Source organism: Perca fluviatilis, chromosome 1 (assembly GCF_010015445.1).
Source record: "Perca fluviatilis chromosome 1, GENO_Pfluv_1.0, whole genome shotgun sequence".
In the NCBI taxonomy this organism is placed as follows: Eukaryota; Metazoa; Chordata; class Actinopteri; order Perciformes; family Percidae; genus Perca; species Perca fluviatilis.
Genome location: NC_053112.1, coordinates 27,295,012 through 27,422,494, shown reverse-complemented (window position 1 = coordinate 27,422,494; position 127,483 = coordinate 27,295,012). Strand labels below are relative to the sequence as shown.

The following is a 127,483-nucleotide window of genomic DNA, read 5'->3' as shown; positions in this document are numbered from 1 at the left end:
TTGTAAACTATTTACCAGTTGAATCAGAGCTTTAGAGCTTCTGTCAAGAAGCAAATTATTATTTCATACATTGCCTGGGCCGAGAACACTATAGGATGATATATAGTACCTGTCATGCAAAATAAATAAATAAAATGCACATTTACTTCAGAATGTTGAGACAGAGGTTTTAAAATATCAAGAAGGGCTTAAAAAATACATATGTGGGATTCATTTCAAATGTATTCTGAGAAACTGCAATGAATGTGCATGCATATACTTTACAGTATGCAGCAGATAATAATATATACTGTATAATATAAAATATGTGTAATGATATATTTTAATTTTCTCACAGTATCCAAAATACAGTATGATTTACAGAAATCTGATTTTATTTCAAAGATTAAGAAGACTATTTTAAGGATGTAGCTCATAGCTCAGTAAACACCAGCCATTAACTCACACACATGTCCAAGTCTGCCTGCTTTGTTCACTATAATAACCAATATAATCACAATCTGAATTATTCAAGTGAAAATAAAAAACATTCCAATTCAGGCTGTCGGATCTTGCTGCTTCCTGCTGAGACAGCCTCCAGCAGAATGTGTTTTCCCATCTTTCTGTCCAATGACAAAGGGCTTCCAGGAATGGTTAGTGTTCTGTAAGTAATAGAGAAATCACTTGTGTGAGTCACTACCAGCCACTGAGCTGTTTTTCTCTGGATTCCTGCATTTTATGGAGGCGGACAGCAGTGCGCAGAGAGAGCTTTCCCATCAATTACCTCTAACTGCTTAGTTGCTTGATTCTAGCCTGGTCAATGCTGTATTGGAAAGAAACTAGAGGGCATGAGGCAGTAATCTATACATGAGTAGATTGTGGCTACAATCATGGGTAATCAGATTCATGGCAGGTCACCTTACCTCCATGGTGATCAAAAAAACATGGTATCGTAACTTCAATAACTTACTTGTAAGGAAAAAAATACACTTTGTATTTACTTTAGAATAGTTTTAATTTTTTTTTTACAAATCTACAACAAAAATGTCTAATTGTGTTTGTACATGGAGATAAGGAGATAAAATATGTGGTGAAAATGTTTTAGAGATACCTGCAAAAATACAGCTATTGTCAAAACAAAAGAGTATATTTGGAAGATATTGGTTCAGTTGTGTTGTAACTATCCAAATACATTTCATCTATATATATATATATATATATATATATATATATGTCCAAGTAAAAGTCAGTTTTACATATGTTCACCCAGTGTCCCACAAGTTACCAACTACTTAATTTAGGTTTCATGTTTTCTAAATTAGATTTGAATTACATCATGAAATGTGGAATGAAGTAGAAAAAGTAATGAGAAATCCAAATTAGTAATAACATTTATTTGCCTAAAGTGAATTCAGAAAAGTCTAAACTTGTTAGTCCCGGTATGAGGTTAAAAAGTCATTTTGTTCTCATTATTTTTGAAGGGCACAACACGTAAAGGGGATTTACAATGGAAACGTCATTTATTTTACAGGATTTGCTGCCCTCAGGTGGTTAAAGTTAAACCCCACAGCTTCATTGTCTCAATGATTTGCTTGTCTGTGTTGCATTTGAGGAGGCAGATGAAAGTTTACATTTTGTGTTAATGTTTAGGTTTAACTGGGCCTCTAACCGAAGAAAATTAAACATGATTCATTTTGTTAACACAACCTGAAATCTCTCCAGGAATTTGGGCTGCAGTTTGGGACTGTTTTCCACTTAAGTTTGAAATCCTTACCATGAATTTTCAAGGAACATTCTGATGTAAGTGCAGCTTTCCATATGTTTCTATAAGCTTTGTCTCCTGCACATCACCTTTTATACTTTATGTCAGTGGACCCTGAGATTTAGGAACAGTAACCTAACAGAGATATCCTCATCAGACTAATCTATTAACTAGCATACATTGTATTTACACTTCCTGTTATAGTTATATGTTGTATTATATATTATATATAAGATAAGATAGATTTTATTTTCCCGAAGGTAATTTTTCTTGGGACAAACAAACAATATCTGCTGTTTAAAGAATTCAACACAACATAGTGCATACATATATACACATACACAAACAAAGTACACAGACACAGACATGCTCATGTTGCATGCAGAGACTGCCCCACATCATGATAGTCGTCATAATATGTGCAGTAAGGGTAAGCCGTCTTATCAACATAAAATGCTGGTGAAAGAAAAGTAAAAATGTACATGTGTGCGTTTAAGAGAAAAACATAGCAGACGGTGTCCGTGTTGCCGCAGGGCAGCGCCACAAGTCACAGTATAAATAACAGTAACAGTATATAACAGTAACAGTCTATGTAACATCTGAGATATATATATATATATATATAGATATATATAGATATATATATATATATATATATATATAATAGCATATTATATACACTGTTATAGTTTGTCAGAAAAATTATGTTAAATACTTTTTCTCTGATTAGTATTAAAACTGTTTGCATTATAACAAGACAAAATACTGTTGCTGCTGTCGCCATGTGGTATCTGGGAGCCACGGTCTGTCCTTGTCTACAGCACGGCGTGATGCTGGAGAAAGAACAGGTGCTCCTTGACTGAGATAACCGATGACATCGACTCTTTATTATGACTATAGAGTTTTATCACATTATATGTTGTATTACAAAAGCTGTTGTAGAAGGCTTATTCGGGAGTTACTTTCTTTACTTATGCTGTGAGTGCTGTAAACTGACCCTACTTGCAAGTAAACATTATTTGATATAACTTCATTGGTCTCTGTCTATTCTTGATAATGTAATAATCATAACAGTTATATATTGTATTATTTAAATCTAAAACTGAATATTTGTATGTTTCCATTCATTAGCTGCCCCCTGCTGACTAGAAGTGGTTGATGTACAGTATAATTGCCAGGATTTAATATCATAATGACCATATTGTACAAGCTCAGATATCTCAGATGAAATTCATAGAAGTGGCCTGTAATAGACCTGTGGCTGAAAGGAGACACTCTGTATGACATATGCAGGTTTTTTTAGATGTGGACAAAAGATCAAACAATACAACTTTGTGTTTTAATTTCTTTAAGTATAAAATTTTAGAAGTAATAAAACGTGAACAGCCTTTGACAAAACACAGTTAGCTATCCATTCAAAAATGTACACCGAACCAAACTACAGCTAACAATAATTATACAAGTAAAACCACACATGTTAAACCATGTTAAATCGCTCATGTTATTTAAAATGGAATAAAAAAGAAAACTCAGTTATACAGTAAGAAAAAAAATTATTAACAAAACACTCCCAAATAATCTTTTGACATACTATAGCTATTAGTGTCAAACTTTAAATACGCACTCCCTACCTACTCAAAAATTAAAAATTAAAACCCATTGCATCTTTTGCTGAAATGCTGTGTAGCTTCTGTATACAGAGTTAGTCATCTTACTGATGTCCCTGGAGTGAAACGCTAGTAAACTACGAGTTAGGCTTTGGTGTATTTTTAGTGGTTTTGGTTGTCTTTCTGGCGCTTGGTCAAGCAGAAGTCCCTCCACGTGACTGCAAGAAACCACATAACGCACAGTGTTAGAATCACACATACCCTAGAGGTTAGCTTATCTACTTGCTCTGAATGAGACATAAACTTTCTAGTGGCACATATATGAAAACAGCTTTCATATGGGTTTGAAGACTACAAATATTTTCAACTCACCATGGACTTCATCTCCCGTCCATCTCCATCACCAGGCTTGTACAAACCTTTCTTAGTGTTCTCAACATATTCCTGGGAAGGGAAAGACAATTATAGAACAGTTATTTTACTCTCGTTGTATATAAAACAATATGATTCTCATACAATGCTAAAAATGATGGTCTTATGGTAAAAAAAATAATAAATCAGAAAGCATTGGGGCTTGAGGGAAAAATGGTCCTTTAAGTTTATAAATATCGAAGAAATCAAAAATGTCAACTAGGAATACCCTTCTTGGATTTGAGTTGCCAAATATCCATATATGAATTCAACACAAAATGTCCTCCAGGGTCACGGTGCATGATTCACTGAAAGCCAATGACCAAGTGTGTCTTTCTACTGAGCTCTGGATTAGAAACATGGACAGTTTTTGATAGTTTAAAAAAAAAAAAAGGGTTGTGTAGCCTGAAGCATTTGAAAATGTAGGCACTGCACAACAGTGTAAAATAAAAGGCCAACGTCACACAAACCACCGGCTCAAAACAAATCAATGAAAAAGAAAAAAAAAAAACGTTCTACACTCAAAAAACAATGGGCCTCAAGCAAGAAATGTAATTATGTGAGGTTTGTTCATACAAGTGTTCCAAGTTAGATTCACCAAACTCTCTTAACTGGACAAACTTGTCGTAAATTGCTTATTTTAGCCCGATGCATCGTGAGATTTAATCATTAGCATAATGAAAGCTCCTAAAATTGCCATTTATGGCATCCTGTTCTGCTTTGTTTGAGGTTGAGTTTCAGTCATGAAAATGTTACCAAAAGACGAATTTCAGACCGCGAGAGTTTCAAATCTACTGTCGGAGTCAGCAGTGGTATTAGGGGACCAGGGGTCGTCGGGTGCAGAAGAGGAAGATACTGTACAGCGACCTGCAGAAAGACCCAGGGGCAGCTGTAGGTGTGCGAGAATTCTTTGATCAAATAATTACTGAAATGTAAAAGTTACTGTGAAGTTACTGTGCCAAAATATGCCAAATTTAGAAATATAGTGAGGGCCACAAATGATCTTAAACAATGATTCCTCTATGTTGATTTTGTAGTGGCGGCCCACCACGGCAAAATTTCTGCCACCACGGTATCAGAAATAGGGCTGTACAAAAAAAATTTAGTCGCAGTTGCCTTTTAATTATTATTATTATTAATAATAACTAATTATTATTAGTTATTGGACGTGTCCAGTTGTTGTTCGGACAGACCTGCCCCCACTGCTAAAAAAAAATCCTAAAGGAAACACTGTTAAATCACCCGGATGTATCACTTAAAATGAATCTGTTTGTACGGTTGGTTCTTGCATGATGCCCATTGAGCCCCCGAAAGCACAAAATGCTTCTAAAACTCACAGGGGCAGAAAAATGCCCTCTGAAGGAATTGTTTTTTGTTAGTACATTAGTTGTTAGCCTGTATATTCTCTTTAAAACACACTATCCTCTCACCATTAAGGCCTTGTCCATGTAGTACTCGCGCCCAGAGCTGCCATCATTGTACTTTGTGTCCACAGCAAAGCAGAGGAAGAGAACGTCCACCACATTCTCAAAGACAGAAAGGAAGCAGTGAGCCACCAGGAAGGCAAACAGACAGACGATGAGAAGAGGCAGGACCCACACGGTGTATTCCCTCTGGTAGTTCAGAGCCAGGACGCCGGCGAAAGCTGTACAGGAGACAACAAGCACCTGAGAGTACAGATATAAGACAAGTTAGAAAACATTAAAGCCAGTTTGGTTTGTGGGGAGTTTGTTTCAGTGGGCAATACAGCAGAATATGTCTCTGTGAGGTACCTTTCCCAAGAAGAGGACAAAGTCGCCCACAGTGTTGATGGCGGCCACTCGGAGAGCATTCTCCACCAAGATAAGGAACGCGTCCCGGGCAGAGGTGCAGAAACTGGTGCTGTTGATGGCTGTCGCAGTGTAAGCATTCTGAAATAATGCAATATGGACAGTGTAAATACTTAGGATCTGGTTTCCACTGTACAGTATACTAGATTTTCTTCCTTCACCAACCTGAAACTACTTACTTGATTTAAGTATGAAAGGCACTTCTCAAGACACCACAGACAGCAGACGCAAGCTTTCAGCATGCAGCGAGCACAGGCGTTTTCCTGTGGAAAATTAAGAAATTCACAGGTTAACAAACTTAATAAAAATGTATGACTCAAAAGTACTGGTGATTCTAACCTACAGGCTCAACATGAGGCCATAATAGAGTTTTTGAGTTTGTAGTATTTAAAAAAAAAAAAATTGCATCATTTCACAGCTCACCTTTCCTTTGAGCTGGCTGTGGATGTACATTAGGATGAGACGAGGGATCTTAACAAGCGTGATGATGAAGGAGCCTTTGGCCAGAGTACCCAGATGGTAGCGGATGGTACGTACCATGGAGGAGAGGATGGGAGTTGCTGGCAACTGGGACTTATTCCTTAAGTTAATCAGATAGAGAGGGAAGACATAATTGAAATTATACTGCCTAAAAACATAGTTTTCAAATAAGCATGAGAAACAGCAAAGACAACGTTAAGCCTTCCATGTGAACTTCTTTCGTACCTTGTGAAGTAGTAAGTGACCACAGCTCCGGCGATGGTCATTTGCTGGAAGGCAAGTATGAACTCACTGATCCAGATGAGACCCACAGCGTGATACCACACCAAGTACTGCAGAGGCCCTTGCATTTGATATTCAACCACGCCTGTAGAGTTGTTCTTTACTGGTGTGCCTGTGAAGGAATACAAGTGTGAGTTTGGGTCGGATGTTGTACTGTTCAGTCAGAGTCATTTTACACAAGACCTAAAACATTTGCATCTACTGTAAGTCCCTCTATATTGCCTTGATAATTTTTAAGCATCCTACCAGGAAACAAGAGCAATACATTGTACCTTGTCTGACTTTTACTTTTAACTGATGTATGATTGACTACTTTGTCACAACTTCATGAACTCAAAACTTTGAACACGATTCCCAAATTAGCTGGGGACCAACTGTCTGAGATGTATAATATTTCCACACTTCTGAGGGGAAGTCAAACAACTCAAAGTTTTCATTTAACTGAAATTAATGCCCTAGGAAAGTTTCACTGTATAATATATATTTCAATACAAATGCATTACAATGAGACTTCACTGGGAGCACCTTAGTTTTAATTTCACTGCAATTTAAGTGTATTAATATGATTTTCACATTTCGATACTAACCACAATACACAGAAAATAGTAATCATGAAGCAAGTAAATGTGATGTTTTGACATAATTTGTGCTGGCCCTTTGTTTTTCATACTTTGCTGGAATTAAAAATCAACTGTGGAAAAGAGAAGTGGGAGATGAAGAGAGAAGTTCTTTGACTCCATCACGAGACTGGCACAAGATTCCAAAAGTGGGAGTTTAGTCATGCCATGAAACCAAGACAAAATGTCACAAGTTCCAAACTTAATATTCTACTTTGGAATGGTACCACTGACACATGTGATGCTAGGAACTATAGTCTGTGCGCTGCATTGACAACAAAACCCCTTCTGAAGCATGTACACACCAATATGGCATTTTGAACTGCGAATGCAGTTTTGACCAATATCCACATAAATGAACTACCAGTACTGGAGCTCCCCACTAGCCTCGGTCCTCACCTGAAGTCCCGAGAGAGAGAAGCACAGCGATCCAGTAGACCCAGAAGAGCATGAGGCAAAGGAAGGTCCAGAAAGGCTGCAGAGCCAGCAGGGGAAGGTGGATAAACACTTTACCAGCCACGTGGAACAGGGAGATGGTGAGAGCCACACGCTTCCTCATGAAGAACATCACCAGCAGGAGAACTACCTGGAGGGTTACACAAAGAACGGTGATCTAATGAATTCATTGAAATGAGCTGTAGCATTAAGGAATTCAGTTTAAGCACACACACCTTTTCCCATCAGTTGAACAGAAAGACATGAATTTATTGATACTGATTCTTATTAAGGGATTCATTGCCCATTCTCTCCAAGGATCTGATGAAGATGTAACCTTACATCGAAACATTAGTCATGGTTATGCACCTTAAAAAATAAAACTATAAAGTAAGAAGACATTTGTGTTGCACCGGCAATTTTTGGTTACTTTACATGAATTTACCCTTCCTAGCTTACCGTGTCTAAATCCCACAGACTGTGTTTAGTACTAAAAACGTGTATTTTACTTATGTAGTGAAGCTGTGAAAAACTAATATTACTCTCTAGTACAGTGGTGTTCACTAGGTTTTTCATGAGATGCACACTGATAGGACAAAGTCAAACGTTACATCCAGTCCTAAATAGCATGTCTGCTTATCAATATGTCATCCCTGAACATAAAATTAGCAATTTTTGAACATTAGCCTAATATGTATCTAACCATCCAAGAGCACATTCGGTGTTAAGAGCTACAAAGACCGCCCACACTGACAACGCTGCAGTGAGTCAGTGTTATGGATGGAAGGGCAGAGCAAGTTTAAATATCTTTTCTAGTCTATATTTCCATCTTGTAATGCCACTGTTTTGGGTTTTTTTTTTAAATATAAATTATTTGTAATAGAGCAGACCTAGGGTTATGTTATAGCCCTGCTTGTTTTTAATGTTTTTATGAAATATCTGTATTGACTGCATGATCATATCACCATATTATTTACTGCCAAGCGAGCCACAAATTAAAGCTTGGCGAGCCGCAGGAGGCTCGTTAGCCGCGGAATGAGTAACACTGCTCTAGTGATATAGGGTGGTGATGGCACAGTGGATGTGACACATGCCTTTGGTGTGGGAGATCTGGGTTCAATTCCCACTGAGATACATCAACCAATGTGTCCCTGAGCAAGACACTTAACCCATAGTTGCTCCAGAGGCGTGCATCCTCTGACATATGTAGCAACTGTGCAATGTGCAATGTAATATAGGACACTGTATCACCAAATGCATGCACACATACTGTACAGTACCTGTGCAGTCAGACATACCGTGAAAATTGTTGCACCAATTGCATACACAAGCAGGGCCTTTACATTGTCTGAGGCAACTTCTTTTCCAAATACTGATAAGGTGTTATTATCAAGGGCTCTCCTGTGGTCCGCATAGAGCCACCAGAGGACGCCTGTCCCACCTGCAAAAGATCAGAGCAGAAAAGAGTCCAAACCTGAATACAATAACATCCTGTGCTGTTGTCTTGTATCAAAATAATGTCATTGAGCGAGCGAAAATAAAACATGAACATATTGAAACATGTCAAAATAAATTGGATGCGTAGGTGCGAGAACATGTATGTATGCGTTTGAAAGTTACCTATAGAGCCAATGATTACCAGAATCGTTAGAATCCACACCAGCACTTTGGAGATGTAACGAATGACAACCATCATGATCAGGGACAGGACTGAGAAGAAAAAAAAATAACACCGTGCATCATATTAGAATATAAACACTACTAACATGGAGCATGTTACATCACGAAAAGTGCTGCGTCTCATTCACTACGTAAGTGAATGAGAAAAGCCCAGACATCCTACACGTGGAAACTGTCCTGCTATAAATGATGTGGCCTTGACAATCAATACAAACCAGACAGATCAAATAATTGAGACAAAAGAGATAAAATTGACATGGGATCAGTTCTGTCTTTTTGCTGTAGCAATGGGAGGAGTTAGAGCCAACCTTAAATGAATGCCTGTGGGCTAAACTTCAGCGGATACAAGTCTGTAACCACTCAGACATTTCCTGTTATTTTTCATGACAAAAATAGCTTTGCTTCAAAAAGGTTGCCTTCCTTCTGACCAGTGGTGGAATGTAACTAAGTACATTTACTCAAGTACTATACTTAAGTACAAATTTGAGGTACTTGTACTTTACTTGTGTCTTTTCTTTTCATGCCCCTTTCTACTTTCTACTCCGCTACATTTCAGAGAGAAATACTGCACTTTTTACTCCACTACATTCATCTGACAGCGTTGGTTACTAGTTACTTTAAAATGAAGATTTTTGCACAAAAAACACATGCAGTTTATAAAATCTGATGTTTTATTGTAAATTAAACTACCCAACAATATAACAGCCTTGTAACAAGACTATTTTTACAGTGTGGTATTACTACTTTTACTTAAGGAAAGGATCTGAATACTTCTTCCACCACTGCTACGGAGTCCTCATGTGCAATTATGGCTCTGCAGTGGGAGCAGCAGCAAAAAAATAAAAATAAAACATACCAGTAATTCTTTCATTGGATAAAAACAATTCATAAAATGCCAAAAATAATGCCCGATGTGTGTGTTATACCTAAAGCCAGCAAACAAAGGCCCATGATGATCTCCTTGCTGGCCATCACCCCAGCAATGACCCGGCGCAGCACAGTGTTGTCACTGACAAATGTGATGAATGCCTGGGCGAATTCTGCATAGCATCCGATATCCACAGGAATACAGCGGTGTAACAGTGGGACAGGTTTACTACAAGCATGACAAAGATAAAGAACATGGGTTTATTTATTTTTAATGGAAAGTGCTTGAAGTAGAGGACTACGGACTATGGTAGATTAGCTAGATCTTTCTACATTATTTATTTTGGTTTTAGGTTAGGCTACAGTGCATATTTGTGTGAAATTTTGTTTTGGAATTAACCACTGAAATAAAAAAAGAAATAGTGACTGAATGAATGGTGGACTTCCTTTACTCATGATGTGGGTCTGAACTCACTGGATCTGTGATGTTATCCCTATCCCAATCTCCCTAACCCTTTAATTTAAAATATGTTCACTATATAAACATTAAAGACATTACACATCTTTGTCATTTGCTGTCATAGTTTAAACATATTGTACCCACATCAGCTTCTCTAAACCCCTTGACCAGCCCCAACTGAATGTGCCCTTTTCCAAAAAAATAACTAACGGCACTAAAAACAGGGGAAAACTGATGCCGGTAAGAATGTAGTCTCGGCCAGTGATAGGTAACCTTCTTGTTTATGAGTTGATAATTAATCAAAAGGAATATGCTTGAGTACCTTGGTGGAACAGGGAGTTTGGGACATTTAGTGAATCTGTCTGAAGAGCTTGTGTATCTTGTAGGAGAAATATCATAGGAGCAGAGTTGAGATCCTATCAACAGGAAAACCAAAAATTAGATAACATGTTCAACATATTTAATACGCGTCTGCAAGTAATTATAGCGGTATTCAATGTATGTCCTATTTGAGTACAACATTTCTCATAAATACATGTAAATATCAGTAAACTGAAACTCTCCTGTAATACAGTGGACCACATATTCTCTAAAACATTTTCACTTGTGTACTTTTCTCACCATTATTCAGAGCAAACTGCTTTAAATCGCTGTAATCTTTCAGTTCAGCAGCAGGACATTTGGAGACACACAGAGCAATCGACTTGATCTTCCTGTTGATTAAATCAAGGTTGCAAGGGTCTAGAAAGAAAACATACCTGATAAGAAGAAAACATTCAGATTAATTAACTGGTCAATATAAAAGTACTACTCTTCCCTTTAAAATAAGCAACTACTTTCTTTTGAACATTTATCAGTATATTTGGTTATAACTACGCCAGTCGGGACTCTTCTGTCTAGGCAGATTTAAGATGGAGACATTGCTACTCTGTCGCACAGATCCGTCTTTGTAGCCGAAACGCCTTTTAGTCAAAGCCTCCATGGACAATCAGCCCATCAATAAAGCATGACCCATTGTTCCAGTAAAACTGGGCCTACAGGCGGCATGCTGATGGAAAGCTACTGCCCAAAGGAGGAATAAAATCAAAGACTTCTCACATAAATTATGACAAGAGGAGAATTTGTGACAATTCTGTCCGGGTGATAAAAATACCCGTTAACCCAGTCTTTTCTTAGTGAAAAAAACTATAAAAAGTGAGATATGCCCTTAAACTATGATATTCAGTCAGATATGCGAGAAACAGAGTGCAGCAGAGCACAGCGCGACATGAGTCAGTGTAGCACTTTGTTGGTGATATTAATCTACATTAACCTTCTGACTGATGATATCTTATTCTCTTCAATTTATGCAAATGGCGTTGCTCGAACAGACCTAACATCACTGTCCTGGACAGAGAAAACACATTTTGTGCATTTGTCTTAACGTCTTCTGTTGGAAGCTTCTACAGCTTCTGTGTAAGAGTACATTATTATACTGCCATTTGCAATGTGTAATTTCCAGATGAATGTAAGAAGGTCACGGTCTGGACAGCTGAACCCTATCAACTATGTAAGCCAGAATAGGAGGTAAACTGATGTGTGTGTGGCAAATTAGATTAGGATTACATGATGCAATCTTTGCGTGCACACAAGTAATGTTGAACGCCTTCTTCTGTGCCACCAACACTCAACTACAGAGGGGGAGGGGGGTAGGAGGGGGGCGGGGGACCTCAACATGTCTCCTTTAATATACTGAATCTATAACTAAATGTTTGGTCACTGTAGGCGATCTAATCAGGAAAACAGAGCAAGTTCAAATATGTTTGAACTACATTTGCTGCATATTCAATACAAGAAAAAGATGAATTTAATATAAATAAACCCCTGTCACAAAGAAAGTAACAAATCCGACTAACTTTTTTTCTGTCATGTCCTGGCCACTGAGGGGTACTCCCTCGATCTTGGGGTTATTCTTGCCACAGGTGTTGCCATAACTGTCATATCCTGAGATAAGCCTGGAGGCAGCTCCTGTGGCGATGGGAAAGGCACATATACACACCTGCAGACGACACACATAGATAGCACCATGAACTCATCTTTAATAGGTTATTTTGACAAAATCTAGAACCAAAACTTGATTTTTAAATTTGCCAACCACTTTGGTTCCAGTTTTATGGTAAACTCACAATGCAGTCTAATACAACAGTCCAGCAATACATACCTCCATTAAGGTTATAATGTTCAGTTTTTGTTTAAACTGTTTTAGAGAGGTGTTGGTTCAGTTTTAAGGTCATTTAGGAGGATGTAGTTTGTGGTGCTGTTGAAGTGATTTTGTGTTACACTAACAGGTATTTCTAATTATTTGTCTACCCCATTTATATCAGCAAGGGAGGATTTAATATCAAACACCTCACAGTATAACACAATGTAATTCAAACTACATTAAACATAAAACAAACTACAGCCTACAAAATGACTATAAAGTTGCACAGCTATGCAAAAGTTTAGCAACTGTTTGCATTAAAGGGCCACTTCACTGATCTCCAACTTTATTTCTAAGCATTCGTCAGTATACCATGCAAGCATGTAGACAGACATGCATGAATACACAACAATGGGTGGTGATGTTGAACTGTATTACTATACAATACCACCCTAACTGATATAAATGGGGTGGACAATGTATTAGAGTCGTAAACAATGCAATACAACACACAAATTAGTCCCCAAAATGACCACGCAGTTAAATCAACACGCATCTAAAAAAGTTTCAAAAACATGTAATATGTTTACCCTCATAAATGTAAGACTTATTGCAGATCTGTTGTTGTGACTGCATTAGCTATAGCTTGGTGGACATAATAAAATGGTAACTCGGTGTAAACACACATTCAACTGAAAACTTACCATCCCAATACAAAACAATGTGAATATGATGAGCCATGGGATGTCCGTGCAGCTGCGCTGCTCCAGTGGTTTCCAATCACGTTTGCCCTGCCAAGGCATAAATAATAAGACAATTAAAGATAACACAGATATCCTTAATTCTGTTTTGTTGTGGCTGCTGCGGCGCAGTATAGCGTCCCCGCTGGTCCAAAATCAGCAGACAAATATCACTGTGTTGTTGCTGCTGCTGCTGTAAAACAAGCTGCCACTGCTGAAGAAGTGACGCTATCGTTAAACAGATTGTCTCAAACTCCTCTGCGCATTAGCGTTACAGTTTTCAAGTTTTGAAGCCATAACTTAGCTACATCATATTGTAGCCAACTTACCTCGGTGCTGTTACAACATCCCATTGTGAACCACTTCAGCTAACTTTAACGAAAACAAAACTTTTAAAACTGCCTTTTTTGCGGTTAAACTTTCTCAGTGCATTTCCCTCTCGCTTTCGCTTCTCTTTCTACCTATAATTCAGACAAGGACACAAATATAAAACGTTGTTATTTTGTGACCTGTTCAATTCAGAAACAAACGCCCATGAGGGTGAAACTCCCGACGTGCAGGTAAACAAACGCGGAAGAAGCCAAATTTCTTATGCTGCCTTCACGGGCTATCAGAAATATCCGAATTAGAATTAAAGGAATACCGCAGTAGCCAAGATTCAACAATACTGTTCAGAGTGCAGAGTTCAATAGATATTTATTGTCCCTCAAGGGGAAACTTGATCTGCAGTTGGCGGTACAAAATACAACAAAACACTTTAAAAACACAATAAACATGGCACAAAACATTGAAGCAGGCCACAACCAACGGATTGATTAAGGATATTTTTTTTTAAATTTAGAATTCAATTTACAAATATTCAGTCATCACAGCTCGTAAACATAAAACTGTACATACATAAGTAGTCTACACATGACATAATATAAAAGTAAGTATGAAAGTAATATTTTAAAAGAGCAATTTCATCACTTCAAATGTGAACAGCGCTGCTGTTGTTATCAAAACTTTAATCAACATTTTCTTTTTTTTTCTTTTTTTGCCACCTGTGTAGCTCGGTGAAATTACAATTACACCACTGAAGAAACATAGGCTTTGTTGAAAGAACATCTCAATAATGGAGAATTGGTCGACAGGAACCCATAGACCTCATTGGTTGTCTAAATTGCTCATATAAACTTATTGTGCGTGTATGGAACATGAAAATCAATTGAAACACTGCCTACTCCAAATATAATAATAATATTATTATTATTATTCTAAATATTATTATTATTATGTTGTTGTTGTTCTTTTTCTACAAAAGTGAAGTCCGTGCAGGATTTAGAAAATTACAAGGTGCAGCGAAAGCGGCATAGCTATCTGACGGCTGGAGCGGCTGGAGCGGCTGGAGACATAGGACACACGTGTTGAATTTGGCGCCGTTTACTGGAGTAATGAAGTAATAAAGGCTAATTCTGTATGAACATAATTCATAGTTTGGCCAGGACTGTCTCTGGTAATGGCAGAAAAAAAAAAAAAGACAACTAAAGTTTAATTGGCTAAAATTGACCGTGTTCAGGGGCCTATAACGTCACGAGCTTGGTCACCTAGACTGCCATTACACCTACAAAGGTGAGTAATGGATGAGCTTAAAGTTCATAGACTGTCTGTCTTGTTCCAAGTTATGAGATTTGTCGTAACAGTTGGTTTCAGTTCTTATTTCTCTATGTGCGAACAGTCTTTCCTATTGGAAAATCGACACTTTGAGACGTTGAAGGTTTTACTTGCCTCTCCTGCTCCTACTACATGGCATTTATGCTAGCCGTGTAAGTTTTACATTGAAAAAGCAGAGGACAGGCTGGCCAATAAGCTTGAGGGGCACTAACGTGGACCACAGTTATGCTAGTTTACCGTTTAAAGTTCGTTTTAAAGTCTGTTAACGCTGAAAGTGTGTCCAAAATATACAAATCTACATATTCAAATCTAAATGTATAATACCAGATGGTTGCTTATCTACATACAATACTGTATATAACAGCTCCCCACATTGATAAATGAGGTTTTGTCGACCCCAGCAGTCTGTGTCATGTTATTACAGCCAGTTTCTTCCATCAAATGCTAATTGTTTGATTATTTACAGACACTCCCCAGGTAGCCATGCTGCCGGGGGACTACAGGGCTTGATCTTTGCTCAGAGACGAGTGGGGATGCCTGCTGACAAGGAGACTGCTGCAGGCACTCCAGCTGAAGGATGGTCTCCTCACTCACTGCAGTCTCACAGCATGTGTTAGGAGCTTTCGAGAGGCACACGTATGTCCAAGCAAAGGCAAAGGTTAGTGAATCCTAGTTGAATCCAGTCCATGTAAAAAATGTAGCCACTCGTGGCTCCTGACAAGAGTCTTTTTTTAAATTAGCCACTTTTTCTCCCCCTGCCTGCTGTTTTTCAAGAGGTTTCTTGTCCTCATAGTGAAGGTTTCCTGACATGTACACTTCCTGAGTGGGCTGGAATGTTAAACAGTATCCTGAAGAAGAAGTGCCTTGCGTAGTATTGTCCTTTTGCTCTCATTGCACTAAACGTTTCTACTGCATTGCATAGAAAACCGGAAGGGAAGGTAAATATTTAACTGTGGCAGTCTTATCCACTTTTCACAAAGTACAGTTGACAAGTCCTGCAGCCTTGGATCTTATAAATAATCTCTTTTTTAAACTGAATTCCAGACAGATACACATGCACATTTTCCTCATACCTGATAATAGCTGTTATTGTGTCAGTATGGATTAAAAGCAAAAATAAGAATAAGGAAATAGAGATCTGGCAGGACCAGAACATATGATGAATACTACACTATCGTATGTGAGTTAACAAGGGCAGATGTTGGGCGGTTACATTTGGAACCAAAATGCAAACTAACATGGAGTAGAAACATAAGTGTTCAGAGGGCTCTCTCATCATATGAAACGGCTCCTGGCCCCTCATCTGCTGACTCTTCGTCTCAAGTATTTCCAGCTGATGCTGCTGTGGCAACAGTGTCCAAGAACAACACGTTTTTCTGGATCTCTACTGGGAGAGTCAATGCCAGCACAGCATATGTTCAGCAGGATCCTTGGGGGTGGGGGGTTGTAGTATGTCACTATCCTGGCCCTCACAAAGTCTGATCCAAGCTCAAGAATCATTCCTCATAAACAACAAGACAATAGGATAAATATTATGTGTCTCTGTCCTCAGATACTTTCAAGATTCAAGCTGTTAGAAATTGTCAAGCTTTGGAGGATGTGATGAATTCCAAAAGGCAAATAATTTGGAGCGTCTACATTGTAACTACTTTTATTTTTTGCAGAAGTGGATGGAAAGGGTGGTGATAAATGACTCACTTTTCAGTTTCACACAATAGATTCTTTGTAAACGACTTGACCTTTGTTAATACAAACAGTGCATTTTCCTAAATGAGCCATTGAAATCAAATACTGACAGTTCCTTCCTCATTCATGTGGAACATCATACGCAACACATTATAGTTTGAAGTTTGAGTGTTTAAACATGCCCAAATCTGAGTTTGAGTTTCAATATTACAGTAAAGAAAAGGTCAAAAACAAAAGCAAACTTAAACATCTGCTTGGTAAACAAATGTAAGGATACGAGATGGTGGCATGTTTTTAATATCAGCCAGTGAAACACTTGCCACATTTAATGCTAATGTACACATGAGTATTATGTGTATGGCTGTGTGCATTCAGGTGCAGGTGGTTATAGGTTTATGGGGCATTTGTTTGAGTCAGAGTATGCATATTAAGCTAATCTAGCTGTTGTCACCAAATAGCCCTGTCTTGATCCATATGGAACTGTCTGTTTGCAGGTAGATTGTCTGAGCAGAACATAGACTGCATTTACTTGCCACAATGTATCACCGACTCACATATCCTCTTTTAAGAAATAATATATTTTTTTTAATCGGATGTAATTCCTGCTGAAACAGGTCGTTACAATCTGATCTGCAAACCAATCGTTTGAGGAGATAAAGGCTGTTTGATTTGGAAGGAGAGTCAAGTCAACTTTTCTTTATACAGCCAAAATTACAAGTCACAAATTTGCTTCAAAGGCCTTTGCAATCTGTACAGCATATGGCACCCTCTATCCTTAGACCTTTGGTTCACATAAAGTACCCCCAAACAAAAAAAACCTTTTAATGTGGAAACAAAATGGAAGAAAGAACACAGGAGAGAGAAGAGCAACACAGGAGGGGTCCCTCATGCAATAGATGTTGGGTGTACAAAACAAAAGCAAGAGTACAGTAGAACTACAGTGTGGAGAAACAGGACTATGAAATTAGGTGTATAGATTGTTAACATATATGATGAATATGGATCCAGGACCTGGGCCACACAACCTCCTCTCTACCATGAAGACCTGTAAAGAGGACAGACTACACATCTAAATCATATACAAGACAAGAAACTCAAGTATACCGTTCACATAGAAGACGAGAGACGAAACAACCGAGTCTCCTGGAGAATGAAGATCCAGGATGTCTGGAATAAGGCACAGACAGCCCAAGGGAGCAAGAGGGAGAGGCAAGAGTTCTTAAAACGTGATAGCGTTCTTGGTTGGAGTTTTTGTTTATGCCTGCTTGTCCAGGATGAGGTCACGGTCTCTGTTTTTTCAGAAGGGGGATTTTCTGGGACATGCAAGTCTCTATTTTGTGGCGTGGTCATGGTCTTGTTTGAAGACTCATTACATGTATGTTAGTATCTTATTTTCTAATAAGCCTTTGTATATAAATGGGTATATTGTTTTCAGGCGCCTTAAATGCAGGATATCCAAATGTGTATAATGTTTACACGCAGCAACACAAGAATTAGCTATTCCAACCTCCTCAGTATTAACAGGAAATTGGTGTGTGGGGTATTGTGTGTTTTGAATGTACAAGATACTGTATGGGCAAAATTATTTGAGCCTTAACAGACAATGATGTTTCTCCCCAGTGAATGTTGCTGGTGGTTTGGTATTTACACTGTTATGTTTGCTGATGTGATATATACAGTCATGGGACACTAATGGGACTTTCTCAGTGTGCAAGACAGTGTTTTCCACTGTCGTCATAAATAGGGATGCGCCGTTACAAAAAGTTTGGCTGATACCGATATTAACATTACTGTTATGGCTGATAACCGATATTTACCGATATGAACTGAAACAAGTTTTTATGATAATCATATTTTGTACTGAAAAACACGTTTAAATACTGTGAATTTAAAAAAAGTAATGTCTTTCTTTATTTGCAAAACATTTAGAAAAGCCCATAAATCATAAATGTACCACATTGTTTCCTCTCAACAAGTTACAGGGCCACCATGGAAAACACAAGTAACTAACAGTGTTAGTTTTAGGCTACTTGCTACTACAAGTTGTAGCAAGTGTATAACTGAATGAAAGTGCAGTGTTCAGTGTTTCACATCTGTGAAAAAGTTTGGATCATAAATCAATAACTAAGGATCATTTAACAAACTGACAAGGTCTTCTTTGGGTTGACGAGGGAGAGATCATTAAAGCAAAACTTCGAGGAGCTGCTTGTCACTAAAATGAGAATAGCTGGTCCACCTTAAAGGTGCTCGATGGTGTTTTTTGCCCCCAACTGCTCCTTCCAGGCAGCGCTGCGACTGCTGCCTTCAAGGCACCTAACCCTAATCTTAACCTTAACCCTAACCCTAACCATAACCAGTGGCTCCCAACGGTGCCTTCCAGGGGGCAAAAAACACAGATAAACCTTAAAGGTCTTCCCAATTTAAGTTAGTGAGTCTAAGCTGAAGTCGCTAGCTCTGTACCAGCTAACCCCCTTCACGTTAACCAGCAGGTAGCAAGCAAGACACAGGAACTTGGCTTGGGTCTTGAAGAGTAGTAGCATTTATTCACCGACAGATAAACTGCACACAGACTGCACTGACATGTTCACAGCTATAACCTTACTGCTAAGTTCATACTCACTGACACGCACACCTCCCTCTCTCTCTTTTTCTCTCTCTCTCCATCGCACACTCCATATCCAAAACACACACACACACACACACACACACCAGCAGCACACAACGGCAGTTAGACAGAAATAATCACGGTTGGACATAGGTCATCGGACCAGTTTAGCTCATCTGACCGATTCTGATGTATTCAAAAAATTAACAACATTGGTCGGTACCAATATGATTGCTGATATATTGTGCTCTGTCATATATTTTATTATGTTTTAACAACTGTATACTACTATCCCTGTATGGATGTGATATGATTTCTATCTTTGTTGTCGGTCTGGCTCAGGTTAAACTCTTTGTGAAACATAAACAAACACAAACAATGAATGCCCCAGAAGTTTCTTTTATTATCCAGTTTGACAGTCAGTTATAACGGAAAAAGAACAAAAATAAACTACTTTAACGTAGATTTTCTTTAGGGCTTTATTACGTGGTATCGGAGCGGTGCATAAACTCCAGTACTTCCCGATACCGATACCAGCGTTTTAGGCAGTATTGGAGCCGATTCTGATACCAGTATTGGTATCGGAACATCTCTAGTAACTAACGTTCTTTCTTGTCTCTTACACACACACACACACACACACACACACACACACACACACACACACACACACACACACACACACACACACACACACACACAGATCCTCTCACAAGAAGATTAGATAGATTATTTTAGTCTGGAGATTGTTATGGTCTGTATCCTCAATAACTTGTACTTCCTGTTCCCACGGTAACAGTCACACTATAACCCACCATCAGCGGCCAAGGCCCCCTCGGTTTCTCCCACGACGACGACTTGCATTTAAATCCAGATGATTGAAGGCCATTTTTTAATTAAGACAGCAATGTAGCCCTCAGCTGTCTTTCTTAATGGTTTTAAGTTGTGTCATCTGCATTGGGATGTTTCATTCAAGATTATTGCAATTGCTCAAGTTCCCACCCAGGCCTCAAACGCTGTTATTTAAACTGGCGTGACTCTAGGCTTTTGAAATGGAGTTGTTAACCACAGGGCATAGCAAGTGACAGGAAGGGATTGCACAGATCTTGGTGTGGTTTGTTGATGTTGTTTTTAGATGTTCAGATGAGATTCTGGCATTTTGTTTAGTTTTCTTTTTAGTGTAAATGAACCCAAGATCCGTTTTCACAACTTCGCATAACTATGGGGCAAGTACAGTATAAAAAGGTTATTTAAAGAAGCCTTAAAATGGGTGCAACAAAATCTTCTCAAAGCAGTCTCTGTATATGCAAGGTCTCAAAATTATTCAGTTATGGGAGGGACAGGTTTTTTTTTCTCTACAAGCGTCACCTACATTTTCCTACATGGGCAAACACTGTGTTCTTCAATGCCCATGATTTAGACTGGCTTATTTTTCCAATAATAAACTATATCAGTGAGGAATGTGAGGCTATTTCCTTTGGACCCTCACCGCTCCACTTAAGAAGCAGAGGGGTCGAACAGTGGGGGATTATATGGTGAATCATGAATAGGTCTTTCTTAACCATGTATGTGACCGCTCTAAACATGTGAGCAATAATGCTGCATGCCTGTGTAAATGTTCATGCTTGTCCTTCTGTGACGTGGGACTAGGCCTGCACGATTCAGGGAAAAATATGAATCACAATTTTTTAGCTTAGAATTGATATCACGATTCTCTGCCACGATTTCTTTCCTCACAAAGTGTAAGTGGCAGTACCAAACATCGATTTATTTTGGCACATATAGCACATTGCGCATCACCACAAGCCTGTAAGCACAGAGGCTTCAATGAATAAAGAAAATAAAGTACATACTGGCTATTTAAGTACAGTAAGCTACCAAAAATAGTGACATATAACACATTGAACTAAATATGGCCCTGATACAGGCTCTATCTGAACTCCTTGAACATGTCTTTACATAATTAAAACATGTTAAAGTGATGGTTCGGAGTAATTTCACTCTAGGGTCCTTTGCACCATGACCTTGAGCCAAACACCTCCCCAGAAGCTTTTTTCACCTGGGTCTAACATTGGGAGAGTTAGCGTAGAGTAGCGTTAGCCGCTGAATAGCTTAGCGCAGAGGTTAACGGATCGGAAGTTTCTTAATATTCCACCACTAATGCGAAATGATTCCAAAGGTCTACACTAGTATAAATAGGTTATGTACGCACCATAAACCCATGGATTGTAAAGTTTGTAAGTACACCAGAAGGTTATGTAAATCACACTTGCCTGCTCTCTTCAGCTTCGGCTGTTGTTGCTGCTGTAAGACGAGGCGGCTTAGGGACATCTACAAATTACAACACCGAAAAGAGATGCAACAAAAATATTTTTTAATTTAACTTATTTTTTAAAGTAAGTGCTGTAGTATAACTAGCAGGAGACAAGTAATAATTGAGGTAAGTTTGGAGACATTACCTTATTTAATCATTAAATTAATAAATATTTTTGTTGCATCTCTTTTCGGTGTTGTAATTTGTAGACGGCCCTAAGCACTCTTACTGCCCGGTAGTAACAGCAGCAGCAGCAGCAGCAGAGAGCAGAAGCCAGCAGGCAAGTGTTATTTACATAAACTTCTGGTGTACTTACAAATTTTACAATCCATCGTTTTATGAGTGCATAACCTATTTGTACTACTGTAGACGTTTGGTATCATTTCGGGCATTATTAGTGGGGTAATGTTAAGAGACACTTCGGATCCATTAGCCTCTGCGCTAAGCTATTCAGCTGATAACGCTACGCTAACGCTCCCAATGTTCGACCCAGGTGAAAAAAGCTTCTGGGGGGGTGTTTGGCTCGAGATCATGGTGCAAAGGACCCTAGGGTGAAATTACTCCGAACCATCACTTTAATGTCAATGTCAAATGCTTTCAATAAATTAATTGAAGGAGAAAAATTGAGGCAATTTAAAAATTAAATTGTGAACAGGGGTGAATCGAGATCACGATTTTATAACGATTTATCGTGCAGGCCTACGTGGGACTTAGAAAGTCTGGCCTGTAGCGGTGACTCTTAAAGGGCAAACAAATATTCTGAAATAACTCTCCTATATAATACATAGTACATATTCATGTAAATAGATAAAAAAATATACTGCACACAAAATATCACAAAAAAACTGAATATTTCAGTTCATATTATCTCAAACTGTTTTGCGAAGCCATAGTCAAATGTTGACGTGCTTAACTTATATAGTGAACATGGTTAACATTTTATCTTACAAACATCAGCATGTTAACATTGTTATTGTCTGCATGTTACAGGGCTGCAGCTATTAATTCATTTAGTAGTCGAGTATTCTACCGATTATTCCATGCAAATGGCTCCGCTTCACGAAGCTTTGTGGCACATCCGCGGTGCATCCGCGGCCAGTGTGTCCCAGGGCTTAGATTTGTTCAAGCTACATTTTGTTTTAATGTTCCAATTTTAATTCTTCAGTACTCTTGCAGCTCACAAACAAACATACATACAGAGACATTGCTGTTAGGCATCTAGTCTCACACATGTTGTTGATTGAACATGTGTTTGTACAGTGTCACTGATGGATCAGATTGTGACATAGACCAGTTGCCCTGTGGCTGTGCAAGATGGTAGGATTGTCACAGGGGAGGCCTAGCCTTTTAAATTATAGGCCTGTGTTGGATGTCCACATGAGGTAATGAGTATATAGCCTGAGTCATGCTCTGTGTCGGCCTCTACACTTCAATCACCAGCCATATCCACATGGAAGCTACTGTGACCAAAAAGATCTGCATTTCGTTACACTGTGCTCTGCGTAACCACAAAGCGCATCATGTGACATGCTATAGAGGAGTCTTGTTGAACTTGGATCCTTCCCCTTGAGTGCGACCATCTGTGTCCCTAAAGAGCCAACATTGACGGCAGTGTACAGTTTCCCAGCGAGGCCCCTAAGAAAAGACTCATCCAGAGCCTCACCTCACATCTGGATGACCCAGAGGTTAGAGGCCGGGGTTGCAGGGATGTTTAGAGGGGGCTTCATTCCAGTTCTCTTGTGCTCGCATAGTCCCTTTTGCTTTGATGCATTGCTCTTTTTGTGCAACTGACCCTGCAAAATTGCCTTGATACATTCGGTCATAGCTTGAGTTTGTAAAATTAGGTGACAACTTTATTCAGCAATTGGATGGAGCTGCTGTTGTTATAATGTTATGAATTCATATAGCGCACATTTTATGTAAATCAGGAGGTTTTGGGGCCCTTGAGGTTTTTAACTGGAGATGGGCTCTGCAAATGGAAGTCCTGGAAATATTTAAATTGTTTTACAAACCCTGTTTCAATCAAACTTCAAAGACAAAATTAGCTGGTTGTTGTTGGTCTTAAATTGTCTCAGTGACATCAAGTGTAAATATCCTTGGCTTTGCCTTTTCTTTCTGCTGAGTGCCTCTGACAAATGACTATATTAGGAAATGAATTACTGGCATTTGGGTCCTTTTAATGTTGTTTCTTCACTTAGGTCTACTTTAAAACAATGATAACAGGCTGACAGCACCTTTAGCATTGTCCCCACTGTCATACAACTTTTTAAAAGTGAATTATATTATATATTCTTACAGAATATTTGGAAACATGCATTCTCACAGCATATCTGTAAAGATATCTTGCTTTGCTTTTTTTCATTAGTGCCAGTGTGTTTGGTTAAGAATGCTTGTAGAGTTACAAGATGACAAATTAAAAAAAGCATGCCTCAAAAATAACTGCCAAAACATTAGAGCAATCTCTCTTGGCATGCAGCCAGAGGTCTTACGAGGCAGCCTGTCTGTTACTAATCTAAACCAACTGGTGGGAGCCTTGCCCAGCTTAGTGAAATAGCAAGCTGAGGCAGAACAAGAAAAAATCCTCTAAGAAGAGGAAAGAGACAGGTTGTGAGAGAAGAAGCGGACAGGAAGTTTCTAAAATAGTGAAGAGAGAATGTACATTAGAGGAGGGTGGAGTGAATAAATGCGTATAGTGTGCTGCTTGAGTTGTGAGATGGGGGATGGGGCTCCTAGGATGTGACTCAGACTCCCTGTCAAAACCAGCAGGGAGGGGACCTGATGAGAAAAGGGATAGAACGGAGGAGAGCAGGGGTGGAGTGGGGGAAAGAAAACCCGGCCCCTCTTACACCACCCCGACTCTTTGGCATTCAGCGTCAGCAAAAACCCTAATGTGATCAAGATGGAAGTTGTCTTTGGACTTTTCACTGCTCCCCGGCTTTCTGCCTGCCTTTGGGGGCTTCACTGCCTTTCCGACAGTTTTACAGCGAAGATACTGACTGGAGTCCAGAAAATGGCTTGCAGAAACTTAGCCTAAGGACTGCTTGCAAAATAAAACGGATAAAAGGTCACTTGAAAAGAGATGGATTTATATTTCCCAAACAAGTTTGCACTGCTTTCGGTGGATGAGTGAAAAGGCAGCTTGCGAAACATCTCTGGATAACTGTAGTGGAAGCAATTACTGGATCTATCACCTATGTCTTGGATTATCACCTGGTGTTTAATTACTGAATATACAGCTACTGGATTATATTGTAAATACCTGTGTCATCACTGGAGAATTTACAAGAAGTAGGCTAAACGTTGTTACTCCAGCATAAAATATCTGAAATCTATGAGGTGTCAGTTTTGCTATCGATTCGAGGGCAAGTAGAAGGAGCAACTGCTTTGGGACATTTCTTGTAACCTCCCTCCCTAAACTAATATCCAGGAGCAGGTTCATGCCAGAGGGTGCTGATGGCATTTAGTATCATCTAGCTCTTCTCCTGAGGAAACAAAAGGTAAAAAGTGAAGAAAATGTACTGCTTAAGAAACTGTTAGATGTGTTGAAAAATTGACTCTTACAATTGAACAAATTGTATTGAAATTAGAATAGAAGTCTAAAGTTTTCAGTCACTTTTCAGTCACTGTACAGTTGTCTTTATTATTCTTCTATTGTGATGTTTTTTTATTGTTTAATATAGCAGATGTCCAGCTTGAATTGAGTACATCCTGCTTGTTGAATCTCCGTCTTCCTTTACTTCTGTACATTCTGACCTAGAACAACGGGGGGGCTGAGCACAGTATAGAGTTTGGTTTGGTTAATGTAATATGACCCACAGTATGCATTATGATAATGTTGGCTTGTGGAGAACGAGCCGTTCAGGGACACTGACTGTCATTTGCAGTTTTAGCTCCCTTTAGTTATGTACATCATTCTCATTGTTGTAGGTGTATGGGTAAGTACAGAATGACAGTTAACCAACACCCTGCATTTTTTAGACCACCCTTTACACAGTTAAAGTTAATGTGTATTGAAGGTTTGCGTTGTAAATTTGACAAACTGGTTCGGTTACAGTTCACCAAAGATTTTAAAAAGTAAACAAGGTACGTCTACATTTATCTTAATGTTTTAGAATCTGTCAGCTTTGTTGGCTTTATTCCTGGAAGCTTCTAAACACTTCAGGCAAAAAAAGCAACTGTTGCAGTTTGCATGTTGTAATGTCAAATTTGAAATAGCTCTGGTTGCAGAGATAATCCTGTTAGATTAGCATAACTAGGAAGCCTGTTTTTTTCTGCAGATCTAGCAGAGTTTATACTTTCCAAGGAATTGTGAATGCTTTATAATTACACCCCTCTTGAACGTCCACTCAATACTCCATAGCTGTTTACTTTAAAAGTGAAACATTATTTACCATATTGTCATCTGCATATTCAGTTACTGTCCATTCATAACTTGCGAACACTGTCTTTTTCTTATCCCTATTTCTCTTCTGGATTGCAGTAGATCTGGCTCTCCATTTTTGCCTGCCGTCATAAGCATCTCTATGGGATAGCGCTGGCTGTCCACCATGCCAGTAGCCATACGGAAAAGAAGTTGGGAGGAGCATGTGACTCATGCTTCAGGATTACAGTACAGCTATGATGATCTGGACCTGGTCTGCTGTCATGGGGTTGACAGCGAGGGGCCTTGGATGGGAGCAGGGGCTTCCAAACAAGGTCGACGGACTAGGTGTGCCTCCATGCCAGAGGGCTGCCACCAACTGCCCACAGAAGACCTTGCTCAGACACTTGAGGTGACAGCTTCTGTTGTGAATGATGATGCTGGATCAGAACAGTTGAAGACAATGGACAATGATGGAAAACAGGAGGAGTCAGGTGATTGCCCTCATGAGTTGGTGGACATTAATATTCCCCAAAGGGCCTCTGAATCAGAGCATCTCCAAATTGCAAACATTGGGAAGTCTGGAGAATTTCACTGTAACTCAGACAGTGAGATGTCCAGGGGAAATATTTCTTTTGCAACTGATAGCAGCAGTCACAGTGAGAAAACTATCAATGGTGAATGTGAAGTTGGCACAGAGAGTAGCCAGAGTCACAAACTCTGCAATGACGATAATGTCTTTAAAAGTCCACATATCTCACGTGAAGAGCAACAATGCATCTCTATCTCTTCAAACAATGGGCCTCCAATGTCTGGATCTGCTGGTGAACAGCCTGGCAAACTTCCAAATCATCAGGAAACAAAGGAGAGCCATACAGAGGGTTACAGCCAACCTCCTGAAATCTCTGAGGCTGCACTGAAACAGTCCTCTGCTGCTGAACTGGAACCTCAAACTGACCTTCCAGATGTAGAGGAAAATGAGATTTCCACCTCTGGCCATGCTGATGCAAGTGTAACCTTACCTGTTGGTGTGCTGCACAGCTCAGTTAATATGATGGAGAGTGGTGATGTGATGTCACAGGCTAACAAAACTGTGGAACCAGTTGTGACTTTAGTTGTAGACGAAGTATGGGACAAAGGAGAAACTGAAAAACGGAGCGCAGATTCTGCTGACAAGTTGGATGGATTAAATTACCCAGAAACTCTAAATAAAAATACAGGACTTAAACATCACTCAAGAGACATTCAAGGAGGAGAGCAAGATCAACATGACTGCTATGGAGTATTGGATCAGGCTCATGGTTGTGAAATATCCCACCAGACATTGTTGGAACAGCATAATGTTGAAATGAAGGCGATGAACTGGCCTCAGGGAGAGGAAAGTGCACAAGCAGAAGGCCGCAAGAAAGCAGCAGAAGTCAGGTATGGGCCAATCACATCATCTGATATCTGTTTCATAGGTCAGTGTTGCTCTATGACAGTTAACAGCAATGAGTCATCTGAAACACTGGATATTGGATATTCAGAAGGAAACCCCATACAGACAAATATTACTCAGTGTGCAGACCAATATGTGGAAATGACGACCTCCGTAAATCAACCAATGGAAAACGCTGATGAAAGCTCAGTGTCTAAAGAGTTAGCTTGTTGGGAGGATCAAACCATAGCCCAGCAGTTGGAAAATAGCAGTTCAATACTGGATTCTATCCCAGAATTTAGCCACGTTGAGCCAGATGACACCCCTGTACTGGACCCTCAAAAGGACATTGTCTCAGATTTCACCCAAAATCCACATGTTCAGCACTCCAATATGGTGGATAAACATGCATCTACTGAGCAACACACCGAAAACCTGCCACCATGCCTGGCAGAGGTCAACGATGAGCTCTCACCAGAAAGACTCCATGGCAACCAAACCTCTGGTTATTACCTCAGTGAGTCACCTGCCCCTGAGGTGGCAGATGGTCAGAGGGAACATCACAGGCCAGGAGCCACAGTCTCTAGAATGGAGGAACCAGATGAGGCCGCACACACAGTTATTGACTGTGACACACAACTTGCCAGTCCAGTTTTAGATGGAACAAATGAACCTGGAGATCAAAAAGAAGACAATGTGGTCAAAGTGCGCATGAGAAAGGTAAGGCTATATTTATATATAGATGTAGAAGGAATGCAGTGGATCATTAATTTTGTTTCTGTGTAGTAATCGCGATTCTTGCGCTTCAACACCTCAGAATTAAGTTCCTTTTTTAAAATGAACTGACACGCATACAGTACGGCCCACAAATGATTTTTGTCCCACACTTTGGCAAGCGTCTCGGAAAACAATGACTTCACTCTCACATGCTTACAGATCTGTGAGTGGGGGGATCTGTGAAATGTTTTACTCTTTCTCAACCGCTCAATGCAAAACAAGTTCCTATAAGGGCATGGAGACTATCACACAGAGGGGGCTGGAAGCTCAAGTAATCTCTGGGGTGAAAAGCTTAAACTGTTCTCTCCAGAAAATACTGTATGTTGTATACTATTTATACACTCCTAGCTAGACTGTGCTTGTTGGGTACAGTAAAGTGCCAAAAACTTAATAAGCATTTCATGGATTTGGGCTCATTTGAAAAAAGCAATGGCCCGAGAATAGACACAGTATTTATTCACTGTTAGTAGTTGCAGTGTTGGCCTTTTTGGAATGACAACAAGAAATCCATTATTTACAACGCAGGGCGCATTAAGCAGGCATGTTGTTTAGACAAGTACCATATTGTGGAAAGTTAGATTCTTGTGATAGCTGAAGACGATCACTTGTGAACAGCGACTTACAGAGTTTAATATGAAAATTCTTGTATATATTAGTATAAAATGAACAAGTTAATCAGTTATTTTCTGAGGTATATGCATTCCTATGATAGAATATCGTGAACAGTGTGCTACACTGAAGCATGCGACTTGGCGGTTAGTAATGTCTTGTTGGTCAGTGAGTGGGACGTGGGTTTATATAACTTGACAATATGCTGCACTGGTTATGGCGTGTGGTACCATTTGGTCAAATTCAGTTGTAGACTGTGTTTTGAACTTGCTCTAATGTATTTTCAATGTATTAGCTCTGTATGTATTCACACACACAGATAATGTGTCTGTCATGTCTAGGGTTGGGTACCGACACCTGGTGCTTATACGGCACCGGTGCCTTAACAACCGGTATCTACCGGACCGAATAGTAGATTTTGGTGCCTCATTACGGTGCTCCTAAAATGCCAGCGCTGCCCTCCGATGCTCCGAAACAGACGTTAGAGGCAACAGAAGCATCGCTGCACATGACACTAGTTAACATAATACACTTGGCAGCAGGTAACATTAGCCTACTGTTAGCTAGCAGCTGGATTTAACAGAGTTAAATGCTGACAGCTAACGTTAAATGGTGTGACTATATTTCACTGTAGAGGATTCCAACACTGAGACGTAACAGTCTGCTGTTGTCTGAAAAACAACACAGACGGTGCGTCACTTGAAACTCACCTCGGCAGCCTCGTGGTGCATTCAAAGATATTGTAAAATACCCTTTTTCCATCTAGTGGTTGATTTTACCGTTTACCAGCAATTTACTGGTGAAATAAGTTATTGTTATAAGTTATTGTTATTACATTTTTAATAAATCATTTAATTTTGACCATATGGCCTTAGCAGTAAACAAGCCGTTCAACGACTGTCGTTTTGTGCTCCTTTTTTTTCTTTTTTAAATATATACATATCTTTTTTTAAATCTTTTTAAAAGTATCGGTTCAGGCACTGTTTAGGCACCGGCACCGCTTTAAAAATATCGTTTTATATAATAATCGGTATTGGAAAAAACCCAAACGATACCCAACCCTAGTCATGTCATGTGTCACGTTATTTCTTATACACACTACCACAGCCCCCTTTCCAAAGTCGAATAAGATAAATGTCTTTTAATAGAAAGCGTGGCATGAGCGATGATGCTGAGTGAGTAACATATGCGACAAGTTGCAGTGTTGGCATGACACTCTGGTTGTATCTGTGTTTCTAAGCCTGTGAGTTGGGTAAACCCAGATATTTTCATGTATTATCACTTCATTATTTTGACATAAATTCCATGTGTGCATAGAAACTTTGGAGTCCCTCTCAGTCATGACCAATGTTGACGTCACTCAATCAGCTGCCAAAAACATGAGATCACAGTCCAGTGCAGGGACATGGAAAACCAGTGCCGCATTTATTACCACTGGCACTAGTTTCAAACTTAGGATGACTTTCAACTTTTGGATTAAATAGCCAAAAAAGCTAGCTCCTGGAACTCGAATTAAGGAGTTCAGCCATTAAACTTGAAGGCGCCAAAGCAATTCATCCACCATATGGTGATAGCTTGCCTCCTCTTTAACAGCACCACAGGGTTTTCACCATGGGGTTTATTTACAAACTGTATGATGCCAGTATACTAAGAAATGTGCTTTAGGGAAGGTCATGAGGACAGTAAAGAAATTAGACAGTAAAAATGAACATTATAATCCACAAGGGAGGTAACATACTGTATTTAGCATAAAGAAAAACGAGAAGAAGCTCTTGAATATCATGAAGGAAATAACAGAACTGATGTTATTATCTGTGAGTGGAAAATGGCAACAGCATCCTGGAAATATCTCTAACGAGATATTGTACAAACAAATGATTATGTCCCCAGTGAATCATGTTGTTGTTGCAGATTCAATTTGTAAAATGAACCCATCAGGTTTGCATAATGGCTTCAGATTAACCTGATATTGGGCTTTGTTTCTGCATTTATTTGTTATAACAACAAGGCTTTATCCTGACCTCAGGGCCAAACCGTTTATCTGACAGCAGACCACTTGGCAACATAATCATCTTAAGTGCTCTTTCTGCCTTTCTGTCCTTATTTATTAATCAAATGCCCATGCGTTTGGTCACTGTTTACGAATGAGCTACCTACATGAAGCAGAGCGTGTGCGGCGTATTTTGATGCATAATCGTCTGCGCACTATGTTTAGCTCAGCAGAGAAAGAGAACCTCAGTTTAATCGACAGGTCTGATAAATGGGATGCAGGCCACTGGGTGTAAGAGGGGGTTTGGAAAAGAGAGCTAGGAAAGGGGAAGGAGGGGTCTAAGAGTTCAAACAGTGTGGGAACTGTCTCTCATCTCAAAAAACAGGAAGTCGAGAGGAATGTAACAGAAACCTCAAAAGATGGGAAAGAGAGAAAAGAAACCTTCTGAGAACACCCAAACCACCAGAATGCCCCCTAAAAATGTTGCCTTTCTGAGGCGCCTGATATTGCACTGCACTTGTTTTTTACTCTGCTGTTTTGTGGTTGTTATTGCCATCTCGAGCCAGATGCTTTTGTTCATTCAGTGAGGCCTCGTAAAGATGTCATTGTTTTACAATGATACAATGCCTTATTGTGATACTTTGCAAATGAGGCAGAACGTAGCGATGTGCGCTGCCACTAGCTAAGAATGCCAATGAATGCATCAATGTGAGACACATTTCCATGACACACATGGCCCTCGATGTCTGTTTGCTCTCTTGGCAAACACAACAGGAACTGCTTTTGACAAGCTAATTGGGCACTAACTGGAAAATAAATGCAAGCACAAGTCATAAGACGTTAATAGGGATGGAGCAGGGAGCCATGCGTTTATCAAGATGCAGATTCTATCTAGGATCCATAAACCTGTCAACCTCACACACATTAGCATTAGTCACTGCTCATATGAATGTTGTCATCTGAACACACCCATTGTAAACTTAACAAAAACAAGATCAAGCCACATTAGCCCGCTCAGAGAATATGTTCCTGCCTTACTTCATCCTAAATGAAACAATAAGATTTCTCTCCAATGTATCACATAAGAACAGACACAGCACATGAAAACCAGTCTATACCTTAGCACTAGGGGTGCAAGATATATTGACTCAATAAAGTTATCGCAATATCACGTTGCGCAATATTATATCTGGGGGGGCAAGATATATCGACTCAGTATCGTTATCGCAATATATCGAAAGTCTCGCAATAAGTATGCAATATTTTGTTTATTTTGTGGAGCGCTGCGTCCCGTCAGTTGGCTGCGTGGCTTAGTTGTGTTTGATTTAGAGCTTGAAACGCTATAATGATCATGTTTCATTGGCCAGTTACCGTGCCACTTGCACATGTTAATGCACGTCAGCGCACGGCTCCACTACGTGAAAAACCCTATGGAGTGTACTACATGTGTGCATATTTCGACAGAGTGACAGTGTAAGTGAAGAAATAGATAGAGACAACAAAACGGAAAGAATCAGAGCAGCGAAAGAAAAGTTCTCTCTGTCCTGTTCTCTTTATTTATATAATTTTTACTGTCCAACCAGTAAAACATGTCCTGTTCTGTAGACATGATCCTTATTTATTTATTCATGTTTTACCAGTCCAAAATGACTGTCAGTTGAAATAAACCTTGTGTTGTAAGAAAACTTGTTAAATTTGTTATGAATCTATTTTGATGCGTTTTCCCATAACTTTTGTAATTTTACATATGTTTAAAAATATCAAAATTAATATCGATATCGCAATATTCATAATCGATATCGCAATATCACATTTTGTCAATATCGTGCAACCCTACTTTGCACCAACATACAATCACAGTGGCTGTATGACCAATGAGCTCACCCTCATAAAGTATTTTACAGGTCTGTTAGGGGAGATTGTAACAAGGTTTGTTTGGGAATAATGAGCCAGCCGTGTGATGTAACTTCTTGGGGTTCTTCTCTCTAAAGGGAGAAGCTCAGACAGAAAGCCACACCCGGAGCCAGGATAAAAGACAGGCAGAAGGAAATTGAAGCATATACTCTGTTAAGAACTCCAGAAAGGGATTTTACAAGTTTTTGAACTTCAGACAAGGGTTTATATTGCATCAAACAAAACAAGATTGAGGGATAGCAAATAAGGACAGAGTGGTAGGTGGAGTGTGGAGGTGTGCTGGATTGCATGTAATTTAGCTTGTCTTACTGGAGACACACCACCTGAGGTCAGTGTCAGACTTGTTATCACAGCGTTAGAATGGATAAATGAACACTGCAGATTAGAGGAGTAAGGGAAACGTGTTAAGAAGTCATATGATTAAAAATGGACCAGAGATGATACCAAAGAGATAAAAGCAGAGGAAACAACCAGGACTATTTTAAGTGCAGAACAGAGAAGGATACAGAAGAGCAGAGGGTTAAAGTGTCAGCATAAGAGTTCCGCAGCAGTTGAAAAGGAAGGGGATAGGAGCAGGGAAAGAAAGAGCATAGAGCTCCTCAATTCTTTTGGCATGAAGGGCGAAGAGTCGATTTGACATTACTTTCGAGGTTATAAAAAGATATTTTGTTATTTTAAGATGATGATATATTACGGATCTAGATCACTTGGGAGGCCTTAAAGGAAAGTAAAGCCAACAACTATAGTGTGGGTTGAGATTAGCCAATTCTGATGCCTTCCAAGCCAACTTCTCTGCATCCTCTATATTGATCTATATTGAATCAAACTACTGTATATTGATAATACACCAGCCACTTGGTTCAGTTTGCAATACTGTCGTGCCATACTGATCAGCAGGCAGGCAACAAGCTGATGAAGCTATAAAATGTATGTCTTGCCAGCTAGTGTTTTCCTCTGTATTACTGACTAAATGATAGAGATTATAGAACGAAACGGTAGTCACCCTCCAGAAAGCTGCTATCCCTAATGTTTCTCAACAAAATGTACCCCGTACTGGAATGACTGGAAATAGATATGATCTTAATTACTGATTTATCTGGTTTATTAGTGGTTAGATAACTGCACCATTCAACAGAAAACACAAAGACATCAATGAATGAACTTTATATGTCTTTTGTTTAGATCAAGTAAGACGCTAGAAAGCTGGTTTCTAAGTATTTTCAGCTAATTTCCCTTTTGACAGTTTAGAGTAAGCCATCCCCACACTGAACAGTTCAGTAGCCAGGTTGTCTATATCGACGATGTTGCACTTCCGGGATTGTTCAGGTGCCTCTTTTTAGGCCGGATGTCAGTTACCTTCCGCTTTCTTTGTATTGGCATTCCAAACTCCGGTCGATTTATGAGGACTACGGTTAACTGCTCTTCAGATCTCTGCAGGGTAAATCCAGACAGCTAGCTAGACTATCTGTCCAGTCTGAGTTTTCTGTTGCACGTCCCAAACAACTTTGGAACACACACAAGTTCCACCAAAACAAGTTCCTTCCCGAGGCTATTTTGCAGAGGCACCGTCTTTGTGTTCGGGCCTTAGCACTGCCCAAGACGATTGTGATTGGTTTAAAGAAATGCCAATAAACCAGAGCACATTTTTCTCCCATCCCGGAATGCTGTGTGGACTAGCCAGACCTTCCTCCGCAGCGCTGTGGAGGAAGGTCTGGCAATGCGAGACTAGTAGCCAGGGAAACAAATTTATGTAGTGCTTTTCTACCTTAACAGACAAAGCACTTTACAATGTTCCTCTTATTTACCCACTCACTGATGGGGGCAGAGCTGCTATGCAAGGCACGGGTCTATATATTGGGAGCAATTTGGGGTTCAGTGTCTCTACTACACTTATGAGCTCAGTGCAAAGGTAATTTTTTATTTATCTGATTTGTCTTTTTATTCAGCGTGAGCATGCTCGTCTGGACTCAATGGTGTTGCTGCTGATGAAGCTGGACCAGTTGGACCAGGAAATTGAGAATGCCCTCAGTGCCACCTCCTCTATGGACAGCACGCCAACCCTCCATCGAAGACAACTCATGGTACACACCTGCATGTTACCTTGCTGGATTTAGCTGCAGTTTCTACTGCAGTTCAAACAACACTTTATAAAATGTTTTTATTGCTTTTATTTATTCTTTCACGTCTTCCCTCGCCTACAGTATTCTTATCTGTCCCCTTGTGGTCATTATGAGGTATAGCAGTGTCTATATCAGCTGGTATTCTGTCTGTAATGGAGTGGAATGGAAATTTCTAAGTGACCCCAAACTTTTGATTGGTAGTGTACATTTGCGAATGTAGCGTTATCAGCGCCATGGCCAACCCGCCGAAAGCGCACCCTGTGATACTTCCGCTTACGTCGTATTTACCAAACCTGCAGTTCATCGGGTAATCAGCGCCTTTTTCCGCCCATTATACCGGTTGGTTTACACCTGCTTTTAAGAGGCGGAGAATTTTCACCGCAATATAGAGGCGCGCTTTCACGGGCCGTTTTTGTACATACCGCGGAATACATAATTAGGCGCGCTTTACGCTTTACGCTTCCCCTCCCATCTCTTTATGGGGAAACTCACACTTTCCCCTTGACCCTCCCGTGGATACATATGCGTGACACGGAAATGCGCAATTTGCCATTTTCAGTTCCCGCGACAGGCAGTCTGCTCTTTTACCTCAGTGCGGCCTGTTTGTACATACCTCGCCATGCTTTTATGCGCACGTTGCGCAACAAATACGCCTGAAGTGGGCGCAAAAGCTTTAGTACATCTGGCCCTGGGTATCTTTCATCGGATGATGAACTGTGTAGTGGGCTTTGCATTTATAAAACCTATGCCGTTGATCATCTTTGAAGAAATACTGAAATATTAGAGGAACACTCTGCTCTTTGAACAACAATTTAATGCCTACATCTTTTTCTTTAACCTGTGCAGGAGTTTGATTTAGGATCTGTGCCAGAAGCATCACAAAACCCTCTACATCTACATGTTCCTACTGCCTCTACCTCAGGACCTACACCAGCCCTTGGAGCAAAACCTAAGAGTGGGGTAAGATAGAAGCTTTTGCATTTTATCTAAACTGATATGGCCAGGTTTGTGTGTCTCCATTTTTAAAGGATGAATGTTATTCGTGCAATATTTACAGTTTTTTTAAACTATCCCAGAGAGATCCAGAGGAATTGGGAATTATATACTTTAATAAAACTTGACCTCCAAATCAATTTGGATGATTTTAAGACCTCTTAACATCAATTGCGAATACTTGAGTTTTGATTTCTGGTTTCTTTCATTTGCATATTTTTTTTAGTTGAGCATAGAGCTACTGTTAAACAACTTTTCTGTCTCCAATAAAACAAACGTTTTTTTTTCTCTTAGTGGTACAAAAGTTAAAAAAAAAATACAACAACACACACACACACACACACACACACACACACACACACACACACACACACACACACACACACACACACACACACACACACAATTGAATCCCCCAATTGTAGGAATGTCCCCCAGCACTTAGGGCTCAGCCAAGCAGACGTTAAAACTCTATAATTAGCTGGTTCCAAAGATCTAGAACCCTTCACCCCAACAAAGGGGTCAAAAGGGAGGTCTGGGGGTAAAAAGCCAGGCCAGGGGGGAGTGAGAGGGGGACACGCTTCAAGTGAGACGTGTGTCTTCAAACCTCTTGCTTGCTCACTTAATTACTTTGTCAGCTATTGCCTTCAACGAGGGCAAAGTGAACAAGGCCGGTAGACAGCAGACTGAGCACTCAAGAAAGCTTTTACAATAGTTTGAATTGAAATGTAAAAAAAAAAAAAAATGCTTTGAGACACTTTATCTCATGATGTAGTGATGCATAATAGGATAACCCTAAATGCCGAACAGGATGTTTCTATTGCAAAACAGTTCTCTTATCTCGTTAGAACAAAACATTGCAACCTTTGGAAATGTCAGAATTCCTTGATGAAAAGGATGTCTCACATTCTTAAATTATCTCTCGCAATTCCTTGTTGACATTGCTTTGTCTTGCTGCACTTTTTTTTGAGACTCTTGTCTTAATAAAAAAGCAAAATTCCCTCGTGTGAATTACTTACTCGTGTGTGTTACTTTAAGGGACACAGAGCAACATGCTCAATGATGTGTGATGTATAAAGTCTGTGGCCAACTGTTTCCACAAGCTCCATTCCTGCAGTAACCCAAGGTAACTTACTAAGCTTGGGTAAACAGTGCTTTCACTGCGCCTAATAGGAGGCTTTTTACAGTGGAGGCCTGCGGGGTGATTGATTGAGGCCAAAGAGATGATGACTTCATGAAGGGGATTCTCAGTGGTTAATAGTTAAAGTGACTGTTGAGTCCTTTCAAACTTAAAGTGTTGGGATGCCCACTTAATCTTTTTGGCTAGATAATACAAATCCTTATTCCGCATACCGTATTCATGCGGGGGCCGCATTTTTTCAAATATGCCGCACTTTCGCCGCATAAATTGCCGATTTCCACGCAAAATATGCGGTGCTTGCATGATTTCATAATCCCCGCATTTTTGTTGCAAAAAAGTCACATATATCTTAGCAGAAAGTTGAAAAAAATGTTGCGTTTACTTCACACAAGAGCAGCCATTTTCCCCTGTTGCTATGGGAACGTTATGAAGTGACGTAATTACGCGACGTGAACATCATCGAAAAGCAGGTGTTGGAGGTTGAATTTGACATGTACTTTGAGTCTCTTAAGTTGGTATCCAATAAGAAAGCTATCTTAATATCTGATGTCTACTCAAATTTCTTTGTTTAAGTGCTCCTGCTGTCTATATTATTAACGATTTTTAAATCGTCTCTTTCAAAAGTCTCTTTTGTATCTTTTATTTCCCTCTGTTTAGACTTTTATTTTTACTTTATATTATATTATTTGTATATATTTTTTTATCTTATTTGTTTACTTATTGCAATGACTGAATGTCTGTAAACTGTTTTTGGAAATTAAGTTTTAAAAAAGCAGGGTGTTGGGGGAATCACTTTTTCTTCTCTTTTTCATCAAACCGCAATTTTTGCAAGTTCCCGCAATTTTTGCAAGTTCCTGCAATTTTTGCAAGTTCCCGCAATTTCATCGCATAAAATTGCATAAATATCCCGCATATTCCATCGCATTTTTTAAGAAAACGTGCCGCATAATCAAGGATTTTTGCAATCACAAAAAAACTCAGCGTTTTTCTGGAAGGACTGGAGGAAGAACCAGGGTTGAGATTTTGATTTAACATTACTACAGTTGTGTTTTACAAGATGACAACATACATAATATAATAGATTATTCAAGAACAGAATAATTACTATACATTGTTATTATATAAAAAGACTACTCAGTTCGATAGACAGGAAAGGTAGTATGTACAGTCCTAATTTCACTGTGAAATGTTCCCAGAGCAAATGTCTAACCTTTGTTTTCCTTTTATGTGAGTGTAATCTAATGTTATAATGGGAAGTCCCATCCTTTCTTTAATGTTAACCATTACACTGTACCACTGACAGCTTTTATAGATTATAAATGGGGTGACTGAATTACCAGAACTGCTCACAATACAAGAAATACAATACCACAAACTACAGTCTCAAAACATCTGATCAAGTTTAATCAATACCTCTCTGACACATCGTTGTTGTAAATCCGTCCACTCCACAGAGTTGACTAATGAAGATGTAAATGGAGATTAACTAGTTAACAATTCTGTCTGATATCAGTCAAACAGTGTTGACATAGGCTAAAAATGACAAGCATTAGAATAATAGGATTTATTGTAGGGCTTTTGGATTTTATGAAACTGTCTGTATACAGTAAATACACATAACACAATACACAACTTTCAAATCATACACTGAAAACAAACAAACCTAGTGTTCAAAAAAGCCTAAATCCAGGCAAATGTATATAAACAAAAACCATGAAAATAAGCATTTCCACGTGTTGCCTTGAACGTGTCTTGACATCATTCCTAACAAGAAGGTATTTACAAGTTTACTCAGGACGGCAAACAACATATATCTTTTTGGCAAGCCAATGGTCAGCGCAACCCGTTTTAAAGGTAACAACAACACAGAAATTGCTACTGCACACACTCTTGTAATATATGAGCAGAGATAAAAAAGGGAGTAGTATGTGGACCTATTACAACACAACCTTGATACTGTATATAAGTACCAAGATAAATATGTCAATGCAGAAGGTCAGTGAGAGATTCAAATCTGAAATTAGGGCAGGAAGTAAGACCAACTGACAGTTGTTCGTTCGTATTTTACTTAAAGAGTAACTTAAGACTAAATTCACTTTTTTGAGAAGGTAAATTATGTTTAGAGTCACTTTATTACACTATCAATTGATCCTGGGCCAATTCTGTGGTGTTTAATACATTTTTTCACTTTTCCAGTGAGAACCCAGTAATTCTTTCCTCCAGACCAAAGCAAAGACATTTATTTAAGACAACTATTACTGGTATTAGCCTTGGGGGGACTGAAGTCACTGCTTTCAATTTTGGTCGGGGAGTCACGCTTCTGGGACGTGCCAGTGAACCATGAGGAAACACAACATTTACCGGTAAATAACTATTTTAAAAACAGAGGTACATATGTAGCAACAGTTGTATGAACTTTGGATGACTGCCAGATGTGTATCTAGGCATTAAAACCTCAGAAAGCCTCATTGTAGAAAGTCAGGGGGAAAGAAATGTGACTGTCTTATCACGTGTCTTGCTGATGATTGCAGAGGAATGGCTGGTGTGTGTGTATTTTGATATGGGTTAAGTGTTTATCATTGTGCATTTGCATTCCTTCCATCTTATGATGGATTATGCAAGAGGTAACTGGTGTTTATGTTCTTACTATCCCTCTGACACCTCCTGGCACTCAGTGTAACACTCTGGTGTGATTGTACTGAGCACATACTTGTGCTGTTCTGTTTTTTTATGTAACAATGATAAATGTGTAGTATGTGACTGTGTACGTTGGTGATGAGTGGACATTTGGCATGGCATGTATCATTCCCTCACTGTTGTGTATAAGGCATTGGGTTCAAGTGAATAGTTTCTTGGCTCTTGCTGGCTTAGCTGGTGGCTATTGTTAGCCTTCAGCAGGTGGCTGTTATTCTTGCATGGAATTAGGGGCTAACATCTCGCGGATGTTGTGCCACAGCAGGTGTTTTTTCTCATGGTGGAACTGCTATTCTTTGCCCCTGAGTGTTTTTGTTGGCAGGTTTCTATTACTTGCTTAGTGTTGCAGGTGTCTTGCCATGTTATTTAACTTGCATTGTTGTGTTGCAACAGGTGGCTGTTATTTGGTTTATAGACTGATTGTGTATCTATTGATTTGGCTGTATATTATATTTAGGGCTGCAATGATTACTTTCATTATAGCTCAATCTGCTTATTATTTTCTCGATCGATTAATCATTTGGTCTATGAAATGTCAAAAAATAGTGAAAATTGCTGAAGCTTAAGGTGATATCGTCAAATGTCCCGTTTTGTCCGACTAACAGTCTTAAACCCAAACAGTCAGTTTACAGTCACATAAAACAAAGAAAAGTAGAACATATTCACACTTGAGAATCTGAAACCAATGATGTTTGGCATTTTGGTGAGAAACAAATTACTATTATTATGATGATTATTGTTTTTCTTCCGATCAACTAATCGGTTAATCGAATAATAGTTTCAACTCTAATTATATTCTCTCACCGAAAGATTTCATTCTTTGGCGCATTTATTTCCAATGTTGAGTAGTACTAGCTGTTATCTTTTTAAAGAATTCGTAAAATTGTGTGTCATGGTATTAGCTGTCACTGATTTGGCTTTATAAGTATAAAGTTGTGCCTGGTGTGAGAGCCATTTGTTATGTGACTCTATTTTTAGAGTGGCTGCAGAGGATGTGCCAAGCCACAGAGGAGGGTGGAGGCTGCTGACCCCTGACCACCTTCCTCTGAATGTTACAGAAGGAAACAACATATCAGTCACCCTCAGCGCGGAGCGTTCTCACCAGCAAGACATATTCAGAATCCCTTACAGACCTCAGTTACTGAACAAGGCACAGACCATGGCTGTCTGTTAAATTTAGCACAGGGGTGTTTTACATGTCATGCATGCACTGTATGGTGACAGAGAAGGCGCTTCCCTATCGTCTTTAGTAAACATTTCATAACAGGGCAACCTTTGACCCTTTGTTTGGATCTGTATTTGGTCTCCACGGCAGCACCGCTTCAAACACAACTTCTGTCATCTCCTTAGGTGGCGTTGCCGCTATTTGACAGGGAGTTCTGAAAGTACCAGATTTCATATCTCTGGAGTTTTCATGTCTGGATTCATGGGATTTTTGTCGAGATGATTGATTGAGATATATTTTTATTTCAGAATGACGGACAGACTTTATTCCCTATCAGTTGGTTATGTATGTACATAGCTATTTATCTTACTGTAGTTTGGTGGACAATAGAAGTGATGTGGTTTGCGTGCTAAGGTCACTAGCAGATCTCTGCTCTGTCCTTCCTCCGTGTTCCGGTTTGGCAGACTCAAAGTCCCCCAAACATCCTTTATCCAAACCACACCTTCTCAGTGTCTCACAAAGATAAAAGACTCAATATTTAGCTGCTTTCACTGCCTTTTATTTATCTCTACATTTGCTCCCACTCTCTCTTTTTTTTTTTTTCTCTCTCTCTCTCACTCATTCCCATCCTAAGGTCAACAACATATGCACAACATATGCAGCAGGCATAATTATATTTGCCTACATTCCAGCCACATATTTGGCTTAAAGACTGTAGTAGGCCATAATGAGTCAGTGAGCTATGAAACCAACCGCCATTCAGTCTGACAAGCAGCTGCCAGCAGTGGCTCTGGTCATGGCCACGCTAGCCGTGTTGCTGTCATTGTCCCCGAGCTCTCTCCTCTGTTGAGCACAGCTGTAACAAGGAGACAAACACAGACCTGCTGTGGTTTTAAAAAAGTAGGAAAGAAAAAAGAAAAGGCTTGTGGTGTTAGGAGCAGGATGTAGAAAATGAACTTCTCCTCAACCCTCACAAGGAAATCTTGTTTTTCCTGTGGATTCAAGGCTATAGCTGTTGCATAAAGCACTCCAAGAACAGTAGAGAGAAGGATATACTAAATAAATATACAGTATTTCTAATTTTTTTGTAGTTGGCAGAGTATCATTAGAAAACTAAATCGAAAACAAAACACAAAGCCAAATCATGCCATCATGAAATGTATTGAAATTGTCCACATGTATCAGCCTAACTCGGTATTTATACTGAACATTTTCTCTAAATGGATTTCAGCAATATTACGCTTAATTATTTGACAGAATACGTTTTCTGTTTTAGCATCTTTTGTGGAAGTAATAAGTCACTTCAATCTGTTTACACCCCTGTGCTCTATGACAACATACTCCTAAATCACATGTGATTTACTGGCTCCATATGTTTATTGGTACTTTTAAACTTAGATGAATCATAATTTTTCATCTAACATGAAAACATCACTCTGCTGTGTTTTTTGCTAACAAGTCGTTGGTAGTGTTAAAGGCACGCACTGAGTCAATTAAGCGTAAAACACATCTATTACATTAGGAGACAGTAAAAATTGCAGGGAATAGTTTCAGGATGATGGTACTTGTTGACATTAAATCTTAAGGATGACTGGATAATGCAGGCATCTGGAAACAACCCTGCAGCCCGCTTATAATGAACCGCCATAAATCACTGACTGAACAAACCGAATGCACTCTCAGAAGCACACACGTTTATAGACGCTGAAACATGTACAAAGGAATTCATTGTTAAACCAGGTGCAATTTATTCCTAGCAAACATTGGTCAGACGGTGGCGTCATAAACGGCAACTTGGTTATGAGGTGGACGGTCAGATAGTAAAGTGTCCACATCCAATAATGGTCCAAGCAGACCCTCTTCTTACAAACCTGGAAATATTGATCATATTATTGCTATGGAAAAAGCTAATGTATGTCTTTGTTTTTTGTTTCAATATTGGTTGAAATGGTTGTGATGAGACGTCCTCTCCACGTCCAAACCCAGCAAACATTGAGACGTCTTGTTATGGTTTTAAAAATGGTTCCAAAATGAAAGTTGTGCCGACATCCGGGACATACCTGGCCATCTGCTGGACATTCTAGCAACACTGAAATTTGTTCTTACCATAAAGGGGCATATACTGGGTTATTCAGGCTTGTGATTTAAGGTTTTGTAACATGCGGCTTGAGCATGTTTTCACATTTTGTGTGTTTTCATTCATGTTGTCTGAAGTGATATACCTCAGCCTTACCTCAGCCAATATACACCTGAGTGTCTCGCCCAATTAATGATCTTTGCACTTAGCTTTTATGTTTAAGGAAGGAACGTGGCCTTCCTATTAAATAGGGATGGGCATCGTTTGGATTTTAACGATTCTGATTCCAATTCCGATTCTTCCTTTCGATTCCGGTTCTTATCGATTCTCGATTCCGATTCTTGGGGGTGGAGTTGAAACGGGTCACATGCTTATTTCACAAATACGAGGAAAGTTTTATTTTGATTCAATGGTGGTTTGCAGTTTTACAGGGCTTTTTCAATGTAAAATAAAGCCACGCTAGAGCACCACTTACTGTGCTCCAAGGCTGCAACACAACAAGCGCCTGGCTGCTTCGGAAACCAAAACTTTCGCATATTAAATTTGGAACCCATGATCAGATTTGAAACCAAATCCTCCAAACGATTCCAATAAAGAAACGATTCCGATGGAATCGTAATTTTTGAAACGATTCCAAGTAGGAATCGGTTCTCGATGCCCAACCCTACTATTGAAGGGTTTTTATTTTTATACTCTTATTGTGGCATGTGAAACTGTACATACATTACAGTTGGGTTACCCAGCAGTCAATGCTCCACTGCAACATCCAAATGCAGTACCCTCTAAAATAGACAGTCAAAACTGTGACCCAGCAAGGTCTCGCCCACTGGTCCTTCTGGAAAGTCGATAAGCTGGGTGTCTGCCGCAGGACTGCTATGGGGCCCCCACACTCTTCTACAGAGGACGGTCTAATCAGTCTGTGTTGTTAACCCCCTCTCTGCTTTCTCCCAAAAATGTGAGAGGCTAATCCACAGGCTAGCATTGTTGGTGCAGTTGGGATCATAAGACTTATCCCTATTAACTCTGGTCTATAAGGGACAAATTCAACGTGGTGAGCAGGAATAGGTGACACATTTTGTCTCTTAATCAGTGTAATAAGACAGGAGTAGAATAATATGAATAAAACAGTCCCATGTGTTTTTGTCATCCATCTAGACTTTTTATCCCCCCCCCCCTTCCCCCCCTTTTTTTTTAAAACCACTTGTGAAGCTACTTGGTAACATGATAAAGAAAAGCCTAGCCTTTTTTTGTCAGAATAACCAATAATAGAAGATGGATTGATTTATTCAGTGTGTCTTTTGTGTGTGATGTTGTTCTCCAGTGCTGGACAGGTGCTGACCACGACAAAAGTGCAAGTGTGAGGAAAGATGGTAGCCAGTCTTGTATCGTAGCTACGAGAGTGTGACTGTCTTTCCTCACACTGATTTATAAATAGAAACACAAAATCCCACCCCAATTTTATTGGATGCATAGTGAGAACTATAGACTTTCATTTTGGACATTGTCTGGGGAAATGGTCTGCATGCACACATGCAGAAACATTTCATGTTTAGTGAAGTTATACCTGAAGTTGGATAACACAGGGAGCTCTACCTGTAAGAATGACCTAAGAAGTAAAGTCTGGTGATGACCAGTTTGCCTTTCAGGAAGAAAAGTCTTATGGTCAGACAAGTTAAGTGTTATTCTCTCTTCTGATGGATTCCAAGGGCCAATTCACAGTTTATGCTCCGGGGGCCCGCACTAAATCCCACCAGACACTGCCTGAAACCAGAAGCCTTCGCTTTGGCTTACTCTTGTAAACAAAGGTGTGTGTGTGTGTGTGTGTGTGTGTGTGTGTGTGTGTGTGTGTGTGTGTGTGTGTGTGTGCGTGTGCGTGTGCGTGTGTGCTGCGGCGTGTGCGTGTACACTTTTCTCACTCTCTTTCAGATTCAAGGTTAAGTGAGAGAATGAGGCCTCAGCTGGCGGTCTGAGTGTGTGTGTTAGTGTACAGTGTGTATGGGAAAAGCATCCTAAAGACTGAAAGTGCACCCATTCATGCTATAGATTTACCCTTAGCATTATACAAGATGTCAGTACATGTTACTGAGACATTTCCAACGTCATCAAAAGTTGTTTTCTTTTAAAATAGCTGTTAAATCCAACATCTGGACGCTAATATACATCTTCTGTAGGAAATGTTCCAATGCATCATTACACCAAGCCATCACATCACTTCCTGTTGACACACTTCAAGTGTGACATATGGAAACTATTAAAATGCAAAAAGGGGATCCAGGGGAGAAAGTAGGGAGTGGGGGGGGTTGGACTTTTCCTCAAGGAGAAGGCTAAAAAGAAATTGTTTCCCACGTTTGCCTGCACACGTGCACTCAGGGGTCGACAGAGCATGGAGAATAAATTCTTTTATAAGTGCAGGGCAGAAAGAGCACATTCATGGCAGTCAAAAAAACAGAAATGAGCCCCAGATAACATCTCCAAAGGCCCTGGACAGACGTGCACTTGCACACACACACTCACACACACACACACACACACAACACAATGTCTCTCTTCCCTCTACCACACAGTTACCTTATACGTCTAGTGCCGGAGCCGCCAGCTTACCTGACCATAAGCCATCTGCACCAATTTAGCCATTTGCGTTAAGTGGTGGAGAAAAAGGTTTGGGTTAGCCTGAGCCCACTAATCCTTGGCCAGCACAGACCATGGGTGGTCAGACACACACACACAGACACTGCAGCTGCAGTGCAGGAGGGGAGCTGGGGATGAGAGGGTGGCGGTGGGGTTGAGAGAGGCATGGTGGACTGCTCGGAATTATTGTGCAATAGCCACATGCCAATTGTTTGCTTAACATCTCTGACTAACTCACTCACTCAATCAGAGAAGCATGTGCACACAGCTGTACACAATGCAGGGTCTAGTACTACTAAAAAAATATATATATATTGTTACTAGGGCTGTGTATTGAACCTCAATGTTTTCTATTTGGTTCCAACCGAAATGTGTCTTTAACATAAGTACCAAAATATGAATCCAAATATTTGAGTTTTATACTCCCTGTTATTTATTCTTTCAGATACTTTGTGATTTAAAACTCCACCAGTGAATTAGTTGGAACAAACTCATACTGTGCAGCCAAACTTTGTTCAAACCTTCAGCGCATTATTTAAACTTCTAGTGGGGTTCCCAAAATTTGCAAAGATATGTTTGGCTGAATTTGGGGGAAATGTGTCTAAAATGATGAGCAAGACATGTAGAACATTTCCATTTAATGGGATGGTAAAGCCGTAGACAACATGGATTCTTGTGATTGAACTCAATGTAAAATCATGTAGCTTCAACACAGAGCTGGAACAACATGATATACAATATATTTGGTACTGTCAGACAAAGATGGTTTTAACAACCCTAAATGAAAGAAATGGGAAAACTGAATGTTATGTTATCAGACGTGTTAATATGGACGGAGATCATTTCTGATACAGAGCCTAAATGCTTGTGTGGACTGAGATCGTTTTTGTTTCAAAAAGGCGTTTAAAAATGAAAACGTAGTAGTATAGATGTTGCTTAAGGTTCCTGCTACAGTAATGACAAAAGGACCCTACCATGGTTGTTCATACAGGCACACATGCTTGCAGGCTACTACACACACACACACACACACACACGTTAAGCAAACATACCATACCCCATGTGCCCCCCACCAAACCCTCTTCCAGTAAATTAGTGGCAGTAAATGAGGCAGCTGACACTTGTGTGCTCTGCAGCCTACAGCTCCCCAGTGGACACCTGACACGGCCCGGACAACCCCACACTTGGACAACCTGCACTGTGGCATGCCAGGGGAACGCAGGCTAACATCGGGAAATATGTGATCCTGGTGCTATGAAAACACTGGTACTTGCTGGTACCCATTCATTCACATTCTTGTTAGGCTCTGTGCTCTCTCACTCACATTTATTCAACTGTAATCGCTGTTATGAGGGAAAACAGCATTGTGTAAAGGTGAGATTTACTCTGTGTGTAAGTGACTTCATGGGTCATTGACAGGAACCCGTGGTGCAGTGTTTACACAATAGGAAGGGCGCACACTGGTGAACTAAAATGTCTTGTTAGTGCTAAGTGAAGAAGCCACACAGACCTCCCATATTGATTAAGTTATTCAAGGCCATTATTTGTGCAAGTTGTGAAGTTGTAGCTGATTATTAAAAATCTATTGTTTTTGTTCTTTTAACACCACTGTGCAAAATATAAGAAGATAAACCTTTGGCACAAATCCACACATGAATGGATGCAGTTCTGTCCATATGCAACATTCTGTGTGATTATATATTTTAATGTATCACCACAGATTAAATAATAAGGCTGGTCATAGTCTATGTTGTTATTGTCAACAAATCCTACAAAAAGACTAACCGTGCGTTCATGGACATCGGAAAAACGTTTTTCCGAGTGAAAACGTCACCATTCACGTAACGTCCTGTGGGAATCAGAGGTGGGAAACTCGGGCTGGATTTTGATAACCGAGTTTCCCAGTTGGTGACGCGTTGTTGACAACTGACGTTTGATGGAGGCGACTTTGGTTCACTGAACATATTTTAATGACAAACTGTTTATTGTGGACAAATGCCTCTGCTAAGAAACATACACAGACATAATATGTTTCAAATTATTCATAAATAGGCCATGTATAAAAAAACAACACATTATCCGTGTCTTTTCCCGTTCGTTGTCCTCCAGATAACACAAACAAACACCTGTCCATGTGCTGTTTGGATGCTCGTATAAGAAAACAGCAGCAAATCTTTTGTTATTGTGGCCTCCATGTTTTCACACACCTGATGCTCTCGGCTACGGCCAACCGTTGGTGGCAGTCATGCAAAAAGTTGTTATGCCAAACGCCAATATAACAGAAGAAGAAGAACACGCATCCCGACCATGTGAACGCTGCCAGTCCGAAAAACAACGTAACCAGGGGGGCGGTGCCTGTTATTCCGAGGTGGCATGAACGCAGCATAAACCCGACAATGTGTTAGTCCATCTGTCTTGATACTTTTTCCGACTTCCCTACCCTGTCTCTGGCACTGAGCCCCAAGTCTGTTCATTCCTACTTAAAATGTAAATATTAAAAATGGGTCAAAAATATATATTTTCACTTTTAAAAAACGGCTAAACAAATTCTAAAACAGTTGAGCAATGTAGTTTCTAGCAAATGTTACTGAAATGTGAGTAAATATGGCTTTTTTGGGGGGACTATTTTCAGAAGCGGATTAACACATTTACACATTTGGTGAGCATCAGTATTTACAGCAGCAGGACGGTGTATGTGGGATTGACTCAAATAAACTAGAGTGCATGTGTACAAAGTCATCATGGACGATGTGTTATAGATTTTGGATAGGTTTGAGACACAATCAAAACTTTCAGGCTTTGGCTACACAGGCAGTACTTGGTAGGATCTTGATAGGATGGTGTTGGTTTTGGCCTTTTTATATAATTACATAATGGTGCAGTTGCCAACCATATAAAGCATGCTCATTTTAATTCATAACTAAACTAACTAACTTAAATAAAAATAAGACATTGGTGATGTTTCAAATTAAACTGTAAGGGTCGATGTTAAAGAAAAAGAAAGTGGAGAAAATAACTAACCTGTTTTCCAGCAGAGACAGTTTATATGCAATTGATAAATAGGCAAAAACAAACCAGGTTGTTAGTGTTGTCTTAACTAAATCACACACTACCTACGGTGTTTTGCACACAGGGGAATGCAGAGAGGACACTGTTGTGGCTAAAAAAGAGTCCAACAGCTGAAACAGCACTGAATATAAATCTATCTCTGATTTCACCTCACTGTTGTTGTTCTGTTTGTGCTGATGATTTAGTGGCAGAGGAGTGAGTAGAGGTCTCTGGCTGTGGCTTCTCCCTGGTGTCTTTTTTGGGTCATTAATCAGCAATAAATTATAAAGCTATTTGTCCACAAGGGATTTTTATCCACTTTGTGTCTGAAACCCTTGAAATGATTAAATGCTATTTTTGTGTAATATAGAAAAGTAACACACACCAAGTGTAGTGCTGATCACTGGAAGTAGACTTAAGTAGGAAAAAGTGTTGCACACTCTGGCTCCATATGCATTTCTCTTTTATTTAGATGATGTTTCAGCCCTCAGGCCTTCTTTAAGATCAACAATCATGCTGTTTTGCCCATGCACATTGTGCACAAATACATGTGCACACACGTATATATACACACGCATACCTCCGCAGACGTACCACTAGTGATGTACTTTTAGATTTGGATTTTAGATAAAGTTTGTATGCGCAGACAGCTCACCCAGTGGCTTCTAAAGAAATCTGAGTAAAACAGATTAGGACCAAGACAACACTTTATCCAGCATTGATCAGACAACACGTTAGCAAAAACAAACTTGCATACTGTATGTGAGCAAGCAATGGGCCTTTCCCAATTCCCAAATTTGTACCTCCTCGACTTCTCGATCCTCCGGCTTGTGACCCGGAAATCATTCTGAGCGTGCCATGTCGAAGGACGTCCAAATTCCTAAAATGCACATTGAGGAGTGAGGATCGTGCATATGAATACACTGATGAATCCTCTGCGGAAGACTTCTCACCTGTGGCATGTAAACAAAGAGGCGTGAGAAAAGGGGAAAGAGAGCGATAACATCCACGGTGTGTGGTTAATCTAACGTTACAGATCGGGCCGGTCAGATCATACAAATTAATATTCTGATTAATAGCCCGTGGGTAAAATAACACACAGTCAAGGAGGAAAGTATTATTAACATTCTCTAAAATGTGAACATGACAGAGCTGCTGTCAGACACACAGCTTCATTTGTAAGTGCGTCTGAGAGACTCGAGGAACAGCAACTTAACTTTATTGTGATTATTTTAGAAGCTGAAGGTCTAGTTCTGTTTCCTCTGTCCAGTTTATAACTACAGTTAGTTTTGCTGCTTTAATATTCAACGATATCCGCTGCAGTGGCATTCCTTCACGTGTGGAAACGTTTACAAGCAGCATCTCTAATCATTAAAGTAGGCTAAATCGTTATGTAAAACACTCATAGGCTACATCATCAGTACAATACATTGTTTAAAAAGTAACGGAGGGTGCAGGGACTGCTGAGGGACAGTTAAACGTCCATGCAAGTCTCTAAATCTGAGAAAATAGTTAATTCAGGTGGGTGGAAGGTGGATTCGGATAAAGAGCCGATCCACACATTAATAAAAGATAGAGTGCATTTGCGTGTGTGTATGTATATATTATAGGCCTAGCCTTTATATTTGTATAGTTCTTTATACAAACATTTGTACTAATGTTTGTATAAAGAACTATAATAGCCTATAAAGGCTATAGCCATAGTATATTGTATACGTAGGCTATAGGCCTATGTTTGTGTGTGTGTGTGTGTGTGCGTTGCGTGTGTGTTAAATACAACAAATACAAATGTACAACCCCCGTACATTCTTATTCACGTTGTGAATTGAACTCAAAGTAAATATATAGAAGTTGCCTTGAACACGGTTCTGCTCCTCTGACAGAAAACATAAAATACAGCGTATGACAAAGCAATGAACAGCTGATGCAGTTGTGCTGCACGTCATATTTAATTGCCATCGCTTTTAATGACGCCTCCGAGGCAGAGATGTCTCGTGTTTGTCAAATGCCTGTTCCCTCGACTCCTCGAGGCTCTTCCTCAACTCCTCGGCTCGAATCTCCTGTGGGCGGGACTGAGACGCGAGGAGGGGAATCGAGGAGAGGAATCGAGGAGAGGAATCGGTGATGCACACACTGGGAATTGGGAAAGGGCTATGGTATTCAGTCTCACTAGACTGTGTCACACCTGTGGTGGTTCATCATAAAATATAAGAGCTCCCTTGATATTTGAGAGATGAAGGGCCTGTAGTAGATGATAATCAGTTGGCTTTTTTACACAGAGATTCCGCAATACTGCCGTAAAGAACATCTGCCATTGCGCTGCCTTTGCTTTTTTTTTTTACACATAACCAAACAACCCCAGTGTCTGATTTTTAGATAGCATGTTGGCATTCCGGAAGCAAAAGAGGCATGACGTGTAACACAACAGCGTTGGCATTTTGTGTGTGTGTGTGTGTGTGTGTGTGTGTGTGTATAGTCCTACCATGCCCGGCTGTCCCTTTGACTACCTCTACTGCCGGCGGAACAACTCTGTCCCCCATTCCGTGTCTGTTCCTTTTTTATACGGAACGGCAAGGCGGAATAACGGCACAACATTTCCACCTAGAACAGGCTGTGTGAAAGAGGCTAGTGTGGCTGTGGCTGTCCTGAATCTGTTATGTAAGTAGGTGCCAAAGGGTAAACAGGCTTTAAAGTAGTCACAGCAGGACACAGCTAAATCACTTTAATTAGGCCTGAGGGGAAAAAATAACCACGGAGGAGGAGGCATTTATCTGAATAGAAATATCAGGAGGAAAAGTAGCTATCTACACCTTTTTGAACACCAAAGGCAATGTGGATAAATTGCATTGAGAATGTGCGTAGTCCTTCTTGTCCTGTCTGATCTGTTCCAGGGGGAGTGTGGATTAAAACAGGTCAGGGTGTGGAGGTCAGCCAAGGAACCTGAGGTCAAAAGTCAGAGGCAAGAAAGACCTCTGCATTCCAACTGACTGCTGCCCTCCACACAAACACACACACACACACACACACACACACACACACACACACACCAATGAAATTACACTTGAATGCTCTATTTTTGTACCAAAGCAGTAATTGTTTTAAAGCAGTAATATTTTCTAAAACCCACAACAAAGCCAAAGAAGGAAATATTCATGCGCAGAATGATTAGAATCTAGTATGGCTACAAAATGTGTTGGGATTTTATCAGTAATGTTTCCACACTACCTACGTGAGTCTTGGATCAACAATGAATCCGAGGAGAGTGTGCTGTGTGCTCTGACATTTAATGATGTTATATTTGTTCAGAAGTCTCTGGTGGGTTTGTTATCTGCTGTGACAATATTTTACGATGTTTCACTTTGGAGTTTTAGAAACCATGTTTTTGCTGTGTCTGTGTATGGCCAATTTGTGTTTCTACAGTTGTCTTATTAGTGTGTGTGTGTGTGTGTGTGTGTGTGTGTGTGTGTGTGTGTGTGTGTGTGTGTGTGTGTGTGTGTGTGTGTGTGTGTGTGTAGCAACACATTACTGTAGCTGCACACTCTTTGGTTTAAAACAGTATTCTTAAAATGATAGAGCAGAATATGATGATATTGTTGATTATAGTGCACTCATGGGCCGACTGAACTGGGGACAATTACTCTCAAAAGACACACAGAAAAGCCCCTGTCCTATTCTTTGATCTTGTGTAGATTCTGATAGATCAGAAGATGTCCATCGGTTGGGAGGGAGAACATGCAAAGGAATTATAGCTAACACAACATCATAACACTGAATAAATACTAGTATTTCATAGTTTTCATCAATCGTTTCTTCATTACTTTTCATGACACAAAAACATTGTTAAATTTTTATTTAGGAATGTATAAAGAGCGGTAGATCAAGAGATTTTACTGTATGAGTTTGAATAATGATGCATCTACTATTCAACTATAATAATTTTTCTCTTGTCTTTCCCAGAGCACCTCTGCCATTCCTGAGACAGAAAAAGCTGGTACGTCCTTGCTGTTTTTTCATTGTTTCAATTTACTCACACATCTTGACAATCAAAATAATAGGTTGCATTTCTTTAGATTTCTTTTTCCTCATTTTGTCACACGTGCTTGGAAAAAGTGTTTGTCTGCAATAGATCTGGTCTGGGTCTGGTCTGTCATGTGTAGAGATTCTGCTGTGCAATTTCTGATTGATAGCCTTGTCTGGTGTTCACAACATGGTGCAAGAAAGGAGGGAGGGAGGAAGGAGTTGAGTGGAGGAGGACAGGCTCTGGTTCTATAAGACACTGGATGAGAGTGTAGATAAGATCCTACACTCATCTACTAAACCATCAAGCCAGTCGCCTTTTCTAGATAAGAGCCAGACTGGATGTCGTGTCTGATGCCCAAAACTTTTGACCTGTATTTATTTACCTTTTCCTTGCAGTTCTTTCTTACATTCTTCATAAGATGTTTCAATGATTAAAAAGATATTACAGCAAGAATACACAGCTAAATGCCTAAAATATGTAAATCTATTTAAACACACACCCTTGTACACATGTTTTTTTGTGCCTTGACTTGTGTAGTATTTGTTGGCCTAGAATTATCAAACATCTGACTTCCTTCTGATGAATAGCCTTCTCAGTATTGACATGCTATGTCATTACTCTGCAACGCTGGTCGTCATCCTCTTTGCACACTTTATTATGAATCGATCTTAAGAACAAACTCAATGTGTAGTGACTGGCCCCCCAATTCTGTCTGCGACCTCACTGTCAGCAGTCTGCCGGTAATGCACAGGGTCATCAGGAAACTATGGATGGACAGACCTACTTTCAGACAGCCGGCAGGGGAGCAGTGTTCATTAAACACCCCCCTGTGTCGTCAGTCCGCTGGTAAACAATACCAGAGAGGCTGTTCGACGTGGGGACGAGGCTTTCATATTCTTCCCCCACTGTCTCAAAGCCTGCTGGGAGTCCTTACTCACTCTCGCTCTGTCTCTCCCTCTAATTACTGCCCCTTGCTGAAAACCTTTCATGGGAAATGTGCAGAAGCTGTCAGTATGTTTGTTCTTGTGTGTGTGTGTGTGTGTGTGTGTGTGTGTGTGTGTGTGTGTGTGTGTGTGTATGTATGTGCATATGTGAGCACTACCTTTTGGCAAGAGGCCCACTCTAAACTTTCTTTTACAAGGAGGCTAAAGCTTGCAAAAACGCACATTGCCAACTTCAAAGGGGTCAAATGTTTTTTATTTAAATCAGTCTGACTTCCTGTAAGCAAGTTATGTAACGTCCATCTCTGGGTCTGTGTGATGGAACCCAGGAGTGGGGTGGGGGTGCCATTGGGAGTTGGCGTTGTATTGGGGGACTTGATGGAGCACAAAGCCCAGTGTTCATTGTGACACATCAAAGCTCTCTCTGTATCTCCACCATTTAAGCCCCTGGGAATGACACATTTGGGACAGTGTTACATCACACACCATACCCTTAAGGCTCCTGCTACACTGCCATGAAAGACAGCTCATTCATGGTTAATTTTACTATGTCTGTGACAACGGAAGCACACCACTGATCAACAAGACGTTTCCACAGCCTGCGCTCTGTAATGGCTCATTTGATGACCTCCCTGCGGCGCCAGGTGTACCTTGTTGAGCGGACAGTGTCACGGCTTTCCTGTGCACAAAGAGGATGTGTCTACATGCAGCAGAGTTACAACTGACAACCTGTTGTTCAGAAGTGTTCTTTATGGGTCTCCTGTGACACTGCATAGCCTGAGCCTGAGCTCCACGGGGCCTGCAGAGTGCTAGTGCACTGAAATGCCAATGACATAACTCATACCATGCTACCTACCATCTGGAGATGATTGGGACTGTCATGTGTCAAGTTTGCATGACGGTCCTTATCATCAGTTGGGCATGGTCTATGAGATGATGCATGTGATGTGATGAGATATATGACGTGTATGTTATGGAGTTAAAATCAAACTCCAGATGTAACGAAAGCTCAAAAGAAATCTACTTCATGCTGTCTGCCCATTGATTACCACTATTTTCATGCATTAGGCATCACAATTGATAGATTTAGGGGGAAAATAGGCTTCTAGGAACTAAACTTTAATCATATTACTTACTGGATCTGTTTTCATTTAGTTTTTCAATTGAAATTTGAAATGATACATGGCATTGGCCCACCTGACGCACCAGATGGTTTGTTATACCATCTGTGACGCCGTCATTGGAAACTGTTTGGAAAAGGGCAGGCACTTTCAAAAAAATACCTGGCAGGCAATTGGATGAACCATCTGTCTATCATGTCTGGCATTGACGTTGTTTTAAAGGAACAGTTCTGGCCATAACACACACATATACACAAACCTTCATCACGCCCGTAGCCAGGTCTGACACTATCAACATCAACGTCCAGGTCGTGATTACAACGGGGAAGATTTTTCTGAAAGCCTGTACCGTCCATATTGGCGCTAAATAATACGCCTAAAAAATAACCAACCATATATATAATATATATATATATGTATATAACAAGAACGAGACAAAACGAGATTTTAACACTATTTTAAAGAAAACTTAAATAATGAAATTTGACTGGAAAAATAGTCTTTTATTTAATTGAAAGTCACAAAATGAAAAATGAGCATTGTAAAAGGTTTTGCCACAAACTCAAATGACTGGCTTCTCTCCTGTATAACCTCTTCAGACCTAATAACTGTGGCGTGAGCTAACTGAAGCTGTGTGTGACCTTCTAACTGAACTACTTTAGTTTCCCTCAAATAAAAAATAAAAACAGTAAAAAATAACAAAAATGAATGAGTTTTTTTTTGTCTTATTTTTTTTAAATTAGTTTTCTCTCAATAATCAAAGTGCAAACTGAGACTGACCAATTTTCTTCAAACATGATACACTGCTCAGAGACTGAGAGAAAAAAAGAGAGAGATTACACTGAACTGCAGGCTGCAGACCTGTGTCTCGGGTGAGCGAGAGAAAGAAAGAAGGCAGTGGTACCCTCTAACATGTTGGATTTTTACTGCAGCTCCACTACCGCTCTGCAAAAGCTTAGCTAAGAGTCAACTTTGGAGAATGGGCGGGGGGATCTTCTATGCTAATTTCGAGGTAAAAGCCAGAAGCCGTCGTGCTGGCTGCTGCTCTGCACTTGTGTACTGATATCGCGAGACAACTTTTCACCTTGACAAGAAATATCGTCAAGAAATATCGTCATGTTTTAATATCGCGAGATCTCCTGTGAAGAGATCTCGTCACACCTCTATTATGTATACAGCAGAAGAATGTGGATAATATGTAACGGGTTAACCGCAGGGTTAAGGCCTGACCTTTTACCTAGATTCATAGCCCCATAGTTGACAGTACTTGCCTCGGAGGAAAGGAAAACTGAGGAAAGAGGAAGTGGTTTAGCACTCTCAGTGGAGTCCTGTAGGGGAGGGGCACTCTGACACTAGGAAGTTGGTAGTTCATCATTTCTGTTTGTCTGGCTCTCCTTTTTGTTTCCTACACTCTTTTATCTCTCGTTTCCCTTTAAGTCACTATCCTTCCCTTCTTGGAAGTCCAGTGACAAATTCATGTTACTGGTATTTAAAGCTGGCTCCAAATGCCACTGTGTTTTTACTGTTCTGATACACAAAATGACGCCCCCAGTATTTATCATCATATTATTAGACACTTTGAAAAGTCCCCTCTTGTGCCCGGGTTGGGTCAGCGGGTAGAGCAAGCGCACATCTATTTAGAGGTTTGTACCTCGATGCAGAGGTCCAGGGTTTGACTCCGACCTGTGACGATTTTGTGCATGTCTTCCCCCTCTCTCTCCCCTTGCTCACCTGTCCTGTCCATTAAAGGCGGAAAAGCCCAAAAAATAATCTAAAAGAGAAAAGTCCCCTTTATTTGACTGTGGCTCGCTAACAACCAGTGTGTGCACTCAAAGGAAGTAAATTATTTTGAAGTCACTTCACTTTCTTTTAAAGTTCAATATTTTGGATAATACTCATATTTGCTTTCGTGCTTAGGGCTAAATGAGAATTTAAATATTACTCTCATGTCTGTACACTTAATATGGAGGTATAGACAGCCAGCCTGCCATTGTCCAGAGCAAAGAGAAAGTGCCTACCAGCACCTCTAAATGTTACTAATGAATTTGTCTTGTTTGTTTAATCCATACACAACAGAAATGTTAAAAAGCACAAGTTATGGTGCTAGCCAGGCTAGCTGTTTCCCAATGCTTCCAGTCCTTATGCTAAGATAAGATAATCGTCTGCTAGCTCTAGCTTCATATTTAGCTTGCTGCAGCTGATATTTAGACATGAGAGCGATATTAATCTTCTCATCTAACTCTTGCCAAAGTATTTCCCAAAATGTCAAATTATTAATTTAATTAAAACTGACACAGAGATGTGATTGTGTTGTGAGGAATATCTGCTACATCGGACAGGGTTGATTACCAGGGTAAACAACTAATAAAGTCCTTTCAGCAGATATGGTATCGGAGAAACCCTGTTAATCCACAGATCTTGTGATTGAGCTTTTTTGCTTTAATAGACCGCATCTCCACTCCTCAAAAAGGGAACATTTCTGCCTAATTCTGAGAATATCACAGTGAAATCAGTTTTGGCTTTCATATATGTAAAGCTTAGATCGGGCCCAAAAAATCAAGCCTGAGCCTACCCGAGCCCGTGCACGTTGTGTCTGAGCCCGGCCCGGCCCGACACATTAACTGTAATTATGAGCCCGAGCCCGATTTAAACCCGACAAATTTTTAATACGTGGGCCGTTATAACTGACGTTGTCAACTACAATTCTTTTTACCTGTTTTTATCATAGACAGTGCTACAGATGGGGGAGACACGATTTAGCACAGTTTACCTCACACTCAAGTCAGTGCAGGACATATACCCAGAGCTACGGGAGAAGCTGGAGAGGCATAGCTTTCTCCCCACCCAATTAGGCTAATAAAGTAATGATTAAAAAAACACAAATGCTTGATGAGGATAGTGGCGGGACATATTGGTCGGGCTCGGGCAGAGAATCTAAACTTTAATACTAAGTAACTTGCTTTCCTCATTTGTGACCTGTGCTACTTTCTCCTTGTTTATACCCTGCAGCAGCATGCCCTTTGAGGACATTGCTCTCATCTGAAAAGGTGCTTTGACAGATGTAATGAAGCTCCCTTAGCCTAGAGCCAAGTCAATAATAGCTCGTGACTGATGTTCTTTTTCTGTTACTTGTTCCTGATCTTTGATTGAGTCTGCCTTATCCCACCTTTTGTTTTTGCCACCCCTCCATACACGGTACAGGAGTTGCTGTGCTTGTGCAAGGTCACATTCCTGGCCTCCCCCGTCAGTCTACGCCAGCCTAAACACCTCCCCCCAAACAGCCTCTCCTCTCCCCTCCCATTTGACACACACTCTCTCCCCGGCTTCCTGTTTAGAGACTGGTACTGTACTGTAACATGTTGGAGTTCATTCCATTTCTATTTCACGCTTCCAACTCAGCTATGAATACATATACGGCAATCTGAACTGTTCCCCTTGGAAACAAAGAATTCAACCTTGTATGACTGATCTCATACATGGATATACTTATATATGGAAAAAATATAGATGTTTTAGATTATTTTGTCTTGGGCTTCTGCTTATTCAAACTTCATGTTGATATATCTTGACAATAAGTGTCCTTGGTTTTACATTTCCTAAGATTGGAAAAGTCTAATTTAGAAAAATCTAAACTTATTTCTTATCTTCATCGTATCACGGATTTACTTCTCAGGGCTCAGAAACCTCTTGGCTGTTTTTCTGAGTTTTGAGAATTCTTTCTTTGGCAATCATTCATCCTAGCTATGGTACTCTGAACAGGAAACCACTGCTTGAAGGGGAATTTACAACAGGAAGTCAGCTTGCTGAACTCCCAGTTACAACAACAAAAGTCTCTCTTATACCAAATACAGTAAAGGAGCCTTTAGAGGGCTTGTGTCATTATTCTTACTTTAGCTTTATGTATTTTTCAGCAGATTGGTATGTGTTTCATCACCCACTGTGCATGAAAACCATGTATTACTTTTTATAGAAAATAAATAAAACGTTTTTCCTCTGTATATGCAACCTGACTAACTGCATGGATGTTGAGGAACAAGGTGTCTGTAGTTATTTTATGGGAGCAGTATACTATATGCAATTATGTACAGAATATGAAAAGGTTGTGGATTCTTAAATGAATTAAATTTTATTTTCCATCTGCAAGATATGTTTTTACAGTACTGCCTTGTGTCTGTTTCTTTTAAAGCAGAAAATGGATTTCAATAAAATTTGGTGGAAATGTAATTTCTTGGTAGGGATACAGATCCAGGTGCAGATCTGGGAATGTTTTTAAAAGGATTTCTTAACATGGTAAGATTTTTTTTTTTTCCCCCAACTGATGAATCAGCCCTGGCTCAGCATTCCTCGTCACTTCCTGGCTGGTTTATTCCCCTCATCTGGGTGTCTGGGGCAGAGATCGTCTGTAACATGCAGGAGATGTAGATTGTTTGGATAAACTATATATAGGATATTTTGTGTTTTGATTCCTTAAGGTGTCTGGCTGTATGATATCTTACTGAGAATAAGATATCACACACATATGCGCCGCACACACACACACACACACACACACACACAGCAAAGGTATCAGATAGTCAGAATGGAGTTGAAAATAGGACAGACAGTAAGGGTAAGGGAGTTTATGTTTGATAGTAGATTAAAGGTGCTGAGACACCAAGGACATTGTCAGCCATACATAATTACTTGTGTAGGTACAGTATCTCACAAAAGTGAGTACACATCTCACATTTTTGTAAATATTTCATTATATCTTTTAATGGGACACACAGTCATTAATGTCTAAACCTCTGGCAACAAAAGTGAGTTACCCCTAAGTGAAAATGTCCAAATTGGGCCCTAAGAGTTAATATTTTGTGTGGCCACCATTATTTTCCAGCACTGCCTTAACCCTCTTGGGCATGTAGTTCACCAGAGCTTCACAGGTTGCCACTGGAATCCTCTTACACTCCTCCATGACGACATCACGGAGCTCGTGGATGTTAGAGACCTTGCGCTCCTCCACCTTTTGTTTGAGGATGCCCCACAGATGCTCAATAGGGTTTAGGTCTGGAGACATGCTTGGCCAGTCCATCACCTTTACCCTCAGCGTCTTTATCAAGGCAGTGGTCGTCTTGAAGGTGTGTTTGGGGTCGTTATCATGTTGGAATGCTGCCCTGCGGCCCAGTCTACGAAGGGAGGGAATCATGCTCTGCTTCAGTATGTCACAGTACATGTTGGCATTCATGGTTCCCTCAATGAACTGTAACTCCCCAGTGCCGGCAGCACTCATGCAGCCCCAGACCATGACACTCCCACCACCATGCTTGACTGTAGGCAAGACACACATGTCTTTGCACTCCTCACCTGGTTGCCGCCACACACGCTTGACACCATCTGAACCAAATAAGTTTATCTTGGTCTCATCAGACCACAGGACATGGTTCCAGTAATCCATGTCCTAAGTCTGCTTGTCTTCAGCAAACTGTTTGCGGTCTTTCTTGTGCATCATCTTTAGAAGAGGCTTCCTTCTGGGGTGACAGCCATGTAGACCAATTTGATGCAGTGTGCGGCATATGGTCTGAGCACTGACAGGCTGACCCCCCACCCCTTCAACCTCTGCAGCAATGCTGGCAGCACTCATATGTCTATTTCCCAAAGACGACCTCTGGATATGACGCCGAGCACGCGCACTCAACTTCTTTGGTCGACCATGGTGAGGCCTGTTCTAAGTGGAACCTATCCTGTTAAACCGCTGTATGGTCTTGGTACAATGCTAAGCTAACTGGGCTCAACAAGAAAGAAACACAGCTACTAAAGGCTAACCTAGCTTATAACATTAAATATATTTTCTCTTCTCCCTGCATGTTGCATTTAATGAGAGAATGAGACTAAGCTGGCCTGGATGAGTGTATACTTTCCTACCCAAGAGGGGTTTTGCTGTGTTAAACGGACTCACCCAGCCACCGTGCCATTCCGCGTTCTGGAGCCGGGCCTGCTGGCGTAGGTCATTGGGAGATACAGCCTGATCATCTGCTTGGAGTAGCTCCAGTGTCTCTCGTTGACCTTTCCGCTCTTTGGCGGGTTAGGTCAGGTTTTAAAAGGTGTATTTACAAAAGTTGTGTTGGGGGAAAACAAGAATAGTCTTTCAGAGTCTCTGTCTTCAATAGTGTTCTCCGTGTGGAAGCGTGTGGTTTGCAGCGTGTGGTTTGCAGTGTCAGCCTGCAGCGTGCTGTTTCTGTGATTGTCTCCCTCCGGAAACAATCTCAATCTGAATCACCTCCCCACCTGCCGCTTGGGTCAAGTTAAATCATCTTCACACAAACACGTCCCCTCATGTATCATATGTCATATCAGTTCTGACCCTTATCAAAATTAACCACATAACTTCCTTAAAAGGCCTAGACTGATTATCATAACAATCTACATACCTACACATTACAAAATAAACTAATATCGTAAAAGTTAATGTAAAGGCTGTTTACCTCACACACTCTTGTCACATCGTCGGAAAGCACATTGCTATCGGCAGATGATTGAAACCTTTTTTTTTATATCCGGTTTCCCTTTTTAAATGACAAATAAATTACCGCCGCCTGAAAAAGAGAGTTATTTCCTCTCACGCAGGTGCAGAACGTACATGCTAGTTAGCCGTCGACTGTAGTTATTGCGTTGTGTTCAGGTGCAACTTTTAGACCAAGACACAGGCGACGTGAGGAGATGCCGCAGTCGGCCTTCATCGCCACTAGTTTTTTGCCGTCTGCTTGATGTGTCCTTAAGATCTCAAGCAGATGGTCACATCAAAGGGACTTGCACACAATTACAGTCACACTCAGACACACCCACACATACATGCTTCAGCATACCGACACATTTTTGGCCGTGCTGTAAAGAATAGAGTATAGGGCATTGTTTTTCACAGACATTTTGATAATAGACTCTCACATACTGTTTATATACACTGTTTGAAGTCTTTCCAGAAAGACCCCCCTGCCCTCATTCTTCACCTCCCCTGTGTTCATTTCTAGGCCAGTATGTTGGCAGATAACCCTCTCCTGCCTCTGTTCTGTGGACTTAGATGTAGGTACACACTCCTGGCACGCTGCACACTTGTTTGACAGAGGGGGCTTTTGGCAAGACTTTCCTTCCTGAGGTATGAGAACGCCATTGTTTTTCCCTCTCCACCCTCTCTCCTCCACCCTTCAGGACATTTTCCCTCATATCCAGGTTACAGTGTGTTTATACCTGGTTATTACAGGTATACCAGAGAGAGAGAGAGAGAGAGAGAAGAGGGAAAATACACTGATATGTTGTTATCCGAATTTTGACCCAGATGTTTTGCATTTGCATGTCTTGGAGTACGCACACTCTCACACGCACGCATGAAACATATAATGTGATTCAGATGTCATGTGATTCAAACAGGTGTGTGAGGGAGGATACAAAAAGCGTGATACTTTTATAGCATGTTTGTTCTTCTGCATCCCATCCTAATCCTTATTTACAACGTCGTTAAAGAGGTCATTCCACAATCACAGAAGCGCAGACTAAAGGGTCGTGAAAAAGCAAAGACGTGGGAATCTAAGCCTTATCAGTCTCCGCGAACCTCAGGAGATCATAAAGTCAATTGGCCGCGATGAGCACAATGCTATCAGTACGCTGCAATAAGCCAATGCTGGGTACATTACCTTCACTTGCTGGAACAATCAGCACGTTTGGCTGGCTTTCTCAAGTGTGTTTCTTAGTATGGAATGTAATGGAGGGCAATCTGAACAGCTCATACTGCTCACAGCTACATGCACATATGATGATCATGATCAGGCTAAAAGACACACACATAAAGTATTTATAAGTAAATTTAACAAAGTGTTAACTGAGTTTTCTAACGTGTTAGCAAATAGCAGTCTATTTACTAATACAGTTGAGAACGGAGCAACATTAGCATTCATTTGGAGTCGTGTTTCTGGCCACCCGATGAATGTAAGTCAAATATTCACTTTGCTTTTAGCTCTGTTCTTCTCTTTAGCTGCTAAATGTTCCACTATGTTCACTAGCCAGTCGCTAACTTTGTCCTTCTGCTTAAGACGGCATTCTGCGATGTTAATCATAGCAGAGAAACGGAACCAAAACAGTTGCAGGCTGTAAAACCAAAAACAAGCTGAGAGATGCTAAAAATCTCTCTAGACCCATTGTTGATATAAGAATATTAAGTTGTGCAGCTTTAAGATTGTATAACTTTATTAAAATTGCACAACAATTATAAAAAGATTATATTAAATGGTAAGAAAACTAACAATAATCTTATACTTGATTGCAAGATGTATTCTCATTTTTAAATGCTAATAATTTATCTTCTAAAAAGCCACAGTGTAAAACCCCCAATCAGCTATAGATACTGAAGTTGCTGTTTACGCTCAGTGAGTAGCGAATGACTAAGCTTCTTCACAGACCCCAGAGAGTTGTGCTTGCTTCATAGAAGCTAAATCAGCATTATCCGATCAACTCAGCAGCAGTCTAAGCAGTGGATTCCATTGTGTTGTTTTTGTCCACGTCAGTAGCTTAAGTTTTGTTACATAAGGTTTACAGTACATACCTATTTCTCAATAACTAATGGAATGTATTACTTGAGTTTGTAAGTGTGTTTAGTTTAGTTTATTAGTTTATAATATCGTGGACAGTCCCCCTTAATTAACTGTACAGTAAAAGGAGCAGCTTTAGCCTCAACGGCTAATTTCCAGCTGTAGTCCCTGGCCAGCCGACAACAGGCATCCTAAAATACAATGGTTAACATATTAAAATGAGTTACATTACATCTATAATGACAGCAGGCCTAAGCAAAAAGGATTAAAACATACAAAGAAGTGGCACACAAACAAGCAAGCACAGATGATGGCAAAGGCATTAAAGCAGTCCATGCAGTAAAGACAATACAAAGACGAGAAAGGAGAAAAGTCACAGAGACCACATTGAAAGCACGTACAATACATAACATGGAGGCAGGCAGCAGAGATGTCACATCATATGTGTGTACAGTATGAACTGCATATTCTATTCCTACCATAATGTATTTAAAGAGAAGTCATGTCATGGGTTGTACCATTTCCCATGGCTGAGGAAAGTGATGATTGGCTGTGGGAAATAACTGAGAGGTTTCTGTGGTGCAGGAGGAACCAGCGAGAGCAGTTTTAAACCCCAGCATTTTTTCACTCTTGACATCTCAGTGTCCTTTTGGGGAATCTCTCAACAATTGTTTCACTATCAACCATTTCTGGGAGCCATTCAAGTATGCTGCAGCTTTGTCGATTGACTCAAACATTATCCTGGACCCCTTCATCATCTTACTTCCTGTCTCAGTTTCAGTTCTGTGATGTATTTAGCTGCTTGTGAATGAGGACAAGTGGATCTTCATAACAAGCAGGCTACCTGGGCAAAGGGTTATATAACTGGCATTGATGCTCTCTGTCTAGACAGGGTAGGGCAGGTGTAAACAGAGTGGATAAGAGGAGGAAGGTGACAGAGAGAGAGGCAAAAAAAGATGAGATTAAAAAAAAAAGACAGGGAGATAGAGTTGAAGATGGTAGTCGTGACTCTAAACCACTCAGATATTCACAGAGAGTGCTGGAGCATGTGTCAGAAAGCACTTACTCACACTTACACACATGTATATATGCACACGCACGCACACACACACACACACACACACACACACACTGGCAGAATAGAATATGAGAGCATTGCAGCACTTGCTGGATGTGTCCCAGCAGTTACCGCACTGATGCTCACTGCAGCAGACGGGAGTGTACAGTCCAGACTGGAACAGAACAGAGTGAGAAAGAGAAGGAGGCAAAACCGAGACGAAGAAACTAGTCAGATTATGATTGAATGCTTAAACATCGTCTAAATTAGAAAATAGAAGCAGTGGAAAGAGGTGGGATTGTCAAGGCACAAAAGCTCAATAATCTGCCTCATCAGGAACAGGTGTAGGGACAAGGTCTGACATAGATACATTTCGGTGGATGCTAAACGGCATGTCTCGCTCTATGAGGCTGCTGCTGCTGCAGAGGTCCTTCAGTGACCACATCAGATCCTCAACCTCCAAAGCCCTAGATAGGCTCAGCAAGCCCGCTCGAGAGAGTCGACTAGCAGGTGAGTGACGAAGGCAGTGACTGACACAGCAGGTGTATGTATGTTGGTATTTGCACAGTACATGTACGTGTGTTGCCTCAGTTTTGTATGTGATTGTGTGCATACTGTAGGCCTATGCTTTGTTCCAATACATACAGTTGTAATTTACTCCAAGCACGTGGAGTTTCAAAATCTTTAAACCGAATGAGGAAACTGCATTGTCATTGTCTCAGAGAGAAGATGGGACACGCTGCAGGGCTTCTGCAAAGTGGACATTGTTTTTGACAAACAGATCAATAGACAGCATTTCTTGGATGTGTGGGGATGCTGCAGCTCCGAGAAACAGGCACTGACTAGTTCAGATGTTACTTGGGACATTTTTAAGATGATCATTGTCAGGTTTGTGTCATATTTAGGTTTTGCTTGTGCTTTATGACACAGCAATTTGTGTTGGTGGATATGCATGAACATGGATACATTTCTCTGTGTGTAGGACTTTGAGATAGCAGTGTTGACATTTTCCCTCTTACCTGCTTCCACCACAGTTGCTTGAAAACTGGGTTTTGCCCATGTATAACTGATGAGCTGCTTGTACACACGCAGGACTGAGTGCATTAGAATAGGCTTCCAACTCCCTGGCTAGCTTGCTTTTAAATAATACAGATAGTCCTCTATCATATAAGAGCAACGGCATAGAAAATGGATTAACAGAGCTGCTCTTAAGGAATGTTGGCCGCAGATGGCCGATATCATCTGCAGATTAAGGCCGCTTCGAAGTGTTTTTAAGAGAGGCATGATCATCTTTAAGGGTCACGATATGCATGACGTTTGGCTGCATCGCGTTTGAAATCTTGGCACTTTCCAAGTCAGTACAGGTGCTGATGTGCTTCTTTTCAAAAGAGGTAACACAATGTTCCCACTGAATCAGTGCAGAGGTCAGTGCTCTGTGGCCTAACCTCTCTATAGAAGAAGAGAGCACCAGGTGATAAATATCCACCAGGATGTTTCAGGCTGTTGCCACATAGCTCCATGTCCCACATGAAAGAGGGAAGAGTTGAAAAGTGGGTCAAAGAATTATGACAGGATCTAATTACAGCTCTCCTGTCACTAATTTCTCTTCTTTTCATTTGCTCTCTTTCTTCAAGACGTAGGCAGAATGTTGTGGCTTTCACAGAAAATGCATGCGTAAACTAAACCATTGGGACTGTGTGTGAATTCATGCATGTGTGTTACTGGCCGTAAAGTGCAGGAACACAGTGTACTGTAGCAAGAGAGCTAGTGTTCTTAGTCAGTTTGTGTCCACATGCCATTTACCACTAATTAAACTTCATCATAAAACATCATAAAAAGCTTCTAGTGTTGAAGTTCCATTAAATTATAAATCCTTTAAACTGTATTTTATATATGACTTTAACTATATTTTATGTTATTTGAGAATACACCGATTAAATATGATTCCGTTTGTGAAAAAAGAACAGACTTTTATGGTTGCAAAATGGTCTTGGGCTGCCTTGGATAAAATCAACTAGGCTTTGATATTTACAGTATGTAGGCAGTATGTGATCCTTGATGACGCATGTGCATTAGCTAATAACACTCAAAGCATGCTCTCAAGGAGTGCATGTCATCTCTGTGCAGCATCAAGCATCCTGAAACCCAATAGCCTTGTTGACATTTCCCACCCTTGTCCTATGATCCCTATGGTCACATCACATATTTAAGCATGTTTACAGCTGAAGGGAAAACACTGAGTTTATCCACTGACAGAATCCTGCTGACACTCAGTCTTTGTGCACACTGTCTGTTGGAGACATCATCAAAAAGATCACAGGTTTGTCAGGCTATTGTCCTCGGGAGCCCCCTTAAATCAACCCCCCTTTTCAAGACAGATCTTCTTTAGGCAGCGAAGGTGTATGAATGGAACTTTGAGGAGCTGACGCTCATCCCTTCCTTTAGGCCAGAGGTATGCAATTCCAACAAGACAGTAACAGATACGGCACCATTGAGGCTCATGGTATAGCTCTGAGAATTTCAGTTTACCATATAAAAAGTTTCTCTCTTGCTGCAAACAGTAACTCTCTTTCGACTTATCTTGTTCCATGATTCATCTAATGCTGCCAGATCCAATGCTTCACAACCTCGAAAAAGATAAATAAAGTTGCTTTTTGATTTGTAGGAGGTAGGTGGAATATGGACATATTTGATTCAGCAAAGAAGAGAACATAGTCTGGAATGAGTGGCATGCCTTCTGCTCTGTTTTAAATGGGTTTCAGTCATTTTCAGACAGGTCAAAGGGCATCTGGAATCAGGGCAGATAGCAAAAGAAAAGAGGGCAACAGGTTAGGGTTAACCCTAAAGCCCGGGACACACGGGGCCAAAAATCGGCCGTTGGACAGTCTGGCGAGGTCAGTGACTCGAATCTGTTCGGTATGTCCCGTGCCGTCGTCAGTCTGGGGGGCTGTTGGCGTTTATTTTGGCCGACCTGACATGTTCAGTCGGCGGCAGTGCAGTCAGGACTCACCTGGAAATGGCAAGCGGAATGAGCTGACCAGAGTCTCCCAAAATCTGAGGAAAATCTTTTAAACTGACCTTTGTTGAACTGAAATGAAGACAGATTCAGCAACTGCATGGCCTATTTCTCGCTTAAAATGTTTTCAGAAACATGTTTCAGTGAACTATTTTAGTACAATATGAGATCGTATTCTGAACGAGCCGCCATGACAGTCTGGCTTTGAATTTCCGGAGAAAACAAACCCATGTGACGCGTTCATCCAATCAGCTGCTGGTTTTCATTTCTTGGGCAACAATACAGAGTAGCGCCGCCTGCTGCTATGGAGACGTATTAGGTTTCTCAAGTCGGTATCGCCTCAGTGTGTCCCGAGGCAGTTTTTTGGACCTCGGGGACCCGACTGATCATCTCGACTGGCTTTTCTGTCGACGGTCGGCCGTCTGGCTCGTGTGTCCTGGCTATAACCCTAACCCTCAGTCATCATAGCTGCCTGCAAAATATTTCCTTTAGTCAATTCGTAAAGTTTACTGTCATACAGATTCCAGACTAGAGAATTTAAGTTGAACTGTTGCATTCAGTTGACCAGAAGATCACTGTAATGCATAACTTTAAAGATTTTACAAAAAGTCAATTGTAAACTTTTCTTTTTGACATTCACTGGACAAAATAAATACAATGTTATAAAATAAATCACACAACATTAAATAATTTGGACTGTTTCACAACAATTACTTCAGTAAATTGAGCTCTTGAGATTATTGCTCATTTCCGTGATATGCATTAAGATGAATAAGTCATTAATGAATGTAGACGTGTGATCAATAATATAGAGTAGGAAAAGTTATAAAGTCAGAGCTCACTGAATTATGTCAACACCACTCATCACATGAATTATTTTTTTCTTTCATGTCACTTTTTCCCAGCTGACACTTAACATGTGCTCACCATCCTCCCCTTGCACTAAAAGGTATTTACGTGACCAGGATTTTGTGTAACAGTCTTTCCAAATGGCATGTTTTTACACAAAGAGTCTTGTGTATAATGTAGTGCCACTTCTGTAGGATTGCGTTGTGATGTAATCATGGATTGCATCAAGGTGAAGGTTATTTCTGATCTCCGTTCCCACCACCTTTAGCTGGTTACCTTAGAGGCCTAATTGTTTAATTATGCCTATCATAATGCTAATGCATAATGTTAATGCTATTGCATAACAACCAGAGATTTGTCAATCAATCCATTTCCCAAAGTCATGTGAATGGACAAAATAGGCCTATTGGGTTGGTTAATTTCATCTTGGCTTAGAATGTTTCAGCAAATGTCTAGATATTGTGTAAGGTTGTGTAAGCTTTTGCATAAATAAGATACAAATGCAATTTATATAGTCCCATTCAATGACGAAAGCCATAGTTACGGAAAATAAGGAAATGTTCATTGGCTTACGGATTTGCGCTTTACTCTGTCTTGCTGTTTTGCTCTGGCTCAAGTCTTAGAAATGTCAAATGAGTGTGAACATATATATAGCTGCTGCATTTCTGTAATATTACACCAATATTCACATGTATTGAGTTACTGTTTGCACTGTTTTCCCTTAACAATGATAAGTGGATTTTCTCTTAATACCTGCTGTTAATACAGTCACGTGTTAATACAGACTTTCATCACCAAATAGTTAGAAACAAGACTTTGGGCTATATTTTTGTGAACCTGAGCACAAACCTCAAGCAGCTTTCACACCCTTTGAAAGCAGTTCACATTTTGTTCCTGCAGACATCCTAACAGTGCAATTATGCATTGTCTGCCTTGCTTGTTTATGGAATTCAGTGTCAGCAACCTTAGTTTCTGGTTAGTTTCTCACTTGCACTTACAAAGTGTTTCTTCACTCTCAGAATGCACCAGGCATACAGTCTTACAGTAGTTGGTCATTTCAAATTGTGCTGCTGCCAAAGTAAAACAGGTATTAATTACATTCAGACTGCAAGATGGAAGTTTATCTTCTCCACTAATACCTCATCCTGATCTCAACCTCCATGCTACGTTCCTACTTTCATTATATAAATGAAAAGGAATTGGTGCAAAAAAACAAAGCCAACACTAATGGTGTGTAGGTGTTTAATGTGCATACGAACTTCCTAGTGACCCAGTGGTCTAACATGGATATCATAATTGTCTCTGCTTCAAATCTATGCAGATATGGTTTATGTAAATGTATAAAAACCTGTGTGTGCGCCTTCACCAACTAAAGTGTGCTAAGTCTTAGTGGAGCCACAATTTAATTCCAAAATGAATACCAAAAGTGCACTGCACTACCAAATCTGCATTACCAAACCCCCAGCTATGCTACTCAATTCAGCTTGGCAAGCACATTTCCCTTTCAAACCACAAAATGACTACACGAGCACTGGCAGACAAAAACCTGCCTCATACCAGATGAAATTGGGCCAAAGTGGTTTGGACTAAAATGACCCATCAAACAACCACCTGACATTTCCATCCATAGAGCCTTGTGTACCCTAGGGGAACACTCAAGTTCATGTTCTGGTTTGGTCAAGGTCTTTCAACATATGCCTAAGACCAGTGTTTCCCACACACAGACTAATTTGTGGCGGTGCGCCACACACTCAACACCGGCCGCCACAAATTGCATTTCGTTATACATTTTTTTTTAACGCTATTTAAAACATGCATTCCTTCAGCTGCATTTCCTTTCCCTGCTCTCCTCCGTCTCTCTGTCACTCACGAGTCTCTCTCACAAAGGCTACACACACACACACACACACACAGACCCTCCCCTCCGTGCACACAGCATCTGTCTCCATGTTGCCAACTTAGCGACTTTGCCGCTAGATTTTGCGACTTTTCAGATCCCCTTAGCAACTGTTTTTCACAAAAGCGACTTTCTGTAAACAATTCGCCAGTATTGTCCAGCGAGCATGCAAGGTATTTCTCTCCTGTGGCCGCCAAAACAGTCACCTCTCTCTTGTATTCTGTGACTGAGGAGCAGAGTAGCAGCCCCTCCCCTCTCTCCTCATGTGCGCAGGCGGGTATAAAGGGGAGGGGGGACATGGTGTGGGGGCCGATGTAGGCAGGAGAGGCAGCGGGATGCGACGGGAGAAAGACGCCGCTGAGCTGGCCTGGCCCTGGGTAAGCCAGCCTTCTTTGAGAATTCTTTATTGATCTTTGTCCCTCCCTTTCTAGAATTTCTTTTTTTACTTCAAAGATAGGCTACCTAAGTAATAATTATAAGGTAAAATAAATTCTGCACCACAAATTGCTTTCTAATCTGTGGGAAACACTGCTAAAACATCACTAAAACGGTACTGAATCTGGGAAAGACACAAATACTCTTTTGCCTAAACACACTGGGGTACAATAAATAAAACAAGGGTGTGGATTTATGTAAATATATTTGCTATAAGTAAGTGCCAGTGTGTGTATTTGTGTATTTGTGCCCCTACTTGTGCATGAATGTGTTATTGTTAAGTGGCTACCAGTCTTTTGTATCGGGCTTAAGGGTGGGCCAGTGGGAGGTCCATAGACATGTTCCGGTCTACTCAAGCCCTGCCTACTGTTAAACCACACAGATGTCCTGGGCCTATTGTGGCCCTACAGGGACCCAGCAGGGCCATTTCACGCCTGGAAGACGCCCAAAGGGGAAGTCAGAAAGGGTGCACCACTGTGACATCAGCAGAGATCTCTTTGAATGAAAACGCAGCAGGCAACTATGTAACAAATTAGCTTCAACAAGATACTTTCACCCCAAGAATGGGCAGAGCTATTAAAGTTTAATCCGGGATTTAACTTGAAAACATAAGAATTAATACTGCAGACACAAATGTGTACATCTTTGGTTTAATTAGTTCTGTATATTTTATTTTATTTTTATATTTATTGGGATCAAACTACATAATACAAGACTGATGTTGTGTTATCTCTACTTTAAACACGCATGACTGACTTGCCTTGCTGTTGAGCTTTAACTAATTTTACTTTGTTGGGTTACGGCATACACATTTGTGGTCTTAGCAACAATTAAAGTGTTTGTGATTTTTGCTCCCAACGTGTGTTTCAATCCTGGTTGTATTTTGTATTGTATTTAAGTTCTCACAGCACATTTCTGTTACTTAATCAGATCTGCATATGATGTTTTATCACGAGTTGTTCCAGTGGCTTAAACGTACAATATGTAACTTTCTGCCGCTAGGGGTCTCTCAACCAAAACAATGGACAGTAAAACTGGACTTTTGATGACGTTGGTAAGTTGCGTGGAATTATGGGAGTTTTTAGTGTTAAACTAAACACCTTCGCTGCCGGTTAGAATGCATCAGTTCACGGACGAGTTTACCCATTCAAGTTCATTCACGTTACGTTTAGTAACGTTTATTCATGTTATTCTAATAAAATAGCTGCAGTTTCCCCAACATAATTACGTTTTTCTTGATTAGATTTGTATTTGTAGCTGACCAGTTAGCTAGTGAGCCAGCAAGCTAACCATAGCCAGCAGCTGAAACACAAAATATTTCACATATCAATGTCACCTTTTGGATGGTTTCAACACCGGGGCGGACGGGGTTTGTTGTAATGCTAGCAAGCTACTCAGCGAGGCTGAGAGACTGGTGTGGATTGTCGGGGAAATCTCCGCGACGGCGAGGACGTTCGGTGCCTGTTGTGCAGCAGCAGAACATCTCCCAGCTGCCCGGAATTATCTCCCCTTCACTTTTCAGTAATCTTAACTTTTTGTTTTGGTGCTTAACCCACCTTTTGTCGGGTTAATTTAGCTAACCGTAAAGACAGCTAAACGCAAAGGGGGGAGAAATTCGTCAGGGAGGAGATTTTCGGCACATACACCGGTAGCGCTACAGAGATGTAGCTAGCTAACGCTATGGATGGCCGCTGTTGTGACTCGGTGCTGGGTCTGATATGGTTCTGGCCGGGGGGTTGCTGTAATGAAAGTAGTTGGCTGATAGCTGACTGGGGGCTAACGGTAACTAGCTAGCTATATGTCCCGGGGCTGTTGTCAGCTATCATCCCGACTGAGTATCTCTGCGCCGGGGGAGTGAGGCAGACAGACCGGGGTGTGCTAGCTAGCTGGCTAAATTAGCATTAGATTAATAGTCTATCTATACAGCTAACGTTAACATTACTAGCTAGTGAAGTTATTCGTGGGTTAGCCCAGTCCTGTTAATTGTGGTTGAAACAGTCATACTAAAAGTAACTTTATTAGCGTGTTGAACGATGTTGTAACCTCATAATGTTACCCACAAAGCATTAGCATCAACATTAGCTACTTGTCAACCAGCACATTGTAGTAACGTTAAGCTGGTATCGATATTGAACTTTCAAAATAAATAAGGTATCTGTTGTATTACTGTGATAAAAAGTGGGATGTAATTAATCACAAAATGATGCTGTATGGAAAAAATAGCGGTATTACAGTTACAAGTATTTTTTTTCTGTGACATTGTATGATTTACAATTACTCCTGAACGTATCATCTTCTGACGGAAGTTAGAGTAACTAGACAGTGAAAGGTTATATGACGCCACTGACGGGCGACTAAAGGAAACGTCCCGTGTTTGAAAATAAAATAACAGATTTCTCTGGGTTTGACATTTGGTGGAAACATTTGGGATAGTGTAAGAACACAACTCATAAAAATATATAACATAGGTATGGTCGTTTTTAGACATTTTAAAGCAGAAATGTTACATATTGTACCTTTAATTTGAGCACCTTAAGTTCTATAGAACAGCTTGTGATGTTCCACCAATTCTCATGTTGGGACCTCACGATTCAATATGCCTTCACATTTAGGTCCAGCTGCTCGATTTATGTCTATAAATAGCACCTCCTTATTATTTTATCAAGGCAGATGAAATGCTCGTCTGTCTACTTTTGTGCCAACATCCCATCCCAGTCATGAGGATTTGAAAAAGTAGGCCAAGAACACTGTTTCCTGTCATCTCCGTGCCTGACATTTTCTTCAAGTCTATGTGTGTCTCGTGAGTAAAGCGTGCCACAATTGAACTACTTAAAGAGTCATAAAAACAGTGTTTGTGTGTGTGGGTGTGAACGATTCAGAGCATACCTAAAAGCATGCACAGACACCTTTTAATGTGTAAGCATGTGTATGTATACACTATAAGATTACAGTCAAGCTCGACTAGACATGACTATGGGACACGTGCCAGGGACATTCTGTATTTTCACTCTCTACCTCATCATCTGTCTCTCTGTATGTTTTTATATTTGTTTAGCATTTTTTTAACCCAGCACTTGACTTGAAAAGCATGTCAGTCAAACGTTTGTCTTGTGGTTTGATCAGGAAGGAAGATTTTTTTTTAAATAAATCGAAGGCACTATATGTAACCATTGTATCTATATCTATAAAGCATGAAAGTTCATTCTTGTTCATAGTACTTTGTATTTTGACTAAGCAGTACCAACTGAAGTCTACTTTTTACCCTTTTCCAGAGCCTTCAGTCATACGACACTGTCTTCATCAGCAGATGAGAGGTTTTAGGCAGTTTTATTTTTTAATTAATATTTTTTTTAAACTGGCCTGCACATCAGCAAATATTGCTTCACCAGATTGCCATGCTATGTTTTGTTTCATTTTGTAACATCGGGATGTAAAGCCTTGACTAGTTATAAGCCATAGATTCTGAGTCTGCAGTTTGGCTCAGCCAGTGTATGTTATGGTTTAGTCTTTTTCATTTTAGTAGAAATGTGATTAGATAGATTTCTCCATTAACCACAGCCTATATCAACATAATAAATAAGGCTATATGACCTTTTGATAAATAATATAATTGTACAATACGTCTTACTGTTTTTAAGGTCAAATTTATAGAATGTATATCAATTCTGCTCCACGGGGCTGGTGTTAGTGGACCAGCTTATTAGGTTTGGCGAGGTTATTCTGATTGCCCTGCTGTTATATAGGTGACTGGTAGTCACTTAACTTGACATGTTGGTGTGTGTGTGAGGGCGAGCACTCTTGAGATATTTATGATTGAATTAGAGTCCTCCAGCGCTGTTCCTGTTCAGTGATTTAAAGCCCCCTTGTTTCTGCCCCTGTGCACTCACAAGGACGCTTGTTTCGAAAACTTTGGAATGTTTTGCTAAACCCAGTGACTCCGGCAAGCTAACGCCAACTTGTTTACTTTGCTTGTTCTACTATGCTCCCTCTCCTTCAGTATTTTGTCACTTTCTCTTTTTAACGCATGAACTCACTGAATGTGTCTTTTGAGTCCCTAATCAAAAGACCCCTCTCTGTTTTATAGATCTAGAAATTTGTTCTGATTTGTTCTGTCTTTAGTAAAAGGAAAACGTGAAGAGATGTTTGATCCAGAGAGCAGCAACATAAAAGCCATGGTGAGGTTGTAGCATTACAGCAAATAATGATCAGTTATTTTTCTTCATAATTATTTTGATGTTGTTTTTACTTTATTGTGTATAGAGAGAGCAGTGCTAAGACATAGAAATATGACATCTTCTCTGACATTCTCTGTCAGAGAAGACAGACAAAAAGCCAGATCTGAGCCCTTAGCGTTATGTGCATGTAGCTGCAGCTGATTCATGAGCAGAATCCTAATCAGCCTATTCTTTGATTTCTGAGTCTCTTCGCCCTAATCATCTCTCAAGTGGGACGTCTGAGCCCTTTCAGCAAGACCACAAGTAGCCCACTTGATGCACGTTCTTGACTTGTCATTGTCCCATTCGCTCCCCATGCTTTTACTCTGCAGCTGGAAGGTAATGTGATTGTTCAGTACAGAACTTGGGCAAACACTTGTCTTCCTCACAGACTCAAATTTTCAGATCTAACCGAGCTGGAACAATGAGCCCGCCATTTCAAGTGACCATTGACATTGTACAGAGATGAGGCGCAGTGCTTTGCAGACCCAACACTCACAGAACTAGCTAACTGGCAAAGCTTGGGATTCCCAAAGTGGTGTACACAAATATTTGCACACATTGTGGAATTCTCTCCTGCTTCTGTGCTCGAGAATGTCTTATTTCACACCGCAGACTTTCATGGCCATCCACTCCTACACCTTTCCTCCCTCCGTCAGCAGAAATGGTGTGAATGCTGATGTGAGCAGAGCTGCTTTGTTGGCAGACACAGAGCTGTGTTTAATACATTGAGTCACTGTTGTCTTCCTAGCTTTAATCAATACTACTGATTGGTGGTGCTGTGTTTGAAGATATTCATGTACTGTTAATGAGAGAGCCAGGAAGGCAGAAAGAAAGAAATTTGGTTCTGATAAAAATGATGTGATCTCCCCGTAAAGCGACTTTGAGTCTTTGAAAAGCGCTATATAAATTCAATTTATTATTATTATTATGTGTGCACAAAATGGGTATGCATTCATGTCTATCAGGAACGTAAGTGAAAATGCTGAGAACAGTCAAGCTGTGGAATTTACTACAATGTAAAACCGTATGAGTGTGTGACCGTCCTCCATGCACATCCATCCTTAACTGTGAGGTATGACGGAAGATGAGAGGTTGAGGACTTAAAACTTGTAATGTGATTGCGTGACAACTCGTCACTGGTCATTAGTTGTAAAGCAGCCACATTCCAGAAGAATCTCTTCCACATGGTTACTTACAAGATGTTTTAATGCCCCATTAAAATGGTCTCATCTCTGGTGACTTAACTGCCTCTTGGGGTGCCTGATCTCATGGTATGTTGTTTGTTTACTCTCCAGTGGGCCTTCATTTCCTGTGTGTCTGCTGCTTTTTGCAGGTCTTAGTGGGTTAGCCATCTTTAATTTACTCAGTCAATCCGCAGGGGATTTTGAGCAATGAGTCATGATGGAGTCTTCTGATTTGGCTTTTTATTGGAACGAGAACAAGAGTTGTTGGGAATGACACTGATCTCAAAATGAAATTTCTTATTTGCCCAATAAGAAAATAGGCATAACGATTTTAATGCACATTGCAGTCATTAGAGTTAGTCTTAACACAGATCCAATAATAACAGTGAGGAATGCAGATTTTAATCTGGATCCCTGTTAATTTCAAATAGTGCAGTGTGATTCATAAACACAAGCAGATGTCCCTGTGTGTGTTTATTAGTCAGGGGACATCAAGCTCAATTGTCAAAATATGAGAATCCCAGGAACCAAAGAAGGATTGCTACTTGTATTGACAGAGCAGTGTGATACTAACAGATCAGAGGTCATGATATTATCGCAGTGTTTTCAGAAATACAAACACACTGACCCATGTGGTGACTCACTCCAGTCACCAGCACAAGATACCCTATCATCCAACATCCATCCTTTCAGCATTTCACTGACCTGCCAGCAAGATAGTATCATTTATTGAGACACATAAGTTTTTCCTAAGCACAGAAACATAAAAAAAACAGACAGCATATTTTACTTGAGGATGATAATCCATCTGCACAGCTGATTCTAAATATTTATGGAGATTTTTTATCTTACTAACAATAGATGTCTTTCTTTTCGATGTCAGCCATAAGACTGCATGATTCACTGGAACTGTTGGACAATATAACTTGGGCTTGAGTACAGTATTAATCAAAGCATCATGTTTTCCAATAAAGTGAAGTTTAAAAGTAAAAGTATTTGCAGTGCAATATCTTAAAACTCCTAACAAAAAACACTAAAGACCAAAGATAGTTAGGATAAACAAGAGGGATAGAAAGAGAGATGTTGTTCTCTGCAATTGTGCTACAACAATCAATACTGCTGGGCGGACGGACTAACATTGCCATTCATAGAGCCGTGCCGCTTGCCTGGCTGAAAATGGGATGATAATCAATGGCTGTATCCCAATGGAAATGGGACTGAGGGTTGGTGAGATATGAAGAGCAAGCAGACGTGCCAAAGAAATTGGGAAGGGAAGTGATTACAGATAGATTTCCACAATCCAGAATGGCATTCACTTTCCATTCTGCATTTGTCATTGTGTTTGGATGGAAGATACCTGACAGACCATATTACAGGCAAAAGTAGCACAGCTGAGTGGACTATTTCCAAAGTGACCCCTTTAACTTAGGCCCCGTCCACACGTACCAAAACGATCTTTTTTTTACCCGTCTTCCCTGGATTCGTTTCAAGAAAAGTTGCGTCCAAACGAATCCACTTGTAAATGACTCAACACGCTACTTCATATTCCAGGCCTATAGGCGGCGCTGTTTCTGCTACAGAAATTCACCAAAAACGGAGAAGAAGAGCATAGTCATTTCCACTTCCTATCATAACATGACTAGATTATAACGTTCTCTTAATACATCCGTGGACTATAATCACTTTCACCACTGCTAATTTTATAAAGGCTGCCGCAAGAAAACGTGTCTTTGTTTACATTGTATTATGTGCTGTTGGATTGCCTTTTATTTTGCATGATTGCAGCGCGCTAGTAGCGAGCTAACGTTAGCGCGCTAACGTTAGCTAGCTCTAACATCGGCAGTCAAACAAACATCAATGATCCATGAATGACGTTGGCTACATAACGTTAGCAATATATCTTGTGTAGAATCCAGAGGGAAGGGTCAGGGAGCAGACACAGAGTATTTAGATGAAGTGAGCTGGTTTGACCATGGAGATGGGATGTGCTGGCTTAGCTTTAACGCAGTTGTGTGCGTCAGCGGCCGTGGGAGAGGGGGTTAAAAGAGGGGTGTGGCGATGACATCATCAATACGGATCCGTATTCACCATCCATACGAAGCCAAACGAGAGCCGTTTTCAGATTTTTTCACCCTGAGACCAGGTTTCAAAAAAGTGCGTTTTCAGGGAGTGCGTTTGCAGGATTCGTCTGGACGGTCGGCCCAAAGGATGCAAAACATGTGCGTTTGCACAAAAAAACGTTTCCGTGTGGATGGCCCCTTATACTCTCCTCCAGGCTTTTGTTAGATCTAAGTTTGAGATACAGGTTGCTGGTCTACCTGCAGGGCATTGCTGCCTAAAGCACCTCCACCAGTGCCTTGGAGAACAGGTGTCCCCTTTGGGGAAGACAGATCAAACACCTCTACCACACCTTAGCAGGTCATCAGCTGGGGACCACCAGTTTCTGTTCTTTATTCCAAGTACGTCTCCTGGTGGTGGAACAATGGCAGGGATTTCTCCCTGCCACCCCCTGCTGATACCCTAGGTGTTATCTGGCCCCCAACTCTTCACCTTCCTCCTCAACCACAACCAGAAACTACCTTTTTTCCGCCTCATCTGCCAGATTTTTGATGGCTTTCCGATGTCTCACTCCTGTCACGGCCATGTCTCGGAGCAGTCGAGAGGTTGAGGAGCCGACAAAGCCCCGGCAGCCCACCTCCACCGGGTATGTGACAGCCCTCAAGCCAGCCTCCCTGCACTCCACAGCCAAGTTGGAGTACTTTGCCTGCTTCCACTCATGGGCCGCCTCGAGTCCGCCCCTCCCACGGCACTTGGAGCTCCGCAGGCCACCGACCAAATGACAATGAATTCTTGAGGTCAATTCTTAAGCTCCACTCATTGCCAGGTAGGAGAAGACTTGCTGTTCCCCTGTTAGATCTGAAAGGTAATGTTGTAAATCTTGTGGTTATGGTTTCCCATTGTATTCTCAAAATTCACTTGTGGTAATTGGACAAACCAGTTGCTGTGAATTAGATGATAGTTACCGAAATGTGAGCCATTTCAAGAATAGTCTGATCATCAGTAAGTAAGTATTTGGTTAGAGGTCTAAGGCTGCAAACGGCATCAAGAAACTGTTCTGGCGAGCTTCTGAGGAAGGAGTTATGAATGCCTTCGGGCCCTTGCTGAACCTTTTAAAAGCATTTCTCAGAGAATCTCAAAGGAAAGGTTTGTGTCAGGGCAACATTGTGATCCATCACAAGATGTGTTCTGGACTACCAGCAAAATGGCATCAAGTTCATTCAGTGTTGTACCAGGTTTATACAATATGTTGCTGTAGCAACTTTTGAGGTACTTGAGATTTTTATTTTCTATTTCAATGAGTGGCTGCTCTAGTGCTGACATGGCCAAACTTAATTTTGTGTCTTGTTCTCTGCTCATCATAACAGAGACCTCCAAGGAGCTTTAACATAATCTCTCTTTAGACTGAGCGGCCACTTAATGTCCCTTTCTCCCTCTGATCAAGAGGTGTTTTGCCGGTGACCTTTCACCTTTTATTCACTCAGGGATCGTAACCCTTTTTGCCACCATGAATGGGTGAACACAAGGCCACTGGCTGAGTGTTGTCACCCTCTATGTCCCGGCCAACCTCCACTTTAACTCCTTACAGCTGGTAATAATACAAGCACTGGAGTGCATAGCATTAGCCAGTTGGGTAAGTGACACTTTGACAACTTAATGTCTTTATGTGTGTGTCTGTGCATGGGTGGTTAATGTGAGGGTCAGTGAACATAGTGTGTGTCCACATAGTGTGTGGACTATATACCCTGATAGGCCACAAAGTTGCCATCTGCTTCCTCCAACACAATATTTTTCATTCACTGGTTGTAAAACAAAGCAGCAGGGCCATAATGTTCTGAACAAGGCATTCTTGGCATGTTATTAAAATGAGGGTTTGTTTGATTTTGCCTGAGGTGACGTCGGACCTCCAGTTTTTTCTAACAGAGATTCCTGTGTGTGCGTCTGTCCCTTTCTCAAATAGCTTTCATTTGAAACTTAATGAATGGTAAACATGTTGGGTTTTTTCTCTCTTTGCCTGTCTATCTGCTGGGTCAATAGCTGTCATGTGAACCACTTGAGTGGCTCTTACCAATATGCACGCACTGAAACGTGAGCTAGAAAAGCCTGGCTGTCTGATGCCTCATGAGCATGACAGTTTTTAGGCTCAAGTTCAAAACCTGCAAGTGAATAAAGCCACACAGTGACAGCACCTCTTTATTTGCTTGTCCTGTGCTTGCCTCATTGCCTTAAAGCCATTAGCACTAAAAGTAAAGAAGCAAAGGGGGAGTTTTGTCCTGTTTTTATGGTTGTTAAGGCCTGAAACATTTTTCCTCAGACAATGACGTGGTTTGAGCTCTCTGTGGTCCCCTTCAAACACAAGTATTAGGAATCTGTTGTCCTCTGAGAAAACAGGGATCATTGTTTGTAATAAAAGAACTCACAATAGCATCGTGTGATTTTAATATGAATGAAATCCAAACGTTTTTGCAAATATTAATGAAGGAGTGACAGCTTTCTCATTTTTGGTCGTTTACAGAATCAGTAACTGTTACTTCAGTCCAAAGTTTCTATAATTTAAACTCATTTTTAGACATGCTAGTGGCTTGGCTCCTAGGATGGCAAAGTCGGATAGGCAGTTGGTCCACCATTTTGGGCCATAAGTATCAGCTTGTTAGCATTGTTATTGTGACCCTACTGTTAGCATGCTGGTGTTACCACCATTTACCTAGCATTTCCCACTGAAGCTGACTGCCTCAAACTATCACAGCTGCTACCAGTGCACTTTATGGTGGTCTGGTACATTGCTTTTCGTCACACCTACTACTAACATAATAATTTATTCTCATGCATCAGTCATGTTGATCTGGACCATTAAACCTTATATAACAATGAAACACATAGTATTTTGCTGCCTTTCTGCTTGTGGCTCTCCAGTATCGCTGTTTTTATATTTCCCGTCCACTCCTATTCCTTCGTTTTTGGAAAGATGGGAGGACTGGGTAAATAGAGAAAGGTCAGCATGAGAGCCAGAGACCAATCTGTTGGGCATGTGGAGGTTCTGTCACTGCTGCCAACCTCCAGCTGGACAGTATTAGCCCCCCTCGTTACTCAGGAGTTGAGCTATCATCCCCCAGGGGCCGATGAGGAGCAGAGGAACGAGGGGGGAGTCACAGGTCTGACTGTGGCTCCTGTTCATCACCCAAAGTCTCCACCCACTAACACATCAGTGGTGTCCATTAGCTCCTAAAGTAAATAAACCATGTGTAGGACAGGGAGTGAAAGAGTGGGTGAATGGGGGTTCAGGGCATTAGGGCTAATCCCATAAAGTGTTAAAGTGTGTTTAAAAGTGACAAGAGAAAACGAGATGCAGACATTTAGAAAAAGAAGAAGACATATTTAATTAACCCCGCAAGGGAAAATTACATTTTAACACTCTATTGGTGTTACACATTACACACAGGCCCAAAATACACACGCATGCACAAACAGGGCCTTATACATGCACAAATAGAGAGATGTCAGAGCGAGGGGGGCTGCCAATTAAAGGCACTCTGAGCAGTTGGGGGTTCAGAGCCCTACTCAAGGGTACCCAGGAGGTGAACTGACACCTCTCCGGCTACCAGTCCACACTCTGTACTTGGTCCGTACGGGGACTTGAACCAGCCACCCTTTGGTTCCCAATCCAAGTTCCTATGGACTGAGCTACTGCCATTGTATGTCATTATTATTGATGCTTAAGAATGAAACGGGGAGAACAAACCTGAAAACCTTGTATCAAAAACGGAATTAAGTCACAAAATCAATACATACCTTAGACAGTCATTTTATTTGGTCATTAATGCTTGACCCTGAGTACTAGTTACCACCAAGATAAGATAAGATAAGATAAACGTTATTAATCCCACACTGGGGAAATTCCTGTGCTACAGCAGCTCAAAAGAAAAAAAATTACATACATCAGAAAAAGTATAAGAATAAGTATAAGAATTAGAAAAAATAGAATTAGTTATAATAATAGTAATAAAACAAACATATTTACACAATTAACACCCTTATATAAACAGACAGTATATAAACAGATATACAGATGAGTAAGGTGCGGATGAATAGAAATTACATATTGCATAGTTGGAGGTAACGCAGAGTAATACATAAATAAATATGCATAGTGCAGAATATTGTCCCGTGATGGCTCATATTGCAGAAACAGCTAACAGTGCTACATTATGATGTGTTATTATGTGCCATTATAATCAATGGGTCACTGTCCATTTATAACAAGTTTCTGTCCACTGCATACCTACAGGGATGGTGCCTATTCCTGACACAGCTAAACACATACACTAACTTTCCTTCTGTTGATTTTTATTTGGCTTAATACACCAGATTACTTAGATTCCTACACAGTGGATTTGTTTCAATGCATAAAGACAACCATTTAGATTTTCCAACTGAAGTAAGGCCACTCATAATCATTTCAAAAACCTTCCTTGTCGGTCAATGCTTACAGAAGTCTACCTTAAAAATATGCCAAGCATTCAAATAAACGTATGTACATAAAGAACTAACTCTGCCTGAATCTCCTTAATCCCTGCATGTGCAAGGCATTTGTCAATCGATTCTCACGTCCATCTCTAGTTTAGTAGGTCATGGTTTTTACATAAGCAATGAGTTAATTTCCACTAGTTGATGTTCGTCTTCCTGCTGTGCTTCATCAGCCCCTGAGCTGGAGCACGGAAAATTACTTGCACATAAAGCAAAATAAGAGACAAAAAAGCACTTTAATCTCAAGTGTTTTACCTAGAGGAAAAGAAGACCAGCAATCAGTAGAAATACAACGGCACTGAGTGTTTTTGTCAATAAGCACATTTCAGTGACACTATGATTTTGTAAGGCATATGTGTGTCTTAAGGTGCTGACACGCCAACCCGATTATCGGCCGTCGGACAGTCTGGCGAGGTCGGTGACCCGAGTCTGTTTGGTGTGTTCCATGCCGTCGTCAGTCGGAGGAGCCTTCAGCGTTCATTTTGGCCGATTTGACTTGTTTAATCGGCCAGTGGGCAGTCAGACTCAATGGCCAATTACTGTAAATGACGAGCGGGATGAGCGTGACAAACGCCTCTCAAAATCTGACGAAAATCTTTTAAACTGACCTTTGTCGATCTGAAATGAAGACGGATTCAGCAACTGCATGGCCTATTATTTCTCACTAAAATTGTTTTCAGAAACATGTTTTGGTGAACTATTTTCGTAAAATACGAGATCGTATTCCGAACGAGCTCTTTTTTGAAATTCGGGAGAAGCCAGACCCACGTGACGCGTTCGTCCAATCAGCTGCCGGTTTTCATTTTTTGGGCGACAATACAGATTAGCACCGCCTGCTGTTATGGAGATGTATTACGCAGAACGTGAGCTCAAGTCGGCGTCGCTTCGGTGTGTTCCGAGGCACTTTTTTGACCAACTTGGGGAGACTGATCAGTCCGATTGCCTTTTCTGCCGACGGTCGGTCATCGGGTTGATGTGTCAGAGCCTTTAGGCCAACACACCTATGCAGTAAATGCTAACTGTATAATTCACAACTACAGTCTGCACCCATTGATAACAACCCCTGAAAATAAAAATAAATAACGTAGAGGTTAATTAACTTCGAGAAGGTCAGAAATTAAATGAATGGAATGTGTTTTAAATTATCATAAGTAGATTTTAAGTGACTAAGTAGATTTTTAATCCAGGCTCATGTAGTGTCAACGCATCAGTTTTTTCAAGGTTCTCTTGATTTTAGGCACGTCATAATTTTGGTTTGGGCATAGGCTTTGTCTTGGTGCGCCTGTCCTTTATCCCATCTCTCTTTGATCTGCAGTAGCACTATCTCTCATCTTCTGAAAAACGACACAAGACAGAAGCTGTATGAAGTTGGGAGCTGGAAGAAATCATTCTGAAATTCAAACCTGATCGATGCACTTTTGCAAAGGAGCCTCCGAATCAGTGATAATCTTCCAGCCGAACCTGGTTTGTGTTTGTCATGACAGCCTAGATGAATGCATGGTTTGTCACGTAGCTCGCTAGAGGTCAGGGTTCAAAGGAGGTCATGGGTCACGGCAGGGAAGACTAAAGCATTAACTTCCTGCGTTACTCACTGGCTGATTCTGCACAGAGAAAGAATGGACATATGGTACACTGGAATTTGGTCTTCGCTCAACATGTCTAGGTGTCCATGACCAAAGTCAAAACAGGAAGGAAAATAGAAAAGGCAAGAGAGTTCTGCCCTTTCTATTGTAAAATATGTTATTGGACACCTCAGTGTGGATTTGCACATGCAGGACACACAGGCATATATTTAAAAGATAATAACATACTACTGACACAAACAGAAAAACAGGCATACATCCAGAAACATACATCTCTCCTTGGCATATCCGACATCCATCCACTCCCACCTTGTACCTAGTTCATACACTGTTAGCCTTCCACACTATTGCTGCAGGGCTCATCATCTCATTGCAACTTAAATCTTCCACCCATGATTCATTGCTGCTGAAAGGTAGCTGGCATACCTTTGACACCCATGCCAACATCTCCAGCCGTATGCCAAGTCTGTCTTAATCCAGACCAATTCAACATGATGTCAGACAATATCAACAAATATTACATTCTTAGGGACGGTCATTACATTTTTGTCCAAGAATGATTCTTTTAAACCTGACGTTGCTTTAATAAGGCAAAATCCGCAGGAGAGTCCATTAGGCTTCCCGCAGTAATCGGTGTTTCCGGTGTTACATGGTTGTCGGGCATACACCGATTATATTACTTGGCCACCTCCCCTACCGTTGTTTTGTTTTTATAGAAATAAAACCCATTTTTTTTATTTTAGCATATCAGCACCCACTAAACTATTAGAATTTTGAATTTGTTTATTTTGCACAATAAAATCAAGACAACAGTAACACAAGAAAATAAAGTAATATAAAATAAAGATTGTGCAGGTGAGTTTAAGAAAACCCATAGGGGCTTATAGAAGGAATCTCACACCACATCACAATCTCACAAATACTAAGCTTATTATCAGAGTCGGACGACGGGCACTATAATTACAAACTGAAATTGTCTGCTCCGTAAGCCCTTGACAAAGCAATCTTACCTTGAGGTCCATTTAGTAGTTGCTCTGAAACTTCAAATTTCCATTCTTTTCTGAGCAATTGCAAAATATTGTGTATTGACTTTCTAAGGCAAGAGAGGGAGCACTAATATGGAAAGCAAAGTCTTTGGTCTGTGTGGCGGGCAGAACTAAAACCATCTTTTACAAGGAAGAGTACTTTGGTGTTAGTTATGTGATTGTTAAAGTCTTACAGAATGAATAAGACATGAGCTTGTTTAAATTATTTTGATGTAGTTGATGAACCAACTTGTTCTATTTGGAAAACCAGGCCCAGTGGAGCACAACATTATTCCAAACTGTGATTATTATACCACACTTGGTTTGGAATAGGAATTCTGGACATTTCCAGCACAGCTCAAAATGTTGCTGTGTGCTCATTTCACAGCCATATGGTTGGCATCATTAACCACTCCCCAAGTATTGAGTTGGTTTCCCAAGCAGACCTCCACCTCTTGTAATTCTTAGAAAATGTGGTCACACACACACAGTAACTCTTTATGTGTTGAAATGTGATTGCTCCACTGTTAGAGCCTGTAGAAATAAATCAAACCCACTTGGTTCATTCACTCCAGGCCAGTAACAACTGTGCTTTACCATAAAATGTTGTTTTGGAATCTTCGCAGTAAAATTAATGGAAATAATCAACCAGTGTTTGCAGAAACCCCACAGCAGTTTGAAGTTGGAATAGAGGTTTCCACTGTTAGATGTTACACACTGACTTCTCTCCTTCATACCACGTTGTCTTTTTTTCAAAACTTCCAACAATTACCCCGTGGTTCTGCTCTTCTTCTTCCTCTCTCACCTAAAAGCAAACCATCACTAATCTGCTTTACCCATGCATGACTAATAAGAAAAATATGAGCAATAATCTGAAGCTGTGTGTATGTGTGTGTGTGTGTGTGTGTGTGTGTGTTCTTTTTCCGCACTTCTTTATCTTGATCAGACATAAGACAGACCTGTGGATTTCCTGGAGATCCAGAGCTTCCTTTGTGAACAATGTCTTCAAGATACAAGTGGCTTTGTTCTGTAAAATACTATTTTGCCAAAATATAAAAGAATAAACAGAGCAATTTTAAAGTGGCTATTTGTATGTTTAAGTTTGTGTTGATTCCAGCGGCCCCTTCGGACAAAAGCGGTAGTGTTTTAACCACACCTGCTGTCGTAAAGGTCTTTTCTTCATGGTGCTGTATTACCCACTGTAGATTACTGAGTTAGTGTTACCAGGAGGTCATATAGATGCAATGAATATTTTGCTTAGACAGAAAATCATTCATTAACAATAAGATAATACGTTACAGATGCATCGTAAGTGTTGCATACGGTAATGTAGCCTACTTTGGATGTATCGTGAGCTAAACCAGGTATCACTGTCACTGTGTCACGAGCCAAAGCATTAAGAGATTGTTGTACCAACCAACGTAATAACTTAGATTAATATAGCGCATTTCATGAAACCCAATAACGCTTCACACAAGTACAGGAAAGAGTACTAGTTGCCAAGGTAACAGGTAATCGGGATCCAAATTAACAATAAACCTTCAGGAGAAACCTCTAGCAAGAGATTGGAACAGTGTTGAGGACTTCACACACGCAGGGCTTTATTTGCAGTTGAGTTTCTGGCACTTTGATGATGTAGTAAAAAGCTAACTCGCCAGTGTGCACTTGTGCATTCATACTTGACATAACTTGCAGAAGTGTACAATATCACAGATAGCATCTGTACTTATGTTCAGCATGTGTAATTGAATTAACATGAAAGCTGATACTTTCAATAGGTTCTTTGGTTTTTAATATGGGAATATGGGTGGTATGGAGATTCTTTACGATCAATCTTGTTTTGAAGAGGAGGAATGGCCTCCTTAAACCTATTAATATTTTGTGTGTGTGTGTGTGTGTGTGTGTGTGTGTGTGTGTGTGTGTGTGTGTGTGTGTGTGTGTGTGTGTGTGTCCAAGTGTACAGATACACAGAATCACTTAAAAGCCCATTATCCCTGCTACCCTCCTTCAATGGTTCATGTTTCTTGCTCTAGTTGTTTGTTTGTTGTGTACTTGTGCCATAATCTAAATAGATTTTTATTGTAGTGGTCAACAAGTTAAAGTTCCATGATAAATGGATGATCCACCATAAAGCGTTTTTTATTTATTTATTTATTTTTTTTTTAACCCCACCACCTGGATGAAAAATACATGGTAGTACAACACCGATCCATTGTTTGTGAAAGTGTGTGTGTGTGTGTGTGTGTGTGTGTGTGTGTGTGTGTGTGTGTGTGTGTGTGTGTGTGTGTGTGTGTGTGTGTGTGTGTGTGTGTGTGTGTGTGTGTTAGCCTCTTGCCTCTATTGTGATCGTGGTCAGTCCATCAAAGCCCGGAGAGGGTGTCGGTGAGGCATTTGGTCTGCTGTCTGCTCACACTTCCTTTGTTTGTCTGTGTTTGTGTGTGTGCGCTGGTCCAAGCCTCTGTCTCCCTGCACTTCCTCCTTGCCATTGTGTGTATGGAAGCATTTGCTCTCTCTCTTTCTCTCTCTCTCTCTAATCAGTGTCTTATTGGGCTGATCCCCAAGACCATGGATGAGCTATTTCTGGAAATTCCTGTTATGAAAAGATTATTCTCCTCCCTATTCTGTCTCACTCACCCTCTCTCTCTCTCTCTCACACACACACACACCCCCACACACACACACACACAACCCACACACACACATACACACGTCAAACTCATCTCAAACTGCATCAGTGAAAGGCAGAAGAAACACGCTTGTCATTGGAGGCATTTAGCTTCATGTTTCAAGACAGTGGCAGTACCTTGCTTTAAAATAAAACACAATGTGGCCGGGTTGGCTCTGTGGTAGAGCAGGCGCACATATACTGAGAGGTTTATGCCTCAATGCATAGGTCTAGGGTTTGAATCTGACCTGTGACAATTTCCTGCATGTCTTCCACCTTTCTCACCTAGCTGTCCTATTGGAAAAACAAAACAAAATAATCTTTAAAAAATAAAACACAATCACACACGCACACACACACACACAGAGTAATGGCGTTTTTCTATTACATGGTACCTACTCGACTCGCCTCTACTCTACTTGCCTTTTTTGGTTTTCCATTATGAAAAAAGTCCCTGGTACCTTTTTTAGTACCACCTCCGTCCAGGTTCCAAGCGAGCTGAGACGATACCAAAAGGTGACGTGAAAACCTGCAGACTACTGATTGGTCGGAGAGAATCGTCACTAATCACTGCGTCATCATTGCTAGCGACAGACGGGGGTGTCTTGAATAAAACCGCCGTTTTTAAATAGTTTAGCCAGCGGTGTTTTTTTTGCAGCCTCCAGCTTCTTTTGAAACAAAATTTGTCTCCTGGCTGTGGCAACAACAACACACCTTCGACATTCTGTGTGTGTGTCGCGTTAGGTCACGGCAGTTTCCTGCGTTGGCGCTATGACGACCAGCCGCGCTCGCGGTACTAAATCTGCAATGGAAAATGGAGGACGGGGCACCGCGGTCGAGCGAGCCGAGTCGAGTAGAGCTGCTACTAGCAGTGGGTAAGCGCCATTTATGACAAAGTAGCATTGTAATAAAAACATAAATGCCCCTTTCCTCCCTGTTTTTGATTACTTTACCGGCTACCTATCTGTAATGGAAAGCATCTTTATGGCCCCGTTATCTAAAAAATCTCAACTACAAAAAGAAAATCAGATTATAGCCATTCAGACAGTTACACACACATACACACACACACACACACACACCTAACATGTTCATCTCTATTTCAGGATGGCTGCCGCGACCTTTGCTATGATCTCTTTTGTGGGTCTTTGTTGACAGGGCCTTGGGTGTTTATGTGCATGTTGGACTGACACATCTGTCCGCTGACCCTCACCTGGCCCCGCTCCCTGGGGTTACGACTGGTAGAGGAGGGGAGCGTAAACCCCGAGGCGAGCTAAGGGGAGGACTTTCGTCTTTCTCTCACTTTTCTGTTGTTTTTTTTTCTGTCTTTTTGTGGTGTTTTAATATTACAATTGTCTCTTTATTTCTGTCTATCTATGTGACAGTAAAGTTTTTTTTTAAGTTCCTCTTTTTTCCTCCCTCTGTGTCTCAGGGTCAGAGGTGACACTGTAAAGTTTGCAACCTACAACAGTAGCTTCACCCAACAACCCAGCAGCAACAAGTTGGTGGGGCATACAAGGCCAATTTTATTCAAATCAAATGCCTGTGGTTTATTTTGTTTTCACACCTGTTTTTTTTTTGTTTCAAAATAGAAGTGATAATTCAGAACAGCTAGAGACATGAGTAAAATGTACTATGAATCACAAGATAATCCACTGAAACTTCCCTTACCATGCCTTAAAGGTAAAAGTGTTTGTTTTTATTCCCTTTACAGGGAACAGTTACCTGTAATGCAGGCTTAATCCCTTGTGTCTGCCTGCTGTAACACTGATGCATCTCCTCGTTTCCTCTCTTTTGTCCAAAGCCCTCATTACACCAGCGTGTATTTGATCTGTATCTGAATCATAAGCCAAACAAGCGCCTGACTCTGATGAGCTTTGATGAATGAAAATTGTAGACACTGTAAAGAGACACTCATTTGGCCCAGAGCAACTGGCAGCAGCAGTCTGCTTGTCTGATCTCTCGCACTTTACCACACACATTCATCAACAATCGCTGGCATTATTGTGTATTTATCACCACAAAACAACTTGAGAGCGCAAACCCCCTCAACTCTGTGCGTGGTCGTTGACCCATCTCAGTCACTTGCTAGCTCGAAGTTTGTTGTTGATTCCCGAAGCGAACAGAGTTTAAGAACGGCAACACACAGAGAGCGGAAGGTCACGCACCGGATGTCAGGCAATTATCCTGGAAATGTACTTCCATTGATCCAGACTAGGGTTTTGCGTGCAGCCTCTGGGTGGTCGGGTATTGTGGATCAGGGATTTGGCCTTGTTTGGTTATCTGTCTTCATCTCTCCTTCCTCTCTTTGCTTTTTTGTCTCTCTCTATCCTTCCCCAATCCCTCTCTCTCTTTTTCACGCACACACACACACACACACACACTAATAGACCATAATTATCTTTCTCCCTCCCTTAAGGTTACAGATTTATGGGATAAAACACATCAGTTTATGAGCTCATAAAATCACGTTTTCCGTTGACATATTATTGATATATAATGCTTTAGCTGGATATACTTAGGCAGCGAACCTCAATACATTTTGAGTACTGGCTAAAATGTGTCCGTACCATCAAGTATGCAATTCTTGACAGTATCAACCATCAAGTACTCAAAGTTGATGCTTTGTCAGACTCATAGTATTGTTTACTTACTCTTTTGTGGAATATTTCCTGATCTTAATCAGAAAATCAGAAAACTTCATCAGCTATGTTTTTTAGACTGCAATATGTTTTTAAAAAGCTGCTTGTTTTAACCTTTAACCTTTGCTTACATTGGCTTTACTTCTAATAATAATAATTGCAAAATAAAAAAAGAATTCACATCAAATATGAAAGCAATAAAATATAGAAATGGCCATATTGTAATTGCACTGAAAAAGTAAATATTTCTTGTTTTTTTTAATATTATATGTATATATATATATATATATATATATATATATATATATATATATATATATATATATATATATATATATATATATGACCGTTTTTGTCAAACACCAAAGAGGTAGATCTCTCTGTTGAACAAACTCCAATAACAGAAATACAAGTAGACTTATTATGGAGGTGTGGTGCTGCATAAAAAGTACTCTCAACACCAATTACAGATATAAAGCAAATTACACTCCGTTATATTTCACAGGTTTTACAGCTGGGGCCTCTGGGCAAACTTTTGAAATGATTCCCACCAGGGGGGGGGGACATTTTTATGAATGCCTATAGACTCGTGATTTTGCTCACTTTAATAGCTGGCAGGATCTCTTTTGGGTGAATCACTTGTGACTCCTCAGTCAGCTGGGACCGGTGTGGCAGCCAACAACAGACTGCCCAGTTAGCCAGGATTGTCTGCATCATCCTTTCCCCCCTCGCAGTCCAAGCTTTGGGTTACATGTATTTCCCTGCCACGTGTTGACTCATCTGGCTTTCCCTTTTTGTACCACCTCAGTGCCTGTGTGTTACCATGGCAATAACACAGACCTGGCTCGTGCCAAACGCTGACATCGTTATGGAGTTATTGGAAAACTGGATGAAAAGTTCCTGAAAAAATATTAGTGAGGTTTCAACAATTTCCTATTCAAATGAGGCATGCATTGTAAATCATACAGTTACATAAAACCACTATCTTTGTTCTGGCAGGGGAAAAAAGAAACGTAGAGGTAAAAATAAAATGTTTAGAGTACTCCTGTATATCTCAGTTCAAATGTAAACTTATATTGTTATAGTAATTACTAATTATAGCAATTGTATTGACTTTCTTTGTAGGTGCTTACAAAGTATGGTGCAGTCAAAGTGATTACATCATCACGACAAACTAAAATCTGATTGAATGTGTTATCGTAGAGTCAACCTGTGCGTGGCGTACGTGCGTCAGGCGCGCCATGGACAGGCGCCGGGCCAGAGTCATTACCATACCTGCAACAGTTCTCCTTTCATTGCGCCACTTGCGCTTTTCTGACTTAATCTCGTGTCACAAAAGAGCGTCTCCCAGTTGTCTCCAGTATTTTCTAATGATATGCAAACTGAGCACCATCCTCCGTGTCAATTGTTGCCTATTAGGGGAGGTGGTCGAGGCTCAGACGAGGCAGGAGCTAAAATGAATAGAAGGGAGTCCTGGGGAGCACAGTTAATCACTTTCGATTTCATATGGGGTAACGTTTGTTCGGCATATTTGTTAAGAACAAGTCAAATCAGTTAGTTAAATTAGTAACACATGCAAAATAAGAAGACTATCAACAGATAGATGAAGCGCAGACCAGAAACCAAAAAAAAGACGATTTTGGTGGCATGGTTAGTGCGCTTTGACACAATGTTATGACATGATATATCGTAATCGTTATAAACTATCTTCCCCACACATAGTGATGTGCTGAGGTTGGTCTGAGTGGATCCGTGTGTGTCTCCAGCTCCTTATCAGGTGGGGAGCAGCGAAGCGGGTGGGGGTGGAGCCACGGCAGAGTTGCCCATTCCTAAAGCTTGAATCACACTACTCCATTCACATTCCTGCTGGGGACCGCTTCATTCAGGGACTCGCAGCGTTGGAAGGATTTGGAGAATTGTGGAGTTCTGTGTATCGCAGCCAAATCAAATTATAGCCATGGATTTACTGTCTCGCGCAACGGTCAGAGGACATATGCAACCGACTGTATAGTTAGAATTCTGTGTACGCTGGATCTATCATGCGGGCTTCGTCCTAACAGTGGAGTAGATCTGACGGTGGACAGCCGTAGCCTGCCGGTGCCCAGCCGGGACTTTGGTTTTAAATGCTGAGGCTGTTTGCGACCAAGACATAAAAAATAAAAAAATGATATTAACACGTAAGTCAATTCCATAATTTACTTTAAATGAATTATTTTTGATGGTTTTCTATTTAAAGTGAACATGTTTGTTTGAATTCTACTAAGTAAAGCACTCTTTGAGTCGTCTTTACGGCGCGGCGCTGCGGGCTGTCGGATAACAAATCTCCCCGCTTTGCGCAAAACTCCGCGTCTCCAGTGTCCTCACTCCTCCTGTTCACAACTAACCCCCCCCCCAGGTTTCTTTTACCTCTAACTAAGTTACACACGACCCTGCGAGGTTCCTATCTTTAAGAAAAATATTTCAACACATTTCCCCTCTTATGCACACAGCCCAGGGGAGCTTTGTTTGGATTGAATTAAACTTTGATTCGTGTGGGGGAAACAGGGTCTTGTTTTGTGTCTTTTAAGATTATGAAAAGGTATCGTACCAGTTAGCGATGTCAATGCCTCCAGTTTATTCAACTGTGCCTTTTGCCTGACTGCCGACCTTTTACTATCGTAAGGGGGATTCGAGGTGGATGTCGTGACCGTATACAGCATCCCGTTCGCGGTCTTGTGCTGGCAGACTTGAGATGATTTGTGGGCTTTGGACCTTTGTCTCAACTGTTTTAACTGTTTGTTCCAACACATGGCTCCTTATCAGCTAACCACAGGTCTGGAACAGATATGAGCACAGTGAGGTTCAGTTGAGCCATATAACCATTAAGGACGTGTTCAAAGACCCTCACAGACATCCAGCCTTCATGATGAGAGGTGAATGAACATTACACACTAGTAGGCTAACTAATAAGGTAGAGGCTGTATGACACTGCCACCAAGCATACACACACTTAAAGAGATCTTTGCAACAGAAGGAATAGTCTAGTTACAGAAATGGAAGCATATTTGTGTGTACTCTTTCTCTTACTTCATGTCTCTTTGTTTCTTTCAGTCAGGGATGGGATTAGATGGTATAGCAGCTTAGATGGTGGTTGTGTTGGGAGAAGACAAGCAAATAAAGGAAACACACCGCCCACTTTGTGAAACTGGAAGTGAGCTGGGGCCTTATCTGAAAGATTTACATCCATATGGCACACTGTTTCTTTGTGTCCTGTGAGGAGACACATATGCTCATTTTTGCTGTTATCTTCCCTCTGCTGAAGGGAACCAGGCTGTCCTGGGATCTGTTTATGAATTGATAGCTATCAAGGGGGAGGGGGAATCAGGGGGGGGCAGCAGGTAGGCTGTCATCTGTGGAAAGCTTATCACAGGCTTTGGATATGCCTGGTCACCTGATCAGGACTAGGGCCCTCCGTGTGAGCATAAATCTGTCATCAGGGGGCACAGGGGCCTGTGGACTTAGCTCTGCGATGATCCATCTGGGCCAGCTGTGTGTTTGCATGTGTATGTGTCTGTGCATCCGAGGCCTGTCCCTGCAACTGGAAAGGACCATTGAGTAAACCTCATTAATCTTTTGTGCGTGAGTGAGTGTATCAACTCAACGGGGCATAGCTTGAGGCCGGCCAGATGGTGATATTCCTGGCATCATCTCACTTAGCTAACAGCCAGACCTTCTCAGCGAACACCAGCTGTCTCAACCGTGGAATCACTAAACATGATACCCCATCGGGAAGAAAATCTGTTATCGCCCATCTTTGCATTCCAGTAGAGTACTGAAAGGAATTTCACATTGGTCAAGTTTAAAAAAAAAAAAGCTGTTGTCTCTCCAGTTGTCCTGATGCTATTATACAGATTCAAGCTGTTAAGGACATTGCGGCTGTTCATAAAGTGTCAGATCACAAATCAATCAGAAACCCTTTCTTTAAATTCATGGACACATCAGGAGTAAAGGACAAACACTGGCAGCATCCAGGCTCCTGGCTTTGCTTGTTGTAGATTACTGCCGAGCCAGAGAGTCTGGCTTGGTTTATCACATCACCTGTCTAGACCCACTTTGCAGCTCCTTCAGAAATTAACCACTCAGACCTGGAGTTGATAAGAATCCTCTGCCTGCCTTTTGGGTTGGTTTACAGTCGGCTCTTTGAGACCCAAAGATGATCGGGTAATTCCAGATAAGCCACCTCAATTCACAACAGTTGTTAGTCAAGCATTCATCTTAATCTGCTAACTTCAAAGCCCCAGCCCCAGTAGTGATAACTGTATTCAGCCTCTTGACCTCCAGTTTGCCATGTATGTAGCAGGGCCTTTGAGGTGGGGAGCAGCATCCTTTGTTTGCTAGCTGCTGACAAACTCCCACTGGAGCTGAGTATTCAGACTCAGCCAAGCCAGATCCCGCTGCCTCCTGCAATGGAGGGAAACTTTGACCAGCAATTGTGAGAATTTCCTGCCACAGGAAAGGAGAGAAGAGAAGGGGCGAGCAGAATTGAAATAAGCAGAGAGAGCAGAGGAGACGAGGGTGAGAGCAGGAAAAAGACTATGATGGGTAATTTTAGAAATCGATACCACTGGGCAGGGAGTGAAGCTTAACCCTGCCTGGCAGCCCACCAGTTTGACTTTGGCCAAATTCCAGGAGAAAAGCCACTTGTGATCCATATGTAATCTCTATTAGCATCGGCTTGACTCTTATTAGACATGTTATCTGCTGATAAGCGCTCTCATCTTTCTTTCCCACTGAGAAGGAGCGTGTCTCACTGTTGTTTTTGCTTGTTCACATCAGCCAGCACTAGTGTGCGGCTATCTCCATTCCAACTATTTCCATTCCAGCTGAGAGGATTTGTATGCATTTCTGTCTCATGCATTCTGTATCACCACTTTAAATGTGTCTAAATTATCAGAGATCATAAAATGTATTCCATTTAACTTGTCCTTATGAGGCTAGTTCATTTTTTAGCCCCATATCCGTCTGTCTCTAGGTCCCACCTGACATACATGTTTCAGACAACCTTTTGTGTGGCCTTCCTGAGCAGGACCACAAGTTCTGGTCTGTGTTCAGATTCATGTATATCAACCTATCCAGTTTGTTTGTCTGTCTCCAAGATGACCAGGCCACAACCACAGATGGTGATAAGTGGAAAGATTAGCTTTCCACATTTCACAGTCTTACATTTCTCACCTGATAGTTACTGGTTTTATTGTTTTTAATTGCTTCTAATATGCTTGTTTTATGTGTTGGTTTTATTGCTTATCTGTTTTTAATGTGGTATATGTGCTGGTTTATACTGTAAAGTGTCTTCCTGTAGCTTGTGGCCAAGTCACTGGGGTCAAAATTACAAAAGGCTTAAAGTTCTTGTGGACTGCTATGTAATTTAGAACAACTACATTTATCAGCACTTGCATTCATTCCTAACAGTTGTTACTACATGAAAAAAAAAAACTAAATTTTAAACATGCAAAGGAATGTGTCCTCAAGAAATTACACTTCACATAAGGACGTGTGGTCAACTGTAACATAATTCATTTGAGATGTAGTATTTTCGGTACTGTAACTGTTAACTTTGAAATTTTGTTCATGACCCGTCTCCTCCTCTCACATTTGTAATCTGTTGTACTTTAACAAACTTGGCACATGTAGACCAAATATTGCCATCATTATCAAGGTAGTGTACTTCAGTTTTCTATTTGAGGATACCTCGGTGATCACCATTTCTCTCTGTCATATTTGAATGTTAAGTGCTTGCTGTAAAACATGCATTTGTTCAGTGTTGCTCTGTAGCTTTTTTTGAGCCATGAGGACGTTTGGTAAGCACACACAATCACCGGAGCCAGTGTTTGTCTTGGCTGACTCCCCGCCTATTATCTGGCTAGGAACAAACGAAGGCAGGGCCTTACAGCAGGGTGGTCGGCGGTCACTGCAGCGCCACTCGGCTCTCTTCCTGTGAGGGAAGCAGGAAGAGGAAGTGAGGTAGTTCCCTGGCTAGGGCAAAGGAATTGGGGTGGACAGTGAGGAATGACAAAAAATAAAATACACCGATGAATCTGAAGTTATCGAAGCAAATGTAAAAGTGGGATGTTGTAGGGTGACATTTTTATGAGCCTTTGATATTCTTGTAAACATCTTTTATGGCTTTTTCTTTTAATTCCAGATACATAAGACTCTGTGTGTGTGCAGCTCTATTGTTAGGTTGTTTGTGCCAGATGCCCCAAGCCCCTGTCCACTTCCTGCAGCCAAACAAAAGATAGAAAAATATTCTTGCTTCACTCTGTGAATGAATGGAGACAATGCGGTGCAGTGGTAAATATTCAGTTTTGTCCATCTGCGTAGTGAATACGGTTGTCATTATTTTGTTTCCAAGGCACCCCGAGTCCACATTATGTCACTGTAAAGTAGATTTGACACACATTCTAGCCCAATGGGGTGTGTCTCTGGATAGCTTCCCTCCGAATGCCTTATTGGATCCCATAGCCCTCTTTTCGGAGTTTGGGGGTGGAAAGCTAACCACGTGTTTGTATGTCCAATTTGCATTTCAATAGCCTTACTGTCTTTTGAGTGGTTTGTCTTTAAGCATGAGGTCGGCCTTTGCAAACACACACAGACTTGCATGTGCACACAGTCACACACACAGATACGCAGGCAAACACAAGAATCTTTGGCTCTATGCAGTGCTTGCTTTCAAGAATGTTGGTATAATTACCCCTTGGTTTCTACGTTCTTCTGGGTTCACCACGCTCTAAAAATACGAGGCCCAACACACCCACCAAACACAGCTTCTGAGACACTTCACATCCACCAGGAAAAATAGAGCTCATTTGTCAAATAAATCAACATTAAAACATAGTTGTTAATGTGTTATTTGACACTTAGGTGCATGCTGGTCTCAGTGGTTGCTTCACGAGTGTTGGCCCCTGCAATGGCAGAGGGGAGGCCCTGTCTTGGTCGTGTCACACCCGGTCACACCTTGTTGTTAGTGGGTTTGTCTGCCGTCTAGGCTTGTTGTTGGTATGTAAATGCTTGTATATAGTTGAGCCGAGAACCTTTGCAGCAGTAGACTTCTTCTGACCTGTCTGTCTTACAGTACTTTATGTTTACCTGTCTTTTGTCCACATCAGGTCAATTCCCACTTTTTAATGCCTCACTTGTTTTGACATTATTTATTACACATTTATCTTTGTATTATCTCTGTAGTTCTCCACCAAAATACTGAAACTTCTTTAGTCTCTCTTCAGGCACAGTCTGTTTTCCTTTTATGCTCCTGCGTTTGAGCTTGAGCTAAAACAAAATCTAACAATTTCTTGGTGTAATTTAGCCTCAAAATGAGGTGGAACTGCTGGTCTTTCGAAGATAAAATAAACTACACTGCTTTTTTTTTTTACCGGTGGTTGCTATTAGCTCAGCCACACTCAGCCAAACATAGCGCCCCTACTTAAAGTGTAAAGTACATCACTATTATGTCTAAATGCAAGGATTGTAGAATTTGAAATGGAGACTTTTAACTATCCTGCCATAAATTCAGACTTCACACACAGTATATTAGCAAGTATTTAGCTTTTTGCAGTAATTCTATGTGTCTTTTCCTGCCTTTGTTCCACTGGTTTTGTTTACAAGTTTTTCTCAAGGTTGTGCCACGTTTGTACTTGCTGTCATTCCACTAAAGAGGACATTGTAAATTCAGATCCCAGAAGCCTGGAGATATATTTCTGTCTGTCTTCCTTCTACAAACTGCTGGCTGTAGGGGGAAATGAGGCAATTGAGGAGGCTGGGGTGTGGGTAGCCATTTGGCATACATCAACTAAAGGGCTTTCACAGATAATTGGGAGACATCGCCATGGCTCCTCTAACACAGTTGACCTCAACATTCAGTTGGTACTTAGCACAACAAGCCCAAATGTCACACCTTGTGTTTTATGAAGAGTTTGTCTGGCACTGTTGGAGAAGCGTTGTGAACATTTTCGACTTTAGTAATGGCATCGACGGACACTTGAGAAAAATGCATCTGACGTGTATGTTAAACCTTTCCTATATACATCTTAATCAACAAAGGTTCTTGAAATGTTCCATATTAGCATCATGAGAGAACAGAAGCTGGAGGGCAGCACTGCATTCGCAAGACGTTGTTTTGTAAAAACATTAAAATATCTTAATACATGTATACAGTCGTGTCATATGGGGAAAGGCTCCTGACAGACGTTTTCTGTTGTAGATCTTGTTGTGAACAACAAATACCACCACCTTTCCTGGATAAGGAGCTTAAGTGGCACACACTTGGCGTGTCAGGGTGTTAACACAATTTGCACGAACGATGCTGTGAGCTCTAGCTTTAGAGGCATGTGAGAGGAGAGTGACCATGTGTGAGATAGCTAATAAGGTCAAGGGGTTTACATTTGATGAGCTGCTAGCATGCTGGACTGCTCAGTTTCAGAGTTTTGACTTACTTAATTTTAACAGGATAACCTTTTTCCGAATGATGTTTCAATTGACGCTTAAGTGATGATAAAAACTCTTTGTGTCAGAGGATTTCATTATAAACATTGATTATGTTTTCGGTTCAGGTGAGTTGAAGTGTCTCCCACAACACCTAACATGATTCTAACACGCTTTTGTTTTCTTCCACCTTTTCTCCTCTGCAGAGATCGAAGCCAAAGAGGCCTGTACCTGGCTCCGAGCAGCAGGGTTCCCACAGTACGCCCAGCTTTATGAAGGTAAGTACCCCTGTGAGACATCCTCCAACCCACTCTCCCACCCCATGTGGCAATAATGAAGATAGAAAGTTGATGCTGGTATTAGAAAGCCGGGTTACGCTGGGAATGAAGTCATGTTGTTACTTCAGTGATCTGTAAGTATTTTTGAAAGGCTGTTATCTTACCACACTGCAGGCGTCAAAAAGCGTAACTAAAGTTAGTTAGGCAGATCCACTAATGTTAGGTAATTAATAAAACAATTTCTTGAATTTTTATTAAATAAAGTTTTCATGAATGTAGAACCTTGTTCATTTTTCTTATACATGCAAGTGGTAGTAATTTAACTCATACAGAAGACCACTATGTCCTTTGTCAAGCACACAAAACACCAACATGCACACTTGCGCCTGTGCATGAATACATACCACACACAGCATAACATTCCTGAGGAGTAAAGGGAGTGTTTTCCTTAGTACCAGTGCTTTGCTGTGCTTATGGAGGAAAAGCCACATAAACCATAGAAACCATGGCACACTATATTTTAAACATAAGCTATAATGTAACATCCCTAGTAACTTTTTGAGGACCAAAGGTCTTTCTTACCTCTCAAGTTACTCATACAATGAGACGTGGTTGAGAAAAATGCTTTGCCTGACCCTTGAGTTTTAAATACACACTCACCGAAATACTACCAACAACATTATGGTATGCCATGGGCATACCAGTTGCCCTTATGTAACTACAGGACGATGACAGCAGGAGCTACCATTGTCAACGGGCCATTGCTTGTTGCCACTTAACCGTGAAAGGTTTCCTATTTGAAAGGAAGGCTCATTGTGTTTCTGCACAGGTGATGAGACTGTTTTTATACATACACAAACAGCAAGACAAAAGTGCAAACCATAATCAATCACTATGCAGATATTACATTCTCACTGGTTTGTTGCTTGCAGCCTTCTCCACAGAAGTAGGAGTTTGTGCCGATGCATGACACATTTTCCCTTCCCTTTTATCCATGGGGCAATATCTATTGTCTGTGCTGTCAAGACTATTGCCCGACTAAAGATAAGCAGACTGATAGGTCTGATTCAGTACAGTAAGCTTAGGTGCTGGCAGCATTTCCTTATCAACTTTGCCCCCGGCGGTCTAGATGCAAGATTCCCATTTTGGGTTGGGCCAACGCTTTCCAGAAAACATCTTAAAATGTGTTCACCCATCCTGACCAGACCAGAGTGTTTGCATATTCTTTATGATTTAAGGCACACCTTAACTGTGTGCCATTACTAATGCTGCGACTCAGTGAATAACAAGTGATCCTGTTACTGTAATGTAATGTACTGTAATCCAATTTTAGACCAGTCTCTCATCTGTCTTTTCTGTCAAAGGTTTTGGAAAAAGTTGTTTTTATACAGTTACAAGCCTTTTTGCAACAGAACTTTGTTTTTGAAAAATTTCAATCTGGTTTCAGATCACGTCATAGCACTGAGTCTGCACTACTTAAAGTGCACAATGATATTGCCTTATCTGTACATGCCGGGAATCCTGCTGTTTTGGTGCTTTTGGACCTCACGGTGGCATTTGATACAGTGGATCATGCAGTCCTCCTCTCTCGCCTTGATCATTGTGTAGGCATCCGAGGCTCGGTACTTACATAGTTTAGATCCTATTTGGCAAATAGAAGCTTCTCTGTCATGATTGGTGACTTATCCTCGTCAACTGCTCCTCTCTCCTGTGGGGTACCCCAGGGTTCTATTCTTGGCCCCATCCTGTTTTCCTTATATATGTTGCCTTTAGGGGCTATTATAAGAAAACACAACCTTTCTTTTCATTGTTATGCAGATGATTTTCAAATTTATTTGCCTATGAAACCGAATGACAGTGTTGCACTAGACTCCCTGCTTAGCTGTATTAATGATATTAAGTTGTGGCTTTCACAAAACTTTCTTCATTTGAATGAAGCTAAAACTGAGTGTATCATCTTCAGTACTTCAGATATGCCAGACGGTCCAGCTTTGAGTTTGGGAGCCCTGGCTTCATACCTTAAGCCGCTGTCAAAAATTTGGGGGTTACTTTTGATTGCAACATGAAATTTGATAAGCAAATCAGCAATGTTGTTAGAATGAGTTTTTTCCAGCTTCGTCTCCTGGCTAAAGTTAAGCCCTTCCTTAACAGGCATGATCTAGAAAAGGCGATTCATGCCTTTATTAGTTCAAGGTTGGATTACTGTAATGCTCTTTATGTTTGTCTGAATCAGACCACCATCTCACGACTTCAACTTGTACAGAATGCTGCTGCTCGCTTTTTAACAAATACGTCTAGACGCGCACACATCACTCCTGTTCTCTATACCCTACATTGGCTCCCTGTGCGTTTTAGAATCGATTTCAAGATTTTATTGTTTGTTTTTAAGGCCTTAAACGGCCTAGCCCCGGAGTATTTGTCCGATATCTTAACAATGCGTGAGCACAACCGGTCCTTGCGGTCCTCAAATCAGCTGGTTTTAGAAGTCCCAAGGTCAAAGTATAAACGGTGGGGTGATCGGGCTTTTGCAGTTGCTGCCCCGAGACTCTGGAACAAGTTACCCCCTGAAATTCGGATGACTACAGATGTAGCACTTTTTAGGTCTAGACTTATCTGTTTAGAAAGGCTTTTAATACATAGTAGTGGTGTGACAATTTCCCTCTCCTATTTTCTATGTAACCTTTTCTGATTTTATTGTTTCTATATGTCATTCATTTTATTGTATGATATGTTATATGATGTGTGTTTTAGTCTTGGTTTCTGATGTGAAGCACTTTGGATACCTGTTGGTTACTGTAAAGTGCTATATAAATAAATGTTGATTGATTGATTGATAATCAGGTAGACTAGGGAGAAAGAAGGAGAAGGAAAAAAGGAAGTGGGACCTCTGAGCAGCGGTGGAGTACCTATTGTCATTCTTCAATCAATCCCCTGTTCTCTCCTTCTGTGCTCCACATCCCCCCTGCCTGCCGGGTCTGAAAGCTGCAGCTGTGTTTGTTTGGTCGGCTAAGACGCTACTTCCTCTTTTAGCTTTTCATGAAGGCTGTATGGGGGTGGGACGGAAGGCCCTGGTGGGTGTTGGAGTGGGTCAGTGTTTTTGAGGCTAGGGATTGTATCTTTAGTTTTATCTGAACACATTGATCCAATCAGCGGCAGGGAGATGCCCACACTAATCAGACCCTCTCTGTTTAGATGCCCAGTTTCCCATCGACATCTCTTCAGTCACCAGAGACCACGACTTCCTCGATCGGGACGCTATTGAGGCTCTCTGCAGGTGAGATTACAAGTCATACCGAACCTTTCACACAGCTTTTCTCTTTCTCTTGATGTAATGCGCCATTTTTCTTATTCTTCTTATTCTTTTTCAATCCCTCTTTTTTTTCCCCCGAAATGAAACCATAAGGACATGACTTCAAAAGGAGGCACACTTTGGAAAGTTGCCGATAAGATGAAAGAATGACACGATAAGCACGTTGGAGCCATGCACTGTATCTTCTCTCTCCATTTACTTCGTCCACATCTGATTCCCTCTTTATCTTATTTTTCTTAGTTCTCTGATAGTGTTTACCTCAGTCATTTTGCATCACATATCTCAAACCTACCTTTCACTGCTGGATGCTACGATCACGCAATGTTCTCTAAATACAGTCTTTCTTTTCATGTTAGAGGAGACATATGACTCTGCCTCATTTACTAACCCACAGCTGGTGAATAAATGGTTTAAAAGCTTTGTTTGTATGAAGTTCCAGACATCTTAGTCAGTGTATGTGAAAAAGGGCAAAATGTCAGTGAGTGTGAGAGATTTGCATCCTAGTTGGTGTCCCTGCGATACTGCATTTAGCATATGAGGAGGAGGTAATGGCTCTTTAATGAAGTCGCCGCCTTCATCAAATTCCACCTCTCAGTAATAAACCACAGCAGGTGTCCCTCCATACATCTGGAAGCTATCATCTGAGTGATTCTTCTCTTGGCAGCCTTTTACCCCCTCCCCACACACCCAACTCTCCCCCAGTTCCCATCCCTTCATCTCTCCATTGTTACATGATCTGCTCTAAAAGCTCTCTAGAGGATGGACCCCACCACCACCACCCTCTCTTCTCCAGGTGGCTGGGGGGGATAAGCTTTCTGTCCCCTCCCCAAGTTTTCGTCACCACTCCAGCAGATTTCATTCTCCTCGCCCTCTCCTTTTCTGTCTCCCTCTCATTCTCTTCCCGCTCATGTGGAGATTATCCTTCAGCAGCTCATTAGCCAGCCTGGGTGCACCCAAGCTCACCCTCTGTCTTTCTCTTTCCCTCTTCATTTTTCATCCTTTTTCATCCTTTCTGCCATCATACATCCTCTTGGTGATGATAGGTTTGGGTTCTTGGAAAAATCAGGCAGCTGGAATATTTTAAGCCCATTTTAAATATAACCTGTGTGTGTGTGTGTGTGTGTGTGTGTGTGTGTGTGTGTGTGTGTGTGTGTGTGTGTGTGTGTGTGTGTGTGTGTGTGTGTGTGTGTGTGTGTGTGTGTGCGTGCGTGCGTGCGAGGTAAAATCATGCTTAAGACTGAAAGTGCACCCATTCATGCTATAGATTTCACCTGGGCGTTTAGTATTTATTCAGGATTTATTTTCTTTTAAAATAATGTTAATAATGTTTTGTGTTTGTAGGAGACTGAACACCCTCAACAAGTGCGCTTTAATGAGACTGGAGATATCACCGCAAAGAAAAAGAGTAAGTGAACATGCACACACGTTAACTCCACGCCTTTTTTGAAAAGCCCCTTTTGCGAGTCTCCTCGACCACAATTGCATTCCCTCACCTCAACCATCAGTTCACTCTCGGCCACAGGGCAAAGCTGTGTTTTCTCTCATCTTGTTTAATGAGAAGGCACCTGTTGGGTTTATTTCTATATCAAGTGGGCTGTGAGGACCCTAGGGGGAAGGAGGATAGCTTTAATGTCTAAATGAAGGGGATGCATTCATCAGGACCTCCCCCTTCTCAAGGCATGCTCCCCTTCTTTCTCTAAAACTTCCTCATAACTCTGGCTCACCATAAAAGGAATTAGTATGCTGCTTTTGTGGCACTCTTGCAGAATGAACCTCCACACATCTCCTGTCTGTGATTACGCTAGTAAGGGTTTTTTAAGTACGTGCAATGCGGTATGTTTATAAGTAGCTGTTAAGGTAAATGTAACACCACACTATTAGATTTCACTTTCAAGGAAGCAGGCCCCTTGGAAGAAAGGAGGATAATCTGTGAATATCCCAGTTTAGATCATGTGTCTTTCAAGTAAACGTGTCTAGACTGACGTCCACTGTCACTTTGTGAAAAGAATTGCTTCTTTTTATACAAATCAACCTTAATTCCCAAACGGCCTGAAGTGGTACATAGTAACATCCTTGTTCTGTGTGTGGTGGTATTCATTAGGATGACCCTTTCTGTGTCACCTTTCATTTCAGGAGTCAACAAGAGTAGAGGAGTCAAGGAGGTTATTTGCCATCTTTGTGGGATGACAACCCCCTCCTTAGACAGCTTAGGAATGCATTGACCTCCTCACGTCTTAACATTCCCTCTCTCTTAAATCTCCATCTCCCTGTTTCTCATTCTTTCTGGTTTGTTCTTTTTATCTGTCGAATTGTAATAATAAATAGTTTTCATTTTGCAAACTCCTTGTGACGTTCAAAGCACCCACCATTGCAGTGAATGCTTTGGTGGTAAGATGGTTTGAGGATAAGATATGTTGATAAATGGTTGGCCAGTCACTGCACTCTGTTCAGTTATCTGGCATTCCAACCAACATAACAAAAGTCTCTCTTGTCCTCTTTAAATGTTTTTGACTTTAATAAAAAAAAATCTGCAAGTAGCAGGGATAGATCGCACTCTTTGTTAATTTTTATTTGCGATTACATCATGTTTCCACTGCAAAACATATAACTAACGATGCCTGTATGTGGAGCCCATGTGAGCAGTGAAAATGGAACACTGGCACTCAACTAGTGGAACATGGATTTTGTGGATTTGATCATTTTTCTACTGGAATTTTTTATTCTAAACTGCTAATTTCCTGGCATGTTTGTAAAGGGGGTTCTGATTATTGCTTTTAAAACCTCTCCAGCCAATTGCTTTCAAAGCCTGTATTTGTGTTTTGGTGAGTTCAGATGATAAATAGGGCTTTAGAAAGGTGAGGAGAAGGAGGTGGTTACAGTTTGGCATTTGGTTTTAGAAGCTTCGGTCCTCCACTGTGATTGGGAACTGTGAAGAAGTCTCGTTAGGAATCTGTTTTAGCATGTACATTGATTTGTGTTTGCAAAAGGGTGTATGTTTCTGTCATGGATAAGGAATAAGGATTGACAGTAGCAGTGTATATGCACACACAAAGGGGATAAAGACTATAGGGGGCAAAGACCCCAGTCTGGCTGGCTGCACTGTGAGCTATGGGGGTCATAATGGAATTCACTGAACTCCCTCCAGGGCCTGAGATAGATTAACCAAACTGGGGGAGGTGTGTGCATTTTGTGAAGGTGCATCATTTGACTGTGACACAGTAATGGTCAATTGGTATGTATTGTCCATGGAGCCAGGAAGTCATCAAGTCATATGTTTTACCACAGCACCTCAGTTTAAGATAATGTTACATAAAAGCATTGTCTTATTACGTTTACAATTAGGTAGATAGATAAATGGGAACAGAACGTGAATGCACACAAAGCAAAGTGCAAGCACAACAATTATAAAATAAATTCCCTTACTCCAGAAAGTTTCCTGGACCAAGGTGAGGAATGTTGGAAAAGAAATGGAAAACGTAGAGGTGCATAATGTCCTCTAACTGTTACTCTCCCTCCCTCTCCTTTTTCCGTCTCTTCTTGCTATTTCTTTCTCCCTGTCCCTTATCCCCTCCCTCTCCCCTATACAGAGTGAGGACTCCGATGAGGACGAGCCTTGTGCCATCAGTGGCCGCTGGACCTTCCAAAGGGACAGCAAGCGCTGGTCCCGTATGGAGGAGCTGGAGGTTTTTTCCACACTGCCCACAGATGCTGCCCCACCCCTATTCCCCAAGGATCAAGTATCCCAGAAAAGCAAGCTCACCCTGCGTGAAGGCAATAGTTCAGAGAGTGTCCTGACTGATCTCAGCGAGCAGCCTGAAGTGGGCTCCATCCACAGCAGCGGGAGTGGAGGAAGAGGAGAAGAGAAGAGCCATGGTGCCACGCTGACAAATGAAGCTGTACCCGCTGGTGCCACTCGTGCCAGCTCTGTTGCTAGCATGTGTTCGTCCTCGGGCACAGGTGGGTCAGGATGCGCTAATGAGGACTCTCTGTCTGATGGGATGCCTCCATCGCCCCTGGAGACACTCGGACAGTTCACCTTTGTTGTTAAAACAGCGATGGGAGGACTAGGAGGGAGTCTGGAGAGAGGAGGTGGCAGCGGCAAAAGCACACGCTCGAGAGCTAAGAGCTTTCTCAAGAGGATGGAGAGTCTGCGGCTGCGCAGCGGCACCTCCTCCAAGAGAAAGAAGAAAGGGAGCACCAGCGGAGGGAAGATAGAAATCAGTGGCCCTGTCATCAAAGAGGGTCTGGATGATGACAAGCTGCAGAGTCTCAACTGTGTGGACATCGCCAGTATCAACCTCAACCAGAACCTCAATCACCACCGCAATCCCACTCAGACTATGACACTTAACCGGAATCGCTCGGTATCCTACTCCACTCAGACCAGCAACGGCAGCACTGGAAGTACTGGGAGCAGCCAGTCCGAAGCTAGCAGTGGAAGTGCTGTAAGCACACCGAGCCCAGTGACTCGCGCTCGCAGCCACAGCATAGCGGCAGGCTCTAGTAAAAGAGGAGGAATGTATTTGGAGGGTTTCGATCCTTTCAGCTTTCCCCAACAAGCTTCAGATCGACCGCCAACATCCCCACCCAAATCCGCACCCCCTATCCCCTGCCAAGCTAGTAATGGGATGACAGTTGACGAGCAGAACCGCAGGAACAACTGCAGTGTTCGAGACAATAGCAAACAAGCGGAAGAAGAGGAAGAGGAGGGAGAGGAGGGCATGATCTTCTTCTACTTACCAGAAGGTCACAAGCCTGGAACCTTCCCCAAAGCCCTGCAGGACGGGAGTTCACGCGTTAACAACGGGAATGTTAACGGGAACTCAGTGATCCTCAGGGGGCGGCAAAGTAGACGCCAGCATCGTTGCTCTTCAGGCTCCGTTGACAGCCGGCTCAGTTTTTATGACAACGTCCCCTACACTGAGAGGGAGGAGGAGGGAGAGGAGGAGGAGGAGGAGGGGGATGAACGCAAACTGGAGCAAGTGCTGCAACACGTCAGCGGCCTGCAGCGGTTTGTTAATGCCTGGTCAGAGGCTGTGGCCGGCGAAGAGGAGGAGGAGGAGGAGGACGAAGAGGAAGAAGGAGACTCCGATTCAGCACTGGACTCAGCCTCCCCGTGCCCGTCCTCTCCTCTGCAGAACCGTCTGGAGGAGACGGAGAACGGAAGTGACCAAGACAGCACAGGAAACCCGCTGGGAGAGGGAGAGGACGGGATGAGAGAGAGAAGAGATTCTGGTGTCGGGGCATCTCTAACCAGAACAAGCAGGTCAGTGTCACCATTAAACGGTCGGTTCACTCAAATATACCGTTTTTAATTTATTTATTATTATTCTCACGTACCACTCATGGTATCTAGCCTCCACCCTATAATAATGGAGGTGAATTAAATTGTCTTTTTGGTGCTCACAGCATTAAAAAAAACTTCCCTCACCATCTTTTTCATAGTGACTTTTTCTTCTGTAGAAAGTAGTTCCAATGAAAACCTACTTTTATATAACTTTTAATACTACGTTTTGCGGTTTGGGTAAAATGATCCTTTAACAGAGAAAAAATTCAAGCTCATGCTTTTAGTGGTCTTCTGTTAAACCTGCCAAACATTACCTAAATGCATGGACAACAAAACAATAGTAAGACAAACACTGAGGCACCAACAACAAAGGGTTTTCTATAGAAAGTGACAGCAAAGGATAAACAGGGACACGCTGAGACTTCTCACCTTACGTAATGGTGCTGGATACTCTATGGAATGCTGCTTGGTCTCCATGGGGACTGTTGTTGTCCCTTTAGGAATCCACAGGCAGAATTACATTTGGGGGGAGTACGAGTTTTTAGTCTTTAAGACAGTCTCTTGATTAATGTGTACATAAATCCCTGTAATCCTTAAACTGATCACATGGCACATACAAAATACTTTGTGTGGCTTTGTGTTATTTTGTACGTACACAAAAGCATGACGCAGATCCCAAGAGTTAAAGTGCTCTTTTTTTTCAATCGCATCTCAATTTGTGCTTTCTCCTTCTCTTTCCCTGTATGTACTCCAGACCACAGAAACTCCGCTGGCCGAGCTTCCAGAACTCCCACCGGCCCAGCTTGGCCTCGGCCCAGCTCCAGATTAGCTGCCAGTCTGTGCTACAGATGAATCTACTCCAGAAGCTCTCCCTGCTGCAGCTCACTGCTCTGCTGGAGAGACACACCCCTACAAACAAACATGGCTTTAGCTGGTGAGTGGACTAGAGGAAAATGAAATGCTTGTGTAAGGGACACAGGGAGGTTTGACGAGAAGGGGATTTCGTACAGTGATTGTTCGACACACACACACACACACACACCGATATTTTAAAGCTTGTTTTTATTTTCATGCAAAATGCCTTCGCTGGCTAATTGTTCCTCGTAAGCGATGCCCTTGAATTTATCCATTCAGCCATCCATCCATCCAACTGCTACCCGTCCATCCCACCCGTCTCCCAATCCCCACCATCTGCAGGTTGTTGTATAGTGTGGTGACGGCTGTCCACAGAGGTTGGGTTACACATTCTTTTCCCAGGCCCATAATTGCCGGGAAGGGGCGTACATTGTCTTTTTCTCAACGGGGCAATCATGGCAGTTCACACGCATGGTGTTACGAGAGCTGGAGGCTGGAAAGATCTGTCCTCAACCACTAACTTCTAGACTGATCGGTCTGACCTCACTTTATATGCTGCTCATGATAATCCAATGGCACCTAATATCCTCCTTGTTACTGTATCTGCTTAAGAGATTTTAAAGTCGCTTCCAACTTTACTTCTGCCTTCTCTTTTCGGCTGTATCTCTGCTGAAGTCAAATACTGGGGAGAAGTAGATAGGTTGTTTGAAAGGGAAGCCCTAAACGAAAAACTGTACAAAATACAACATATGTAAACAAGACTTAACTTTGTTGACCAAACAATAGATTACTGGACATTCTTCACAGTCAAATATATGTAATACAAAAACATTGTACCCAGTATTACCTTTTTTTAAACATCTTAAGAAAGTTTTATACTCTTTTATAATTATCACATAATTTTCTTGTGTTTTTCCACTTCCCCTGTTTCTTCTACCCAAGCCCTTCCTTAGACAGGAATAGAAGGCGTTATGACAGTCTTATGACAGGCTGGCACTCACTGAAAGACAGAGGCCACTTGTTGGCCGCTGGAGGCCCACACATATTCAGAATTCCGGGCTGGGATCATAATATGCTCCCTTTCCATTTTTTCCAAACTGTGGTTCTGAGAAGCGCTCAGATTCTTGTGAACGGCTGCTCTTACAAAGACGAGCTTGTCCTGAGTCACGCATAGCGTCTCCCTGCTAAACACACTCGCACCCATGCAGATTGATACACACAGCCATAAATCTGTGGGTGTATTCTTGTATAACAGTCAGAGTTGCATGCTTCAACTCTGGGGTTTGTGGTTATAGACTTGATGTTCACTTGCACCCAAGTGCGTACACACACACACACACACTCACACACACACACACGAATACACAGACACACATACACACAGAGTAACAAAGTGGGACAGACACTTTTTGCGGATGTATAAAGCAGTAGGATCCTCCCCTTTTAACACACGTCCGTACATCCTACTCCCCCTCCTCTATTCTCCCCTCACCCTGTTTATCCACCCCTCATAAACCTAGAGACAGGCATCTACAGCTGCCTGGTTTCCTGCTTGCACACACATAACACACACACATTTTAGTAGCCAGGCTAATTCATTAGTAGTGATGTGATTTGGACTTGCAGGGTTTTACATAAAATCTGAACTAAACTACAGCCATTTGAAATATGTCTGAGATTGTGATGAATCCAAATGTGTAATGTCTGTTGGTGTTTGTTCTTCTGCAGAGCTGTTTCACACTGATTATTGTAAGATATGTTGTTGATAACAAAATAGGTTCTTCAAATAAGACCTAGTAAGAATGAAGACATGTCACGACTTTGTTGACCTTTTTGAAAGAAATCCTTTTACAACTAAATTGCTAAATTCTATAAAGGCAATATGTAGCAGATATTGATGAGATGGGTTTTCTTTTCTTGTGTGTGTATGTTGCAGGGCTGTGCCAAAGTTTATGAAGCGGATCAAGGTGCGTGACTACAAAGACAGGAATGTGTTCGGTGTGCCACTACAAGTCATCGTCCAGCGGACAGGCCAGCCCCTCCCTCAGGGCATTCAGCAGGCCATGCGCTATTTACGCAGCCAGTGCCTCGACCAGGTAACATAAAGTACACAAATAAACACACACATATGGACAGATTTGTATATAAACTTGTGCATATAATGTAATTGCAGTGTACATATACCGTCAAAGTCCCTGCCAGTCATGTCATTTAGCTTTAGGTACGGTTTTCAGTTTCCACAACTAAGAGAAAAAGCTTTTTCTTTAAGCTGCTGAAGTCACATAATATTTCAATTTTAGGACATCTACAATCAGGCAAATAATCATCCCTGATTTTTTTAACTGGATGTTACACAAGATGGAACAGTGAATCGGAAGAAAAAAAACCTGATACCCACTTAGTCAGTATGTGTATACAGTTTCTTTCTCTCCTCTCTTTGTCACATAGGAGGTCTGGAGAGAGTCAAAATGTGCAGCTGTTAAGTCACCTGTGTCTGTCTGTTTAATCCAGAGACATTATGACATTATTTGTGTGTGTGTGTGTGTGTGTGTGTTTTTGTGTGTGTGTGTGTGTGTGTGTGTGTGTGTGTGTGTGTGTGTGTGTGTGTGTGTTGCCAAAGGACAGAAAGCGGGAGTAAGGAGAAAATAGTTAGTTAAGTTAACTTAACTAACAAAACAGAGTGATGGCGTTCTTTTGAAAAGCAAGACAAGGCGCCTCTGTTTGAAAGTGGTGAAGGCTAATGGAAAATCTTCAGGCTAGACAAGCCAACGGCCTTTTTTCTCTTTTCCTCCCCAACATTGCCATTTCATACAGCCTTAAAAGGCCACTGATGAGGTCCCACACAACATTCAGTGCAAGAATGCCCGCTGGGTGTCATGGGAGCTTCTTGTAAATACAGTCAACAGGATCTGCTGTGATGTAACCGTGTTGACTGTAAGCCCTGGATTTGGGGATAAGTCAAGAATATTATTTTTCAATGATAACAGCCTTCAGCTTAAAAAGATTTTTTTTTTTTTATGTGCTTTGGGCACATGAATCATTTTTGATACGCCTTAATGATAGGATAAAACATTGTACTCATGGTAATACTGAGACTAATAAGGGATTTACAGTTCAAAGCTGACTTATCAGGTTTCTGTGTATGTATACATGATCTCACTATTTCTCTCTTTGTTCTTCACTTTTTGTCCAGGTGGGTCTTTTCAGGAAATCAGGCGTTAAATCTCGTATCCAAGCGCTTCGTCAGATGAACGAGGCGAGCGGCGCCGATGGGGGAGGAGTCAACTACGAGGGCCAATCAGCATATGACGTTGCAGACATGCTGAAGCAGTACTTCAGAGATTTGCCAGAACCCCTGCTCACTAGCAAACTGTCTGAGACCTTCCTCCAGATTTATCAGTGTAAGAATACACACATAACGTACATTCAAAGTATAAACAGAATATCTTCGAGTCAATACATGCCTTTACAGCCACACATCTGTAAGAGGATTCCGTGCTGGAATAAACAAGATGGTATTGTTTTAGAGCTGTAGATGCTTGCCTGCCATGAAGCAAGAAATTGTGAAATGATAAAAAGAAAACAAACAAGATGAGTGCAGGAAATACCTGTGGAATGAGGTGATACATGTGATTGGTTCATCCTTCTCTGACTCACTGTTAACATCGACATATCCTCAAGTTCTGTTCCTTTATGATTGTTATAACTGCATTAGGTACTGTTCATATAAGATGAATCAAAACCAGTCCTGTGCAAAAAGTATAAAGCATATAATGTACACACACGTCGGCTTATATAACACAGGGAAGCCCCATACAAACTGCTTCCCAGTGGACACAAAAAAATATGACATCATGTAGCATGCCAGTGTTTATTAGTCGTTTTCTGCATATAATATAAAAAAAACGAGCCATGACATCCTCTCCTCTTTCTCTCCAGACATGCCTAAAGAGCTCCGTCTGCAGGCAGCGCGTGCTGCCGTGCTGCTGCTGCCCGATGAGAATCGCGAGGCCCTGCGGACGCTGCTGTGTCTGCTAAGCGACGTGACGGCCAGCGTGTCTGAGAACCAGATGACTCCCACCAACCTGGCTGTGTGCCTGGCCCCGTCCCTTTTCCACCTCAACACCCTGCGCCGCAAGGAGAGCTCCTCGCCAAGGTGTGTGTCTGGTGTGTTGTGTGTGTGTGTGTGTGTGTGTGTGTGTGTGTGTGTGTGTGCCACTGTAACCATCTCCTTTTAACTATGTCATTGCCTCTTTTTTTAATTGCCATCACTGACACAGTTATTGTATTAGCAGCTTGCATGACATGTAATATGCTGTACATTCTCAAAACAGGAAAGGGTCAGTCTAAAGAAACAAAAGAGCCGGATACTGTAGATGGAGGATAAAGACGAAAAGGGGAGAGAGCAAAGCTTGAGAGGGGAGGAAGGGAGAGAGACAGAGGAAATAGCGAGGTTACACAAACATCTTCGCCCAATTAAGAAACACATTATTTTTGTCCCGCGTTTAGCCAGAAGAGGGTTCATCAGGTGTACACGGCAAAATGTGTTCTTTCTTTCCACCCTCAACCCCTGGCCCTCTCTTACGTCCACTGTCTGGATGATGGATGCTGTTACTAATCTTGTCCTCCTCTTCTCCCCTCTCCTCTGGTTAAAGGGTGATGAACAGGAAGCCGACACTGGGAAAGCCGGACCAGAGAGACCTGAATGAGAACCTGGCTGCCACTCACGGCCTGGCACACATGATCCAGGAGTGCAGTAAACTCTTTCGGGTCAGTAGTTAACAACACTGGAGCTGAATGCTTACTTTTAAAGTTGAAGTTTACATGAAAATGAAAAGCTCAAGATATCGCATACAAAGATACATTCAGAATGGTTTACTGATCGAGATACATTTGGCAAACAGTTTGCTGACAGAACAAATGTCACCACTGGTTCACTGTACCGCGTCATTGCCAAACACCTTGTCTCCCTGTGTTTGTCCTGTAAACAAACACAGTCCAAGTTACATAACTCGTTGATGCAATTCATGCAGTCATTTGCTCAAGCAATGTTATGATTACGAAAAGTAAATGTGCCAACCGTTTTAAATGCCTCCATTGTGCAGAACTGGACTTAACTTCACGTCTCTGTCCATTTAATCCAAATTTAAGCATTGGTGAAAGAAGTTAAAATACAGCATATTCCCACAAAAGCTACAAACCCATGAATCCACCCCGTCTAGTGTGGTTCTGTGTGTCCACTAGGAGAGCATTTGAATGGATGAACAGGAAATAATCACTAATCCAATTTCGATCCCATTCAGCCTCAAGCGTTGCTCAGCCCAGTGCAGTCTTCTCTGACATGCGACAGTAAATCCTAAGAGGCTGCATACTGTGGATCATTAGTGTTATGTTTGATTAGATCACTTCCTGGCTTCCTGTCATGGCCACATCACACAACAAGTTAACTCAATTACCTCCCAAATTATTTTCTTTAATTAGATCTGTATTTGCTAGCGGAAGTTCATAGGAAGGAGGATGGCCTATGAAATAACTGACAGGAATTTGCCTTAATTTCAACAAGCCTTTTCTTATCTAATGAAAATCCTTTTCTTAGACTGTAATATTGTGAGTGTTCAATTAAACCTGAAAGATGACACATACAACCAGACGGAGAGAGAGAAAGAATGAGAATGAGCTCGGCAAACAAGAAGATGAAAATAGGATGTGGTGTGTTTCCATCCTTATTCAAGCTATGCTTAATACAGTTTTCCATTAATTAAGGGGGCATTAATGTAATCAGGGTGGGGATGCCTGACAAACACAAAACATTAAGTAGAGGCTTATCACTCTTATCATAGGACATCAAAGGACCCAAAAGACTTACAAATAAATTAAATCATTCTCCCTTCTTAAACAAAAGCCAAATAAAATTTTTCAAATCAAACACATTTAACCATCATGCACCCTGGCGGCTCCAGCAACACAATGGAAAGGTGAGGCCTGACCCTCATCTTCCTCCTTTCCCACAGATCCCAGAGGAGATGAATCGCTGCAGGAACTCTTATGTGGAGCAGGCGCTGCTGCCGCGACGGCTGGAGGACCTCGCCGGGGAAGAGGCCGGGCAGGGGGGGTACAGGGCCTACCTCCAGAACAGCCTAGACGCCCTCCTCAAAGACGCCAAGGACAAGTTTAAAGGTTACGACAGCTGCTCCACACCCGAGCATGTTGAGCTGGCCTGCAGGAAGGTAAGCCCACTTGTTTATTCGTCAGCTCGCTATAGTTCATTTTAGAAAGACAAATACTGTCTCATGTGTTCAGTCCATGTGGCTGCTCTCTTTCAGTGTGCTTGTTTGTGGCAGAGGGATTCATGAACGATGAATTAATGAGAGAAAAAAACAGATCATCAGTCAATCTGTCTTTAGTGTGTAAACAAGCCACCATCCGTGGATCACACGCTGTCTTTTCAACTATCTGTGTTTCCTGTCTTCTCCTCCTCTCTTCGTGTCGGCCTCCCTCCCGCTTCTCTAAATATCGAGTGGAAAACCAGCAGTTAGGGTTTCCTGTATAGAAACACATCCGTGTGAAACTGGCCTGGCCCCTGACTTCGCATTCCCATCCCAGTACTGGACTCTATCCCAGAATGACATCAGCCTGACATAGACACACACACACACACACACACACACACAAACATACATACACAACCTCACCATTATCCCAGGCCTACATTTCCTGTATCTAGTGTGCAAGGGCCCTGTATGAGGTTTATCTTTTCCCCAGTTTGAGAGTCACAAGGCGCAGAGTGTTCTTTATCATCTGACGGCAGAACGAAGCAGCTGTTTTGGCTAAAGGCCATTGGGAGGTTTTGAAACACAGCCTGACTGTTGTGCATGAAAAGAAGATAGTTGATCTCAAGTATTTAACATCTCACATTATGACAGATTCCGATAAAGTCAAATCATTCACTTAGCCGTGACAACTCTGAAACATCCTTTTTTGAATGTAAGAATTTTATCACAATACACTTATATGGAGGGAAATGATAACACTGAAATATAGGCCAGGCCTACCTTCAGGCGTAGTGTTGAAGCGCTGACATTTGTCATCGTTACCACTTTCCCTCTCTCTTTATTTCCTGTCATCCCTCTGCTTTCGCCTATCAAATAAAGACATAAAATGGAGCAAAACTAATTAGCATTTAAAAAAAAGAACTGCCTGTTAAGTTGTCAGGTCTCTCCATGTGTTTCTTCAGGTGCACGATGGCTTCCCACTGCGGCTGTGGAAGGTGACCGTGGAGGTGCCCGCGAGTCCCGAGGAGGTTCTGACGCGAGTGCTGCGGGAGCAGGGCTACTGGGACGAGGACCTGCTGGAGAGCCGGGTGGTGGAGACCCTGGATGAGAGGACGGAGGTCTACCAGTATGTCAGGAACACCATGGCTCCACATCCCACCAGAGACCACCTGGTGCTGAGGTAGACATGAGCCCATTTTCCTTATCTTCCTCCCTGTCTGTCTCACTTCTCCCTTTGTCTTCATCTTGTTGTGATGTTTTGCTCTAATTTAAGAGTTAAATTCTTTTTTTTTTTTAAATCCAAATGTTTTTCTTCCTCTACCAGAACATGGGTAACAGACCTGCCAAAGGGAGCGTGTGCACTGGTGTGTACGTCTGTGGACCATGAAGGCGCACCTGTTGTAGGCGTTCGGGCCAATGTCCTCACCTCACGCTACTTCATCGAGTCCTGTGGAACCAACAAATCCAGACTCACACATATTTCCAGGAACGACTGCAGGTAAGTGAATTACTGACAGGAGCAAAGACAATTTGGAGATTACATTAAGTCCTAGCTTATTGGTCATTCATTTTCTTTTAGCCGGTGACACGATTAGCTAACACGTCTCTTTTGGCTTTTTCTCAGGGGTCGTTTCCCAGAGTGGTACAACAAACTGTATGGACACTTATGCGCTGCTGAGGTGGCACGGATACGTGACTCATTCACCGTGCCCATAGACAAATGAGAACGCAGTGTGCAATCTGGGCAACAACAGACTCAACAGCTCCTTTGGACCATAATTTGGATCCTACAGAATAACTCATTCCACCCATTATTAGCGGAGAGGTAGATGGGGTCCGAGCCTCTTAACACTCACTTTTAAAGGACAAATCCTGGATCCTGGACTTTTTTGCTCTGATTTTGTTACAACAGACTGATGTTATCGTTTAAAACTTTTCTGTTGGGGCTCTTAGTGTGCCAAGAGGACTCGTGTCACACAAACATTTACTTGGGCCAAAGGACATGATGTCGCTGATACAGGATGTGAGGTTTAAACTTTATCCAAAGGGTGCTATTGCTTCTGAGAAGCAACGGTGTGTGTGTGTGTGTGTGTGTGTGTGTGTGTGTGTGTGTGTGTGTGTGTGTGTGTGTGTGTGTGTGTGTGTGTGTGTGTGTGTGTGTGTGTGTGTGTGTGTGTGTGTGTGTGTGCGTGTGTGTGTGTGTGTGTGTGCATGAGTGTTCAAAGCAACAAACGGTTAATAAATACATATTCCTCGCACTGGTTTCCAGTGGCAGCATAATGTGTACATACAGTATTCTGTTCACAGTAATGGTTTGTGTCCATCTTGTGTTGCCTCTGTCCTTTTGTATCCTGTTACAGCAAGGCACAGGAGGAACAGTAGACAATATTATGGTCATTTGATTGATGAATCCATGGGTGAAGAAAGATGTGAATGTGCTGGTAATATGCAGAGCGGGTAGAGACAATAGACGGGATATAGCGAGATGACAGGCAGGGTTTTAGTGTTTCAGTAGAGGAAGGAAAAGACAGCAATCGGTGGCTGGCACACCAAAAAGAGAAGGAACGATCAAAGAAAGAGCCTCATTTACTACTAACATACAAATAGACGTCTCCTCATTTTGTTGTTGAAGATTAGTTACTGCTACTACTGATAAATTGGCTTTTTGTACTATGCCTTGTTCCTAGCATGGACAGTACACAGTACAAAAAGCCAATTTATCAGTTAGAGCACATCAGGAACTTTTTGTTTGTGACTGAGACAGAGAACGTTACATATTTTACAGGATCACACCAACAAAGCTAGAATTTAAGACCAACACATCCACAATAATGGACCAAAAAAAAAAAAGCTAAAACAAGTAGCTTTTTCATATTAAGCTCTTCCTCCCTTGTTGTTAAGAGCACAGTCAGTTTGCTTTTTCTTTCATTGTTTTAGGCCAGATCACTTGTATACGTTTAAAAAAAATATATATATACAGATTTCACAATTAATTGGATGTACATGAGAACAGAAAAAGCAATGTACTGTTCTAACTTGCAACAGAAACCTCTGGCTAGTCCTAAAAAATGAGAAAATGGTCCTTTTATAAAGGTGGAGATTTTACAGGTTTTACTGTGAAGAACCGGGCAGATTGAATGTTTGTGAGGTTTCAAAGGAAGGAAAACGGTCTTTGTGTAGGCTTCTTTCTCTGTCTTGGCAGTGTTTAAAAAGAAGTAAGAGATTTAGGTCCTCATAACCTTCTTTATTCATAAAACTCACGCTTCAATCTGAGGATGCGCATTTTTTCGTGTTGAGTTGTATGATTAATTCGCTAAGCCATTGTTTATGTCGTAAATGTTCGTACCTTTTTAACTGTGTCGCTGCCAAATAACGCATGACAATTGCAGTTAATTTAAAACAAATATATTTATACCTCAGATATATGTTTGTTTTGTATCATACCATTTTATTTTATTTTATTGTAAATGTTAAGCTTTGTGTTGCAGAAATGAACAAATGTTTTATCTTTTTTATTAATATTATTTCTGTACAGGTTAATCAAAGTGCACTATTAAAAGTATTAAAATACAAAAATATATTTCATTTGTCATATGTTTGCACTACAGTTTGTTCTGTGTGCCTACACCTTCTCAGATCCAAACTTAACTCAGACCACATCCGCCCCTTTCTGTGTCTCGCCTTCAGTCCACACCAATAAATCCACGATTGTGGCAGGGAGGCTTGAGCTGCGTGCATTATGGGTATCAACTGGCTTGGTAGATGGTGATCTCACTCGTCCTGTTTCCTACATAACAGTTCTAAATGAATTCAGCTCTGATGCAGTTTCTTAAACTCATTCTGTGCACATACATTAAAAATGTATTAATGTATTGTAGATGTTGTACCACAGCTGGACTGGTCTAGACCTGGCAGACTCAACAAGGAGGGGGGGTAGTCATGTGGCAAAGAACGGTGGGGGGGGGGGTCCAAGGGTCAAAGTGGGTGCTAATACCCCTTTATGTTTTTAATCACTTGATATAACAAGAAGTAGCCACACGAAGGAGGAAAAACATCTCTGTGCACATACTGTACAAACGTGTCACTTGTTTTGTTCACGCTTTGCTCTTATTAGAATTATTGTGATCTATAAACTTGGGCTGTGTATTTACATAACTCAAGGACGTTCCTTTCCACATGTGTTCCACAAGTGTTAACTTGACTGTGACAGAACACAGCCAACTTGAACCAAGACAATGCATTTAAATTTTGTGCTGGCATACTCACTCACTTTATTTTTCTGGTGGACCATGAACACTTCATGTAGTCAGGAACTAGAGATTAACCAGAGCATCCAGAAGACTCACACATGAAACCACAGAATTAGATTAGAATGTGCATTCAACCGATTTGTCTTTACTATTTGTCTGAATAATAGACAATGATAAACCTTTACAGTCAAACTGTCCATCTCTCTTTTGTTTTCTATCTTTTTTCTTCTACAAATACTGGTATGTTTTTGCATGCACATTTGTATGTATTGGTGCTGGGAACCCAAACACCTCTGGGAGAGTATGCAGGGCCAGATAAGACTGACCAAGAGTCAGCACAAGGGCTGCATTCCTGCACTGTTGTTTGAGAATCAGACACAGAAGGTTTCCCACATTGATAAATGAATACAAACGTGTGTGTGTGTGTGTGTGTGTGTGTGTGTGTGTGTGTGTGTGTGTGTGTTTCTTCTTCCAGTTTGTCAATCTTTTTTAATGCTGTACTCAGTTTGCAACAGAACAGTCTGATTTCTGGATCCATACCAGGTGTGATTTTTTAATTCTTCTTTTATAATATTTTTTATAGTTGGGGGCTTCCATTCTTTTTTCCTCCTGGACCAGAGGTTATCAGCACCACTAGTCTGGATTTTTTAAATAAATGAGGGAAAGGGCGCAGTAAGACCGAAAGATGACAGCAGGCCTCAATGAACTGCGAGGCTTAAGGGCAATAAACTAATGAAATTGTGCTAACAATCACATTTTTCTGCATCTACTTGCACATGCTCATTAGTCCTCATTGCGTTTTTGCCTGGCATATGCACAAAACAGTTGACACCACGCGGGCTATCCAGCTTATTACAGATTGTAAATTTTTTATCACATCATATTGTGCAGTTTCTGTCACACCAGAGTGTGAAAGGATGACCAAAATACAGAAGACCAGTCAGGCAGGTTGATGAAACAAAAAGCGAGCTTTAATAACAAAAGTGAATCCAAAAAGAACGGAAATATTAAACACTGGAGAAGTAAACACTAGGAAAAATAACACTGGGAGCCAGGAACAAAAGCAGGCAAGACAACACTGATTACACAAGGAAAGGAGGGTGGAAACGAGCGACAGGTGACATGAGGGCTGAGGAGGAACAGGTGAAACACATCAGGGCGGGGCAAACAATCACAAAGGCGGGAAAAGACACAAGGAAGGAAGTAAATCTAGACATGACACATGAGAAGAACCTACGAAATAAAACAGGAAACTTATCAAAACCATCAAGAAATCAGGCATGCCAAATATCTGACTGGAACTCTGGGACATACCTGGTCATGTGTAATGCTCTGATGGATTCCTTTGTATTATTGTGGCAACAGAATTGGTATGTTACATTGATAACGCCATGTTTTAAGAGTCAACATGGAAAAGAGCAACAGAGAATTTAGTCACACACCTACAGCTGACCTCATATCAGTCCACATAATATCTCCATATTCCAGAAATTCCAAAGGCTAGAAGTAACCTCCAACACACACACACACACACACACACACACACACACACATTTTAATGACCTAATCACTGTGTCCCACACGTGGTGCGGTCAAATTCAAATCCCACAGATGTGGCGTCACAGTCCTGATATGGCTGTGTGTATGTTTGTACAAACGTGTGAGTGTGACAGAGGGCGAGAAAGAAAGTGGTATGGCAGTGATAATTGCAGAAACAAGGCGAGGATGTAGCCTACAACGTGTACATCCTTCTTAACATGGAATTTAAGATGTTTACTTATTATCCGTCACATCTTTTCTTACTTAACCTCTGTGGCATTTGCTCATAGGTTCAATAAGCAAATATTTGAAGGATAGTGTGTGGCAATATCCAGCCAGCTGATGCCTTGTTGAAATGTGTCATGCCAAACACAAGGGGTCACTGATGTAATTTCAAGTCACAACTTAATTTCTGTTTTATTGTTCAACACTGCCCTCTCGTGATCGTTTGGAAAAGGTTTTGCATGCTCACCCACAACACAGGCTCCACACTCCTTAAACGTAGAATTGAAATAATGTGCTAAGCCACCAAAACACACGTCTTTCAAAATATATATTGGCTTGCTTCTCCATGTTAAGTTTTTTTATTTGCATTTTACAGGTGACACACAATCACTGAAGATAGGTAATTCTGTATGATTCAAATTTCCTCTTAAACCTAAGCTTTTAAATTTAAAGATCTATTAAAATCATAGTGTTGTTGTCACTAAGCACACTATGTGCCTTTTATAATCTAAAATAATGTTCAACTATCCCTAAAGACACAAAAATGTGTCAAACAACAAAAAAAAACATTTAAAACTAGATCTGATAGATTACAAAATGAGTCTATATTTTGTTGTGTCTACCTTTTTTTATAAATGTTTTATGCCAAGTGCAGTCCTTCGCCAAGGCCTGTCCTATCTCACAATGTTCATGCAATGTGAATTTTCCCAGTTGGGAAGTAATTTTGACACCACATAAACAGCACAAATGCCATATGTCACAATGTTAACACTAGTGAAAATGTATTTGATAATTTGTGTATGGCCAATAGTTTTTCTGTAATCCTGCAGATAGATAGATAGATAGATAGATAGATAGATAGATAGATAGATAGATAGATAGATAGATAGATAGATAGATAGATAGATGGATGGATGGATGGATGGATGGATGGATGGATGTAATACAACTGCCTGTCCGTGTCTTATTGGAATATGGACCACTTTGACCACTAGAGGGAAGGGTCCCTCCACATACAAAGCTGTCACAATGTTAACACTAGTGAAAATGTATTTGATAATTTGTGTATGGCCAATAGTTTTTCTGTAATCCTGCAGATAGATAGATAGATAGATAGATAGATAGATAGATAGATAGATAGATAGATAGATAGATAGATAGATAGATAGATAGATAGATAGATAGATAGATAGATAGATAGATAGATAGATAGATAGATAGATAGATAGATAGATAGATGGATGGATGGATGGATGGATGTAATACAACTGCCTGTCCGTGTCTTATTGGAATATGGACCACTTTGACCACTAGAGGGAAGGGTCCCTCCACATACAAAGCTGTCACAATGTTAACACTAGTGAAAATGTATTTGATAATTTGTGTATGGCCAATAGTTTTTCTGTAATCCTGCAGATAGATAGATAGATAGATAGATAGATAGATAGATAGATAGATAGATAGATAGATAGATAGATAGTTAAAGACAGGTAATACAACTGCCTGTCCGTGTCTTATTGGAATATGGACCACTTTGACCACTAGAGGGAAGGGTCCCTCCACATACAAAGCTGCATCAGATTCATGCCCTGTTGGACTTATATAATCCCAACTATATTATGCAAAGTCTTTACAACCATTTTAGCACTACATTATTAAATAGATGGATGAGCATCAACAGTGGTAGAAACACTGGTGATTTTTTTCAGTGTGATGTCACAAGACAAGAGTGTATAGCTAGTATGCCTGGTTTCATAAGGTCAACATTCACAGCAAAGCAATGAAGAATTCATGAGGGCTAAAAGACATTTGACATGTCTTATCACTGTAGTGTTTGCAGAAGAAGTTTTGATGCTTATTTCGGTGTTTCTGTTATTTTGGCATTTTATTAGCTTTTCTGCTGTCGCTGTTTATCTCATTAGAGTGTCATAACAGTGCTGTTTTGATTTAGTTGCAGTTAAGAAATACGTTTTTCATTGGCAGATTCATTTCCATTTATCCCAAAATTCTACACACACCATGTGACACACACCATAGGTTTCCTCACGACCACAGATGACTTGTAATCAGTGACAAGAGGACAGGAGGCTACCCTGTTTTAAAGGTGCTCTAAGTGATGTGACACATTTTTTAGACTACAACATTTTTTTGTCACATACAGCAAACATCTCCGCAACAAGAAGGAGCTGGTTGAGCCATCACTACAGCAGCGTTAGCACGTAGGCTACTTCCACAATGCGCGTTCATGACTCTACCAACTCCTTCTTGTCGGTTATTGGCTGGAACACCGTTTGTTATGGTTCGTGGTGCAGGTTGGCGCAGTTTGTTTTTGTTGATGTTTGTGGAGCCTGAGCTGTCTTCAGAGACTGCGTTTTTTTACAGTGTGTTCAGGGGACAGGCAGCTAGCGGAGAGGAGATGTTTTCTGTATGTGACGAAAAATGCTTTAGCCTAAAAAATGCATCACATCACTTAGAGCACCTTTAAGTTATAGCCAGAGGTGTATAAAGTACTAGAGACCCATACTTGTGTCTCTAGTAGTGCTCTATCAAAAAAGTGCTCTATCAAAAAAGTGACTTGAGTAGAAGTAGAAATGCTCTTTAGGCACCACACTTAAGTTCAAAATTTGTTGTACTTAAAGCTGCAGTAGGTAAGATTGTGAAGAGCCAGGACTTTGCCAAAAAATTTGAACATCGACAACTTCTCAGTCCCTCCTCCCTTTCTGCTGCAGCCCAAACCGTCTCCTAAGCCCCTCCCACACAACGGAGTTTGACAGAACTGCCGGCATGTCAGACAACATTTTCAATAACTAAACACTAACACAACATTAACTTTACTCACCAACAGTAAAACGATGCTAACTAGCAGGCTACCGTTAGCCACCGCTAACCACCGCTAGCCATTTCAGCATCATATCAGACCGACCACTGTGCTAACGTTACTATCATCCTCACCAACGTAGCTTTGTGGACTTTTGACTACTAATAACCAAGTGAAAGATATATCATTCATGGTAATTATGTTACCTGTTGAGAGGAAATGTGGCTACATCTGCATCCTTCTTCAGATCTTTAAAATCCTGCAGCCACGCCACATCTGAAATGCCACTCCATTATTCACAGAGTTTTGGAAAACTTTTCTGCAGCTCGTGCGTGGGTAGGGGGGAGGGGAGAACGCTATATATGCGTGTGCCTGAGCAGTGATTGACAGGCAGATAGACCACCCCTGTGGCCCTGATTGGAGAAAATCGACCGGGAGCGGTGAAATTTTGCCAATGGCACTACAGGCTGTAGGAGGTGACAGAGGAGCTGTGTTTTTTTTTTGTTTTTTTTTACATAATTCATGTAGTTCTACTGGAACATAGGGTCAGTTTCAGCAAATATGACAGAAAGTTAGTTTTATAAGACTTACCTACTGCATCTTTAAGTATTGCAAGTAGTTTATTTTAAAATGTTCTATTCAAGTACTAAAAGTAAAAATACAAGTATTGTGTTATGTAGTTATTAAAGAAAGCAGTCACATTTTGAATATCATATTGTTGGAGTTCAACTTTTTACTTGGTATTAAGACTAAAATACTGAAATAAAATGTGTGATGTAGTGGAAAGTTAGCAAGCTAGCAAAATACAGATAAACTAGCAGCTTCACATCACAGGGTCAAATGGTTAACATTCAGGACTCACTGCAGACTCAAACAACTCATGAATAGTTTAATCTGCTGCAACAATAGCTAAATAGAAAGAGTACAAACTTACATCGTCTCTGACTTCTGAACGGGCAACTATAATGAAAAGAAACACGACGCGATCTTGGGGATTTCTTACGTAACTTACGTAGCCGTAACTACGCACGTAACCTACCCAGTCTCCGTAGCGTGAGGAATTCACAACAGTAACGAGTAACGATGCATCACATAAAAAATGTATCGGAGTAAAAGTATTAAACTCATCGAAAATATGTGCTAAAGTAAAAGTGGAAGTAGGAGAAAAAATAATACTCTAGTAGAGTACAGATACAGCTTTTTAGTACTTAAGTACAGTAGTGAAGTAGCTCTACTTCGTTACTATACAGCTCTGGTTATAGCACTAGTGCCTTTCACATGAAATCTGCTTGTTTATTGAAATTCAAGTCAAATTCAGATTGAATAAGTAATGTTTTTTATAAAGGGAAATTTCATAAATGTGTTTACCGGTACATCCTTGACCTGTTGGTGGATCATTTAAAAGGTCTGCAACAGCATCGGGACACCATCATATTCTTGTAAGGTAATTTTCTATTTGTCACTTTACTAACTATAGCTTCTGTTTTGTACAAAGCAACACCATGGTTATAGGCCAGCAGTAGTCGATGGCAGGTGATGATGGGAGGTGACAGACAACAGGTCACAGCAGAAATCCTCTTTGGAAAAGAAGGATTAGGTGACCTTCTACTAAGAGGCAGAAAATAAATGCTGAAGTTGAAGGTCTGTAATATTTGTCCTTTACATTTTGTATATAGTCATACATTTCAATGAAGAGTTGGACTGATAAATACAATAGAATAACACTTTATTATCTTTGGCTCACCAAAACATTACAGTAAAGCAGCAGAACATGTAACATATAAAACAAGTAACATGCAGCGATTTGATCATGTCTCCAGTTCAAAGTGATCAACTTCTACAAGAATTATAAATCATAAAATTCTAAAATACTTCAAATACTCTTTAATTATTTTATAGGTCGTGTTAAACTCTCTGATTAATATATAATTTAGAAAAAATTGTCTTGTTTCTGAATTGTCATACTGGCTCCCATTCTACTGTCAATGCTATTCAACGTATATGCAGGGTTGGAAATGACTTAGGACTCTTGGGGGGTCCCCTAAAATGTAATTATAAAAAATACTGAAGACTACCTTGCTACACTATATACTGCAGGCAAAATTATATTGACATATTTTGAAGGTGGGATAATGGTCTTGGGATGTTTTTCATGGTTTGGGCTAGTCCCAGTATTGTAGTGGTGTCTGGAGAAGTGGATTGGCTATAATCTAACAGGTAACCCTCTAATTCTGGAGCAACAAAGTTACAGCACCTTATATAAATCCCTGACATGACAAAGTGGATAACAGGTCATTCATTCCTTGAGCAAGGAAGTTAACTAAGTTACCTAAATCCACCAGGTGTACTCATTAGGGCAGCACCATGCACCTTCAAAGGGTTTGATCAAATACAAATGGCATTTCTCATCCCTTATGTTAATGGTATTTGTAAAACAACTAGCCGCTGGATTGAATAATAATGATGTCTATAAAGACTGTACCTACATTAGATGGTTTACTTTGTTTTAATGGCTTTCAGTCATGTTAGAATATCTTTTTTTTTTTTAAACGTGTCCCTAAAGATTTTAGTTCAGGTTATAGATTGACTACTTTAATGCAACTTTTGATATAGGAACACCAACTCCAAATATTTTACTATAATAAGCAATTATTATGGAGAAATAAACATAATCAAAGCACTTACAGGATTTTCATTAGGGATTTCACTCTTTGTGAGGCTTCGTTTTTGCCGCGTTCAACAATAACATACGTGTCTGCAGGGTTCGAAATGACTTAGGACTCTTGGGGGGTCCCCTAAAATGTAATTATAAAAAATACTGAAGACTACCTTGCTACACTATATACTGCAGGCAAAATTATATTGACATATTTTGAAGGTGGGATAATGGTCTTGGGATGTTTTTCATGGTTTGGGCTAGTCCCAGTATTGTAGTGGTGTCTGGAGAAGTGGATTGGCTATAATCTAACAGGTAACCCTCTAATTCTGGAGCAACAAAGTTACAGCACCTTATATAAATCCCTGACATGACAAAGTGGATAACAGGTCATTCATTCCTTGAGCAAGGAAGTTAACTAAGTTACCTAAATCCACCAGGTGTACTCATCAGGGCAGCACCATGCACCTTCAAAGGGTTTGATCAAATACAAATGGCATTTCTCATCCCTTATGTTAATGGAATTTGTAAAACAACTAGCCGCTGGATTGAATAATAATGATGTCTATAAAGACCGTACCTACATTAGATGGTTTACTTTGTTTTAATGGCTTTCAGTCATGTTAGAATATCTTACTTTTTTTGTGTCCCTAAAGATTTTAGTTCAGGTTATAGATTGACTACTTTAATGCAACTTTTGATATAGGAACACCAACTCCAAATTTTTTACTATAATAAGCAATTATTATGGAGATATAAACATAATCGAAGCACTTACAGGATTTTCATTAGGGATTTCACTCTTTGTGAGGCTTCGTTTTTGCCGCGTTCAACAATAACATAGGTGTATGTCTTGTAGGCAAATATCACATAAGGCTAGAGAGCTTCAGAGCCCATGTGCACCTAATGTCCGCATGTTCTGTATTGAACTACAATATCCTATCTCATTGACTCTAAAATAGTGACGTCAACGAACAAGAAAGCAATTAAGACCTCTCACATAATTGGTAAAAATGCTCTGTAATAAATATATTTAAGTTGTATAATGTGTTTAAGTTTACATATCCCTCGTACCTTTTGCAGTTGAATGCATGAATTTTTGTTAGTTTTCTTATTTTTTGTTTCAGGTATAATTACAAGCTGTTATAATGATAATTTTTCAATTTGATCATCTGATATTTTATCTATTATGCACAATGTTTTGTAATATTTTATATATGATCA

The 127,483-nt window shown here is 40.9% G+C and overlaps 2 protein-coding genes across 8 annotated transcripts; one reads left to right on the top strand and one right to left on the bottom strand.

The window, feature by feature from the left end:
• Positions 1-3,061: 3,061 nt before the first annotated feature.
• Positions 3,062-13,920, bottom strand: LOC120567516 (choline transporter-like protein 1). Its single transcript, XM_039814489.1, has 16 exons — positions 13,661-13,920; positions 13,296-13,382; positions 12,305-12,447; positions 11,031-11,167; positions 10,732-10,825; positions 10,009-10,178; positions 9,023-9,112; positions 8,701-8,843; positions 7,367-7,553; positions 6,294-6,462; positions 6,012-6,168; positions 5,768-5,851; positions 5,532-5,669; positions 5,190-5,426; positions 3,721-3,792; positions 3,062-3,566 (listed from the first exon to the last, which is right to left on the bottom strand). The coding sequence occupies exons 1-16, from the start codon at positions 13,682-13,684 to the stop codon at positions 3,543-3,545; spliced, it is 1,956 nt and encodes a 651-aa protein (XP_039670423.1). The 5' UTR covers positions 13,685-13,920; the 3' UTR covers positions 3,062-3,542.
• Positions 13,921-24,401: 10,481 nt separating this feature from the next.
• On the top strand, positions 24,402-117,621 carry dlc1 (DLC1 Rho GTPase activating protein). Of its 7 annotated transcripts, none has more exons than XM_039795603.1 (18): positions 24,402-25,086; positions 26,070-28,086; positions 34,603-34,737; positions 35,623-35,736; positions 52,480-52,513; positions 98,976-99,047; positions 102,240-102,321; positions 103,699-103,762; positions 105,945-107,623; positions 108,399-108,578; positions 110,436-110,595; positions 111,693-111,900; positions 112,439-112,655; positions 113,155-113,269; positions 114,511-114,726; positions 115,734-115,951; positions 116,096-116,269; positions 116,396-117,621. In XM_039795603.1, the coding sequence occupies exons 2-18, from the start codon at positions 26,137-26,139 to the stop codon at positions 116,493-116,495; spliced, it is 5,718 nt and encodes a 1,905-aa protein (XP_039651537.1). In that variant the 5' UTR covers positions 24,402-25,086; positions 26,070-26,136; the 3' UTR covers positions 116,496-117,621. The 7 variants fall into 7 exon arrangements, with proteins under 7 accessions (XP_039651537.1, XP_039651544.1, XP_039651527.1 ...); XM_039795593.1 differs by having other exon boundaries at positions 24,441-25,086; positions 102,225-102,321; XM_039795610.1 differs by lacking the exons at positions 111,693-111,900; positions 112,439-112,655; positions 113,155-113,269 and having other exon boundaries at positions 24,434-25,086; positions 102,225-102,321.
• Positions 117,622-127,483: the final 9,862 nt, after the last annotated feature.

What these genes read in the sequence shown, in the direction of transcription:
- LOC120567516 (XM_039814489.1), bottom strand. Translation starts at nt 13,684, where the DNA reads ATGGGATGTTGTAACAGCACCGAG. An exon ending in GTCACTTACTACTTCACAAG is followed by an intron (nt 6,169 to 6,293) that starts GTACGAAAGAAG and finishes GATTAACTTAAG; the next exon opens with GAATAAGTCCCAGTTGCCAG. An exon ending in ACATGGACAAGGCCTTAATG is followed by an intron (nt 3,793 to 5,189) that starts GTGAGAGGATAG and finishes TTCCCTTCCCAG; the next exon opens with GAATATGTTGAGAACACTAA.
- dlc1 (XM_039795593.1), top strand. Translation starts at nt 26,137, where the DNA reads ATGCCAGTAGCCATACGGAAAAGAAGTTGGGAGGAGCATGTGACTCAT. An exon ending in TCCTGAGACAGAAAAAGCTG is followed by an intron (nt 52,514 to 98,975) that starts GTACGTCCTTGC and finishes TCTCCTCTGCAG; the next exon opens with AGATCGAAGCCAAAGAGGCC. An exon ending in AAGGAGAGCTCCTCGCCAAG is followed by an intron (nt 112,656 to 113,154) that starts GTGTGTGTCTGG and finishes CTCTGGTTAAAG; the next exon opens with GGTGATGAACAGGAAGCCGA.